Raw genomic sequence first — 141,531 nt, forward strand, 5'->3', positions numbered from 1 at the left:
CCTACCTTAGAGATTTAGTGTGAGGATTAAATGAGATACTATGCACAAATCTGATTTCCTAACCCCTCCTTGCCTTCTGCCTTCCTCCTCCCCAAGCAAACAATAACAACAAGGCACTACAAAAGAGAACAAATGGGGTTAAGGGTCTTGGAGGAATAGAAATAGGAAAACCAGGAATTAGAATTTTAAGCAAAGCAATCCTGAGTTAGAATCTCAGTTCTGTTTTGTATGAAATATGTGACCCTATTCTCTGGGCCCCACCTTGGGTGGAGAAATTACCTAAAAAAAAAAATGGTGAGGGGAGTGTGCCTGGCTGGCTCAGTCCTTGAGCAGCAGACTGTTGGTCCTGAGTTTGAGCTCCACCTTGGGCGGGGAGATTACTTAAAAAAACAAAATATGTGATCCTCATCTGTAAAATGGACGTAGTAAGTTCTGTCTGTCCTTGTTTGTAAGGATAATAAGAGATAAGGTATGTGACTTGTCTTGCACATAGTAGGTGCCCCATAAACGGTAGCTTTTACTTTTAGCGGTTTCAGATATTTATTTTTCATATTATTTTTCTTATTTTTGCTGCTCATCCCGTCCAATGCAAACTCCAGCTAACTCTTCCCAAAACCCTACCTCTCTTTTCTGTCCCCCATCCCCTCTCTTGAATACTTCTCCCCCTCCTGTACACCCACTTTTCCGGCACCCAGGCCAGGGGCACAGAGTTGAACGAACGAAAGGAAATCTAAATAAACGATTTTGAGAAAAACATTTGTTTCAAAATTATTGTGTGCGTGTGAGTGAGTGAGAGAAAAACCTTTGTTAAAACTGGGATATCTGCAAACCCCAGGAAAGTAGAACTGGTAATCCAAAAACAAAACAAAACCGCATGTTCTATTGGTTGGTATGGAAAGAAACGGCCAGCTTTTTGAGTGTGGGCCCAGGGGCTCTGGCCTTCAAGGACCATACCCCGATGTGCCAGAGCCCAGCCGGGGGAGGGCGGGGGGAGGAAGGAAGGGTCTAAAAAGGGGGCGGGGAGGGGCAGCCGGTCTTAAAGGCCAGCGCGGATCGACAGCCGCGCGGGTCTAGGTGAGTTCTCCGCAGCAAGGCACTACCTGCGGGCGCGCCGGGGCAGAGGCACCATCCGGTCCGGGGTTCTCCACCTGCCGCGCAGGTTTCCTCCTCCGCCGTGGGGTGGGGTGGGGTGGGGTGGGGTGCGGTGGGGGGGGAGCGGGGAGCAGAAACCGCTGCGGCTCGTGGGCACCGACTGAGACCCCGAGCCCGGCGCCAGCGCCCACCCGGCGGGGCCGAGCCGCTCCGCGCGCGCCACGACCCCCGGCGCCCCGCGACCCCCCGGGCGGCCCGGCCGGGCCCGCCCCGCCCCCACGTAACTTCCTGAAGGGCCGCGGGGCCCGCCCCTCCCGCTGCTCAGTTTCGTTTCCTCGCGGGCCTCCGGCAGTCGTTTCCCGGCCGCGGCCGCCGTTCCATCGCGTACCTTCCCGTCCCGCAGGAGCGCCATGGCGGAGCTGGTCCCCCTGGCCGAGGAGCTGTCGTGCTCCATCTGCCTGGAGCCCTTCAAGGTGCCGGTCACCACCCCGTGCGGCCACAACTTCTGCGGCCCGTGCCTGGACGAGACGTGGGCCGTTCAGGATCCGCCGTATCTGTGCCCGCAGTGCCGCGCCGTCTACCACGCGCGGCCGCAGCTGCGCAAGAACACGGTGCTGTGCGCGGTGGTGGAGCAGTTCCTGCAGGCCGAGCAGGCCCGGGCGGCGTCCCCGCCCCCCGACGGCTGGAAGCCGCCCGCCCGCGCCGCCGCGCCCAGCCGGGCGGTCCCGGTGGCCTGCGACCACTGCCTGAAGGAGCCCGCCGTCAAGACGTGCCTGGTGTGCATGGCCTCCTTCTGCCAGGAGCACCTGCAGCCGCACCTCGACAGCCCCGCCTTCCGGGACCACCAGTTGCAGTCCCCCGTCCGGGACCTGATGCGCCGCAAGTGCCCCCAGCACAACCGGCTGCGGGACTTCTTCTGCCCCCAGCATGACGAGTGCATCTGCCACATCTGCCTGGTGGAGCACAAGGCCTGCTCGCCTGCGTCCCTGAGCCAGGCCAGTGCCGACCTGGAGGTAGGCGGTGGCGGGCGAGGGCACGGGCACCGGGAGGCAGCCTGGGCTGGGGGGTGCGGGAGGGAGCCGCTGTGGGCATCGTGGCCCACCGTGGATCACCTGGGGTAGGAGGGTGGGCCTTGCTGGGCCTGAGAACCAGGGCAGGGGCGTCCCCGATGTCCGAATAGAAAGGGGCAAGGAGAACACCTAGCCCTTCTCTCTCATCCGTGGTCCACCCTCTTCCGCCACTGAAGACAGGTGAAGTGGCCTGCCTTAAGCCTCGTACTTGTCTGATGGTGTTTAGTCGAGGGTTTCCAGCGTCAGGAGCCCTGGAGGCTACCTCTGTTCCCTCATTAAATCTTGGCAGCATCCAAGAGGTGGATATAATTAGGTCCATTTTACAGTTGAGGAAATGGAGGTCAGAGAAGTTAATTTAGCCTGAGCTAACCCAGTAGGTGGCAAAACAGGCACTGGGACCCCGGCTGGTTCGACTCTACAGTTTGCTGCTTTTCCCCATGACCAGCCTGATATCCGAGTTCATGGAGCATGGGACATTCCAGGAGGCTTGAGGTCATGTGAACAAAAACTTTTGGTGAGCCAGAGAGTTCTAGTGACCAGGGAGGATTGTTAGGAGCGGAAGGGTAGGCAGAGTGCCAGATATCTCTGGATACTGCCGGAAGGCAGAACCAAACTCTTGCGCCATAGTGACCTCCACCCTGGCTGTGCAACTTCGAGCACAGCATTTGGCCCCGGGGCCTGAGTCTTCATCAGTAAACCGAGGACGTGGGACCAGGTGGCTCCCTAAGGGGCCTTCCAGGCCTATGATGATGTTAGCAGTTTGGGGGAAATCATAACTTCCCTCGCGGACTCAAGGCAGAGGCTGAGAAGGTGTAACGGGACCACCTTTTTTATATCAGCCTGAGCTCCAGAGCATGGCCTGATTGCCTTTAATTCTCGAGGCCCTGTCGTGGAGAACAAGGACTGTTCTGTTGTCGGAGGAGATAGGAGGCCTGGCCGAGGTTTGCGGCGCCACCGGGACCCGGGTGCAGTCCGTGCTCCTGAGCAGCCATAACCCTTCCTGGGCCCCGTCTGCTTCTCCATCTGAGCTGGGTCCCTCAGGACTTCTTCCCTGAGTCTCAGAGGCCAGACCTCAAGGCAGTGTCTGAGAGTTGACCCCTGAGGCACAGCCATGTCAGGCGTGGCCACCTGCGTCTCCACCTGCCCCCCTAAAGAACCCGCCAAGCCTTTCGAGTCAGGAAATGGCCCCGTGTCAGCTGTGGTTTAGGCCAAGTCACTGCAATTCTCCAAGCCTCAGCTTCCTCATCTGTAAAATGGGATTCATAGCATTCCCTCCTGATCTGCAAGGGTGGTCAGGAGGCTCCGGGGCGATGAGCTTGGATGAGGTGGGAAGTGCTTCATTAGGCAGATCCCTGCGGCAGATGGCTGGTTGGCTCTGACCTCGGGCTGGATGTTGAGACCTAGGTTTGAATGCTCTGACTCTGCTTCCTTGCTGGGTGAGTGCTAAGCACTGCAGGTGTAATTTCTGAGCGGCTGGGGGTAGGAGAGAGCTTGCTGGGGCGGAGGTGTCAGGCTGCCCATATCTTCTTTGCCTCGGGGTGCTGGGGCCTGTCCCTGAGGACCGGGGCGGCTGGCTCCTGTCAAAAGGCTCTTCTAGAAGTTCTTATCCATGGAGGCAGAAGGCAAGTAGGGGCCGGAGGGTTCTTCTCAGCCTGGCCTGGAGCTGGAGTCTGCACCCAGCGTACTTGTTTGTTGTACATGCTGGGCTTTGTAATCCTTGTAACAGGCCTGACCTTGCTACCTCCCTGGTCCCCACCATTGTCCTGGCTTGCCAAGTCCTTCGATCAGCCGCCCTTTCTAGCCCTGCTGCTGCTCCCTACTGGGACAGAGCCAGCCGTATCTGGGCAGTGCCCCGGCCTTGGGCGGCTGGCTTGTCTTGGCCAGTGGTGCGGGGTGGACTCGGGACTCCGGTGCCTCCCACGTCCTCATGGAGGACTCAAGTCCCCAATCTGTGAACAGATCCTCAGAACTTCAAAAAGTTCTCTACCCTCAGTGAGGGGATTGTTGCCCCTCTTGAAGTCCCTGGGCCACTTTCCTTTGTCTGGAGCCACATAGGCCCCTCTCTCTGCCATCAGGGGGCTGTCATGTATACATTTCATTAATGGTGGATAAAACTTTCCAAAACACAGAGTTTTGGGGTGCACTGCTGAGCGCAGCTGTTGGAGGTGGAACCCAGTGCCCGGGTGTTCTGGGTTCTCTTCCAGCTCCGAGGCCTGTGAGTCCGGACCTGCCCTGGCCTGGCCTTCTGCCTTTGGCGCACAGTTTATCTTGGCCACTTTTAAGAGGCCAGGTCGAAGGGCACTGTCACAGAGGTTGAATATGAAACATCACCAGTAACTTGGGGTTTCAGGGTCAAGCTAGTGTGACCTTGATCTCTGCTTCCGTTCCCTTATATGTGACTGTCACTGGGTTGTTCAAATTCAGATTCAAGGTCAAGTTTAGACCTGAATATCTCTAGTGGAGTGGGAGAGGCAGGGAAGTGGAGGGGGCAGGCTGGAGGGTGTTGAGCCAGCTCGTTAGGGGAAGTAAATGTTTTTTTCCTAGACGTTTCCTGTGTACTCAATGCTTTAATTATAACACCGGGACCTTGTAACACCAGTTAACAGTGATGTGACTGTTCTTCGATGTCCTTATTTATAAAGGACAGGTAACTCCCACCTTATAGTGTTGTTCTTCGCTTTAAATAAGTTAACACCTGTGAAGCGTGGCTTGCAGTTCATATATAAGAAACACTAGCTGCTATTATTCTGGTGCTGAGGTTTTTTTTTCTCTACCCATTTCTATGCCCCAGCATTTCACCTGAGCAGGGAGGGAAGACACTCCCATTATTGATTCTGAAAATGTATAGAAATGCTAAGAGGCCTCGGATGGTATTATCTTCCTTCGTGCGTAATTGGCCTTGGTTCCTGGAGGTGGCTAGGGACTTATCAATTCTGAGTCACTTTAATTCAGTTTCAGGGATTGAGCTGATGGGGGGCTGGGCTACCGCCTGTTCATCCTTATTGCTAGCGTGTAGCCTGTGGAGGTCCCCACCCATGGGGCCAAACAAAGGAGCCTTGGACTCTTGTACCCCTGCTTCCCCGAGGTTGACAGTGACACTTCCAGCTGTCTTCCGGAATTGGCAGATGGTTCTGGGAGGGGAACCCCAGAGGCCAGGCTTATCTTTCTGGATTGCCTTCTCCCAGATCTTGGCTGTCATCCTTCCCTGCTTCGTTAGCTCTCCATTGTCGTGAAGCAGATTTTTCTTCCCAGCAGTTTGCTTTCGCGGTTGTTTGCAGGGGGAGGGCTGACTCGAATGACCTCATCTGCCAATCACTGAAGCAACCCCTCCAGCTCGTTCTCGGCCGCCTTGCTGGCCTCCTTGACTCTATTTCATCGTCTGCAAAATGGGGGCTATTGAAGAAGCTCCTAATCATACAAGCTGACCTTTGGTTTGTCCTTACTAAAATCCAGGCACTGTGCTGAGTTCTCACGTTGTTTCAGTTAATTCTGCTACTGGCCCTGGGAGGTGAAAACATCTGTATCTCTTTCTTGGCCGAGGACACAGGTAACAGATGCTCAGACAGCTGGGAACGGGCTGGTGCCCTAGTCGGTGTGTCTCCAAATCCTGTGCTCGTAACTTCTTTCTTGTACTGTTGCTCTAGAAGTTTGAAGGGAGGCAATAAATAGGCGAATGCTTCAAAAAGCTACAGGCAGGCAAGACTCAGGGTGGCAGAAGCACCTGTGGGGTAGATTCCAGGGGCAGTCCCTGGTGTTGGGGGCTGGGCTGAGGTGATATCTCATGCTGGTTGTTTTCTCTGCAGACCAAGCTGAAGCATAAGCTGACTGTCATCTACAGCCAGATCAACGGTGCCTCGAGGGCGCTTGAGGACGTGCGATCCAGGCAGCAGGATGTGCGGGTGAGTGACAGGGCTCTCCACTGCCATCCTCGGCCCCGGGCTCCGGTTGGCTTCACGCACCGTGTCGGGAATAGACATCCACCTTGCAAGACATCCAGAAAGCTATGTCCCCAGGGAAGATCCTTTGTAGACGTAAACTGAAGACTATCCATAAGCCCTGACCTTGGTGTGGGGAGGACAGGGGCAATCATTAAAAATTAGGGCTATAAAGTAGTAATAGAGGGGCGGCTGGCTGGCTTAGTTGGTAGAGCATGTGACTCTTGATCTTGGGGTTGTGAGTTCGAGCCCCACATTGGGCGTAGAGCTTACTTAAGAAAAAGAAGGTACTGATATAAAAAGTGGTTATGATTTAAATGGGAAAAAAAAAACAGGAAGCAAAAGTGTATACCCACTAGAGTTCATCTATTTATAAAAAGCGAGTGTGTTAGTTTTCTAGGGCTATCGTAACCAGTTACCACCAACTCAGCTTACTAAGGACACAAGTGTGTTCACTCACAGTTCTGGAGGCCAGAAGTTCAGAATTAAAGACAGGGCCATACTTCCTGGTTCTAGGGAAGAATCCTTCCTTGCCTCTTCCAGCTTCCGGTGGCTCAGGAGTTCCTAGGCTTGTGGCTAGTGTCACTCCAACCCTGGCCTCCGTCTTCACAGCCTCTCTGTCTTTTCTTCTGTCCTTAATAAGGACATTTGTCATTGGATTTAGGGCCCACGTGGGTAATCCAGGTTAACTTCATCTCAAGATTCCTACCTTAATTACATCTGCAAAGACTTTTTTTTTAAGATTTTTTTTTTAAAGATTTTATTTATTTGAGAGAGAGAGAGAATGAGAGATAGAAAGCACGAGAGGGAAGAGGGTCAGAGGGAGAAGCAGACTCCCTGCTGAGCAGGGAGCCCAATGCGGGACTCGATCCCGGGACTCCAGGATCGTGACCTGAGCCGAAGGCAGTCGCTTAACTGACTGAGCCACCCAGGTGCCCTTTTTTTAAGATTTTTATTTATTTATTTGACAGAGAGAGACACAGCGAGAGAGGGAACACAAGCAGGGGGAGTGGGAGAGGGAGAAGCAGGCTTCCCACGGGGCAGGGAGCCCAATGTGGGGCTCGATCCCAAGGACCCTGGGATCATGACCTGAGCTGAAGGCAGACACTTAATGACTGAGCCACCCAGGCGCCCCATCTGCAAAGACTTTTGCTAAGTAACGCAACCTTCGCAGGTTCTGGAATCTGGATGTATCTTTGGGCGGGGGGAAGGCATCATTCAACCCATTACAGGAAGTGTAGGAAAAAAGACTGGAAGTATAGTAACAGGATAGTAGTACAAGCATTGGAATGGTAGAATTAGAGATTTTTTGGGGGTCTAGTTTTTATAAGTTTTATAAGGTTTTTGATATTATAAATAAAAGAATATATGTATATTTTAAGTTTATTTATTTAGGTAATCTCTATACCCCACGTGGGCCTCGAACTCATGACCCCAAGATCAAGAGTTGCATGCTCTTCTGACTGAGCCAGCTGGGCGCCCCTAAAGGAATATATTGAAAGAAGATTTGAGTTTTAAATATCCTGCTCCAGAGCTGCAGCGTCTGGGTTTATTGTGGTGCCTGTGGTGTAATTAGATGAGTTCTGAGTTAGAATACCAGCTCTGTTACATAATAGCCTCTGATACTTGCCTCCTGTGGGCAGATCCCTGAGCCTTGGTTTTCCCAGCTGCACAATGGAGTCACAACTTTTTCCTGACAGTGGCTGTGCGGCTTAGATGAGGGCATGTACGGGAAAGTACATGTACTGGTTGGAGGGGGCGGGCTAAACTGCTAATAGAGATTAGCCCCCACCTCCCCACCCCCTGCCCTGCCAAATTCAGAGGCTTAAATAGAATAGAAGTTTCTTTTGCTCCCTTTGGCAGTTCAGTGCCAGATGTGAGCCGCCGAGACTAGTGGGGTGTCTCTGCTCCACGTGATCATTCAGGATTCAGAGACTTACCACCTGACTACTGCAGGGGGTTTCTCACCTCTGGTTGAAGCTGGGTCGCCATGACGTCTTTGTTCTAGCCTGCAGAAGAGGGGACAGGGGAGATGAGTGTTCTGCTCATGCTGCCCCAGGAGCAGCTTAGTCCCGTGGCCAAGTCTACCTGCAGGGGAGGCTGGGGATGTAGCCGTGGTGGGGCAGCCATGTGCCCTGGGAAACTCAAGGGGTGTTCTCTTACCGAGAGGAAGCCATTCTCTTTGTTCCTAAGCTTTATATAAAGAGCACCACTCCCTATGTCTTCTTCTGCACGTTGTTTTTTCCCCTTGTGGAAATTTGTGCGTTGCCCCAGTTCATTAATTTTCATTACTATTTAATTTTCTATCCTATGAATAATTTGCAAATTTGTATCTTATTGATAGACATTTGGTTGTTCCCGGGGGTTCTGCTAATTCAAACAGTGCTGCTTAGGAGCATTCTTGTGTCTATCTCTGGGGCAGGTGTCTGAGTGTTTTTCTAGAGGATATTCCCTGGGTTGGGTAGGAGCACCTTGAGATTCACTAGACTTTGCCAAATTACCATCCAAAGCAGTTGTGCCCATTTTTCCCGCCGCGGAGTACAGAGTCTGGTGCTCCACGTCTCACCGACACTTGGTACCACAGCCTTAACTTTCTTGCCTGTCTGACGGATGCCCCTGTGTCTTGGCCCCGTTAGGAGGCTACAAATCGGAAGATGGAGCAGCTTAGACAGGAATACATGGAAATCAAGGTGCTCATTGATGCCGCAGAGGCCACCTCCACTCGAAAGATAAAGGAAGAGGAGAAGAGGGTCAATGCCAAGTTCGACAACATTTACCAGATCCTTCTCAAGAAGAAGAGTGAGATCCAGGCTCTGAAGGAGGAAGTTGAACTTGCCCTGACCAAGGGGGATGAGTTTGAGTTTCTGGAGGTAGGTCTCGACGAAGACATGGTTGAATGTGCTGTCTGCCCGTGTGCTATTGACGACACGTGCAGTGAGGCCACCAGGAGACAGGGCTGTACGAGGTCCCCGGGAGCTGCCCCGAGACACTCACTGTTGTCCGTTTCCTGTGCCCTGGGACAACTGGCCACAAACCTAATGGTTTGGAAGAGCATTTATTTGCTATCTCACACTTTCCGTGGCTCAGGGGTCGGGGCATGGCTTAGGGGCTTGCCGGCTGAGGATTGGCTGGGCTGCATTCCTTTCGGAGCTGCGGGTTGTCTTCCGAGCTCATGTGGTTGGTGACGGACTTCAGTTCCCGTGGTGCAGGCCCTAGGGCCCCCTTTCTCGCTGGCTGTCAGCTGAGGTCTGCTCTCGGTTCCCAGAAGCTGCTGCAGTTCCTTGGCATGTGGCCCTCTCTTGGCTTGCCAGGTACTTCTTCAAAGCCAGTGGAGAATTTCTCCCTCCAGGAAAGCCTGATCCCTTTTTTTTTTTCCTGCTTAGATTACTTAGATTATTGGTTTCTCTCTCTCCTTTTTTAAAAATTTTAATTAAGTAGGCACCATGCCCAACATGGGGCTTGAACTCATGACCCTGATAGCAAGAGTCACATGCTCTACCAACTGAGCCAGCCAGGCACCCCTCTTTTTTTTTTTTTTTTTAACATTTTAATTCCAGGATCTAGTTAACATACATTGTTATATTAGTTTCCCCATGTACACCAGATTCAACAATTCTGTACCTTACTCAGTGTTCATCATGGTAAGTGTGGTCTTAATCCCCATCACCTAGTTCCCCCACCCCACCACGCCCCTCCCCTGTGGTAACCACCAGTTTGTTCTCTAGAGTCTGCTTGGCTCTCTTTCTCTCTTTTTCCCCTTTGCTCATTTGTTTTGTTTGTTAAATTGCCACAAATGAGTGAAATCATGTGGTATTTGTGTTTCTCTGACTGACTTATTTCACTTAGCATTATACTCTCCAGATCCATCTATGTTGCAAATGGCAAGATTTCATTCTTTCTTACAAGCCTGGTTCCTTTTAATGGCTCCTATCTGGTTAAGTCAGGCCCACCAGGATACTCACCTTCCTGATGAACTCAAAACCAACAGATTTGGGATCTTCATTACATCTGCAATATACCTTCAGTTTTTCCATATAAGGCAACTGAATCACAGGAGTGCTATCCTAGCGTATTCACTGTCCTGCCCATACTCAGGGGGAGGAGATTATACAGGGTGCGTACCGCTGGGCCAGGTGGGCATCTTGGGGGCCATCTTAGAATGTTGCCTGCTGCAAACGCCTCCACCCCCTTCCCTCCATCCCTCCTCCCCATGGACCCTGGAAGTGTCTTTCTGAAGGCCCTGGGTGACCAGGCCCTGTCTTTGCCAGCACCCTCCTCTCTTGCCACCCACACCCTGCCCGTGCCCCATGGTGTAACCACAGCAGAGCACTCACCATTCCCCAGACACCCTGGGCGTTGGATGGGAACACCGTGGCTGACCTGCTCTGCCTAGTAAATCTTGTCCTTTCTCCGGGCTCACTCCAGCTTCCCCCCGTCTTCCTCGGATCCCGTTTTTCTGCCATTACAGGTCACACCGCCTCTGCTGTGGCACTCAGCGGCGCGGTGTTACATGTGCTTGTTGTGTGTGTGTTCAGGCTGCCCGCTCCCTTATTACCGCCCCCTTCTCCTGGCATGCAGCCGGCATTCCCGTGAGCCCCATCGATGGGGCGACGACACCTCAGAGGACCAGATTCCTTGTGTAGGTCCTGGGGAGAGTACAGGAGTCACTGGGAACCTTTTATCTCAAAGTGTGGGACCCTCTGTCAGCTTCTTCCTTTTCACTGGATGTGCCCTGGCTGAACCCTTTGCCCCTTGAGGCATCCCTGTCCGGTTTTAGAACGTGTGTTCAGAGCTGGTCCTGGAGGGCCGGAGATGGTCCTGGGTCTCCTGTGCTTGGCCAGTCACAGGGGGAGGAGTGGAAGAGCATTATCCACAGGGGTCAGGAGATTTGTGTCCCAACTTTGTCCTTGCCACTGATTGGCAGAGTTCCTGGCAGGATGCTTGTTGTTTCCTTTTTCTTTTCTTTCTTTCTTTTTTTTAAAGATTTTATTTATTTATTTGACAGAGAGAGACACAGCGAGAGAAGGAACACAAGCAGGGGGAGTGGGAGAGGGAGAAGCAGGCTTCCCACCGGGCAGGGAGCCCGATGCGGGGCTCGATCCCAGGACCCTGGGACCATGACCTGAGCCGAAGGCAGACACTTAACGACTGAGCCACCTAGGTGCCCCTTTTTTTTTTTCTTTCTTTCTTTCCTTTCCCTTCCCTTTCCCTTTCCTCTCCCTTCCCTTTCCCTTCCCTTTCCCTTCCCTTCCCCTTTCCCTTTCCCTTTCCTTTCCCTTTCCCTTCCCTTTCCCTTCCTTTCCCCTTTCCCTTCCCTTTCCTTTCCCTTTCCCTTTCCTTTTCCTTTCTCTTTCCTTTCCCTTTCCTTTTCCCTTCCCTTCCCTTTCCCTTTCCCTTTCCCTTCCCTGTCCTTTCCTTTTCCTTTCCCTTTCCCTCTCCTTTCCCTTCCCTTCCTTTCCTTTTCCTTTCCTTTCCCTTCCCTTTCCTTTCCTTTTCCTTTCCCTTTCCCTCTCCTTTCCCTTCCCTTTCCTTTCCCTTCCCTTCCCTTCCCTTTCCCTTTCCCTTTCCCTTCCCTGTCCTTGCCTTTTCCTTTCCCTTTCCCTCTCCTTTCCCTTCCCTTCCTTTCCCTTTCCTTTCCTTTCCCCTTCCCTTTCCCTTTCCCTTTCCTTTCCTTTTCCTTTCCTTTCCCCTTCCCTTTCCCTTTCCTTTCCTTTCCCTTTCCTTTCCTTTCCTTTCCTTTCCTTTCCTTTCCTTTCCTTTCCCTTCCCTTCCCTTTCCTTTCCTTTCCCCTTCCCTTTCCCTTTCCCTTTCCTTTCCTTTTCCTTTCCTTTCCTTTCCTTTCCTTTCCTTTCCTTTCCCTTCCCTTTCCTTTCCTTTCCCCTTCCCTTTCCCTTTCCTTTCCTTTTCCTTTCCTTTCCTTTCCCTTCCCTGTCCTTTCCTTTTCCTTTCCTTTCCCTTCCCTTCCTTTCCCTTTCCTTTCCTTTCCCCTTCCCTTTCCCTTTCCCTTTCCCTTTCCTTTCCTTTTCCTTTCCTTTCCTTTCCTTTCCTTTCCTTTCCCTTCCCTTCCCTTCCCTTTCCTTTCCTTTCCCTTTCCCTTTGCCTTTCCTCATGTGTTATTTCTTGACTTCAGATTCTCCCTTGGTAGGTGAGTGGCCTCTGAGGGCCCTTCCAGATCCAGAGAGCTGTGACCGAAAGTGGCACGTTAGCCCCCTGCAGTCTCTGGCCTGTGATCGGACTGAGCATCCGTGGGCACAGGGAAGCTCCTCCTGGGGTTCATGAGGCCTGAGCCGGGGCCCTGGCTTCCCTGGAGCTGCCTGAACTAACACCCTGGCTTGTTTCAGAAAGGGATAAAACTGCAAGGTGTCTCCACAAAGCCAGTCTACGTCCCCAAGGTGGAGCTGAATCAGGAGCTGATAAAGGGTGTCTGTCAGGGCACCTCAGACCTCAAAGACGAGCTGAAGCGGTATATTAGGCAGTCCCAGGACAAGAAGCCTGAGGAACCCACTGGCTCAGGTAACCATTAGCAAACCCCGAGCTCCCCTACTGGGACCCCTGAAATGGGAGGGGTCCCCTCGGTGTTTGGGGGCGGGGGGAAGGGTCTTGACCCAGAACACGGGGGCTTGAGTTGCAGGGGCCCTGACATACCTGCCCTCCGTCTGGGAGGCCATGGGGGAACCTCCTGAGTTGTAGCCATACTTCCGAAAACATCTCTGGGCACCTTGGTGTTAACGACAAGACTTTCTGGACAGTCTGTTCTTGTGTGTCACCTCGAGGCTGGCTCAGGTGGCTTCTGAATAGACTCTGGGTTATCAGTGTATTTGGTGGGGAATGGCTAGTTTTGGGGTCAGAGAAACCTGGCATTCCTCTCTGACACTCTTTTTCCTTCCCTTCTGTATCCAATCCACGACCAGATTTTACTTCTTAAATTTCTCCTGACTCAGTCCACGCCCCCACCGCCAGCCGTCACCTGCCTGCTTTCTGTTGCCCCCCCCCTGTGGCAGCTTTCTAGCTAGTCCTTCTGCATCTACTCTTGCTGCATCCAGAGAGAACTTTTCAGGGTGTGAATCTGATCTCCTGGGAACGTCTCCCCTCACCTTGTTCAGAGAATTTCCATTGCTTTTAGATTTCAGACCACGCTCTTGACACTGTTCTACAAGCCCCTGCCTGGTCAGGCCTTGTCCATTTCACCAGCCCTGAAGCGCCCCCTCCTCCCACACATCTTTCTGCATGCAGCTCCTCACATATGCTAAGCTTCCTGCCACAGGGCCTTTGTATGTGCCGTTCCCACTGACCAGAAGGCTCAGAGACTCCACCATCCTTACCAGTTCACTCCTCTCACCCTTCAGAGATCAGTTGAAACATTGTATTTCTCAGCAAACCTCCCCTGTCACCACCACTCCCACTCCTCAGACTAGGTCCCAGGATCCTTATCACCCCTTGGGAGCCTTTGCCTATCTGTCATTTTGTTCTTCCCCCACTAGATTGCAGTCTCTGTGAGGGCAGGGGCTCAGTGTGTTTTTCATCCAACACTCTCTCCCCTGTGCCTAGCCCAGAGCCTGGCACATAGTGAATCTTACGGTGTAACCCCGGGGGTGGGGCTTGAGTCTCAGCTGGGCGAGCTGAGTGTCCGTGTAGAAGCCTCTGAAACAGCCGTGGCATGCTCTGTGTAGAGGGTACAGCTGTTGACGAATTGGCCACACATACTAGTTTTCCTGCTACATCAGTGATTGCTGGTCTGGGAAAGGGTGATGGAAAAACCGGAGGGTGAGGAACGAGGCCTCTTGGCCTCATCGCCACAAGCAAAGGGCTCGACCCTTTTCTGTTGACACCGGAAGAACGGGAACCTCAGAGAGGCTTTAGAGGTCATGGAGCGGGGCGCTGGTGGAGAAAAAATTGACCCCAGCTACATTTTAAGAGAAAAGAGGGACACACCAAACTCGTCTTTTTGTCTCCTTGTTTCTAACTCTTATAAAGGTTTGGGTAGGGAAAGTCAGTGGAAATCACCTTTGTAGACCCTCTCTCCGCCTGCCCCTGGCAAAGCTGGCCCCTGGGGTTGCTTTGGAAGAGCTGCATAAAGTAATCCTTTCTTCTTTGGCACAGGGAACTCTGGAGAGCATGGCCCAGCATCTACGCCCAAACCCATACACTTTTCGAAAAAGCTCCTGAGTAAGTAACCCCGCTGCTGTTCCTGGGGCTCCCGCCAGCCCGTCCCAAATGGCTGTGGTTGGGGAGGGGAGGCAAGTGCCTCTACAGACGAGTCTGGCCACAGTCCCGCTGAGTGGAGGCTGGAGGGGCTGCCGCAGAGGCTCCCCTGGGGTGCTTGGCAGGACCTGCCCGTCAGCACTGGCTGTGCAGCCGGCCTGGGCCAGCAAGGTTACCAACACCCGCCTGTCTTGAGAAATACTTGCTGACACCCCGTTTTGGCACTTGGGCGGAGCGCCCCCTGGAGGAGCGGCTCAGAGCTGTTCCGTCTTGAGCCACCCTGTGCGGAGCACTTCCCCACCTCCTTCCCCTGACGGTCCTTCTCTTACCACCACCCCGCCCCCAGCCACTGAAGACAGTGTTTTCCTAATTGCCTTCACCCGTGAAATTTTAATACCACGCATATGCAGTATGTCTCTTTATAGATTATGCTTTCATACATGTAAAGAGTAAGATTTTTTTCACCCTCTTCCACCAAGAATCCATTTTTGCCCCTTGAGCGGGGCATACCACCCACACGGTGAGAAGGCATATGCTGTCGAGGTGGGGGTCAGGGAGACGAATGGTCCTCAGTTTCCTCATCTGTCAAACTTGGACCATAATGACGGTGACCTCACGGGATTCTTATGAGTGAGGTTTCCACGGGACACTGATCATTGTGAAGCTCCTTAAAGCCCATAAATATGCCCCTGACCTGTGGCTGTTACCACTTCCCTGAAAAGTCAGCGTGCCCCGAGGAGTGCTGCCCCTGGGGGATGCGGGAACTCTGGGTCCATGCCATTGTTGTTTGGTTTTAGAGTTTAGGCTGTCTTTGGCAGACAGATGTGTGGTTTCGGTCTCCAAACGGAGTAGAGAGCCAGGAGCTGGGTGCCTGGTGTGGATGGAGCAGGGAGCCCCCAGCTCAGCCGGCAGATGTGGCAGGGCCCCTGGTGTGACCAGGGAAGGGAAAAATCAGTGAACAAGCGCTGTGCACCTGTGTCCTTCTCCGATCACACTCCCCCGAGAGCTCTCTCGCCGCCGGCCCAGATCACAAGCGCCTCTCTTAGCCCGAGTGAGCCGTGGGTGGTGGCTGAGGTGGCGCAACAGGCAGGGAAGGAGTGGACCAGTCACAGTGCAGATGAGCCTCCTGGCTGTGAGGACCAGGGACCGTGCCCTAGGCCGGCGACACAGCCGGGGGTCCTCCCAAGAGGAGGCTGGTCCTGTGGGAGTGGGCGGGCAAAGAGGAGATGGGGCCAGAGTGAAGACAGCATCTGGGCATAGGACTCGGAAGTGGGAGGAAGGGGGAGCAAGGGGGTCATGTGGGGCTGAGTGGGGGCTGATGGGGAAGTGGAGGGTGACAGGAGAGCAGGGTTTGTCTGCGGGCAGGGTTAGGATTCACAACACCCCTTTTCACTCCGGTGGTGGAGGGAACCTGAAATCTTCTAGCTCACGTAGACTTGAGTGTGTTTCAGACTCGCCAGGGGTTATACACCGCTGGGCCCCGGACTGTCAGAGTCAGCAGGGTCTTGGGTGGGATCCAAGAGTTTGCATTTCCTACAGACTCCCTGGCAATGCTGATGCTGCTGGTTGGAGACTCTGCTTTAGGTAAACTCAGTTTTCATAGGCACACACTCCAGATAGTTTTTAAAGACTGTTGTGATATTCGGCAAGCACAGTTCTTTGCTGACTCCCTTTTTGTTTTTTGTGTTTTTTCTTTTATAGAGATATAATTTACCTATAGTAAAACGTACAGATCTTAAATGTGCAGTTAGGTTAATTTTGACAAGCGTGTATGTGTGTGTTAGCAAATCAAATTAAAGAATTACCCCAGAAAATTCTTTCATGCTCCTCATTATCAGTCCCAACCCCCAAAACCACTGATGCAGTTTTCTGTCACCATAGATTCATTTGCTTGTTTCCAGGGAAAACGTCCTCGCTTTATCTGTATGGGTCACATTCATGCAAATTATTGTTATGGTGGTTTTTAAAAAAGATTTTGTTTATTTATTTGAGAGAGAGAGTGGGAGAGTGCAAGAGCATGAGCAGGGGGAGGGGCAGAGGGAGCCAGAGAAGCAGACTCCCCACTGAGCAGGGAGCCCAGTCCCAGGACCCTGAGATCATGGCCTGAGCTGAAGGTAGACGCTTAACCAAGGCACCCAGGGCACCCCTGTTACGGTGTTTTGAAAGTGTCATTGTGCTGTGCTTCAAAATATCTTAATTCTGAAAATTTTCTTTTTCAGAAGAAGAAAAGAGACCCAAGAAACCTTGTAAGTTATGCATTTGTGCCTCCTTTTGTTTCTTGAGATTGCCCAAGTGTGGAACTAAATGCTGGCAGCGAAGCCTGACCTCTCTGGTCGGGGTTCTGTGATGGGACCCGAGTTCTGTGATGATGTTCTATCGTGGCAGGTGGGCCTGAGGTTGGGGGTGAGCACGAGTGCGCGTGAGTAAGACGAATAATGAGTGTAGCCCTGTCGGGACTCAGCTGTATCGCTCCGGCTGTCCAGGGGTGTGTTTGCAGAAGTAGCGCTTGAAGATCAGTGTGGAAGGGACGACAGGCCATCTGGTCACTGTGTCACGGGTCCAGTTCATGTTTCTCCTCCTCATTGCCAGCCCCTGCCTCTGCCTCAACCACCAAGATGCCCACGTTCGGAGCCCCGGAGCAGTTACAGGATCTAAAGCAGCCCGGCCCGGAGAGTGAGTTAGTGTGGGCAGGGGGCAGTGTGGGGTGTGCACTCTGAGTTTGTTCTGAAAACGGCTCCCTGTGTCCTCCCCCAGGTGTAGGCAAAGCCACCACCACGCAGCTGAATGCGGCGGCCCTCAAGGCCAAGGTGCTGGAGACCTTCTTAGCCAAGTCCAGGCCCGAGCTCCTGGAGTGTGAGTAGCGTCGGCTCTGGGGAGTGGCCCTGTGGCTCTCAGGCTCTCTCCTGTGCAGCTCTGCTCACGTCTTCGCCCTCGCCTCTGTCTGGGGGTCCAGCTGGGTTCCTCCTTCCCCTTGTGCGCCACTGGCCTGTCCTCCACTTGGCCGCAGCCTTCCTCGCTCCCCTTCCGCCCCCCCGCCCCTCCCCCGCCAGCACCGAAGCCACGGGTGGTGATTTGCACCCCCAGCCCTGCATGAGCCCAGCTCACCCCTTTCTCTGGACCCACACCTGCTGCCCACTGCTGTGCCTCGGGCATTGCTGGGGGCCCACTGCCAGCACCCCGGCTCCAGTCTTCCCCTCGGCTCCCCTGCCATTCCAGAACCTTCCCACTTGCCATAACCAGTCTTCTCCCTGTCCCACCCACCCTCCTCCACTTCACAGAGAAGAGGGGCCCCTCGTCCTCTTGTTACTGCCATATCTCATGCATCGCCACCTGCCCCCTCCTGCCCCCTCCCCGGCTGCCCCCCTCCGCAGCCAGTCCACCTCCTCCTGCTCTGCCTGCTCTCCTACACCTGGTCACCCTCACCGGCTCGCCTGGGGCCTGCCTCTCTGCAGATGTGTCAGTTCCCCTCATCCCAAAAGGAAAAGCAAAGCGAACAGAGGAACACAAAAGCGGCGAATGCAGCCAGCCTCCCTCTCGCCTGAATACTGGTGAAAAATACAAATTTCTGGGTCCCGGGCCAGTGCTGCAAGATCAGGCTGCAGGGGACCAGCACAGAAAGCGGGGTGGTAATCTCGTTTCCTCCGTGATCTTTGGAGGGAAGTTGGAAAAATACGGCTGCATTGCTGTGGCCGAGGGTCAGAAGCCCCGGGGAGCTTGACCCTGTCTCGCTGCTGCCGGAGCTGCAAGTCTCTGTGTTGCTGAAAGCCCCCGGGGCCCCCGAGTCAGGCCTCTGTCCCTGCCCTCCGGCAGGCCAGCTCTGGCTGGGGGTAGCGGCAGCCCCCGTGCAGCTGAATGTCAAGGATGCCTTTCAGCCTTCAGTTGGCTGGACCCCTCGGGGGTTATTCGTCCTTCTAGAAGGGAACACTCCCTGCGTCTGCAGAGTCACTCTGCTGCCCTGGGCGCCACCTGCACCTCTGGTCGCTCCTTCATAGGTACCTTTGCAGTCAGCCTGGGCTGTCTGCAGCGGGGGCCAGCTTTCTCAGGGCTTGTGTCCCCAGAGCTTCCTGCGGTCCGCCCCCCAGCCCCCCGCAAGACCCAGGCTTGGCGCTGGGGCCAGAGCTAACTGCCGCAGAGCTGCTGGTGACGCACTGAGCCACGTGTTTCTGGAGCCACGTGAGCAAAGAAACGGAGTTTTAGCAACGCAGGACCTCGGAGAACATTTTCCCTCCTCTGTTCATCTTGCCCCCTTGCTGGGGTGGGGGGAACCTCAGGCCTCTGTGAAAAGCATCCTGCCCTGAGCCACCTAGCAAGGGAGTGGCAGGCGGTGGCAAAAACCCGGGTCTCGTGGTTTCCAAGGTCCCAAGCTAGGGATTTCCCCTCTGCTGGGCTGCCCTGGGACCTCTCCCCCACGGTCCAGGGTCTCCTGGGAGGGGAGGGGCAGAGATGAATGTGTCCCAGGAAGAAGGTTGAGCATGGGGACAACATGCAGCTGAGCTTAGTCTTCAGATCTCCTGGAACTGGTTGGAGGAAGTGTGGCAGGAAGGGTAGGGAGGCCATGTGAGTGTCCCAACCAGGAATATTCAGATGATTGCTGTGTTTGGCTCCCTGCTGCCCACCGAGTAAAGTCTAGACCCTTTAGCTCTCTGCCCTGTGGCCCCAACCTGTCTCCCTTCTCCTGCTAGGACCTCTCTCCCAGCTGCCCGGCCTTTTCTGGTCCCAGTACATGCTCACCATCCTTATGACTCCAGGCTTTGCTCTTGCTGTCCCTTCTGCCCAGAATAGCCTCACCCCACTCTGCTTGCTTTTGTTTAATTTTTCTCAGCTTCCTGTTGCTCAGCTCAAATTCCAGCCCACTTGTGAAATGTTCCCCTGTTCTCCCCCCACCCTTCAAGTAGAGCCACTTGTCCCTAGAGCAGCGCACCCACCTGTTTGGCAGAGTTAGGCCTCACGGTGTTGTCACTGATGGGCTTGCCTTGCCATGAGGCTGGGTACCATGTCTGGTCAGAGTTGGGTGTCTTGCCCAGAATCAGGTGCTTGGTAAATGGCTTTGGGTGAATGAATAGACAGATGGGTGACAGATGGACAGTTGGCTGGATTGATAGATAGATGGACACATGTCAGGCTGGCTGGATAGAATGGATGGATGGATGTGTGTATGGATGATGGATGGGTGGATGGGTGGGTAGATGGATGGATGGATGGATGGATGGCTAAAATAAATAAGTCCTACCAGGTGGGGAAAGGTTTAAACGTGAGAGCACTTTGGGCACCTTGTAATTGATCCCTTGGGTAATGCTTTCTTAGATGCCATTAAATTCAGCCTGGACTACAACACTGCCCACAACAAGGTGGCTCTGTCGGAGAACTACACAGTCGCCTCTGTGGCCGACTCATCCCTGAACTACCAGCCCCATCCCAAGAGGTTCGTGTACTGCTCTCAGGTTCTGGGCCTGCACTGCTACAAGAAAGGGATCCACTACTGGGAGGTGGAGCTGCAGAAGAGCCACTTCTGTGGGGTGGGCATCTGCTACGGCAGCATGCCACGCCAGGGCCCCGAGAGCCGGCTCGGCCGCAACAGTGCCTCGTGGTGCGTGGAGTGGTTCAACACCAAGATCTCTGCATGGCACAACAACGTGGAGAAGACGCTGCCCTTCACCAAGGCCACGCGGGTCGGTGTGCTTCTCAACTGTGACCATGGCTTCGTCATCTTCTTTGCTGTCACCGACAAGGTCCACCTGATGTATAAGTTCAAGGTGGACTTCACGGAAGCCGTATACCCGGCCTTCTGGGTGTTCTCTGCCGGTGCCATGCTCTCCATCTGCTCCTACAAGTAGGCAGGCCCCGGACGCGGGCCTTTGCGGGCCCCAGACTGTGGGGGACGGAGCTGCAGGGGGACCTCTGAGGGACCAGGGGTTGAAAGTGTGGGAGGGGATCTGGTGGGAGGCTGGGGCCGGGGGATGGGGTAAGAGGAGAGATCTGGCCAGGGGAGGGGATGGGGGTGATTGCGTGGTGGGCCAGGAAGCATTGCCACCTCCTGGTGCCCATCAGGGCAGGGTGACCTCCTCCCCCTTGTTCTGGTAGGTCTCTGGCTGCTGGCAGTGGGACTGGGCTTTGGGGGGTAAAATCGTTAGCTCCCTTTCCTCTTGGAACCTGTAGCCACTGTGCGCTCCTCAGGCGACGTGGTGTGAGCCCCTTTGCTCTCTGGATCAGCCTTCGGATCTTAGCATTTTGATTCTTCCCTATAGGGCTATTCAACTCAATGGATTGTTTAAAAATTCCAAAGTAATTGAATTTCAATTATTCACCCCCCTTCCACTCCACCTGCCCACATGTATGTGGGCATTCGGGTGTATGCTCAGACCCTGGTTGTTTTCTGTCCTTAAGAGAAACTACCCATGGCAGGTCTCCACCCAGATCAGAGTTGCTGGAAGGAGTGTGTCCTCTCCCTTCACTGGCAAATAGCCCTGCTCCCCTTCCTCTCCTTGGACCTCACACCCCGTCGATGGCTTTCAAATGTTCAGTGCAATAGGAGACTTTTCAGGCTAAGGTTTTGAATCAGCCTTTGTGGAATTTGTGATTCAAGGTCAAGGTGACCCAGGTCCCACAGATGCAAACCCCTCCCATTTCCCACTCTTGGCTGACATTCTTTGGCTGTACCCACAGAGCCTTGGGGAGGCCTCCTTCCCATAGCTTAGGCTTTGGGGCAAGGAACTCCACGGGGCAAGAGCGAACCTGCTCTGGGTTGACAGAGCGTGGTGGTTTTGCTCTTGTAGAGTGTCGTCTTGCCTTCTTACTGGTAACTGGGCTCCATGGTAGCCTCTCCTCCCCAGGACTGTGAGATCCTGGACTGGCTGGTGGAGATCCCACGGTGGCCAGCACAGTTGAGTGGACAGCTAGGCTTGCTGTCCGTAGCCTGTAATCACACGGACAGGTCGTGTGGGGCAGCCTCACGACCACGCTAGCTCACCTGCTGGGGTGACTACCTGTGGCCCAAAGCATCTTCTGGCAGGTCCTAGGAAACGTCAGCATTCTTGTTTACCCCTGGCCACAGGCTGCGCACCTGGGGCTGGCCCTCACGGGAGTCAGATGCCCGCCACTGGCTCTAGCCCCTTCTCTTTGCCTCCTTGGAGCTAATTCCAGATGGGGGGGTTAACCAGGCTAGGGGAGCCAGAGACCTTAAGGGCCAGGGAGAGAACACGCTACAGGGCTCAAGCACAAGGGGCTAACTTTCCTGCAGTGCTTCTGTGCAGTGAAAATAACCCCAGTCCATGAAGGGGAAGGAAGGAATGGACTGCCAGAATTTCCCAAGCTCCTTATATCCTGATGTTGTTAGGATATAAATTCCCAATCCAAAAGTGGGAGGAATTTAGCCTCCTGTTGGTGAAACGAATCCTGCTCTGGACTTTCCTAAGACGGGGAGCTCAGATCAGGCTCTTCGCGGTATAAAAAAGAGGTCACCATTGGGGACGTGGGGACTCCAGACCTCTTCTATGAATATTTGAGAATGTAACACATCTCTGGCCTTGCACTGGAATTCCGGGGCGCTCCGGTTGAGCCCCGAGCCCTGGAAATTCCTGATGGGTGTGTTGATCTGTGTCGTCCCCCGGCAAGGACTTCCACTTCCTTGGAAGGGAGATCATCTTTGTAGGGAAGAGATCCCTGCAGTAGCCGAGATGTGTTTTTTTTTTAAGTGTTCTTCCTTTGATCCTGGGAAGAAGAGTTCTTTGGTGATTCTTCTCTGCTGTTGGCCCAGGTCAAAAGCATCTTCATTGATCCTCTGAAACAAAAGCCTTGCCTGAAGCCCATTTGGCTTGGGAGACAGCTGGGCTGAGGAGGAGAACGCTGGCGGGGAATCCGTGGGTCCTGCTGTGGCTCTCTTCTGTGGACCTCAGAGCAACAGAGCGCACTTCCCCCGCGTGTTGTCCCGGCCTCGGGATGGGGCGGATACTTCCCTCTGTGTGAGAGAGGCAAGTGGGTAGCCCACACTGAGCTCTGTGCAAGGGGCTCTGGAGATGGAAACCCTTGCTGTCTTGAGCCATCCTGTGTGCGTATGGGATGGTGGGACGTAAGTTCCCTCGCCACTGCCGAGTGCACAGTCCTCAAAGTTGGGGCAACTTTGTATTCATCTGATTTCTTGTTTTGCAAAATCAGTCAGGTGAGGAGGTATTGGATTCCTCTGCTCACTACTCTTGCCATCTAGGAGGAGATGCCTCCTAGATGCTCCCTGGTGCCCTGGGGAAGAGTCAGAAATCCCCAGAAACACAAACAGAAAACTACGACCCCAGATGCAGGTGTCAGGGACTGACTCAGTCACTCTGGCACGAGCAGGTCAGGGTCAGGTGTTTGTATTATTCAAGACCGGTCAGTGCTCTGGTTTAATTACTCTGAAATGGATCTGCGACCTGTAACTAATATTGGGACATCATTTCTTTATCCTGCCTCCCCCCCCACTATTGACTTTAGTTAATTCAGAGTATTTGAGCTATTATTTCATGAGCTGATTTTTTTAAGGAGTCGACTCTTCAGGAGACCATTAGGGCTGTAGGCACCGATCTTTTGAAACCGACAAGAACTACTAGGGCTAAGGCTGGTTGACCTACCTTAGAATCTGTGAATGTAACAAAGTGGTATCTGGTACTTTTTCTTGCAGCCCAGACATTGTATGCATTGTCTACACACACTGAAAAGTATAGCACTTCCTGAGTTCTGGGAGTTCTCGTGAATTTTGTTTTTGTTTTGTTTTCGTGAATTCTTGAGCCCGAGGGAAGTCCTGTGTCATAGACTGGATGTTTCTGTTGCTTCAACAATCATATGTTGAAACCTAACCCTCGGTGCGATGGTAGGGTTGGGGGGATTAGGTCATAAAAGCAGAGCCCTCATGAATGAGGTTAGTGCCCCTATAAAGAGACTCCCGTAGAGCTCCCTCACCCCTTCAGCCATGTGGGGACATAGCAGGAAGACAGCTCTGAACCAGGAGGCCGTTCCTCACCAGACTTTGAATCAACCAGCCCTGGATCTTGGCTGGATCTTCCAGCCTTCAGAACTGTGAGAAATAAATGTTTGTGAGTTAAGCCACCCAGTTTCTGGTACTTTTGTTACAGCATCTCAGACTAAGACACCACAGGAGCTGCACAGCTGAATAAAGGAAGTGCTTCTGTGCACTGGAATTCCGGGCGCTCCAGTTGAGCCCCGAGCCCTGGAAATTCATTTGAAATGGAGTTGGGAGGCACCTGGATGGCTCAGTTGGTTAAGCGTCCAACACTTGGTTTCAGCTCAGGTCATGATCTCAGGGTTGTGGGATTGAGCCCCGCCTCGGGTCCCATGCTCAGCACGGAGTCTGCTTGTCCCTCTCCCTCTGCTCCTTCCCCTGCTTGGGCTCCTTCTCTCTTTCTCTCATAAATCTTTTTTAAAAAAATGGAGTCGGGAGGCTGGAAGGGGGAGCTCTCATGCTGTACCACTCCTTGCAGCCCTTTGCAGACCCAGTGGGAAGAGAATACCTTGCATTGGCAACAGCCCTGCATACTCCCCTCTCGTATGGGTCCAAGAAGAGTGGCTGACCATTCAATCTGTCACACTTCACTACCGCAGCAGGAGGAAGAGAGATTTTCTCCTTCCCCGGCAACAGCCCAGCCAATGAGAGACCATTACAACTCAGCTGGTGAAAAGCCATTACACTTGGAACTCCCAGTTGACGCCAACGGACTTTTGTTTATAACAGCCCTCCCAAACCCCACCCCACCACCTTTGCACTATCAAAGAATGTTCCTCCCTTCTGCTCTCAGGACTTGTGTGTAGTTTTGCCATGACTTGTGTGTCCCAAATTGCAATTCTCTGCTATTCCTGAATAAATCTATTTTTACTGGTAATATAACTTTCATTTTCAAGGTTAGCATTACCTTCTGGATTTGCCAGTCAGAAGTGTCGGTGGCCTGGGGACCCCCGAAGTGTGGCTGCTGTCTGACGCAAGGGCAGTCCTGTTGGGACAGTGTCCCCCAGCCTGTCGAATCCAAACTCCAGGCTGTTAGCAGAATTGTGTCACCGTGCACCATGTGCTGTCAGCACAGAGGTGGTGGGACTGTTTCTTTTTAAGATTTTATTTTTTGACAGAGCACACCTAGGCAGAGCGGCAGGCAAAGGGAGAGAGAGAGAGGCAGGCTGCCCGCTGAGCAGGGAGCCCGGTGCGGAGCTCGATCCCAGGACCCTGGCAGGCAGACACTTAACCGACTGAGCCACCCAAGTGCCCCATCTTTTTGGTTCTTTATAAGGAATTCCATCTCTCTGTTTACAGTGCCCATCGTCCCCGTATGCCATCTACTTTATCTCTCGAAGCCCTTAGCTAATTAATTATAGTTGTTTTAAATTCCCAGCCTGATAATTCCAACATCCCTGCCATGTCTGCTCTATCTCTTCAGATTGTGTTGTTTGCCTTTTGGCATGCTTTGTAACTTTTTCTGGCTAGCCACACTCGGCGTGCTAGGTGAAGGTGAAAGGAATTGCTGTAGATAGGCCTTTGGTGTGTGGGGGGGGAGCCATGTTCCGTAGCCCTGTGATGAGATCTCAGCCTTGGGTGAGGCCCCGCCTCTGGGCTGTGAGCCTCACAAGTATTTCTCGGTTTTATTCTGCTCCCCCCAAGTAGAACAGGATGGCTAGAGGGGTCTGGAATGGGCTGTTTCTCTGCCCCCAGATCTGCTAGGCTCTGATAAAACCCCAGCAGGGTAGGCTGTGGTTAAATAGTTTCTCCTGAGGACAGGCCTTGTTAAGAAGAGCAGAGTGACTTGCTGCATTTCAAAATGGTCCCTCTTCCCCCTACCTCCTGGAAGCTCAAGAGGATTTTTCTCCAGTATTTGCTGTGGGAACCTGAGTGAGCTCTTGGAGGTAAATCTTCACAATGTGGTGGGAGTCCCCCTATGACTGGGCCCCTTGGAGTTTTTAACCTTCAGAGTCATCTACCCGAGCCTCCAGCAGTTCATCAGTTACACTCCAGGTGTTTCTACTCCAGCAGTGGTTCCATTGGTGAGTCTCTGCCTTCAGAAGTCATGATTCCTTGTTTGTCGTCTGTGTCTCCAATCTTGGGGACAGCAGTTGGCCCTGCGTACTCCCCTCTCGTATGGGTCCAAGAAGAGTGGCTGATCATTCAATCTGTCAGCTTTGTACTTACTGTTAGGAGGGAATTGCACCTTCCAAGATTCCTATGTGTGGACCTCCATGCTTTCATTTTTATTCAGTTCAAAATACTTTTAGTTTCCCTTATTTCTTCTTTGACCCATCAGTTATTTAGAAGTGTGTTTTTTAAGTTTTTACGTATTTGGGGGGTTTTCCAGATATCTTTCCGCTATTGGCTTTTAATTTAATTCCACTGTGGTCTGAAATATACTTTGCATTGTTTGAATTGTTTGAAATTCAGCAAGTTTTGATTTATGACTCAGAATATGATCTAACTTGGAAAATGTTCATGTGCACTTGAAAAGATTGTGTATACTGCTGTTGCTGGGTGGAGTGTTCTATAAATGTCACTCGGTCAAGTTGGTTGATAGTGTTCAAGTCCTTTATTTATATCCTTACTGATTCATGTTTACTTGTTGTATCAGTTATTGGGAGAAGGGTGTTATAATCTTTGACTAAAACCGTGGGTGTATTTACTTTCTTTTTTATCAGTCTTTGTTTTATGAAATTTGAAGCTCTCTTATTAAGCACCTAACTATTTAGGATTTTTATGTCCTTTCGTTGAGGTGACCCTTTTATCCTTATGAAGCAACCCTTTATGTCCCTGCTAAAATTCTTTGCTCTGGAAACCACTTGTCTGATATTAATAAAGACACTCTAGCTTTCTTTTGATTAATGTTAGCATGGCATATCTTTTTTCCATCCTTTTGCTTTTAACCTATGTCATTATATTTGAAGTGTATTTCCTATAAGACAGCATGTATTTGGTTCTTGCTTCTTTTTGCAATCTGACAATCTCTGTTTTTAACTGGTGTGTTTAGACCATATACACCGAATGTAACTAAGCATGTAGAATGGGAAATAATGCTGTGGTCATCTTTGGAAAAAAAAACACAAAGCTGCCATAATGCTCTCCTTTTTTTTTTTTCTCCTTGAACACTTACATACCGGTTTCAGGTTGGCTGGCATCTATGTTAATTTATTTTTTGTTCTGTGCAATTACTGTTATTCTACTCTTGAGGGTAGGGAAAAATGTTCATATGAAAAAACTACTCAGCTTGCAATTTTACATTCATCTTTTCTATGTAAAAGATTTACACACACACACAACAGCATTTGAACCTCACTGCCAATATCCATTAATAATATTGGATTATTTCCCTGATGCTCCTGGAACTACCAAATACAATAACTCTTGAAGTGACACAAAGAGTAGCGTCACCTGTTGGTTGCACAGAAACTAAATTCTTTGTTTAAATTTGTTTTATTTTTAAGTAATCTCTACACCCAACATGGGGCTCAAACTCACAACCCTGAGATCGGGAATCACATGCTTCACCAACTGAGCCAGCCAGGGGTGCTCCCAGAATCTAAGTTCTTAAAATGCCAAACCAAATCAATGCTTCGTTAGCAGAAACTGCTCCTTTTAAAAAAGAAAAGGCTCCGAAATGCATTCCCACTTTATAAAACACTCATTTAGAAAGGAATGACACCTCTTGATGCAACACCTAAAGAAAAGGCTGAATGCAGTCTGTGCTCTGCTGCTGTTTTTGAAAGTTATTTTTTAAAAATACAAATCGAAATTTGCTCATGATATAAGAAGTGCCAAATATCTTTAGTCAGAAATAGAATTCTATGAAATGTAAACAAAAAAGCTTCTGCATTTATTTCCCTCTTGTGGGGTGGCTGTGCAATTTTGTCCTATTGTACGGGTAGACCTCTGTTCTATTCCCAGGAGTCCTGCCTGTGAGGTGGGGTGGTTTCTGTTTTGCTTCTGCATTCCTTGATGACTCATAATGAGACATTACTCTTGATGTCTAACAGTTGGGTATTCCTTTAGCACATTCGAACAGTGACATGTAAGTGACCTTTCATTTGTCACGTCTCTGGAAGGTGGCCAATAACCAGAAACTCAGTACAACAGTATTAGGTGCTGTTGGACACTTAGGAAACAGCAGGCTTTGCCATGGGAAAAAGGAGAGAATACTAGAAGTGATGATCCCCACCCCCCCCAGCTTAACGGTGAGGCAGAGACTAGAAGAAAGATGCTGGAGTTGTATCCCACAGTGGTCTCTTCTCTGTTGTATTTTTGATCGGTCTCTTTCCATGAGGTAGTTCCTCTCCCATGCGCTGCCAAGTAGGCCCTGTGTTCCTTAACAAAGCAACAATAGTGAAAGCGCCACCAACTTGCCAAATCTGGCGGAGCCCAAGGGCGTGCCTCCCTGGGTCATAGGTCATCTTCTGTTGCTCTATTTAGGACACTCGTCCCGCCCCTGCCCCAGCAGATATGCCTCTGTGGGTCATTAGAGTGGCTCTTTGCGTGGAACTCTGACTCCAGATCCCTCCCTACAATACTACTGTTACCGCACTGGCCTCATGGAGGGGTGGCTTATTCATTCAGTGAATACTTTTGGGAATTCTTACTATATGCCAGGTACTGTTCTCATGCTGGGGATACAGCAGTGGAAAAAAAAAACCCCAAATCCCTGCCTTCCTGGAGTCTACGTTCTAGTAGAGGGAATAGACAACACAGATAAATGTTAGTTAGGGAAAAATGCGATAAAATAAAGCAAGGTTAGGACATAGTGTGATAGATTTATGTGTGTATGTGGTGGGCCAGATAAGATGTTCAGGGAAGACCCCTCTGATGGGGCGACATCTGATCAACATCCAGAATGAAGTGACATAGAGGGTCAGACCATGTGAAGCCAAGCTTGGGGAGAAGAGCAAAGGCCCTGTGGCAGGAATGTGTCTGTCGTCTGGAGGACATTGTGGCAGAGTTTTGGATTTTATTTCAAGTGTAAGGTAATGTGAGGAAGGCCACGCTCCCCTTTAGTCCTCCTCTCTCATTTCCCTCCAGAAAGCTCCCTGAGAGCATTATTTAACAGAGAGAGACGCAGCGAGAAAGGGAACACAAGCAGGGGAAGCGGGAGAGGGAGAAGCAGGCTTCCCGCGGAGCAGGGAGCCCGGTGCGGGGCTCGATCCCAGGACCCGGGATCATGACCTGAGCTGAAGGCAGACGCTTAACGACTGAGCCACCCAGACGCCCCAAGAGAGCAGGAGTTCTTGTCTCTCTTGTTCTCGGCTATTTCGTAAACAGCAGCAAAGCGCCTGGGACATAGTAGATGCACAAGAAATGTTCATCAACTCTGTGAATGAACATCTCGAATACAAGCTCCAACGTGCATAAAAGACTGTTCTATGTTTGGGGCCAGACAGAGGAATTTATAACAGAGCAAAAAAGTAATATTTAACACCTGATGCTAAACACGACTATTTCCAGAGTCCTAGGAAAAAAGCAAAAGCAAAAGTTAAGTCCTCCACAGGCATCCTCTTGAAGCATTCTGGAGTTTAGCCTATCCTTTCTCTTCTGGGTCCATCTGATTTTACTGGGAGGAGAGAGCCCTTTCTTCAACCTTGCACAGAGAAAACCTCCATACCCCTCGTCAACCCCTCAAAGGGACTGATTTTGCCCTGGGATTTAGTTGTCTCTCTTTCTCCCTTTCTTCGTAGGACACGACATCCTTAGGGGCAAATTCCCTAGCACCTAGGTATTTAGTCTGGATGATTCTCAGATATTAGAGGCATTTCAGTCACCTGAAGGACTTGTTAAAACAGATCCCTGGGCTCTATCCCCAGAGTTTTGGGTTTAGTAGGTCTTGGGACTTTGCATTTCTAGCAAGTTCTCAGGTGTTGCTGATACTGCAGATCTGGGGACCGCACTTTGAGAATCAGTAGTCTAGAAGAACATCTCAGGGGGCATCAATAAATACATCCATCTGGGCCTTTGTGTGTCCAGTTTGGGCCCCTCTGAAGTCCACTAAGATGAGAGGAAGAACTTTCACTCTGCAGCATTCTACATGGTAGAGCCTTCCCTCGTATATGGGTATTTCTCATCTCCTTGGCTTGCATCATACTTCACTTCCCCTTTTCTTTGGTTATTTGTCATTTCATCCTCTGTTGATTCTACTTGTCCACGCCCCCTTAAAGTTGAGAGTCCAGGGTCCCTGCTATTCTTAGCTTAGCATTCTGCCCTCCAGGAACCCACCCACTATCATCATCACCACCATCATCCCATGATCATCACCATCATGATCATCATCATCATCACCAATATTGATTCCTACCTATTATGTTCCTGGTAACGTACCAGACTCTACGTACATATTAGTGAGGACGCTGCTTTTGATGCCGATGAACAGAAAACCCAACTTAAAAAAATTGGGAGATTTTTCATCTCACACACCAAGTAGTCCCAAGGTAGGGCAGTTCCAGCATTGACTGACTCAGTGCATCAATACTGTCATCAATGGGTCTTCCCTTCCTTCCACACTGCCATTCCTGGCCTATTGGCTTTGTCTGCAGGTTTGCTCACCTCCTGGTCAGAGAATGACTGCAGTGGTTGTAGGCATTTCCATGGGGTCACGACACTGCAGACCATAACACGTCTTACCTTATTACGTCTTCCAAGCAACCCTGAGAAGCGGGTTCTATTCTCCTTTTTTTTTTTTTTTTTGTAGGTGAGGAACACGGGCTCAAGAGATCACATTAGAACCCTGGAAGCGTTATGCTATGTGAAGTGAGCCAGACGCAAAAGGACAAAAGTGTCTGATGCTACCTATATGAGGTACGCAGAACAGGCACATGCATGAGGCTGGAGGGCAGCAGAGTGGCTCGCAGGGGCTGGAAGAAGCAGGGAAGAGGGAGTTAGTGTTTCGTGGGTGGGGGTTTCAGTTAGGGAAGATGAAAAAGCTCTGGTGATGGTCGCACAACAATGGGAATGTACTTAGACCACTGCGTTGCACGCTTAAAAATGGTTGAGGACGCCTGGGTGGCTCAGTCGGTGAAGGGTCTGCCTTCGGCTCAGGTCATGATCCCAGGGTACTGGGATCGAGCCCTGCATCGGGCTCCCTGCTCAGCGGGGAGTCTGCTTCTCTCTCTCCCTCTGCTTCTCCCCCTGCTTGTGCTCTCTCTCTGTGTCTCACAAATAAATAAATAAAATCTTAAAAGAAATGGTTAAAACAATACATTTTATGTTATGTGTATTCTACCAACAGAGAGAGAGATTCCCAAAATGGCCACAGCCCTCTTTCCATTCCCGCCTGCTCTTCCAGAACCTTCCCACACCCTCACTAAGAGGCAGAGCCTATTTCTCATTTTGTTGAGACTTGGCAGTTTTGTCACCACCTTGGTGATAGACAGTGATAGGAGTGACCCTGCGTGACTTCTCAGGCGAGCTCACAAAAGGAGCTAGGGCTCCTGCCTGGCTCTGCCCCTCAGAACGCTCTCCTGGGGACTTGGGCACCACGTGCAAGGGACCCCCAGCCCCGGCCGGTGTCCCTCCTCCCCCCGGGCTGTGTGACCAGCGAGCTCTGGCCGGCTCCGCCGTGGCGGACCTGGCGGAGAAACAGACCCATGTGGGAAGCCGCTGATTCGGGAGCAAAATCCATAGCTTGACAGCCACAGTGCCTGGAACCCATGGCAATGAAGTGACAGAGGCCGAACCCCGGACCTGGAGCCGAAGCGCACTCAGTCGTACCCCCTCTGCTCCGCCAGTGACCACACACCTACACGCCAGCTCCGCGCCGGCCTTGACCCGTCCTATGTGCCTGTCCTACGGTAACTTCACAGTCTGCAGAGAGAGTGTCTAGAACCACGCTCATCTTCTGTTGCTCGAAACCAGCGCCCCTCATGTGGAGGAAGCGCCCTGCTGTGGTACTGTGTTGACCTTGGACTAACCGACTAAGGCTGAGGCTTGAACCGCTCCCTTGCTGCGTCTTGGCAGAGGCTGCCTTGTGATCCTCGCAGACACAAGGGGAGGGGAGGTCTGCAAGAAGCTGGCGCAAGGCCATCTTCTGTTGGCCTTCTTTCTCCTGGGAAGCTGTCATGAGAAGATGTCTCCTTTCTGTGAGGTCCTGGTGAGGCATGGGTGTCAGAGTTTCAAGCCACTTCCCTGCGGGGGCGGGGCGGGTGTACTCGCTCCCCAGCAGGGGGCTGCTTCGTTCGCCCTGCAGTCACCTGGCCCCTTTGGTTTTGCTGGCGTGCCTTTCAGTGTCTGAGGCACACATCACAGGGAGCTTGCACCTTTGGGTTCTTTTTGCTGTCTTTAAGTAATACACTCTTTCAATCTAAAAGTGGCTCCTTGTAACTTCACTGGTTGAATCAATCAGGCCTTGGCCTTTTAGGCGAGCTTGAAATCCTGCACTTCCCCATTCTTATCATTTATGTAGTCACAATCAATATTGAACAAATTCATTCTTCCATGGCTGGAAATCTTGAGGCAACTTAACCCTTTCCTCGAGGTATCCTCCATCCAGACCTGTCATTCTTCCTCTGTAAATGTTCTCATTTCTGCCTCTACTCCCATCTCTTGTCTCCCCCTGAATTCAAACCCTCGTCTGCTCACTCCTACGTTGTAGTAAAATCCCTGAACTAGGCTTCCTGTTTCTAAACCTTCTCCTTGTAACTCATCTTCCATGGCACTGCCCGGGTAATGTCAAGATGCCATTTTGCATGTGGCACCCCAAGGTTTACAGGCTTAAAGTCGATATGCTTTAGCTTCTTGTTCAAGGCTCTCCAGTTTTTGCTGTATCTCCAAATTCATCTTCCATGAATCCTCCTCACTAACCTTTTCTTCTCACCAACTTGGCCAACACAATGTTCTTTGAATACGCCAGATGGCGTCTCCTGTAGTTCAGGCTAAGTGCCACTTTCTTCCTTCCTGAAGCCTTTCTCCACCACTGGCTCTCGTGAACCCGTGTGTCACTGAGTTCTCTGTAGTACTGCATGGTTTTGTGGATGAGTCCGAAAAGAAAATGACTAGAGGGGCGCCTGGGTGGCTCAGTCGTTAAGCGTCTGCCTTTGGCTCAGGTCATGATCCCAGGGTCCTGGGATCGAGCCCCACATCAGGTTCCCTGCTCCGTGGGAAGCCTGCTTCTCCCTCTGCTTCTCCCCCTGCTTGTGCTCTCTCTCTGTTAAATAAATAAATAAAATCTTAAAAAAAGAAAATGAAAATGACTAAAGACGGTGGGGGATAACCAGACAGAGCAAATTCATTGCCATTTGGTACTAAATGTCTGAGACGCACCGGCTGGACTGGTGTTCTTGGCCCAGAAGTTCTTAAGTGGAGTCTAAGGAGGCCCCTGAAGTTGATTTTGAAATTCTGCTATATGTGTATAGCAACACTGTAACACTGTGTGTGTGTGTGTGTGTGTGTGTGTGTGTGTGTGTGTGTGTCCGTAACTATAACCAGCTTCTTACAGAAGTCTGCTTCTGACCCAGTAAAGGCTGAGAACGCCTGACCGAGACAGAACCTGGCATAACTTAGAGACAAAGCAACAACAAGCCCCATTAGATTTTGGAATCACAATACTCCAGCTCCGTGAGACACTGGCATGTCACTAATCTTTCTGAATCACAGTGTACTCGTTTGGAAAACGAATGGTATCTCCTCTCCCTACTCGGTTGGGTTTTTGTGAGGAATAAATAAAATATGTGAAATTGCTTCATAAATGGTCAAATGCTCTGTAAACATAAGTGATTATACCACTTAATTCCAAACCATATGGTTCTGTTTATAGGTTCCAGTTTACACAATTTCTTACCTATCTTGAGATAACAAGTTCTTATCAGTCTTTTTTATTTGAAATATAGTTGACAAGTCCTTATTGGTCCTCTCTCCCCCTCCCTCCTGTGATCTGAGTGTTTCTTCCGTTCAGAGTCCATTGTCATTACCTGAATCATGGTCACAAGCTTTGGTAGGACACTAAAGGTTACTGCTCCTATCATCACATTAAACCAACCCTCCTGCAGTATTTCAGTCAGAGCTTATTTATAAGGAAACTCACTGCAACTGGCTCCCCTCCTCTACGGAAGGAGGTAAGGATTTAAAGCAGGGCTTCTCAAAACTCACTGTGGTGGACCAGGCAGGTGTTTTTGGTTGTTGTTCTTGTTTTTTAAAATTTCTAATACATCATGTATTGGTATTTTTAGAAAACAGAAAAATGACATGAAAAGACATATAAAACACAAGCCACATTTTATTATCATTAGATTCAATAACCAACTGTCAAAATAAGCCATAAAAATGCCTTTTTAATGTTTATTTTTTTAAAAAGATTTTTATTTATTTGACAGAGACACAGCGAGAGAGGGAACACAAGCGGGGGGGCGGGCTGGAGAGGGAGAAGCAGGCTTCCCACTGAGCGGGGAACCTGATGCAGGGCTCGATCCCAGGACGCTGGGATCATGACCTGAGCTGAAGGCAGACGCTTAACCGACTGAGCCACCCAGGCACTCCAAGCCATAAAAATTTCTAAACGCTTACTCAGTTTCTGCACTAACTTCCTGATGGATTGGAAGCAAACAATCTGTGGGCTATACTTTGAGTCATATGGCTTTAGAGGGTACAAGAAAACAAAGCCCCTCTGAGAATCTGGTTACTGGTCAACTGATGGGCTCCCTAGGTCCGATCAGCCACAAGGGGAAATGATTACATGGTCCTTTGGCAGAGTCTTTGGTTGGGGGCACTTCCCAGAGAATGGGGTGTGAGATACACGCAGGTATGCTGTTTGCCTGGGCTGCCCTAGAAACTTCATGTTTGTAGACTATGCTGGAAATTGGAGGTTGAGAGTAATGTCCCGCAGAGTAAGTGTTCTAGAACACATAGAACAGAATCTTCACAAAATATGTGCACATGCTCATTAATTTGAATGCAGAGATGAACAAGATAAGCTCCCTACTCTCAAGAGCTCAGAGTATACCCAGCTTTCTCACAGACTAATTAATGCTGTTTCTATTTCCTAGTTCCAAAACCCTACTGAAAAAATTGTTATGGCCGTGTAATGCTTTCAGCTCATCAAAATCTCTGAACTCCTTCCACAGGTAATTCATCTTTAAAATGTATGTGGATCAGTTTCCTTGTGTGGGGAGTCCCTATGAGGGTTTATCATAAACCCTAGCATTCCCAGTGCCCAGCACCATGACACGTCTGCCCACACCTCACACTGCATTCTCTACGGTACACTGGTGGTGGTGAGGGGCGTTGAGGGTGAGAAAGCAGCGGGGGTGAGGACCGGGCGTCATCAAGCTCTGCATTACCAGTCTGTAATATGGACTCGATAAGGTCTACTCGGGCACTGCCGATTATAACGAGATGAAAATAAGTAAAAACATCTAGCAGAGCACCCAAATGGCCAATAAATGTGTTAAAATGTAAGAAGTCAAAACACGGACTTGTCTGGGGTTCTTAATAGTCTTCCTTGTGAACTTCAGTGGGTGATTCATGTTTAAACTGATTGATCAAGAGAAGGTACACTAGGCTTGGCAGTGTCTGTTTAAAATAAAAAGTAGGGGGCACCTGGGTGGTTCAGATGGTTAGGCCTCTGCCTCCGGCTCAGGTCATGATCTCCAGGTCCTGGGATTGAGTCCCACATGGGCTCTCTGCTCAGTAGGGAGTCTGCTTCTCCCTCTTCCTCTGCCTCTCTCCCTGCTCCTTGCTCTGTCTCAAATGAATTAAAAAAAAAAATCCTTAAAAAAAAATAAAAAGTAGGCAAGTGAACAGTGAATTTTTTTTTTAAAGATTTTATTTATTTGACAGAGAGAGACACAGCGAGAGAGGGAACACAAGCAGGGGGAGTGGGAGAGGGAGAAACAGGCTTCCCGTGGAGCAGGGAGCCCGATGTGGGGCTCGATCCCAGGACCCTGGGATCATGACCTAAGCCGAAGGCAGACGCTTAACCACTGAGCCACCCAGGCGCCCCCCCAATACTTTTTTGTTTTTAGAAGATTTTATGTATTTATTTCAGAGAGAGAGAGACAGCATAAGCCTGAGTGGCGGGGGGGGGGGGGTGGATGGGTCGGTGGGTGGGTGGCAGAGAGAAGCAGGCTCCCCACTGAGCAGAGAGCCTGATGCAGGGCTCGAGCCCAGGACCCTGGGATCATGACCTGAGCTGAAGGCAGATGCTCAACGACTGAGCCACCCAGGTGCCCCGAATTTTTATTTCAAAAAATTTGTAAAAATGGACTTTTGGGTGAAGACAAGAATGAATGTGCATTCAAGTTTGTATACTCTGCTCCAGGCTACCAAAACCATGTGGTAGGAATCTTCTATTCTGCTTTCTGCCCACAAGCACCTGACCCAGAGCTTGCCACAGTTAGTCCTGCCGTAGACCAAGGACCATCATCTGTGAAACTAACTCAAAGCTGTTATTTTATCTCACTGTTGTGTCAAAAAACAACACAGGATCAGACTTTTTGGAGTGCTGCACTTTAAATTTTATTAAAAAACAAGCAAACGTTTCCAACATATCAAATGCTTTAATTCTCATTTGTCTGTCTATAGGCATCAACCACGACAATACAGAGCAAACACAACAAAGTGAGTAACACAGGGTACTTAAGCAGTAGGTACATGGCACTGTGGCCAGGGGTGGGGGAGAAAGTGCAAAGGCCAGCTGGTGTGCGTGGCTGGAGCCATCCCAAGTGTTGACACTGTGGGCTCAGAAAGCCAGTTCAGCCAGCTCACCTGCAGGTGATTAGGGCCAAGGATCCAGGCTGCTCTAAACGTGTAGAAAATAGAATTACAAATCACAGTGCCCATTGTCTGTGGGGCTCCTTCAAACAGATCAAATTCCAGAGAAAGACTGCTGCCAGAGCCCAGAACCAGAGGAAGGAGATCAGGTGTTCTGATGAGCCACTGTCCTCGACTATAGCATGGCGCCCTTCTGGCAGGAATGTTCTCACATGTGGCACAGTCTGCGTACGTGACGGATGCCCTGTTGCCTGGACAGTGTGAGGGGAACAAGGGCAGCAACCTAACTTCCCAGCTCTCCTTTCTAACTTCCCACATTGGTCACCAAAAAGCACCACACAGTGGAAATTTCCTACGGTTTATCTTGCTCAGGGCGTTCTGGGTGGACACTTCCCTTTAGTGGTGAGGCAGCCCAGGAAGTGAGCTGCAGAGATGGAGGAAGTGTCTAGCATCAGCAATACACTCATATCTACAGCTTCTAGGTGACTCGCTTTCTTCTGACGTTTCTGCAGGTGACTAGGTTCAATCATTTAAGTTTTGTGAACTTCTGTATGAGAGAGGGACATTTTTGGATTCTTTCTCCAGATCCTTGGAATGTACCTTTTTGATACCTGCAAACCTCATGCACTGACTATAGTCAGGGCTGTGGGGGTGGGTAAACATGTGTGTATTTACAGAACTAAAATTAACTAAATACTTAGACCATTTCTACACTAAAATTAGAAACGGGAGGAACGGAGGTTAAGCCAGTGCTTTACTATTCAACAAAATGCCTTTAAAACTTGAGAAATAGCCCAATAGTCATATTCCAAGCAGCAACCGAGACCACCACAGTATTTTTCACCAGAAAACATGAGGTTTCTGAATATGTACAAATCAGCAGAAAATGAAACAGGTGATAAAAGTCATTAGAATAGTGGCTTCCAAACCCTTAAAAAAATAGTGGAATCCTTTTTTTTTTTTTTCAAAAAGAGGAAGAATTTTATCTACCGAAATCTTATCTGAAGCAGCATCCAGCAGGGGGCTGCACCCAGTGAAGTGAGAAAGCAGGAGCCCCTGGGGGTCCACTCCACTGGCCCCCAGCACTGCTTGTTCTCTGAGACTCCATACATCATATCCAAAACCTGTTTCCACGGAAGGATCTGAGGCTACCAATTTTTATGTAATTGAGTCTAGACGGATACATGAATTTGGAGAGGATAGAATTCCTCTAGAAGAATGATTTGGGGGGAAGAACACAGTGGCCTGAAGGAAAAACAACTTTAAGAACATCCAATTCAATTTTTCTACAAGGTATCCATCCAGCAGAAGCCCTGGGTGAACACGAGGTATGGACCAGTCGCTTGAAAAATGTCAGGTGTGTATCATGAGCACCCGAGGTGCCTGTGAATAACACTGGAGATGGCTCTGTCCCATCTCCGGAGACACTGATTCCTCAAGTCAGGGGCTGGGCTTCGGCATCAGAGGCTGTCAGCGCCGAGGGATTTGTGATGCTGCAGGCAACGTGATCACGCTTTGAGAAACAGGAGACAGGCCTTAAAGGGAAATTTGAGAAAGGCAGGGGCATATTTTAAAAGCAAAACCAAAACCACTGCTTCCGTCTTGTCGCTGAGAACATACCTTCATTCAGCCTGGGACAGAGTAAGAACACTCTTTTTTTTTACATTCCTAGGTATTTTTTAAAATAAACCTACTTACATTCCATTGTCCCAAATTAGGTAGAATTAAAAAAACCTCCGAATATGAAGTGCTGGTTCTTGCTTCAATATTATCATTTCAAGGAAAAACCACACAAAACTATCCCCTATTCTATTGACCTTTTTGGCCAAACAAGTAAAGATTATGTATTCGGATCCACATGAATCTGTAAATTAATAAACCTTTAAAGTATTCTAGTTAGTGCAAATTTAAAATTCCATAATACACAGTAAATACAATTTTGCTTTATATTATAAATGCAAACTATTTTTCTTTTGACATGCTAGTAGTAGGTCAAATGACTTTACAATTTTTTTTTTAAGATTTTATTTATTTATTTAATTGCGAGAGAGAGAGAGAGAGAGAGAGAGAGGCAGCGTGAGAGGGAACACAAGCAGGGGGAGTGGGAGAGGGAGAAGCAGGCTTCCCGCAGAGCAGGGAGCCCGATGCGAGGCTCGATCCCAGGACCCCGGGACCATGACCCGAGCCGAAGGCAGATGCTTAACGACCGAGCCACCCAGGTGCCCCGACTCTACAATTTCTGAGTCACAGAATATTTTACAACTTTAAGTAGGCAAACATATTTCAAAAAGCAAATACTACATGTTTTGACACACCCTACAATAATAAAAATAAATAATTCTGACTATAAAATTTTTATAAACATTAGCTACGTTAAGGGTTCACAGCTAATTGTTGCAGAAAACCTAAAACTCATTTAAGATCACGTAATCTATCAGACAACCTGTATCTTAAAACACAAGTCAGTTTGATTTCTACTGAACATAACAGAGCACTGAAATTATCACCATCTACTTATGGGATCCATACGAGCTGCCAGGTACTCCGTGTTTAAGCTGCTAAGCTGAAGGAATTGGGAATGCACCAGGACAGCAAAGGATGAGAGAAATCTAAAGACAGACATGGAGATATGCTTTACTTCATGTATTCCTTCCTGAGAATGTAGAATTTGTTATTGTGTTTAAGTCAAGATGATTTAAAATGGAACAGGAAAATATTATGGCAAATTATTTTTTGCGAAGTACAGAATCCCTGGTGACGTTGACGTCTGCTACTCTAATGTGTAACCTGCAAACAGGAGCCTTGTAAACTGACCTTATTTAAAACAAGACCTATGCCTACCCATTTATTTGAAATGCTGGGTACATGTGCCTAAAAAGTAAATGGACTTTGCTAAAATGGTGTTTTATGATATGGTATTCAGAAATAACTTTCCCAAATGAAAATGAAGTCTGAATGACTAAAGCAAGAGAAAAATCTTCATGAAGAGTCAGTAGGTGAAAAAAACCTCACTGGATTATGAAAATTGAAAAAACAATTTGTTTAAATACACAAGAGTGTTATATATAGATCTGTTCTAAATCCAATGTAACATTATGGTTAGAGTATGGTTTTAACCAAAAAGATAGTTATTTTGATTATTTTAATTCTGATATCCCAAACTATCTACTTTGATTCTACAACTAGCACTATGGAATTATATTACAGATAAATTACGGCCTAAAGTAAAGTGAATTTAACAGTATATTTATAAAATGTGACATCTGTAACAATGTTGATCATGAGTTAAGGAATAAAATTCATTATTCTCAAAACATGATCAGTCCATAAAAGAAAAATCTATAAAACTCTCCCCTCAACCTTGACGAAGCTGTATGAAAAAGGTGAAAACAGATTTGCTCACAAAATCTTTCAATACTAGAATTTAGCATTTCCTGTTGAGATCAGGAAGAGGTTAATTTAAGCAGAAAAAAAGTATTTTATATATATAATGCACTGACTACTGTATCACTACTAAGTTTTTCCTTCAAGGTATGGCCTCAGTCTGAGGCCACTTAAATTTCATTAAATTTAAGTTTATGGCAATTCATGGATGACAGATCCGTAACAGATCCTTAAAGGAAGCTAATGGTGTTTTGGGGGATACATTCTAGTCTTTCAGAGATTAACGTCATGAAAGACCACCAAGCCCACAGAATGGGCCATTTGTTAGGAAAACAGCAGGCTGGAGGCCCAATGGGTCGGCCTCACTGGCCTGAGGGTGCAGGCTGGTTCACACCAGAAGAGCGCCCTCTAGGGGGGAACCATGAGACTAGCCCTTCAGTAAGTTCTTGGCAAATGAGGGGTCAGATAAAAGAATGAAATGAAACTTTCAGTTACGCAAAAGTTGTTTGCCAGTGCTTTCATTCCCCTCTTTTTAAAAAAAAAATTGAGTAATATTTCTGAAGAATGAGAATATCTGGATAACATATATGTCAGGAGAATTAAATTATGGGTGTTAATTAGTCAACAGGCTATACTTCTGATTGTGACTAGCTGAATTTATGTGATAAATTTTTTTTAAAGATTTTATTTATTTATTTGACAGAGAGACATAGTGAGAGGGGGAAACACAAGCGGGGGAGCGGGAGAGGGAGAAGCAGGCCTCCTGCTGAGCAGGGAGCCCGATGCAGGGCTCGATCCCAGGACCCTGGAATCATGACCTGAGCTGAAAGCAAACGCTTAACGACTGAGCCACCCAGGCGCCCCTGATATTTTTGTGATAAATTTATGTGATAAATTTAACTTATTAAATAAAGCCATATATTGTAAACACTAAACACAAGTATACCACAATGAAGAAAATAAATAAATAAAAAAATATCTCTCTCATTTTAAAATAAATATGATATAAACATTTTAGCACAGGATTCTGTCTGCTTCCCCAAGAGGATTTCTGTTAAGTACTCTGGATATAAAGGACTACTATACTTCAAAATACTACCAGACCACTGAACTTTTAGAAGTTACCAATCATTATTGAACTTTTTTTGAGCAATTACTATGACTAATAAATTTTCTGTAGTACTTTTTTGAATTGTGTATACTGTCTTTTACTCAGGAGAAACTGGTCAACTGTCCAGTTCAGAAACCCTAACTTTCAATCCAAAGTGCTCTGAATGTTATTCTTTACCAGTTCACCTATGTGGTGGTCTTCTGGCTACACGGGGTTATAAACGAGATGCTGAATTCCAGCTCAATGTGGTCATTAACAGGGTTAAGCAAGCAACATCTGGGGGTCTGAAAATGCTCTCAAGATAAAAATTATAACAGAAAATTTAAGTATTGTCTTTCTTTAACACTTCTCCTTGTAGGTTTCCTAGAAATAGATCCTTACGGATCCACTCAGGGCTGGGCTGCAGGAAGTCTTCGGAGATAAGCTGCAGGAGGAGGGCCTGCATTACCCGTGCTGGTTTGACACGAATCATCTCCTTTCAAAAAAGCAGGTTCATTTTTAAAATGTTATGGTGTGTCACCACGTTAAGAATTAAGATGGCAATGATTTTTCCACCTACATCTTGCTGGACGTGTAATGTGTCCATCAGCTGTGTATTCGAGAATAAGGAATGAGGGCGCGTGGCTCAGAGTGAGTCCCACTCTCAAACAAAAAGCCCCGAGAAATACCTCACCTTTGAGTAATTAACGTTCCGTGACTTTTTAGTTAGTTCAATACGACTGGGGTGTTTTGCTGAAAAAGGAACAGGCATCTGTAAACAACTGGAAAGTTGGCCGTTTCTGGAATGCTATTTACATAAACGTATACCCATTACACTACTGGTGAAATTAAGACTAAACAGTTGGTAGGGAATTTCTAACTTTCGGACGACCATGTATGTCCGCGTGTGTGAGGGTTCTCCTCTAAACTTGCATTTCCTCATCCGTCAACTCGGTTTCCTTCCTGTCCTCTTGATCGGAAGTACTGGAGATGTCCTCATCCGTCTGTTCTCCAGAGAAATACAACATCAGGGCGTGCGTCTTGTGAGTTATGGTCACGGTGCAGGGCCCCTGGGCCCACGGCTCCCCATCTACCTGCATTGGCATCATGGAGCACTTCAAAATCAACTGGTATTAGGGAACAAAGAACGAGAAGAAAGTCACTCCCCTAAAGTTCAGAAAGGTCTTCCTTAGTACTATCATCCACAGTCCCTTAACCCCTCTTAGGGACAAGTCTAAGCATTTCGTTCTCGGAGAACTAATCTGAATATACCTTTACTCATCAGTTGTTTAAGGGATTCTTTTCCATGGAAAGCTTTGTTTCTCCCACACCTCCGGTTTCCTCCCCAACACACCCAAGCCTTGGCGGAGGCTGAGCAACAGTACGGTTGTAAAGCACCGTGCGAGGCAAGCTGTAGTGGGCAGATCTGGATCAGTGGCTTAGAAACGGACTCGGACAAGTAGTCTCCGCACGTATGAAGCACAGAGCGACACCCCACCTACCCGCACTGTGTGTGCCTGTCCTATTCGAAAGGGGTTTGCCAGTTTCACTTGGATCTGAGCACAGTGGAAAGACCCGTACACGCCAACGACCTCCAGCAAACCGTCATCATGCCTATGGGTGGACAGAAGAAACACGGACTACGTGAGGCAATGGAGGAAAATCAGCCCCGTGAGGACAACTATGTTCTCACGGAGATGGACAACCAACTGGTTAAATACTCCTATTAATGAGGTAGGCAAACCAGAAAACCCTTTAGAGAAAATACGAAGAGCCTACAGAGAACACGGGACGAGCTGCTTTAAAGGAAACACGGCACCCCAAAGTGGCCACCCGTGCACGCACCTGGCGAGAGGGTACGTCTCGTCTCCCATCCCTTCCCACAGTCTGCAGCCGCCGCCCCAGTAGCCGATGTTCAGAACTATGATGCCTTCCAGGTTGGGAAGTTCGACTCGCTCGCCGTCCAGCTCTAGCTTTAAAGAAATCCGAGCAGTTCATTACCATGGGGCACAGCCGCTCAGGATTCATGTCCATTTCCATCCACGCAGGTCAGAGGCGCGCGGGTAAGAGACTACGGCCTACTCACCCCCCCCCCCCAAGGACTCTGCCTTCATCTTCGGTACTTATTAGAATACATTAATTACAGCATTCTTTTTTAACAAGGTAAAATGGCACCATTTTTGTTAGGTCTCAGTATCTTTTTCCAGCCTTATCTAACTTGCTGTCCCGGTAGCGTCCGACACTCTTCCAGAACTACTGCCTTCCTTGGTTTCTGGGAGCCGGACTCTCCTTCCCTGGGAACTCGTCCTCAGTCACTACCGAGAGCCCCGACCCCTGCCTCACGCTAGCTGGGTCCTAGGCTCCTTGCTCTCGTCAGGCTGCAGACTCTGGAGGAAAAGCTCAGCCACTGCCATGTCGTTAACTGCCATAACTGCCGCCTCAGAGCTGACAGCTCCAGCCTGCCGGTCCGGGAGAGGACCCGGGCCAGATCTGCGTGACCCACTGCCCGTCGAACACCTCCAACTGACCGCAGCCCGAGACTCCTATGCGCGGCACTGAGCTAATGTGGAGTGGAGCATCTCCTCTGTGGCCCTTACCACCGACTTCTCAGGGAAGGTAAAGGTGAAGTAGGCAGAGATGACCCCCAGGTGCCTAAGCCAGAAAGCTGGGGGTCATCTCTGCCTTCTTTGCCTTTACCCTCCCCTTCTAAGTCCCTACCATGCCCACCACCCCCAGTCCAGCACACCCTCAGCTCTCCCCTAACGTGCTCCTACGGGCTCTGTCTGCCCTCATCTCTCTCAGAGCAGTGCGACGGGGGCGCTTACAAAATGCAAACGTGCCATCCCCCGATGACAGCCCTTCAGGGCTTGACTCATGCTTGGGATGAAATCCAAGTTCTTTAAAGGGCCAGTACGGCTCCTCTGAGATTTGGCCTCAGCTCTTTCGCCACTTTCCCTCCCGCAAGCCGTCCTCCAGCTTGACCTCACGCAAATATACCACGTTCTCTCTTACTTCTGGATGTCTGCACGTGCTCTTAGCTGAGAACAGCTTCCTTCTTTGGGGATCGGGCAGCAAAGCAAGATTTACTGAGCGACAGTAAAGTTTATTGAATGATAGAGTAAAAAGCTCTCAAAGAGGGGACCCAAGAGGGTTGCCCAGCCTTGAACAATTTTCACCTCCTTTCGCACTTCTTCCAGAGAGACTTGTTTCAGTCACTTTCCCTAGACGGTTGCTCTTACTTATTCTCATCAGACCGAAGGCCTTCCTTATCATGTCACCCCTCATACTGCCATGTGGCTTAGATGTCTTCCTTCTCTCTACACCGTACACTCAGGGAGAGCCGGGGATGTATCGAGTACCTAAGACAGTGCCTGGCCTTTGGTAGGTGGCTTCACAAATAGTATTTGTATAAGTAAAATAACAGACACACACAAAAATAAAGCGTTACCATGTCTGCTTCACTCTACCAATGCTATTAGAGCCCAGGACAAAGGAAATATGATAAAGCTGAAGGGAAGTGTTTTTATGGCAAACATTGCCGTTCGTCCCGTGCCTCAGCTGCAGAGTCTGTGAGCTCAGTGTTAGCCTGATGGCCACGGCCCTCCCTGGCCTATGTGTATCAGGCTCCTCACATCCCCTGCCCCTTGTTTTCTCTTTTCCCAAGCCGTCTGCCGGAACCTTCCCCTCTGACTTACTTTACTAGTTCTAGGTTTCTCTGTATTAATGTCTTTGTCGGTGTGGTCACCCATTACAGATTCTTTCTGGAAGTGAGCAAGGAATATATACAAGACTTTGCCATATCGGATACTGTAGCAATAAGCACTCGTTAATATCCTACTTTTACTGCTCATACATCTTTACTCTGCTTTAGTATATAAGAAAGATAGACACCTCAGCCATAATATAAATTACACTCTGCGTTTAAACTTCCTCTAGAGTCCCTGATGAGTCAGGCACTGTGTGAGACTGCTTAGCATGGGCCATCAAATACAAATGGAAGCTGTTCAGCATCAGTTAAACAGACGAGGTGGATAAACCTGGGTTTGAATCCTGGTTATATGTGTATTTGGGGACTGTGTGGATTTGGGCAAATTACTTAATTCCACAGTTTCCTCCTCTGCATAATGGGAATATAATAGTACCTGCTTTACAGGGCTATGGTGACAATTTAGGGGAATAATGTGTATAAAGCACTTAATAAAGTGCCTGGCACACAATAAATACTTCATGTATGTTAGCATAATATGTTAACAGAAAATTCAGCATTTTTGTTAAAAAAGTTTATAATCACCTAAAACTTTAAAAGCTTACCTCAACTTTTTTATTCAAATCTTTACATTCTTGCACTAGACAGTCTTTGGTTCCATAGAATAAGTAAACAGCCTATGAGAAATGGATAGAAAAGGGGATATTAAAGCAACCTAACAAGCTCTGTAAGCAAGACAAGGACACTATGGCAGTTTCCTGACACGACCGTCAAGCCGTGTTTCCTTAGAGTGGACCCAATTCTCATGCGAAGAATGGGCACCACTACCTTTGAGCTGAGTTAGCCCATTTTTCACAGGGAATGTGAGATAGGTGTGGTTCGTGACTAAATGGTGTTTTCTCCCCGTTTATCCAAAAAGCTGCATTTTATAAAGAAATACTATATTAAAATTACAAAATTCTACCTTTTCCTAATATTTCAGATTACTTAAAGGAATACAGATCAATCTAGTGAACATTTTATAATCACTTTTGAATATAGAAAGGTTGATGAAAGCACTGAGATGTGAATTACTAATCATACAAACAGCAACACTTACTGCCTTAGTAACTATATGAGTAAGAGGAGACTGTTAATTTGAAATATCTGTGAAACAAAACCAGGAGGAAAACTGTTTTGCATTTAATTTTCACATCCTGTTGCTCAATCACCAAATGCCATTAAAAAAAAAATTTCAGGGGTGCCTGGGTGGTTCAGACGTTTAAGCGTCTGCCTTTGGCTCAGGTCATGATCTCCAGGTCCTGCGATCGAGCTGCACGTTCGGCTCCCAGCTCAGTGGGAAGCCGGCTTCTCCCTCTCCCTCTGACTCTCCTCCTGCTTGTGCTCTCTTTCTCTCAAATGGATAAATAAAATCTTTGAAAAAAATATAAAATCAAACTTCCACCAAAGGAAATCATTTGTACTAGAAATGAGAGTGATGATCATAGTTAAAAAGGCCGTGGTAAACAAACTGCTCCTTCTCTTACTTCATCTGCATTTTGGAGTTTTTTGAACCTAAAGGAATCTCTTTTTCCACTATGATTTCATAAAAACTTTCTCCTGCCTAAAATTTCTTTGCAGTTTTAGTTGCCATTTAAATAAGATAAGCAATCGGGTGCCTGGGTGGCTCAGTTGTTGAGCGTCTTCTGCCTTCGGCTCGGGTCATGATCCCAGGGTCCTGGGATTGAGCCCCGCATCAGGCTCCCTGCTTGGCGGGAGGCCTGCTTCTCCCTCTCCCACTCACCCTGCTTGTGTTCCTTCTCTCTCTGTGTCTCTGTCAAATAAATAAAATCTTTAAAAATAAATAAATAAATAAGTAAATGAGATAAGCGATCATGTATCTTTCCATCTAGTTGCTACCTAAACAAAATGTGCTTTTGTAAAACATTCTCTGAATTAAAAAGTGTGAGTTGTATTTTGATAAAATATATTTAAGGATCTAATTTGACAGTCTTACACAAAAACAGAGCAGGTAAATGCTTCCATAAGTAAGTTCTAGTTGAATCTACTTGAAAGGATGCTAGATAGAATTAAACTATTGATTTTTACTGTACCTTCGGTGATAAGCAGGCAATGTTATTTTATCCAACACACCTTATTAAGAATTCTGCTAGAAAACAGAGATGGCGCCTTCTCACGGTGAGCATGAAAATGGAGAGCCATGAGAGCATCAGGTCCAACGGAAAAATAGTTGTTCATTGTGAATTCCTGTGGGAGGGGGTACGAGGAAGTGACAGATTAAGAGGAAGTGAGAGATTATGCTTAGTCTCAGCCTGTGACATATGTCAAGTATGTAAATCTTAGTCTTTATGTTCTTTGTGAAAATTTTATACTTTCTGCATTTACTTTTCACTCAGAGCTGATACTATCCAGTGGTTTCCAGAACTAAAGCTTCAGTTCAAAGGCCAGTCACAATCCATATGAATTTCCCTTTGCTGTTCTGGTTAATATGCTATGCCTCAGATCTTACCATCCAGCCCGGCTCTGCTTTGCATCCAGGCTCTCCACGCCTGTGTTCCCATTACATGTGCTTTTTACTGTCACGGCAACTTGCAGGGTCCCCACTTCATCTATTTCCCACCCCGCAAGGACCCGTCTCCATCTCCAGCTCTGTCTTGCTCCTGAGCACTAAGCCTGCATCTCCAACTCCTGTCCAGTGTGCCACAGCCTCGAGGTTGAGGGGCCCCAAATCTAACTCCTTTTCCTCTTACTCAAACCTGAAACTCTTTTTATCTTCAGTTAATATCATTTCCATACATCCAGCCGTTAACAACCAGAAATGTGGTATAATATCTTCTCTCCTCCCCTAATACCGATTAGCTGCCAGGTCTCGCTTAATTCCGCCTCTAGAACGTCTTCCGATTTCCTGCTGAGAGGCCCCTTGTTCTGCCCTCGTGCAAGTTTCCAGGCTATTTTCACTCCGTCCCCAGAGGATCTGCTAGAAAATACAGAGCTGCTATCTCCGCAGTAGTTGCTACCCAGCATCTGCATTCCCCAGGATCTACTTCCTCTGCCTGGAGAGTCTTTTGTTCCTTTTTCTATTGGTCTAAATTGTGTTTACCTTGTAAGGACAACCTCACAAGTCACTTCCCCTGAAACCTCTCCTGCCTGATCTGCCGGGGAGGCACTGAGTGCCCTTGCTGTTTTTGCCCCCACGGCCCTCTTTTGAGTCCGACGTGGGGGGCTGAGCATGTGGGTTTCTCTTCTGCTCCGTGAGTGGCCCCCGGCGGCAGGGAGCACCATGGCTCTGTACCCCAGCACCATGCCACCCCCATACAGGGGCCACTGCCTCATGGCTGCGGAACCCGTTGCCGCGGAGGCCCTAGACACATACCTTGGGCTTTCTTAAGTTGTAGTACCCTTTATTTGTTACTTGAACCTTCCACCTAAAAAACAGAAATTTAAAAAAAAAGGTAATTATTACCAAATTAACCACCTGTTAACTATAATTATTACCAGTCAACTCTGGATGCCTGGAAATGAGGTTCTTCTATGAAAACAGCATTTGAAGAAATGAGCACATCAAAGCAACGACACAAATTCTGAGGTAAGTCCTCAGCCTCACATGACTCCAGTCCTTCCATGACAACACAATAGGCAGCAACAAAAGAAATGCCCAGCACCTGTACGTTTCAATTACACGGGAGCTACATAAGTCTTCATTTTTAAACCAAACGATATTCCCGAAGCTCCAGAAGTCCACCTTTTGGGGGAAGTACCACTCACCTGTCCAGTTTAATCGCATCCGCTTCCATCACGTTTCTTAAGACCTGCGCGACCGGGACCTCCCCGGCATACCCCGTGCCCCAGCCCAGGGTGTTGGACAGATCGTTGCCTGTTCCCAGAGGCAAGACCGCGACCTGGGGAATGTACTTCTCTTGTCCCTAGAAAACGGGAGGTACAGGTTAGATTTTTCTCTTCAGACCACTCGTAGGCTCACAGTATTTGGTAAAACTCACAGACCAAAGCGAGAAAGACACAACGTAACGACTGTCTGTTGTTTTGCTGAAGGTCATAGGAAGTGCTTAGTCATGAAATTCAAAATTGGCAATGTCTTCTAACATTCCTCTGCATAATACAAAACAGGACCTGAAGAGTGCCTCGCGGCCTCGGAGCAGCTGAGCTCCTGCTGTGAAAGGCACACAGGTCTTACAGATTGATACCTTAATCTTCATTTCATCCACCGCATCCAGGACCCAGCCCACAGTGCCGTCCCCCCCACAGACAAGCACGCGGGCTGAGTGACAGGGAAGAAGAGTGCAAAGCTGCAGGGCTTTGATGGGGGGGGTTTTAGTTACATCAAAAACCTAGAAATGAAAGAAAAGGAAAAATTATTTTTATCCAACGCCATCCTCCATTTGTGAGGGTGCTGTCCCTCCCGATGAGCATGGATATGGTTGAAGGAGAGTCCTGGCTATGGTGTGTTTAACAGCATGCCAGACTCTTGAGGTTCCTTGCAGCACATCCCGACACTGACCCTACTTAACAATGAGTGAGCCTCATTCCGTTGACCAGGAAGTGGAGGCGCAGAGAAGTTGAATAACTTGCCCGTGATTCCCCAGTAATTACATGCTGACATACAAATTCGATCCTATGGCGTGTCCATGATACAACACTGCCTCCTTCCTGTTCACAAGAAACCAGAATGTGCTAAGTTTATCTTTAACCAGTACTTCATACTTTATACTGGATTCTTCACATCCATGACTAGTGCAAGTCAGAGCATGTTTCTGGAAAACAGTTTTGCAATATGCATAAAATAACATAAAGATGCAAGGATGCTTGATATCTATAATTTTGTAAATGATCTAAGAAAATATTTCAAAAACCAAAAATGCGTGTTTATAAAAGTATTCAGTGCGGCGTTATTTACAGTTGTATAATCTTAGAGACAAACTCAACCTCCAACAGCAGGAGACTGGATGAACATGATATATCCATTCAATTAATTATCTTCCTCATTACATGTCTAATTATGAAGACTATATCACACCATGGACAAATATTAAGTAATTAAAACAATACAAATTTTAGATCTAGATTATTGTTACCATAATGTTAATATGGAGATGCACAGACAATTCATGGAAAGAACATGGACAAACGAAAACAACAGATGTATTCATGTGGGGAAACTGCAGGTGATTTTTTTTCCTTTTTATCATTTTTATAGTTTCCTTAAGTTGTACAATGTTGAAGGGGAAAAATACGAATTGGAAGGAAAAAAAAAGTTACTGCATTTCTGATCGCTGCATGGGTTATTAATGTTTTTCAAAGTAGAAGCTACTACCATGTAAACTCAATGGTGTGATCCTTTAATTCTTATTTTTTAAATTGAGGTATAAGGCGCATGTAACAAAATGCTCATTTAAAGTGAACAATTAAATGATTTTTAGTACGTTTACTGAGTTGTGCAACCACCACCACCATCCAGGTTAGAACATTATCATTGCTCTGAGAAGACCCCTCAGGGTCTGGGTGCAGTCACTCCCCATCTATAGCCCTGGCCTCGGGTGGCCGCTCGTCTCCTGTCTCTGTGCACCTGCCTTTTCTGGACAAGCCCAGTAAGTGGAGCCACCCTCTCCAGGCCCTTGCACCTGGCCTCCTTCACTTAGCATGTTTCTGAAGCTCACCGTTGGTAACATGTATGCATCAGTACTTCGTCCCTGCTTCTCATGGAGTTACATTCCCTTGTGTGGGAACAAATTTATCAATTTGCCGGCTGATGGACAGCTGGGTTGTCTCCACTTTTCGGCTATTATGGATTTCACTGCTATGAATGTTTGCGGGACACATGCTTTCATTTCCCTTGGGTCGGTTGCTAGAAATGGGATTGGTAGGTGGTATGGTGAATTTATGTTTAATTTTTCAAGAAACTGCTGCACTGTTTTCTAAAGTGGCTATACCATTTTATATCCTCACCACGAAAGCACCTCTTTCTCCATGTATTTGAATGGCTTGATACTTTTAAAAATTCTTTCTATAATCAAGTGGCGACTGTTTTAAAGCATTAACCACCATTACAACGATGGAAAATGAAAAGCTAAACATGACAAGAAACACAGAAGATTAACTAAATTTTCTCTTTAGTTACCTGGACTGGGTTTAGGAGAATCCTAAATTCTCCCAGCAGCCCTTCTCCCATGTTCGTTCCACTACGAGAGTTGGCCAGGATTATTAACGGGGTCCATTGCCTTCCAAGCTTAGAGGCTAGCTAAAAAAATTAATGCGAGTGAAAAGGGTTTAATATCTCAAAGATGGCGAGCAATAAAATTTTCATTTCCTGGTAACAAAAGTGCTGTAAATTTGCTGGGAAAAGAACTATCTCAGTACAATGAATACAGTATATAAATCAAAGAATTCTAGGAATGGAAAGTGAACTCAGATGAATAATTTAACTCACACTTATTGTACTAATTCTCTTCTCCATTATTCTAGATAAGTCACCTGGTGATGCCTGGATACTCATGTAGGAAGGAACTAACAAGGTAGCCCATTCTACTACTAACTCAAATTGTTAGCAAGTTTTGACTTAAACAGAGTTAAAAATCTGTCTTTCAATAACTTTCATCATTCTAATTTTGCTTCCTAAAGCTACAAGAAATAATTTTATTTGTTCTTCCACTGAACTTGTGCTCAAACACCTGAAGCATTAGATCTTTTATCAGTCTTGTCTCCTAGGTGATCCATTTTAGGTTCTTTCAACTGTTCACAGAATGGACACAGATTTTCTCTGCTCTTACCTTGACTGTCCTTCTCTGGATGTATTCTATTTTAGTTTGCAAGCTTTTTTTTTAATTAAAAAAAATAAAAAACGGGGTACTCAGAATCAGATTCAAGAATCCAGATTTGCGCAAAGGCCAAAGTCAAATGAAATTCATGTTCCTCTAACCTTTCCATTTCTTTCTTCTCCCCTTCTCCTTGTGGATGTAAACATGAATGGAGATATTCCACAGTCTTATGTAGTGATTCTCATCCCTTAGGATCTCAGATTGAATTTAGATATATTAGGGGATTCTATGTTTAAAAAATATGTATCATAACATTAAAAATTCTTTTAAGATTTTTATTTATTTATTTTAGAGAGAGAGTGAGCATGCGTGAGCTGGGGCAGGGCAGAGGGAGAGGGACAAGCAGACTCCATGCTGAGTGAGGAGCCTGGACTCGATCTCAGGACTGTGAGATCACGACATAAGCCAAAACCAAGACTCAGACACTGAACTGATTGAGTCACTCAGATGCCCCAATGTTTTTAAATTTTAAAATGCCTTTTTCTTTGGCAGGAATACCGATAAAGATGACATTTAAGATATAAAATCGTAATTGGAAAAGACACATAATTTAATTTCGAAATAAAATAGTTTAATTGGGGCACCTGGGTGGTTCAGTCGGTTAAGCGTCTGCCTTCAGCTCAGGTCACGATCCCAGGATCCCTGTTCAGTGGGGAGTCTCCTTCCTCCTCTCCCTTTGCCTCTGCCCCTCCACTTGCTCGTGTGTTCTCTCTCTCTCAAATAAATAAATAAAATCTTTAAAAAAAAATAGTTCAATTATTTTGGCATATTCAAGTAGGAAATAAATGCAAATTTTTATAGTTATCCCTTAAGAACTACATACAGAGAGACACATATCTATCAGTTTCCATACACATACATACTGCAAAGTGTCACTGACAGCTTTAATGTTCAAATTATTTGTAAGGAGCACCGAATGTGCAAGGTAAACTTATCTCTAGGCACCCTACATAAAGTTCTAAGTAGAAAAATTCTGTTAGAACAATGCATGAGGAAAATCCATGTTTTCTTTTCATGGATAGTAATAATGAATTTCAAAGCTGGCTGTTTATGAGTCATCTGAGGATCTTAAAGGAATACAGATTCCTCGGACCTGCCCTAGGCCCACTAAATCAAAGCTGGTGAGGGAGATGCACTCAGGAATCTGCATTCTCAAAAAGCTCCCCAAGTGACTCAGATGCAGGCAGTGACTGAGAAACCAGTAAGAGAACATTTCCAATTTCCCTCTAGACATGAAAGGACTCTAGAGCCAAACTCTGAGGCACCTCCCTGAATACGGGGCAGGGCTCTCTGGCCCGCTATTACGATTCTTCCCTCCGCACTCTGTACCTGTCGCATGCTCGGGACTTCAGCGGCTTTATGAAAATCAATTACATAAGGAAAAATGAACTCTTGATTACCACCGCATAATCCGTTTTTTTGTCTTTACGCATCTGATTAATAGAAGTCAAATAACTTGGGGGGATGATGAGGTTTCTGAATTCTCCAAAATCACATTTTTCATTCTTCAAGCTATTTTTCATGCACTCATCATGTACTGTTTTCTGACACCAAATGCACCTGAGGGAAGGAAGAAACAAAGACAATTAATTTTAAACCATAATTTTAATGATGGGTAAACCGATTATTCTGTCAAAAAAATTAATAGTAATCTCATCACTATTAGACAAAAAAATCGAGCAAATAAAAGATTTACAACTCTCTACTTAGTGAAAATGGGCAATCAAGTTTGAACATACTTGGCAGTGTAATCTAATAGTGGTTTTTAAAGTGTGGTCTGGGGCCCCCCAAAATCCTTTCAGGACAACTCTGAGGTCAAAATCACTTTAATAATAAGGGGCGCCGGGGTGGCTCAGTCAGTTAAGTGTCCTTCTTTTTTTAAGATTTTATTTGTCAGAGAAAGCGAGAGTGCGTGCATAAGCAAGGGGGTGCGATAGAGGCAGAGGGAGAAGCAGATCCCCGACTCTCCGCCGAGCAGGGAACCCAATGGGGAGCTTAATCCCAGGATCCTGGGATCATGACCTGAGCCAAAGGCAGATGCTTAACTGACCGAGCCACCCAAGCGTCCCAAGGTGTCGGACGCTTGATCTTAGCTCGGGTTTTGACCTTGGGGGTCATGAGTTCAAGTCCCACATTGGGCTCCACGCTGGACGTGGAGCCTACTAAAAAAAGACAAAAACCCTTTAATAATAATACCAAGCAGTTATTCTATCTTCCTTCTCTCAAGAGTGTACAGACCCAATGCAGAAGCAGACAGGAGAATCTAGGTGGCCTCTAAATTAAAAAAGTGTCCCAAAAAAGTAAAACAGTGTCGCTCTTCTCACTAAATTTTCATTAAAATATTTTGTTATATTACTTAAAAAATGAGTATTTAAATAGTTTCTCAATTTTAATGTGTAACATGGTAAATGCCAGTAGACATAATCCACATAAACAAAAGTGGGTCTAGAACCGTGGTTCTGAATCTTAATTAAATGCCCCCTGGCCTGGGTCTTTGAAGTGTTTCCTCAGTCTAGTTTGTCCAGTTTGAAAACCTCTTAACTTATGACCATCTGTGAACACTCTAGTAAATATAGCACAATAGTCAATTTCTTGTTGGCAGTTAATACAAAACTAGCCTATACGTTTGCATTTGAAATACAGACAAAAGACATTTACATTCTGATTTGCCTCTCAGAATGCGTGTGTGTGGAACAAGCAGAGAATAGCGCTGGAAAGGTCCTAGGTTTCCATTTTTAATCTGCTAAGAATTTAATCCACTTACAGACAAGGCAGAGCTGACCATACAGACAAAAGCAGACCCACAGAAAATAATGGTTATAATTAAATGAATTAAAAAAAAAAAAAAGAGGATAAAAGTCTTTCGCCCAAGGTCAACCCTTCCGGACTTCTATTTTAAGGTTGTTTTTTTCCGATGGATGTTCAGATTTGCCAAGTGATTACTGATATTTACTCGAGTCCTATTTACTGCTGAAAGAAGTGTTATCTGCAGAATCTGTTAGAAAACTGTAAAACCACTTGCATATGTTTTGTTAGTACTCGCTTTCGAACTAAGCCTGAGAAACCACAACAGACTGCTTACGGCAGGCCAAGTCCACCAACCCCACCTACTGCGTGCGCTAGTCACTTTCAAATAGGGTACTGTTACTGAGAATAACGTGAAAGGGTCCTCCTGAATTATTGCTGTCCTCTGGGAAGAAAAGTGGGGCTGAGGGATGAGAAGAATGTTCCCCTTTTACTCTATATTTTTCCGTACTGCTGTACTGCTTGAGTTTCTAAAAACTAGGGTATATTCATGAACTCCCTTTATAAACTTTTAAAATTATATTTTAAATAATATCAGTGTATCAGAAAGACAGAAAATAAAAATCATCCAGAGACAGTTCCTCGTAACTTTTTGATGTACTTCTCAGTTTTACTGTGCATATATGCTTGTTTTTCAGGAGGGATATGATGTATGTATATACATCCGGACAGTACTTTTCTTTCCAAGTTCTCATGAATGTTTTTCTATGCCATTAAATATTTTATTTTTTTAAAGTTGTTATTTATCTATTTTGACAGAGAGAGAGAGAGAGACAGCGAGAGAGGGAACACAAGCAGGGGGAGTGGGAGAGGGAGAAGCAGGCTTCCCACGGAGCAGGGAGCCCGATGTGGGGCTCGATCCCAGGACCCCGGGATCATGACCCGAGCAGAAGGCAGGCGCTTAATGACTGAGCCACCCAGGCACCCCATCTTTTACTAGCTTTTAATAATTTCATGCACTTTTTATTGATGTAGGATATCAGCCTCTTTTCTGTCACATTTACTACAAACTTGTTTCATGTACATCAGTTTATTTTTTGATAGATCTCTATTTCCCTTTGTGATTTATTTAAATGCTTTTATGCTCTGAAGTCCTTCACCATTTCCAAACTAGACACTCGCTTATCTCTCCGCCCACCCCCCCAATTCAGTTTTCATATCTCTGTCTTTAATTCAGTGCTTCTTCTGGGGCTACAGGTTCCACTGAGAATCTCATGAAAGTATCCGGATTTCTTGGAATCTTAGCCATCTGTGAACTAAGAGCCCCTGCTTTAATCCATCTGGGGTTTATTTTGGTATATAGTGTGATATGAAGATCTTGCTTCCCCCCCGCCCCCAAGGAGTACCTGTCCTAGCACAATTCATAAAATAATCTTTTCTATCCCTACTGATTTGGGACACCTTTATCATTTACTACCTTCTCATCAATTTCACAAAAGATTCTTTTACCTAAAATGATGGCTATCATCAGCCTTTGCTCTGTAAAGGGAGAGCCAAGATGCATGCTAGCTACCCAACATTATACTTCTCCTTACAAATACCATATTCGAAATCGGGACTGGTCTCTTTATGTATTTTGTAATTAGTGTTTAAATTGATCTAGATTTCAAACCTGATGGGAAAATAAGACATTGCTAACAATGTCTTGATATTTTAGTTTCAGCAATCATATCATTGACTAATTGCTTCTTTTTACTTTGAAAATTTTAACATACACAGAAGTCAAAAGTATAGCAAAATGACTGTAAGCCAACCCTTCACTTTGATTCTTAATATTTTTTCCCACAGTTGCTTTATCTCTTTCGATGTGAACTCCTATATTCCTGAATCATTTGAAAGTATTACAGACATTATGAGATTTTACCTTTCAATACTTCAACGTGTATTTCCAAAATATACAGTCTTTTTAAAACGTTTTGCATTAGGATTTTTTTCCTACAGTAAACATAGATAAGCCCACCACCTACATTTCAGCATTAATATCTTACTGTAATTGCTTTGTTACATTTCTATCCATCCATTAATCCACCTAATTTTTGGTGCATTTCAAGTAAACTGTAGATCAGGATACCTCCTAAATGCCTCACCAAGCATCATATTACTACCTAGAGCCCATCATTTTTCTTTTGACGTAAAATTTACATGTGATGAAATGTACAAATTAGTACATTGGCTGAGTTTTGACAAATGAACATTTTCATGTAACTAAAACCTTTACCAAGACATAGAACATCACCCTATGTGCCATTCTTGTGCAGGAGTATGACTGCTTTATTTTTTTAAAAAGAAGCTTTACAGGGGCGCCTGGGTGGCTCAGTCGGTTAAGCGTCCGCCTTCGGCTCAGGTCATGATCCCAGGGTCCTGGGATGGAGCCCCGTGTCAGCTCCCTGCTCAGCGGGGAGCCTGCTTCTCCCTCTCCGCCCTGCTTGTGTGCTCTCTCTTGCTATCTCTGTCACTCTCTCTGTCTCTCTCAAATAAATAAATAAATCTTAAAAAAAAATTAAAAAAGAAAAAAAGAAGCTTTACAAGGGGAAAAAAGAAACTACTGGCAACACTGCTTATTATTTTCTGTAAAGCTACCTGTTGATGATGGCTCTCTTCTTTAGTTTGCTGGAAGAGGCGGCAGAACTACACGTCACGTTGAGATGTTCGTGTATGATATTCCCATGACAACAGGGGTTGGCCAACTACGAGTATGTCTGCCACCTGATTTTGTGAATAAAGTTTTACTGAAGCACAGCTATCCCCTTTCATTTATGTACTGTCTAGGGCTGGTTTTGTACTATGATGGACAGTGCGTTAAGTAAGGGTCCACAAAGCCTAAAACACTAAGTTTTGGCTCTTTATAGAAAGTTTGCCCACCTCTGCTCTAGAAGATGATCTGGTATCTTTCACTGTTTCAGATAATGAATGAAATGAATAAATACATACCAAGAGAACACAGAAACATAAAGTTTAAGATCAAAGCCAAGGGATGCCTGGGTGGCTCCGTCATTAAGGGTCTGCCTTTGGCTCAGGTCGTGATCCCAGGGTCCTGGGATCGAGCCCCACATCGGGCTCCCTGCTCAGCGGGAAGCCTGCTTCTCCCTCTCCCACTCCCCCCTGCTTGTGTTCCCTCTCTCACTGTCTCTCTGTCAAATAAATAAATAAAATCTTAAAAAAAAAAAAAGGTCAAAGTGGAGACTAAAGTGGCCAATGTAATTACCTCCTCAAAGTCAGAAGCTTTGTTTCATTAATCAGTGTATGTGTGTGTGTGTGGTGGGGAGGGACAGGATGTAATGAAGAAAAGGTCTTATCAATAAAAAGGCACCTTAAGGTTTCTTAACGAGACGGAATACTATGAGGAAGAAAGGTTTATTTAAAAACTGTAACAAATACTTATAACAAAATTCCCTATTTTAGTCAGAAGAGAGGTGGGAAGAAGAAAAGACCAGGAAAGGGGCCTAAGATACTAGGTGCAGGAACACAGTCTAGTGACTGGGGGTAGATGTGGGGACACACACACAAGAGAAAAAATTTACAGGGAAAGTAGAATCTGGCACAATGCCTGGCACAAAACAGATGCTTGCTATGTGAAAATTAAATAATGACTGAATGAGTATAAATTAAAGGGCCTGTGTCAGTTATTCTGCAGAGCTTAAGTGGGCTGCAGGCTTTAAAATCAGTTATTTCCTGAGTCTTTATAGTTCCCTTAAGTCTCGTACTTAGATTGTGATACAGACACGGAAGGAGCCCTTGCCAGGGCTAGATAAAATCCAGAGAGGGACAGTCGGCTTGTGTTTAAAGGTTCTAAACAGATATTTATTTTGTTTATTTTTCAGAAATATCTAATTCCTACAGAAGGTCACAGCAGACAGTAATCCTGCATAACATTATTGGCTAAAATAAATCAGAATACTACAAAACATTCAGGACACTTCTATCCTGGGATAGTAAACACTTCCTAAATTATACAGAGATAATTTCTACCATGGTTGAGGGGTTCTAGCATGCTGGGAAAAGACTGCTCAGTAACTGGTAAGAACAAGGTCGTGAGGAAAAAATCATCATGTTCACTGTGCACAAAGGGAAGGATACCTCGTTAAGGACAGAGGCTGATGTTGTAAAAGGTACATAAATACAGCAGTGGTTCTACAACTTTAGAATTACCTGCAGAGCCTGCTAGAGCAAAGATTGCTGGTCTCCAGGCCAAATTTCTGATTCGGTGGGTCTGGGGTGAAAGTAGGGTTGCCAGGAAAATAGAAGATGCTTGGTTAAATTTCAATTTCAGATAAACAGTTTTTTTGGTATAAGTCTACCCCAAATATTGCAAATGTTTTATTTTGTTTGCTAAATCTGGCAACACCAGAATGTGCATTTCTAACAAGTTTCCAAATGATGCTAATGCTGCTGGTCCGGGGAACCTACTTTGAGAACCACTGAAATATAGGCTGTTATGTCATCATCGAGAAGGAAAGATTGGTACCTGGGGGTGAGTAGAAGATCAGGTAAGGGTTCCTGGAGGAAAGGGCATGAGATGAGTCTCTAAGATGCCTAGAAACTAGCTAGGGGAGGAAAGCCTTGAGAAAGAGAAGGGCAGAACAAAAAAGCCTGATATTTTAAGGAAGGCACAGCCAGCTCAGCATTGCTGGTGCATCAAGTTTAATGCAGGCGGTAGTAGGTAAACCTGGAAGGGTAAGCGGGGTCCGGAGAGCACGTAAGACCCTGGGTATCATGGTGAGCACTGGAAGTTTACACTGAAAGACCATCAGGGTAAGTGATGGGAGCAACTGAAGGGGTTTACTAGGATTATTCGTTAAGGAGTATGTGAAGCACAGTTAAGGTATTTATGGAAGCCATTTTTATCTAATTCTGCAGACACAAAGAAGGGAAGGGAATAAGATGCAAGTCATGTCATCTTTCCAACTAATCCTAGGTTTTGAAAACTAAAGCTTACCTATAGAGAGAATTATGAAATTTACTTAAAGATGCTGGTAACCTAGCTCTCACTGATGCCAAAAGAACAATATCTAAATTTGAAAGATACCAAATAAAAATTAATGGTTATAAAACTCAGTAGTTGTTTAAAATATGTTTTTGAAAACTTTTCTTAAGTCTAAAGCTGATGTGTAAAATTGTTAAAAATAAGATTTAAAAATAGGTGTTGACCTAAGAGTGCTCATGCTAAGTCAAAAAAAAAAGGGGATTTTGAAGTAAAATAAAAAATAAAGACAAAAATTAAAAAGTAACTTGACATCCAGTGTCAGCTTTCGAATTTAGTTCCTAAACACTCTTAGGGCCCTTTCCACTTGTCAGAAATTAAACTCATGACAATGAAGATGTCCAGACCTAAGGCTGAGCCAAGGCTAGGAGTGCCTAACCCTAATCTGGGGGTTAGACATCCCAGACACAGGTCTATTTTACCACCAAGTAAAATTCTTTCAACTGTAAAATGAGAGCAGATGATCTGCGGAAGCAGCCTTCCTTCTTACCAACCTCTAAGAACAACAAAGGGTGTCTTCCCTATTTTCAGACAGTATTTAAGAACATTAATGTGTTGTCCCGTGTGTGTATTCAGAAGCCGCTAAAATATTCTTGGCTTAACCAAAGACTCTTGTCTGAGATGCTACATGTCCTGGAAGGCCATTTGGCAAAAGTGGAGTGCCTCTAAGTGCTATCTTTCACGACAGCAGCGATATCTAGATTTGAAAAAGATGCTTCTGATGCTGCCATGGAATGACACTCATTTTCATTCATTTCCCCATTCATAATACCCCAAGGAGAAGGATCAGTTTGGTGAGTCTAGGGAAAAGCTAATTTGTCCATACTTGGATTCTCCTTACTTAAAATGGAGATAATCAATAGGAACAAAAGCTAAAATACAACACACCGTGGCTATGAAGTCTGCAGCACTCAGAGACCTCCGGATCCAAGTTAAGTGCCAAGTTTCATTACCCAAAAGGGCAGGCTGGCTGAGGAGTGGGGACTGGATGTATCATCTGGGCAAATGACTACTGCAAAGCTGCCCTGCCTGTCCAATTCCAGGGACGTTTATGAGCTTGTTTCCTCGAAGTGGACAGTTTAGGCCATTTGCAGAGATCAAGGTAGGCCTCTCCGCCCACTGCATGAAATCCTGACTCCGACGCCGCATTCTGGGGCACAAAGTCCTTACCTGTAATCGCAGAGCTTGGGCTGGCTGCCGCACTGCTGCTTGCAGACCACACAGTAGCTGCACAGGGGCACGTTGCCCCGGATCCAGTGGTGGGGCATGGCATCCAGGGCCCTGCTGTCACTCTTGAGCATGATCTCCTTGCACGGGAAGCGCTTGTCGGCCTTCTTGAGGCAGCCCTCGTCCACGCGCAGCCCGCAGCAGTCGCAGAAGGCGCCCAGCAGAATGTGCTGCGCACACACGCAGCAGTAGGTGGGCTGGCTGAACAGGTCCGTGTCGCGCCAACCGTGCTTGCTCTTGCGGAAGATGTCCCTGCGGTGCAGTTGCCGGCGCGACCGCTGGAGGCTGCACCAGAAGGTGATGAACACGGGCAGCAGCACCGAGCACAGCGTCCAGAGGACCAGGTGCCCGTCGGCAAACAGGCCCTCGTAGGGCGCCGGCCGCTTCTCCCCTTCCATCTTGTCCAAGGCCGATTTCTCACTGAGAGACAAACAGGCGGGGTCCACCCGGGGCTCGCGGTCCCCGCCCGCCCCCCGCCTTTCAGGGGACCCCGAGGGCGCCGTCCGCCCAGGGGGCCCCGCTGTCTCCAAGGAGGCACAAGCGCCGCGTCTTCCCGGCGGTCCGACCCCGGAGCCTCCCGCCCAGCCGCGCCGAGGGGGCGGCGCCCAGCGCGCTCACGCTCCTCCCCGCGTCGGGCACCAGAGAAATGGACAGGCTGCCCTCGGCGGGGAGGCGGCCGCGGTGCTGGGCGCCCGGACCTCTGGGCACTGTGGCGCACGTGGGCCGCGCGGCGCCGGCAGCGCCCGCGACCGTTAGCTCGGGGCCCGCACTCCGCTCCCGGGCGCAGCCGCTCGGGTCGAGCGCGGCCTCTCGCAGGCCTCCACCCGCTCACCCCTCTCCCGAGGCCTCGCGACCGGCCCCCGCCCGCCCCTCGGGCCCTACCTCGCGTGGGCGGGGGCGCGGCCCCGGGACCCAGGGCTTGGGGCTGCCCTCGCGCCGCCGCCCGCACGAGCCCGCCTCCGGAGCCGGTCCAGGCGCCGACGCCGGCGAAGGGCCCCGCGAGCCGTACGCACGCCGAGCCGGGCGGCGCGGCCGCGGGCGGGGGCGGGGGCGGGGCCTGCGGCGCGAGCCCCGGGGCGGGGCGGAGGTGTGAGGAGGGACGCGGAGGCCGACGGGCCTGGGGGGGCGGGCCTTGGGTAAGGGTGGGGCCAGAGGAAGGGGCTGGGCCGCGGGCGTGGCTTAGGGAGTACGGTGGGCGGAGGAACAGTAAGGTGGGGGCGGTAGAGAGGATGCGAGGTTGAGCCGCACCGGTGTGTAGCCGTAGGAAGTTCTAGTATGAAAGATTTACAGTAAGCTTATCTATGACCTTCACCTTCCCCCACCTCCCTCAGTGGCCGAGGTGGGAGCTGGCACGTTTTGAATGATGGAAGGGAGAAAACTGGCAGTTTTGAGTGTTACATACTAAAAGAATGGGACAATCCAGGTCAAAAATTGATAGATGTCACCTGAGTGCTTGCCAGTTTATTAAACACACGCTGGCTTACTGTGGTCCACGCACTGTGCCAGGAGTCCCAGCACTCGCAGAGTGCCGGGCTTGTTGTAACAAGCCCGATAAGAAGCATTTATTTAGACCTATTAATAATGGCTTACTGCATCCCAGCTTCCATCTCTGCACTTGCTAGAAACCAGGCTGAGTTTATCATACCCATTTTCCAGACGAGGAAAACCAAGGGATAGACCGGTAGAGAAACATGCTTGATGCCCCAAAGCCAATGTTGGGACTGAGATCCTTTTAAGTTGGTCATCCAAGTTAGCTTCAATCCAAATCAAACCATCAGAGTGTCTCTTATTTCAAAGAACCTTGCCCCTGGGGATCTTGTTAAAAGGCAGATTCTACTTCCCTTTCTTGGGGAAGAGGCCTAAGGGTATGCATTTCTGACACACGGTCCAGCGATGCTGATGTTGAGGGTTCCCGGGACACATTTGAGTAGTCAGCAAAAATATTTAACCATCTGGATTGTGAAGATAGGGGGCTGGCTGTGGTGAAGGTGGGACCAGTGTAAGGCATCGTGAGGCTTGGAGAAGATTGATCCTGGCCATACACATCTGTGGCTCCTAGCTGAGGCAGAGCCCTTAATTTAGTTTCGATTGAAAACATAACAAAGAATACACTTTTAAAAATTGAGGGATTAAAAAAAATTCCCATTATAGAACATTTGGAAAATGCAGAAAAGAAAAAGGAAGAAGAATCATCCATCTCTCACTCCAAAGACAACCTGTGTTTGCACATCTTGGCACATTTTTTCATTAATTTCTATGGAAACTGTGGTTTACTTTTTTCCATATGAATTTTGATTATATGGTAGATATATTCTCTGTCTGGCTATTTTTTCATTTACACAATAACTTTTAACATTTTTATGAATTTGTATTTAATAGTTGCATAATATTCCATCCTATGAAGACAGTTCACAGTTGCAACCTTACCTCTGTTTTTGGCTTTTTGTCTGTAATATTTTGCTGTGATATATAATTCCTCTGTTTAGGTTTATCTCCTCAGATTCTCACATTTAGGTAAAGAATCTGAAAGGTTTAAGGCTTAAGGAAGCTTCTTTTTTAAACAATTATAGTCTTTCTTTCCTAAGTGAAAATCATCTGGGAAATTTATCTGTGTGAGGGCAGATTAATAGAGATTACCACATCTGAAGAAGACACTTTTTTTTAAAGATTTTCTTTATTTATGTATTTGAGAGAGAGAGAGAGAGCCTGTGTGCCCATCAGTGGGGGAGGAGAGGCAGAGGGGGTGGGAGGGGAAAGAATCTCAAACAGACTCCCTGCTGATCGCAGAGCCCAACATGGGGCTCCGCCTCAGGACCCCGAGATCATGACCTGGGCCTAAACCAAGAGTTGGTTGTTTAACCGACTGAGCCACCCAGGCGCCCCAAAAGCCCATTTCTTTTTAGTGGTGAATACTATTCCATTGTCTGGAATATTATTTATCACAGTTTATTGACGATCCATTTACATATCGAAGGACATCTTGTTTGTTTCCAAGATTTGGCCATTATGAATAAAGCAACTATAGACATCTGTGTGCAGGTTTTTGTATGGACATGTTTTCAACTCACCTGGAGAAATGTCCTCTCTTTAAAAATATTTTTTCTCTCTTGCTTTTTTTTTTTAAACCCTCTCCCATCCCCCTTTCTCTCTCCCATTCTCTCTCTCTCAATTTTGCTCTATTTTTCTAAAATATTTCCATAGCTCTGTCTTTGGACCTTTTTATTGATTTTTTAATTTCTAAGAACTTTTGTTGATTTGATTTTGGAATATTCCTTTTTTTTTTTTTTTTTTACAGCATCCTGTTCACATTTCATGGGAGCAGAAATGTTCTCTTGCCTCTCAGAGGATGGTGTTGGATAGTTTTTCCCTCCTCTCCTTGCATGGTTTCTGATTTCTGCACGGTGCTTTTCCCTTTGGTTTCCTTTGTCTTCATCTTCCACGTGAGTTGCTTTCACAGATGTCTCATGAACCTCCGGGTGATTCTAACGCAGCTTAAGTTTAGAGAACCACCGCCAGAGTGTCTCTTCATCTCTCTGAAGCTGATGGTCCCAACTGAGATCCCACAGAGAAAAACACAAGCTTCAGTATCTTTTCCCCAGAAGAATTCAGCTTTTCTCTCCCAGCTGAAGCCCTTTTCTTGAATGAAGTATAATATGACAGCAGCCTTAGAAGTGGTTTCACAAATTATTCGGTCCATGCTCCTCTCCCCTAGTGTGTTTATTTGTACCACTGTACGTTCTTACACTTTGCCAGTGCCCCTGTCGTTCCTGTTTAGGTTGGAGGGCAGCCTGGCACTGGCCATCGGGAATCTGACGCTGACCTTGGCTGTCCTTACTTGTTGGGCAGATGTAAGTTGGGGCCAATGTCCTGGACCCAGAGCAGAAATTATAGCCCACTTGTGGCAGCATGCAACAGGCCAGCAAGGCTCCTGTCCAAGGCCAAACCATCTTACAATTGTATTACTGCTCCAAACAGGAAGATGTGTGTTTATGTAGAAATACCAAGGATATGAAAAGGGAAGCCAAGGGCACGGGGTGTGGAGACAGAGCTGGGATATCAACTCCTACTGAAAAGGGGCCATATTTTCTTTTCTAATAAAGATGGATTTTTATTTCAACAATATATAGAATTATGTATCCTAATATGTGTTTGATTAATCTCTGTATCATTTGGTCATTGAAAACAGTTTTATAGACCTTCTATCACATGTCTTAGAATGGGATGGGTATGCAAATATAAACAAAGGTGATTTCACAAAGAGAGGAGGAATAATAATAATCATGCTCCTAATAACAATAATAACGGGTTTCCAACGATTAGATCCTTCCTGTATCTGTCAAGTACTTTACATATACTTTCTCTCTCTCTTTTTTAAAGATTTTATTTATTTATTTGACAGAGACACAGCGAGAGAGGGAACAAGCAGGGGGAGAGGCAGAGGGAGAAGCAGGCTTCCTGCCGAGCAGGGAGCCCGATGCGGGGCTCGATCCCAGGACCCTGGGACCATGACCTGAGCCGAAGGCAGACGCTTAACCGACTGAGCCACCCAGGTGCCCAACTTTCTCTTTTTTTATTAATTTATTTTTAAAATTAACTTTTCTATTTATTATTTTTAATTTTCTTTTTTTAAGTTCTCAATGACTTGCCTTGAGAGGCAAGTCATATTATAATAATTATTTTTTTCTTATAAATGAGAACACAGTAATTTGGAGAGTCAAGAAATCTGACCAATTACAGCTTCACTATAACCCAGGTACTAAGTTTCGGAGCCAGGATTCATTGATGACTCTGTGCGCCACAATCTTGGCCGTGATTCCACATGGCCTACACAGTAGATATTCATTCACTCTTGAGTGAAGCTTCTGTCAGGACCCTATAATTCACTTAGACCCAAGAGCACCCAGGTTTGGACACACTACCCATCTCATAAGAACCCCCTGTATTGGTTAGTTGTCAGAGTGAGGCTGTGTAACACACCACTCCTAGACTCTGCAGCTTAAGATAACAGCATGTAATCTTCAGGATCTGCAGGTTATGAGTGGCTGTGCTTCACGCCGTGGTGGCTGGAGGCCCGGTGAGCTGAGTGGGGTTGAGTGGGTCCACTGCTAGGTGGGCTGAGCTCCTTGCTCAGATTCCTCTCCATTTGAGTTAATTCTGAGATTCAGCTTGAAGTGGGGGTGGGGGGCAGCTGTCTGGGGGAAGCTCTTTTTGGAGCAATGACAGAAATGCAAGAGGGTGCACCTAGGTGCACAAACACACGGCATGTGCCCTTGTTTGTGCTGTGTCTGACACCACTCCATTGTCTGAAGCAAGTCCCTTGGTTGAGCCCAAGGTCGGAGGGCAGGACTGCAAAGTCATATGGCAAAGAGCACACATACATGATGGTGGTGGTGACGAGCCGATGGGGACGATCACCCACCGCACCTGCCCACACCTGACACCTGTGGGCACAACATGCCTGCAAAGGAACATGTATAGGGTCCATGTGCAGCTTATGGAGGGACTATTATAAAAATTATAAGAGAATTATTTGTATACTGTAAAAATACAGAGTTTATAGTCTAGTGGGGAAGGTAGATAGTAAAAAAAATGAAAACAACTACAAAAAGGAATATTAGAAGTTATTTAATTGACTCTGGGCCTAAAGATAGTGGACACATTATAATTCTCTTGGGACAGATTCAGCATCTTTCTATAATTTTTTTTGTTTCTATTTTTGTTTTTAAAGATGTTTCCCTTGTCTCTGAAGTTTCTTTGGCTGAGAGAATTAGAAATCACTGTCTTGGGGCACCTGGGTGCCTCAGTCGGTTGGGCATCTGACTCTTGGTTTTGGCTTGGGTCCTGATCTCATGGCTCGTAGGATTGAACCCCTTGTCGGGCTCAGTGCTCAGTGGGAGTCTGCTTGGATATTCTTTCCCTCTGCCCCTTCCCCTGCTCACACACACTCTCAAATAAATAAATAAATCTTAAAATAAAGAAATCGCTATCTTATCCTTTTTTTTAAAAAGATTTTATTTATTTATTTGAGAGACAGAGAGAGCATGAGGGGGAGGGGAAGAAGGAGAGGGAGAAGCAGACTCCCTGCTGAGCAGGGAGCCCGACCCCAGGACCCTGGGATCATGACAGGAGCTGAAGGCAGATGCTTAACTGGCTGAGCCACCCAGGTGCCCCCACTGTCTTATCCTTTTAAGAAAGTATCTGGTGTCATCGGTCCTTAAACATCAGTGTAATTTGAGAATTCCTTTTATTTATTTTTTATTTTTTAAATATTTTATTTTTAAGCAATCTCTACGCCCAGCGTGGAGCTCAAACTCACAACCCTGAGAACAAGAGTTGCATGCTCTGCTGACTAAGCCAGCTAGGCACCCCAAGAATTCCTTTTACAAAGAGTTGGGAAACCCACACAAATGGAAATATCAGTTATGTTAGGATGCTGAGAACATGGGTGGTAGTATTCTTTCTGTTGGGAATTGGTAATGCAGCTTTCCTAGGCCTCAGCATCTAATGAAGACCTTGAGATTGATTAAAATCCTAGGAAAACAGTCCGAGGCACAGCAGTGCCATCTCTCCATCTCCAGTGGATTCCCTGGTACTCCTGGCAACTTCTGGAATAGTTAACCGTGGTGGCCTTGAGTACCCCCCCCCCCGCCCCGCCACCCGCCACCCCGCCACCCCCGCCACCCCGCCACCCCGCCACCCCGACCTTGTTTGTCCCCGGTTCTGTTCTCTAGGCTGCCACCTTGTGGAGTTTTTGGGAATTGCATCTTCAACTGGGAGCCCTGCAGATTCGCCTAATTGATCTTTCCCTGAGAATCAGGGGTAAGGGGTAGAAAAGAATTCTCCTCACCCGAGTGACACTCATTACAAAGTGACCTTGCTCTTTCAGTTTTCCTATAGTTACCCCTTTAGGACAATATTGACAGAGGGACATTTGAATGGCCCAGCCAGGGGCGCCTGGGTGGCTCAGTTGGTTAAGTGACTGCCTTCGGCTGAGGTCAAGATCCTGGAGTCCTGGGATCGAGTCCCGCCTCGGACTCCCTGCTCAGTGGGGAGTCTGCTTCTTCCTCTGATCCTCCCCCCTCTCATGCTCTCTTTCTCTCTTTCAAATAAAGAAATAAAATCTTTAAAAAAATGGCCCAGCCATCACACCTGAAGAGCCCTCTGCCCCTTCCCCTGAGACCTTGAACCAGCATCCGACGGTGGGATACAGACACCTGACTGTCTCTAATAGCATCTCTCCAGTCCACCAGATGTTCCTTTTCTCTATCTCTCTCTTTTTTTTATTACAAAGGTAATACATGGTTCCTTAGAGCTTATGGTCCAGCGGAAGAGACAGATTTTAAATAGTAAACAAAACCAGTATTTACACATTATGGTGAGTGCTATGAAAGGAGTGGAATGGTGGGGGGGTGGGGCAGGGAACCTTTATTAGGTTGGTAAAGGCAGGCTTGCCTGAGCAAGAGAGCTTTCAAATCAAAACCTGAAGGATGAGAAGGACCCGGCCATTAAAAGAGCGAGGAGGAGCATATGTGAAGGTGCTGAGGTGGGAAAGAGTTTGTTAAATTGAAAATAACGGAGTGTGGCTAGATTGCAGTGAGCTAGAGGGGAGTGGTCGGAATGGGGCTGGAAAGGGCAGCAGGTAACAGGGTCCTGTGGTGCATGGGAAGGATTCTGATTTTATTCTGAGTCCAGTGAAGATAAGAAAGGATTTTTTTTTAAAGATTTTATTTATTTATTTATTTGAGAGAGAAAGAGCATGAGTAATGGGGGGGGTCGAGGGAGAGGGAGAAGCAGGCTCCCCGCTGAGCAGGGAGCCCCATAATGATGACATGGGGCTCGATCCCAGGACCCTGGGATCACAACCTGAGCCAAAGGCAGACGCTTAACTGACGGTGCCACCCAGGCGCCCCAAGAAAGGATTCTTAATCAGGGAAGTAATGAGGTCCATTTTCTGTTTTAAGTAAGTCATCATTGCTGCATGTAGAATGGATCGAAGTGAACAGGAAAGGAAGTTGGGAGACCAGTTGGGAGCCTGGTGGCGGAAGCTGGGTGAGGAGTAATAGGAGCCTAGATCAGGTGGTGGGCACAGAGACAGAAGGATCTAGACCCATGCTGTCCAATATGGTAGCCACCAGCCACATGTGGCTACTGAGCACTTGAAATACATGAGCGTAAAAACACATACCAGATTTTGAAGGCTTGGTACAAAACAACAAAATATCTCATTAATAATTTGCTTAGCTTCCTTACATATTGACATAATAATATTGTGGACATTTCATGATACATAAAATAGAATATAAAAAACTTTCACCCCAGGGCGCCTGGGTGGCTCAGTCGTTAAGCATCTGCCTTCGGCTCAGATCATGGTCCCAGGGTCCTGGGATCAAGCCCCGCATCGGGCTCCCTGCTCCGCGGGAAGCCTGCTTCTCCCTCTCCCACTCCCCCTGCTTGTGTTCCCTCTCACGCTCTGTCTCTCTCTGTCAAGTAAATAAATAAAATCTTAAAAAAAATTTTTTTCACCTGTTTCTTACTTAAAAAAATGTGGCTACTAGAAAAATTTGAATTATGTATGTGGCTTGTATCTGTAGCTCGCATTATGTTTTTTTTTGAACACTGCTGATATGGACAAAAATTACTGAATTTAAAAAATACTTTTCTAGCAAATTTACATTGGACACATTAGAAATTTCTAACTAGGTATAAATTTTCTTTTTCTGGTCCACTGAAGGTATTTTTTTGATATAACAAAACAATACAGTTAGTGTTCAATTCCAACCACAAAGAGCAAAAGCAATGAAAAATTTGACAATGCACATAAAAAACCCCAAGATGTTTAATATGACAAATATCTGTTCCTAAAATAATGTTCCTAAAATTCCTCAGTTATTGAAAACTATATAAAAATAGAAGGATGGTTAACAGTGACAGAGAGCATAAAACCAAAGATCTAACTCTGAGCAACTTTGCTGACAATGCATGATTTCCCCCCTTGTTTACAATTTGTTCAAGCTGCCTTTATACCAACAGAGTAGGCAGAACATTTAGGTTCAATATCAGTTACACAACATTAGCATTAATTCGGACAACTACAGAGGGGGCATTGTTTTCCTTTGACCTGGCCAAGTGACCACAGAAACAGGGGATCATTTCTCTGAATTGAGGATTTCATCTCCATAAATGCCACATGCCTTCTAGATATATTTTAAGAACATATTTGATCATTTCTTTATGTAATATTTATAGATGATTTGAACTCAAAAGGATGTCAGCTTACTGAGATTTTATTGTCTTTACAAAAATAACCTTAAGTCTGGAGTGGGGACTGCTTACCCCCCTTACTGAGAGCCTGTTGCGGGAGGCCCTTTTGGGCATAATGGGAAGAGCAGTGGCCTTTAAAGACTGAAGAGTTTGGCTCAACTTCAGCATCCATAATGTGTGCACTTGATCATGGTTCTGTCTCTCCAAACCTCACGTCCTTACCTGTAAAAGGGAGATGGTGCTAGCTGCCAATTTTCCCTCATCTTTAATCACACCCACAAGATAGGGAGGAAACCGAGTTTCAGGAAGGGTAAGGATTTACTGAAGGTTACATTGCTAGAAAGAGGTGAAGCCAGGACACAAACCCTGGTCTTTCTGGCTCCACAGTCAGCTGAAAAAAAATTTCCCCCTTTGCTGTGCCCTTTGCCAATTTCCCCGCCTACCTTTGAAACTCCCAGGAAGGTCAAATCAAATTGGTGAACTGGCTTTGGAGAAATGCCATACAATGGGCAAATGTAAGAGGTGATTAATGAAAGAGATGTAAACAGTAGGAGCATACTCTGAAGCTACAGACACTCACAAACTGCTGTATGATGTAGCTGTGTCTGTTTAAATGAAGCGAATATCAACGTTGCTTTTTCAAATTCGTGCCCTCAAAGTCACATCACAGAGGGGTAATTTTCTTGCTCGAATGAAAATTGACAGGGATTCAGAGGAAAATAGTTTAGTGGTCATACTAAAAACTCAGAGTCAGATGCACTTAGCATCATACCGTAAGTGTAGTTAGTCACAGCGTAAACAAGCCTGGGGCCGGAAGTGGCTTCCTTCAAGTAGGCTGGCTCATTCCTGGGGGCGGGGGGCGGCATTCATTCTGCAAGAGGCTGAGACAGGAACCAAGGCGGGATGGAGAAGCTTTTTGTGATTGTCCTCTCCCTTACCTTACTGACTTGCTTCACAGGTGAGCATCCACTCTGAAAAAGGCCTATTTCTCTGCTGACATGATAAACTGGAATAAGTCTATTTTATATTTAAAAAATTTTTTCATGTCAAAGAATATGTAATATATGATAATTCAACGCTTCCCCTGCCAAGAGCAGACTCCCAGAATTGCTATCATTAGAGATAGATTATTTTTTAAAATCTTTAAACGTGCTTGAATATTAATTCTCAGAAATGCTGATAAATCTTTAACTATACCATCTTTTATTTTATTGTTTTTAGAGATTTTATTTATTTATTTACTTACTTATTTGAGAGAGAGCCAGAGAGAGCCAGAGAGAGAGCACGAGCAGAGGGGACGGGCAGAGGCAGAAGCAGGCTCCCCACTAAGCAGGGAGCCTGATGCGGGGCTCGATCCCAGGACCCTGGGATCATGACCTGAGCCAAAGGCAGACGCCTGACCGACTGAGCCACCCAGGCGCCCCAACTGTACCATATTTTAGAGTTCATATGAGATCGTCAAGACTTCACAGACTTTTATGTGATGATATCATTTGGAGTTCATGTTTGATTATTAAAACAATATAATTTTATTATCATAATATCTTCTTCGAGAGATCACGTGTGATTATCAAGTTTAACACAATCTTGTTCTTATGGAGAATCTTCCAATAACAAGTTTTTGTTGATTTAGTGTTTTGGGGATTTAAAGAAAAAAACCATCAAAGCAAACCTAAGGGACAAGAAACATATTGACCAGGGAACTGAGGAAAACATGTTTTAAAAAAACTTATCCAGGGGCATCTGGCTGGCTTAGTTGGTAGAGCGTGGGACTCTTGGTCTCGGAGTCGTGAGTTTGAGCCCCACGTTGGGTAGAGAGATGACTTAAAAAAGAAGGAAAAAGAAAAACCCCATATTCATTAAATTAGCTCCCACTTTTTAAGAAATGCACCATTGCAATAGGTAAGTCTAAGTTGTGCAGCTTTTGTTCTGGGTTTCCCATGTCAGGAGCAATTCAGAATTCTTCCCGGAGCCCTCTGGAATGCCATGTCCTTTGGGACAGGTCCCTGTGAAAGAACTTTTGTGTTTGACCGAAATTGAACTTGCAAACCCTTGGTCTTGGCCTGTGAGCTGGAGCGTGTGCAGGTGTGCCGAGAATCCCTCAGGCCCCTTCCTGGCTTTTTCAGGGTCCTCCCCGATTCTGACAGAAAAGCAGGCCAAGCAGCTCCTCAGGTCCCGACGCCAGGACAGGCCCAGCAAACCCGGCTTCCCTGACGAGCCCATGCGGGTGAGTGCAGGCGTCCCGTTACTTGCAGGGAAGGGGCCATCATTTCCCCGCTCATGCATTCTGAAATCAAGCCAGGTGCTGGTGCCAGCCCAGCCTCCACTGCTCCATGGAGGTTCTGTAGGGTCTCAGGGGGAAGGGCAGCTCAAACTTTTCCTCACGCCTTTTCTCCTACGGAGGGGCCAGTCCCGCTCGCCGGCTCTGCACACAGTATTTACGATGCACACAGTGGGGCTGTTGGCCAGAGTCCCAGGATCTCCGTTGGGCTGCGGGATGTCGCCCCTGAACGGGATGCTGGGGAGCTGTGTGTTGTAGCCGGTGCCAACTGCATCTTCCCCTCTTCTCCTGGGTGTCCAGCAAGCCGGACCAGCATCCTCAGCCAACGGAGCTCTGTCTGGACAGGCAGACCCTCTGCCCTGCTGCCTGTGGGGTTCTGCCTTCACCTCACGCCTCTGATTTCGGTCTTTAGCCTCAGGCCTGACCTGTGGGTTTATGGTGTCCATCTGCCTCGTCTTTCTGAAACAGGACACCGTCCGTCCCTTCACTTTGTGACTTGTGTGGGTGCTATCAGACCCTGCTGGCCCTGGCCTGGCTTGTCTCCCCATCCTGGGGCAGAAGTACCGACATCCCTGGTATTTTTACCAGGATGAGCTCATTTAAAAGTCTCTTATCCAGATGCAGTATTAAACAGAAAAAAAAAAAAATGCAGTTGTTGCACAGTGCAGGAGAGTGCTGGCCCTGGGTCAGACTGTGTAGGTGAGGCTCCCCCTTTTCTACCCATGTGAACTTGGGTGCCTCTCCTCATGTTCCTGTACCTCTGGACTCTTGTCTATAAGATTGGGTAAAAATGAATATTACTTACATTCCTATATTGTTATTATTCTAAATAATAACATAAAATAACTACTTTATAAGGATAAAGTAAAGGAATTCCTAGTAAGGCACTCATAACCCTACTCAACAAACAGTAACTACTCCTTTGAGTATTAAGTACCAGGCACCAGGCAAGTTGCAGAGACTGTTGCCTGGAATTCTGCTCAGAGTTGGTAGCAGACACAGAGAAGTCAGTGAATGGCTGTTATACAAAGTGGCTTAGAAATGAGTCAGGGACTTCAGGCTGTCAAGAGTGAATATGGCTCGACTTCCTCCCTCCCTCCCTCCCTCCCTCCCTTCCTCTCTCCCTCCCTCCCTTCCTCCCTCCCTTCCTCCCTCCCTCCCTCCCTCCCTCCCTCCCTCCCTCCCTCCCTTCCTCCCTCCCTCCCTCCCTCCCTCCCTCCCTCCCTTCCTCCCTCCCTCCCTCCCTCCCTCCCTTCCTCCCTCCCTCCCTTCCTCCCTCCCTCCCTCCTTCCCTTCCTCCCTCCCTCCCTCCCTCCCTTCCTTCCTCCCTCCCTTCCTCCCTCCCTCCCTCCCTTCCTGCCTTCCTCCCTCCCTCCCTCCCTCCCTTCCTTCCTCCCTCCCTCCCTTCCTCCCTCCCTCCCTCCCTTCCTTCCTTCCTCCCTCCCTCCCTCCCTCCCTCCCTCCCTCCCTCCCTTCCTCCCTCCCTCCCTCCCTCCCTTCCTTCCTGCCTTCCTCCCTCCCTCCCTCCCTCCCTTCCTTCCTCCCTCCCTCCCTCCCTTCCTTCCTTCTTCCTCCCTTCCTCCCTCCCTCCCTCCCTCCCTTCCTCCCTGCCTCCCTCCCTCCCTCCCTCCCTTCCTTCCTTCCTCCCTCCCTTCCTTCCTTCCTTCCTCCCTCCCTCCCTCCCTCCCTCCCTTCCTTCCTTCCTCCCTCCCTTCCTTCCTTCCTCCCTCCCTCCCTCCCTCCCTCTCTTCCTCCCTCCCTCCCTCCCTTCCTCCCTCCCTCCCTTCCTTCCTCCCTCCCTCCCTCCCTCCCTCCCTCCCTTCCTTCCTCCCTCCCTCCCTCCCTCCCTCCCTCCCTTCCTTCCTCCTCCCTCCCTCCCTCCCTCCCTTCCTTCTCCCTCCCTCCCTCCCTCCCTTCCTCCCTCCCTTCCTTCCTTCCTTCCTCCCTCCCTTCCTTCCTTCCTCCCTCCCTCCCTCCCTCCCTCCCTCCTTCCTTCCTTCCTCCCTCTCTTCCTTCCTTCCTCCCTCCCTTCCTTCCTCCCTTCCTCCCTCCCTCCCTCCCTCCCTTCCTTCCTTCCTCCCTCTCTTCCTTCCTTCCTCCCTCCCTTCCTTCCTCCCTTCCTCCCTCCCTCCCTCCCTCCCTCCCTCCCTTCCTCCCTCCCTTCCTTCCTTCCTCCCTCCCTCCCTCCCTCCCTCCCTTCCTTCCTCCCTCCCTCCCTCCCTCCCTCCCTTCCTCCCTCCCTCCCTCCCTCCCTTCCTTCCTCCCTCCCTCCCTCCCTTCCTCCCTCCCTCCCTTCCTTCCTTCCTCCCTCCCTCCCTCCCTCCCTTCCTCCCTCCCTTCCTCCCTCCCTCCCTCCCTCCCTCCCTCCCTTCCTGCCTTCCTCCCTCCCTCCCTCCCTCCCTCCCTTCCTCCTTCCTCCCTCCCTTCCTTCCTCCCTCCCTTCCTCCCTCCCTCCCTCCCTCCCTCCCTCCCTTCCTTCCTTCCTCCCTCCCTCCCTTCCTTCCTTCCTCCCTCCCTCCCTCCCTTCCTTCCTCCCTCCCTCCCTCCCTCCCTCCCTCCCTCCCTCCCTTCTTGCCTTCCTCCCTCCCTCCCTCCCTCCCTCCCTTCCTCCCTCCCTCCCTTCCTTCCTTCCTCCCTCCCTCCCTCCCTCCCTTCCTCCCTCCCTTCCTCCCTCCCTCCCTCCCTCCCTCCCTTCCTGCCTTCCTCCCTCCCTCCCTCCCTCCCTCCCTTCCTCCCTCCCTCCCTTCCTTCCTTCCTCCCTCCCTCCCTCCCTCCCTTCCTCCCTCCCTTCCTCCCTCCCTCCCTCCCTCCCTTCCTTCCTTCCTCCCTCCCTCCCTTCCTTCCTTCCTCCCTCCCTTCCTTCCTTCCTCCCTCCCTCCCTCCCTCCCTCCCTCCCTTCCTTCCTTCCTCCCTCCCTTCCTTCCTGCCTTCCTCCCTCCCTCCCTCCCTTCCTCCCTCCCTCCCTTCCTTCCTTCCTCCCTCCCTCCCTCCCTCCCTCCCTTCCTTCCTTCCTTCTTCCTTCCTTCCAGTCAGATGTGACTTGGATTATCTAAGTGCAGGGTAGGGGGGGACTGGGAGGGGCCAGGTGCAAGATCAGGAAGGGCTGGAGTACCTTGGACTTTATCTTGTGTTCAGTGGAAGACAATGGAAGTTTTCAAATGGGGAAGTGCAGACTGGAGCGTTAGACAGATGGTTTGAGAAGTGGTTAGAAGAGAAGAGGCCCCGGATTGAAGTGTGGGGATGCCAACGCTCAGAGGTGAGCCGAAGAGGAGGAACTCGAAGGGGCTGAGAAGGAATGTGGGGAGATATTGGAGAAACCGAGAGAGGGTGAGGAGCAGGATGCCTGGCTCTAGGGTCCCTGGGGGCTCTAACTGGTCCCTTGTGCTTTTGGCATGATGTCTGGAGGGCCCATTCCAGAGGTTCTTCCTCAGGGGCCCTAGGAGGCTGGGAGAAGCCAAGAAGCTGCTCCCCTCCAGGTGCCCAGGAGACAGGCTTTAATCAGCAATGGAGTTGGCCCCTGGGCATTTTCTCTGCTGGCACCTGCCCCTGGCTTTTCTGAGCTCTGGCTGGGGAAGAGCAGTCTTCACAGGGGCTGAAGGCATCGTAGGCATCGGGCAACAGGTGAGTTTGGACTGTTGCAGCAGGTGGGGTTGAGCCATTGCAGATCAGCTCCCTGCCTCCCGCACTCCACCCCCAGCCCCCTGCCCCGTGTCAGCCTCCACACCATTCTAGACTTGTGTCCCCAGCCGTGGCTTGGAGAGGTCTTTCCCTGCCCAGAACTTCCAAGAGCCCCTTCTCTGACCATTTCCTTCCTCCTGGCGTCTGGTCGCCACTGGCCTTCACCTGTGACAACCTTGTGATTTTACTGAGTGTCTGGCTTCTTTGGTTTTGTTCTGTTTTTGATCATCTTTTATAGGCTGATCACCAATGACTTAACTGCCTTGAACCTACCTTATCTAGATTCTTTGTGATTCTCTCTTTCCTCAGAACTCCCCGCTCACCCCACCAATCATTTTCCATCCATCCTGCGTCCAGCCCAGCCCTGCATGTCCCTCACCGAGACACTGACCCTATGTCCAGAACCCTCTGCCACTCAGCCAAATTTGGACAAGTGCTCATATGACCTACAGTTGAAATGGGAAATAAAGATGCAATAAACTGTTTGGTGGCTAGCCTACCTCAGTAGTTCTCATCCAGGGGTGATTTTCCTCCCCCATCCCCAGGGACATCTGGCAGTGTTTGGAGACATTTTGGTTGTCACAACCACGGGGATGGGAGGGGGGGGTTTCCTATTGGCATCTAATGGGTTAAGGCCAGGAATGCTCCTAGACATCCTCCAAAGCACAGGGCAGCTCCTGTAACAAAGAATGATCTTGCCTAAAATGTCCACATTGCTCAGGGCGAGGAACCCTGGCTACGCAATGCCGAACAACCTCTTTCTCTTCTATTCTGTGTGTCTCTTGCACTACCATTCACTATTCTATTCTATTCTATTCTATTTATTATATTATATCACCCGCATGCAGAACCAGCTGAATCAACAAGCAATTTCTGGTATTACATTTTTCCAGGAATGTGTTTCTTAATCTTGGCTGTATGCTGGAACCAACCTGGGAAGTTAAAATTATCTGATGCCCAGGTCCCACTCCCAGGGGGGTGGCCTGGGGTACTGGGTGGGTGTCACAGCTCCCCAGGTGGTATCGCCGTGTAGCCGAAGCTGAGAACCCCTGTGCCAGGCCTTCTGGGAGAGACCTGCCATGTGTCATACCAGCTCCCGTAGTCCAGTCGGGACCACAAAAGCCAAGAGCATGAAACATTTAGGAAACAGTTAAAGGTTGAACTGAGTGGTACGGAGAGTAAATGCGCCAGTCTGGATTCAGCTCAGACAGCGAGAATGAGAGGGTCACGTGGTGCATGCAGAGAGCGCTCCTTGCTGACCCAGATGTGCCCTTCATTATACTTTCCATTGACTGGGCCATACCAAGTGCCAGGTACCGGGTTCGGAAAACGAACTAGACATCCTTCCTTTGTTCCAGGTGCCTGTGTCCATTGTGTGGAGACGTGTAGAGTCAGAGCGATCCACCTGGCTTTGAGTTCTCTAATGAGGTTGAGGGGAGAGGGTCTCTAGCTCTAACTGGAAGGAGGGAGGAGGTTAGAAAGGCTTCCCAGAGGAGGTGTCCATCTGACTGAGGCTTGAAGGATGAAGAGTTTTCAGGCCATGCAAGGGATGGAGGTGACATGGGCAGGATAGTCCCCCCAATGTGATTTCAGTCCAGATTCTGCCACTAACTGGTCATGGACTTTGGGCTTTGGGCGTAGGATGAGTCAATTCCCTTTCTCTGGAGCTCAGTTCTCTCCAACAAGTGCAGAGAATTTGCCGAGAATCTGGCTACGAGATCTGGTTTAGGTCTTGTATTTTAGGGTTCCGAATAGAACTTCGGGGGACGACCCAGGTTTCCTGGTAGCCAGGCTGCAGCTTGAGGAAAAGCCCCGGGCAGCAGGACTCGGCCCCCGGCGAGGAGCCAGAAGGGTTTACTTAGAGGCCCCTGGAGGGCTTCTCTAAAGCTCCAGAGCCTCCTCCCCTCGTGCCGGCCCTGCTGCCGCCGTATCCAGCATCCTAGATTTATATTTGACCTCTTCCCCCACATCGGGTCTCGTTGTTGACTTTTCCTTCTTATGGATTCGCTGACAGCAAAATGAATACCAATCACCTGTCAGGTACAAGAAGCATTTGCTCATTTTAGGTGAGTGCCTGACATCATGATGATCCTGGTCCTACATCACTGTTGCATGTGAGCATTGGACACAGTGACCCCACATTTGTCTGGTCATGAGGAGGCCACAGGGGGGACCTCTGGTCGCAGGGGAGGTCAGGGTGGTGGATGGAACTGCCACACAGGCTTACAACCTACAGCATGGGGCCCAGGGGGTTAAGTCCCTTTGATCTGTGGGGAAACACATTTCCCTATTCTTGACCTTTTGCCAAGATCACCTGCTACCCTCCTTGTTTCTCTGTGCAAACCATCTGCTAGGGAAAAGGGCAGGGTGGGCGCACCGTCCTATAGATGCACCGTCCTGTGTATCTGGTGTATGCATATCATGCGCGGCGTTGTGTATGTGAGGGTGCGTGTGTGGGAGTGTGTGTAGGGTTCGTGTATGACTGTGTGTGTCTGTGTACGTGTGAGGGTATGTGCATGTATGTTTTGGAAAAGACCTTGCAGAATAATTTTGGTCTGGATTCCAATTCTCTCTCCTCCACTTTTGACCTTGACTTGCGTCCCTGGAATATAGGAAAGGACAGGCGATGGCAACGGGAGGTCCTGTGGGGCCAGGTTGGAAGGCCACAGCTGTCAGCAGAGGTGACTTCCGTTCTCAGCAGGAGCCCCCCGGGGATTTTAAGCGGGGGAGTGATGAGTCTGGAGCCAGTCGACTGGAGCCATGCAGAGGTCCGGGACAAGCCTCTTCAACTCTTGTCTTTCAGCCACTGCTACACATGGGTAATGAGCGATGACATTTTTGGACAGGTTATCGCTCCTCTTTGCCATGGGACCCAGGAGACAGACAGGTGGACGGGGACAAATGAAAAGAGGGAGTGATCTCTGAGGAATGAGTGCGCCCTTGGGAGCTGAGCCTTGAGACTAGTGCTCCCCCCTGAGTTGAAATCACTGAGAGGTGAATGGTTGGGTTATTTTATCTCACTTCTCCCTTCTGAGGGGCTTGCAGAAGAAAACGAGTTCCGAGAGAGGAGAGGCCAGTGATGCAGGTGAACGAATGAAGCTTTGGGGACGTATTAAGAATTCCAAATGCAAACAAGTATGAAGATTTGCAGCAGTCCCCTGTTCATGAGTATTTACTAAGCAATGCTATGATCTTTTTTTAAAAAAAACATTTTATTTATTTTTGCGTGCCCACGAGAGAGAGAGAGAGAGAGAGAGAGAGTACGAGTCAGGGGGGAGGGTCAGGGGGAGAAGCGGACTCCCCACCAAGTGGGGATCCTGATGTGGGACTTGATCCCAGCACCCTAGGATCGTGACCTGAGCCGAAAGCAGACGCTTAACTGACGGAGCCACCCAGGCGCCCCTCCAATGTTTATGATCTTGAAGCATGGCTCAAGTATTGGCAGATGTTGGCTTCTGCGGACATACAGGCTTTTCGGAAACACGTTCAGACCAGCCCTGCCAGCGCATCCAAGGGGCTGGACTGTTTTGACCCCATGAATTCTGCCGATTCACTGCAAGGACAGTTCTTTCCTGCCCCTGTGGTGGGAAGGACATATGCTCTTGGAAAGGTGCGGCCCTGTGTCCGGGGAGGGCTGGTTTCTGTTCCAGAGGAGTGGAAGCATTGTGCTAGGATCCTTGACAGAAGAAGGTAGAACCCCAGTGGGGATGGGGATGGACACCAAGAGGAGAGATGGTTCTGGGGAAGAAAACAGGAGGGATGTTGACTGTATGGGGGCAGCCGGGCAGGAAGCGGTAGGGGATATGAAGAGGGGTTGAAGAGAGAGAGAAGCGGGTGGGAAGGTGGGGCCTCAGGAGAAAAGTCCTCACTGAGAAATTCCTTGTGATAGCAATAGCGGACAATCTTATTGCTATAGCCGCTGTTTTGTGCTCTGCGCTGTCACTACCCTCTGCAACCCCCAGACCTCAGGAGAAGTCGGTGAACCCTGCAATGTTGTGTTAGTGGCTCTTGTGGGGAATGGCGGGTGGTGGGCAGTGTGTCGGGTGGTTGACAAAAAAGGATGGTAATCACTCAAATCTGGAAGCCACAGTGGTGGCAAAACAGGCCATGAGACTGATTCGGGAGAAACATGGCCCCCGAATCTTCAGGGATTTGGGGGAGTGGTTCTAGACCTCACAGGAATGTGATGGACACTCCCGGAAGGCTGGGATTTGCTGGGGGTGGGGGGACAGCCCATCTGGATTAGGTGTCAGCCCGAATCACTTTGGGATCAACATCAGGACCCCAAGGACAGTTCGCAAAGACATAGTGTTAGAAGAGCTTTAGCATCACGAAGCCTCAAGATCCCCAGGGAGGGAAAAAAATCTGACTGGGAAGAAATCAATGCATGGGAAGAAGAGCCGGGTTTATGTTTAGAGGGAAGAAAGTGGAAAAAAATATTCTGAGATTTCCCTGAATATTTCCTCAGCCATGATTATGCATGTATGTTGATTTTCGGGGTTTGGGTCTAAACTCAAAATGTGGTCCCCAGTCCTGGCTGGTGGGCTTCTTGGAGCCTCAGGCTCCTCCTCGCACCTCTTGCAGGCCAAGTCTGCACCTCCGCCAGGCCCCACAGGCCACAGGCACACTTCGGTCTGCGAGAACTAAGTTCAGTCCTGCAGAGCTACCTGTGAGGCGGGCTCTTAACCTCTGTTCCCGACGTCCTAGGGCTCAGGAGCCAGCCCATGTTTGTTTTGTATGACACAACTGATCTCTCCCCCTTCCTTCTGGGCACTCTGCTCATTTGGATTCCAGTCTCCCGGGACACCTTGCCCCTGACTTCTCTTCCTGCTTGGCAGTTTCTGCTCCTCCATCTGCTTTGCAGGATCCTTAGTCCTTTAAATGTCAGAGAGTCCCAGGGTCTGCCTTCCTACCTCATCCAATCCTGGGTGCTAGAGGCCTGTCAGCCCCCTCCCTGCCCCCAGCTTGGCCTCCCCGCACCGGCCTCCTCATTGTGCTCTGAATACATCAGGCTTATCTATCGCTTCACTGCTGAAGTAAGGCTGTGTGGTAAGTGGGGTTGGGTTTGTTCTGCAACTTGCTTTTTTTTCTTTTTCATTCAACCATATGTCTTATTCTGGCTCATTTTTACCTGAAGCATAGTCTAAATGTATCATGCTATGGCCTGAATGTTTGTGTCCCCCCCCCCCAATTCATAAGTCGACCTCCTAACCCCCAGTGTGATTGGGCTCCAGAGGGTTCCCTAGTGCTCTCTGCCAAGTGAAGTGACAGCGAGAAGTCCGTGACCCGAAAGGGGGCTCTCACCTGACCACACTGGGCCCTTAACCTCGGACTTCCAGCCTCCAAAGTGTGAGAAACAAATTGGTCTTGTTGATAAGCGACCCAGTCTGTGGTGTTTTGTTAGAGAAGCCCAAATGGGCTAAGGCATATTTCAACTTAACCTACTTAGCCCTTCCCAGAACAATGGACATTTTTAGTTATTTCCAGTGTGTGATGAAGATCCTTGCACACACACGTTTGGCCGAGTTCAATGATAACATATGGAATTGCTGAGTCAGAGGGTTTATGCACTTTTGACTGAATTAAATCTGGCCAAATTGCCTGATCAACTGTACCAACCCCCAGCTTGAGCACGTGTGAGAATACTCGGGTCCCTACACTCTTGCTAGGACTTTCAAAATGGAAAGAAATAAAGTTTTAAAAGATAACTTCACGTATCTACTCTTCTCTCTGTACATACGTATGGAGACACGTTGCCAAACAATAGTGACAGTATTCTCTTGGTGATAAGATTTGGGGCAAATCTGGTGATGGGTATTAAGAGGGCACGTTCTGCGTGGAGCACTGGGTGTTATGCACAAACAATAAATCATGGAACACTACATCAAAAACTAATGATGTAATGTATGGGGATTAACATAACAATAAAAAAATAAAAAAAAGATTTGGTGCAAACTTTTTACTTTCATCTTTACGTCCTTTTTGCTACTCCTCAGTGTATTCACTTCCTATGGCCGCCGTAACAAAGTGCCCCAAATGGGGTAACTTCTGACGGTAGACATTGATGCCCCTCTCGTTGGTTCTCTAATCCAGATCTAGAGACCAGAAATTAAAAAAAAAAATGTTGGCAGGCTTGGTTCCTTCTGGGGGCCTCTGAGGGAGAATCTGTTCTGGTTTTCTCTCCTAGCTTCTAATGGTTGCTTTAGTCTTTAGTGTTTTTTGGCAGGGCTCTCTGTCCATCATCACATGTCCTCTTAAGTGCTCTGTGTCCCTGCATCCAAATTGCACTCACTGCACAAGGACACCGGTCCCTGGATTTAGGGCCCACCTTAACCCAGTATGACCTCATCTTAGCTTGATTACATCTGCAAAGAGCCTATTTCCAAAGAAGGTCACATGTGCAGGTTCTGGGTGAACATAAATTTTTTGGGGGGGAGAAATCCATTCAATCCAGTACACTCAGTTTTCTAGTTTTAAGACATGTTATGTATACATCTCCCAAAAACAACACAGGAGGGCGCCTGGGTGGCTCAGTGGGTTAAGCGACTGCCTTTGGCTCAGGTCATGATCCCGGAGTCCTGGGATCAAGTCCCACATCAGGCTCCCGGCTCAGCGGGGACCCTGCTTCTCCCTCTGACTCTCTCCCCTCTCATGCTGTTTCTCTCTCTCTCTCTCTCTCTCTCTCTCAAATAAATAAATAAATAAAATCTTAAAAAACAAAACAAAACAAAACAAAAAAAACCCCAAACCACAGGAGAATAGTAAGAGGTGGCCGCAGGTGGGTGGGTCTGAAGCCCAGACTTGCAGGGATCTGTATGGACACCTTGGTGCCATTCATTGGCATTAGAAACCAATGAGGAGAAGCAGGTGTCTGCAATAACGCTGTTTGAATTCGAAGCTCTCTGATAGCACTTGCCTTCTTCTGCTCTTGTCCACCTGGTTAACTCTTATTCATAGAGATTCTCTGTAAATGATGCCTTTTTCAGGAGGCCTCCCTGATGCCCCTGGCCTCCCCACCATGAATTAGTGCCTCGCTCAGGCATTACACAAGATAGCTATTTCTTTCTTTTTCTTTTTCTTTTTCTTTTTTTTTTAAGATTTTTATTTATTTATTTGACAGAGAGAGAGCACAAGCAGGGGGAGGTGCAGAGGGGGAGGGAGAAGCAGGCTCCCCACCGAGCAGGGAGCCTGATTCAGGATTCGATCCCAGGACCTCAGGATCACGACTTGAGCTAAAGGCAGACGCTTAACCAACTGAGCCAGCCAGGTGCCCCAAGATAGCTATTTCTGACTTTTTATTTTTTTAAATTTGTCTCTCCTACTAGCCTGTTCTAAACTGCTGGAGCAGATGGACTTTTTGTTGGACTTCTGGGTCCCCAGCACCAAGCACAGTATTTGACATTTATTAGACACTCATTATACTTATTTTCATTGCTTTTTTTTTTTTTTTTGCTTCTCTGCAGGGGAGAAATTTTGTAGGACATAACTCTACCCTATAACCGGGAGGTTGTTTCAAAGAAATCTTTTCTATGGCCTCACTTAAATTCATTAATTTTCTCCTAATCATCCCAGAATTTAGGGAAAGAATTATCTGCCAATGACTGGGGTGAGCCATGGAAATTCTTTAGAAGGATGACATCGGAGCTAAAATTATGTCTTTTGTGTGTGTTCGTAAGTGCTCATGTGCCCTGGGAATATGATTTCCATTTTGGCCTGTATTCCTTTAAGGACTGTTCTTATTGGGCAAGTATAAATCATATTAGCTTTATTGTAAGTAGTCTTCCTAAAATATGCTTTCATGTTTAGCCCCCTGACAACTATGTGTACTACCCTTTTGTCCCCCATCATCTCAAAGGTCAGTTTGGAGTGACCGTGATGTAAATTGCACACATCACTGATCTGCCTTCTTTTAGTGCTAAGCCTTCTGGGGTCCCCATGTAGCTAAGTTCCCAGCCACCTTCCTGCCTAGAGGATTCCTTCGCTTGCACTAATGAGCAAAATAATTCATCCACATGTTGATGGACTTTTAATTTCATGCAAATGTCAGAGGAAGGATTTTGCCCTCTTGGAAAAATTTCCTGCCTTGATAGATTAACTGTCCACTCTATAATTCTCCACTTAGATCAGGGTCTAGCGGGTATTTAATTTCATTATCACACCAACGCCATCACAAAGGATCACTTCCAATTTCCTCTCTAATTACTGGGAGATTATTTACTTAAATCATTACAGCTGGGATGGGACATGGAATGCAGATATTGGTTTTTGTTTTGCTTTAATTTTTTTCCCTTAAAAGAAAGGAATCTGAAAAAGAAAATTAAAACTTATTTTCCATCTATCCCTTCTTTCTCGATCCAGGAACATTTGAGTTTATCATTAATGCTGGGTCATTTCTAACTCAGCCAATGCAATTGTTGAATTTGTGGTTTTCAGCAGATTTGCAGTTGGGCTTTTCATCTTTGACTAATGATTGCTCCTAGGCCTTTGTGGTATATCCATTTTCCTAACATTTTAAATAAATAGGGAAATGTCATGGAAACCAGTGCTCGTTTCTCTTTCTCTCTATATGTGTGTCTGTTTTGGTTGTTTTTCTTCAACGCTGATTTCAGCTGCTATTTAGGAGTGTGAAATACATATTACTCTTTGATGCTTTTATGTACGTTTGGCCTGGGCCATTATAATGAGCAAATTGACACAGATGTCGAGGAAATTCCAAGGGGGATTTAGAAGGATTACGGAAAAAGAACAGTCATGTCCTCTATTCATGCTTTTGTATGTTTGTACATTTCTCCAGTGATTTTTATTGAGGTCCTACTCTGTGCCAAGCGCTAAGCCATATTCTAGGTATTGCTTGGTCACTGCCATTGAAAAGCCAGTTGGAAATTTGGCTGAGTGGGACAGGGATTAAATGGGTAAGGATGTAAACGAACATATAATTATAAGAGGCATGCAAATGCGGGGCGCCTGGGTGGCTCAGCTGGTTAAATGTCTGCCTTTGGCTCGGGTTGTGATTTCAGGGTCCTGGGATCGAGTCCTGCATCAGGCTCCCTGCTCAGTGGGGAGTCTGCTTCTCCTTCTCCCTCTGCCCCTCCTGCTCATGCTTTCTCTCTCACTTGCACGCTCTCTCTCTCAAATGAATAAATAAAATCTTTTTTTTTAAAAAGAGGCATAATGGCGACATTTGTTAATATCCCCACTGATCTCATCCCAAAAGTCTGTAAGTATTGGGAAGCTGTCAGGCTCATGGGAATAAATACAAGTTTCCTAAAATTCTAATTTCCCTTTAAAAGCTTGAAGTTTCTCGTTCAGTAAATAGTATTGTCTGTTGTTTTCCTTGAAGTGACAAGCTCACTTCATTCATTCTCGAAAAGATGCCTGCCACACATAGCTAGTTCAGTCCTTGACACCAACAATCACTCAAGGACTCTTCTTAAAGAAAACTGCTGTACCTGGTCATGCAGCAGAGGTGCTGCCAGCAGGCTTCCCACGGGCTCACTTTCTTCTGCTTCATGGGGGTGTTTTTCAGCGTAATGGGCATTTTTGGAATGTTCTATATTTATTTATGTATTTTCACTGTGAGTGTGTGATGGTGAAAGATACAAGGACGGGAGGCCTGGGTGGCTCAGTCGGTTAAGCGTCTGCCTTTGACTCAGGTCATGATCCCAGGGGCCTGGCATCGAGTCCCACATCCCATCAGGGTCCATGATCCGCGGGGAGCCCGCTTCTCCCTCTCCCTCTGCTGCTCCTCTTGCTCATGCTCTCTTGTGCTCTCTCTCTCTCTCAAATGAAGAAATAAAATCTTTTTTTAAAAAAAAGATACCAGGACAGTGATAGTGGTCGTCACTGCCTTGACTCTCGTTAAGGCATCAGTTTTATCCACCAGTGCACATAATGAAAAGGCAAATAATGTCTTAGGATGATTCTGAAAAGAGTTTTGACCTCGTGGAGCCCTGAGGGGAGCATAGGCCCCACTTTGAGGACCGCTGCTTTCGTCTTTCGTTCCACAAGCATTTATGACAGTTTCTTGTGGACCAGTTCCTGGGAGAGAGGCTCCACCCTCAAACTCAAGACACAGTCAGATCTTTCTTATCTAATAGTAATCCCAAGGAATTGAGCGGAGCTTAAGGAAGAGACTTCTTGCAAAGGTGAGGCAGGAATCAGGCCAACTAGCAAGAGATGATAAAAGATCTGGGGTTATCAGCCCCTGGGCATGAAGGGGAAAGGCAGGCTCCCAGAATAGGAGAGGACAGCCCCCTAGGAGCTGTGGCCTTCAGGAGAGGATGCAGCCAGCCGATCCTTTGGGACTCCTCTGGAGACCTCCCTCTCCCCTATCTCTAATCCCCTGCTGGTGCCTCGACATCAGACCCATCTGGAAGCCCCAGGTCAAGGGAGTCTGGGCTGCACTTCTAGGCCAGCTTCTCATTGCACAGGACCATGCAAAGGAGGAGAGGAATGGATTTAGACGGGTAGATGGAAACTACAGGTGTGGCACAGACTTGTATCATTTCATTTAATCCTGATAACCCAGTGGAATAAGAGTCAGGGCCATCCCCGTCTTGCAGACGGACACAGGGAAGCCAGAGAGGTGAAGCGATATTGGCAGGGTCTGGGTTTGAACAGACCCCAATGCCCAACCTGGGCTCACACCCGGACCTCTAAGCCTCTCTACCGTGTGCAGTCTGGCACACAGGCAGGCAAGAAGCTGGCCACGTGGGCTTCCTTCAGTGAGCTGCTTGCCTGGCACAGTAGAATAAGGAAGGCTGTGTGCTGGAAAGTCTTTGTTCTTTATTTACAAGACCCCACACTGCTTTCCTGTCTCTCCGCCCCACCCCACACGCCCAGTTCTTCTTCTTCTGCCCAAAGACTCTCAGATGGGCCAGGACAGGGCAGGATTCAGCCCCAAACTCACAAACGGGTCCTGTGAGCCGCTGGGCAGTCATCGTTCCACAGTGGGGTCCCGCAAGGGCCTCTCACCATCCACTCCTTCCCTGGCTGCCCCAGGGTCTCCCTGCCCAGGACAAGGAGTGCTTTTGACAAGTCAGATGAAAACAACAATGGTAAACAAAACAGATTCAAACTGCATGGGTCCTGCTTTCGGGAAAGGAAGAAAAATTCAGGAAAATTGGACACTTTAGAATTTATTCCTTTGCACCGTCATTACAAAAAAAAGTTTTTTTTCCAAGCTATGTTTAATACAGGATGCAGACTTCCTAGAGGGTTTCGTAGAAACTGAAAAGCTTAAAGTTCTAAACTGGACTCCTCTCTTAAAGCTTTATCAACACCAGAGGAAGGAGTTCAGGATTTAGGATTTTTATGATACTTATACACACCAAAATCACTTACTCTTGTACAGATATTACTGAATATGATTACTCTCTCCCAAAGTGAGATGCCACATCTCTGATTATTAGCCTGCTGTTTTGGATTACCCGCATGTGTTTATATCGGTCTGTTTTATACTTTGCGATGGTTCACATCCCATAATTACAGCACCCAGCCCTCATTCAGGGCAATGTCAACAGCATACCTTCAAGTTAAAAATCATTCCCACCTCCACCCACTCTCTTTTGGGGAGAATATACCTGCTGGGTACAGTGACGTACCCAGCAGACCAACCCCGAGGGCAGAGTGGGTTGTCACCTGCTCTTCTTTCCAGGTGGGCAGTGCTGGTGAAGGCAGCTGTGACGCCTTTTGGGCAGCATTTGGTCACTGTCAAGGTGGAGCGGAGATGTTGGGGGCAGGTGTGGCGTGGGGTGGAGGGATGGGGGCGCTAAGGGAGGGGTGGAGGGGTGAGGAGACTGAGGACCCAACCTACAGACATGGCAGCAATGGAAGGGGGTGCATCTGGGACACTCAGGAGTTGACTCACAGTCCTCCTGCTCACTGTCATGTTGAGTTTGGGGGTGAGGGAGACCGTGACAGGCTGGGTTCTGGCTTGCATTCCTGAGTAGATGGTTTCTGGGGTGGGCAGCACCACGTAGCGAGCTGCTTTCCATGGTGAACCCGTCACTCTGTAGGGCAGGCTCCTACATGGAAAGGGAATCCTACAGTACGCGGTTCTTTGTGATTGGCTTCTTCCACGAAGCAGAATGTTTCCAAGGTTCATTCACGTTGGAGCATGTGTCAGTGCTTTATTCCTTTTTATGGCCAAATAATATTCCATCGTATGCATCTACCACATTGTATCTATCCATTCATCAGCTGATGGATATTCAGGTTCTTTCCACCTTCTGACCATGCTGACGGATCCTGTCCGGAACATCGGTGCTCACGGTCTGTGTGGGCTCACGTTTGCGTTTCTCTTGAGTGTGTACCTAGGAGCACAACAGCCAGGTCACACGGGCCCTCTATGTTTAACATTTCGAGGAACTTCTAGGCTGTATTTGGCCCCCCTCTCCCTAGTAACATTTTGTTGGTTTGAAAGTCTCTTTTGTTTGATAATAATAGAGCAACTTCAGCTTTCTTAGAGTTATCCCTTGCCTTTTAAGAGATGATTTTAATCACGAATGCATGCAGCTGTAAATAATATTTTATTTAGCGACTCATGTTTTCAGATGACATCGGCAGCTGGAATTCATTTGTATTCACTGCAGTGTAATATCCCGAGGCGCGCTCCTACCATGATTTATGTATCCATCCTCTTGTGCGTGGATATTTGGCATGGTGCTAGTGTTTTGTTACTGCAAGTGTTTGGCTGCTGTGAACGTTCTTGCACAGCTCCTGATAAACGTTTCTCTGGTTCTCGAAATGACCAGCCGCATCAGCACGGGCTGGGAGCTTGCCCAAAAGGTAAATTCCGGAGCCCCACCCCAGATCCACTTGAAACAGAAACTCTGGGGGTGGGGCCCAGCCATCTGGGTTTTGACAAACCCTCCAGGTGATTCTGAGGCCTGATCACATTTGAGGGCCACTGCTCAGGGTATAATTGACAAGCGGGATTTCTGGACTGCCTGCAACCAACTGTTTTTCAAAGTGGTGGTTCCATGTTCCCCCATGAACTGTGTGTGTGAGTTCCCATAGATGCACACTCTCTCAGCACTTAAGGTTGTGAGATTTCTTTATTCTGCCCATTGCTCGGGTCTGTCTGACTGAGTTTCCCTGCAGAGAGGCGTGGGCATGGCGGGCTCCCGTCTGGTCCTGCCTCCCAGCCTCCCTCTGCCTGGCCGTGCTCTGTCTCAGAAGCACGGCCGTGTCATGCTCGAAGGCGGCTCAGCTGTCACTGTGGATAAAAGCCTCTCTGCTGGGCGGGTTTGTTTGGACAGGAATACATGCACCATCTGCTTCGCCTGGAGCACTGCGCCGAGGAGCAGTTCCTGGAGCACTGGCTGAACCCTCACTGCAAGCCCCACTGTGACAGGAACGTGGTCCATCCCGTGTGAGGGGCTCCGGGCCGGCCTCTGGTATGTGCCTTTGCCCACCCCGGGCCTTCTGGTTTAGGGAGATGGCGGTGGACAGCATGTGCGTGGGCACAGAGGTTTTCAAGGCCATGGCTTAGGGGAGCCAGCTAACCAGCCGGCTGAGGGCTAGGGAACAGCAAGAGCCATGCAGGGGAGAGAGGTGGCAGCCAGGTCGAGGGGGGTGCTGGGGACACACAGGGAGCCTGACCCCTACACCAAGAGATCCCAAAGAGGGGCGGGATGTGACCCTGTTGCTCTCCAGAAAAGGTCACTCTGGACTACGAAGCTGGAGACGTGTGGCTTGTGGAGACTCGGGTTTTTACAGGTGGAGTTGGCAACCGTGGCCTTGACCGGTGACATCCATCATAATCATCACCACTGTCACCGGGACCAGCAACTTCTTTCCTGCCTTCCCCTAACCTTCCGACCCGGGGGCCTGCCTGGCCCACCCATTCCGCCCCCCTCTTGCTCTGGCTTTGCTCTTTCGGGGCCCCTGAACTGGACTGTCAGCGTTCCCAGTGCGCCTGCGCACCCTGCCTGCTCCCACGCCAGGCGCCTTCCCTCGCTGACTCCTCTTTTCCAGATCCTATTAGATGAAGTAGCAATTGCCTTCAGAGGGTAAGCCTAGTGGATGTCGGTCCTCCTCTGTCATTTTTATGGACGAAGCAGGACGGGATATAATTGGGTCGTTTATCACCTGTGGTTAAGAAGAATCTTACATCTGCGTTGTTGTTGATTTGGTGCTACTGTGAGTCGACAGAGGAACACTCCCTCTAGGGTGGTGCTCTTTAGAATTTCCAGAGTGCTCCCTCTCACACAAATTCTCCTGTTTGATCCTCTTAATACCCGGTGCCATTTGAGGGCCTATGTTTAACCCCATGTGATGGAGGAGCTCAGTGTTAAGCTACTAACTCATGCCAGGCACTGGTCCAGATGTCAGTCTTCCGCCAACGCCAAATCCCACACCCTTCCTGTGGACGGCACTGCCCGGTCCTGTGTGTGTGTGTGTGTGGGTGGGTGGGTGGGTGGGGGGAGGTTCTACTTTTGAAAGGTGGGGATTGGACTGACATCTCTCCATAAAGGGAGACACTGAGTGCCATTGTGTGGCCAGGCGAGAGGGGTGATTTCTCGGTCGAGCGAGCCCCATGCACGGCGACACCCTCCAGGGGCTGACCGACCGAGGCCTCTGCCTCTGGGTGGGATCGGCCCTGCTGGTGAGCCCGGGGTGGGGACCACTGGCTCCTGCAAAACATGGATCCCACCGAGGCCTCATGGCAGGCAGCTCCCACTTACATGGAAACAGGGAGGAGGGGTGCACACCAACTTGGAATGTGGACTCAGAGAGCATTCTGATCGTGAAAACCGATCACAGGAAAAAATGCCCAATTTCTGTCTGTGTCCTCATCGGCAAAATGAGGACAGTAAGGGCTTCTCCCTCACAGGGTCGTTCGGAGCATTAAAAAAGTCAGTGGTTGGAACACAGTGCTGCCTGGTGCATGGTGGGGGTGTAGTGCTAGGAGCTGACAGCTTTCAGCTGTCTCCCCTCCCCTTCTTCCTCCTTCCCCTTCTCCCCTCCCCATTCTATCAACTTGACCATCCCATGATCGTGTTCTTTTCTTGTTCTTTTCCAGCAGGCCGTCTGATAAGCAAAGAACTGGCTACTGTCAAAATGGGATAAGGCTCCCTTTTGCATGCGTTTTTCAGCCGTGGAAATGGATGTGTTCAGACCTCGTGAGCTCCAGGTGTGGCCAAGTCTGCCTTGGGGATTGATGGCAAATATACATGTGCTGCTTCATTTTACTAACCTGCATCACTCATTAAAGCCAATAGTTTAAAGTATAACTCCCCCTCCCTGCACGGCCTTCCTACAGGTTTGATGAGGGTGCAGGCAGGGAAGCTCAGCTGGGGAGGATGCAGGGCCCCTCGGGCTCAGCTGTCCGGCAGGCTGCGGGTCCTCAGGACTCTGGCAAGTCTTGCAAGGCCTGCACTGGGGGCTGTGGAGGTGTCTGGTCATCTCTTTCCCCCCCCTCTCCTTGTCTGCTCTAATAAACGGTGGTGGTAAATCTGCTTTCTGCGGTGTCTCCTTTCTTTTCCCTCCAAGAAGAAAAACAGATTTCCCTTCCTGTTTATCTTTGTGAATCAATCCAGCATCAGAAAGCTTAGGGTTCTTTGAATAAATAGATGGGCGAAAATACAAACACCCAGCAATTTTTCACAAGGGCCATCTTTTTCGGTAAAGAGGTGACTTGCCCGCGGCCTGCTCTGGAAATAGAGCATCACTGAATACCAGGGGCACACCCTGGTCTTCTGGCCAAGGATACATTTTTTTTTTTGATGGAAAGTGGGTTGTAGCTTCTCTCTCCGTCATGTGCCCACACCTCCCAGAATCAGAGATTGCACTATCAAAGACCAACAACAGCAGAAATTGGGAGGGCAAGGGATAGTGGGCTGAATCGTCCTAGGGAGAATCGGACATCCTCAAAAAGAGGTAAGGAGAGATGCCCATGTACCCTGGGCTATGGGGGGTAGGGGGCACGCCTGTCCCCTGTCCCAAGGGAGCCTGGGCGGGCTTGTCTAGGGAGCTGTCATAGAGCGTCTCAGGGGGCGAAACCCTGCACTAGGATTTTTACACACGAGGATTTTCGTTGAATCATCACACCTACTCTATGCAGTAGATGTGGTTATTATTCCCACTTTACAGGTGAGAAAACTGAGGTTTACAGAATTTTGATAGTGTATTTGTTTTCGGTCTTGGCTGTAACCAATTACCAGAAACTTCGTGGCTTAAAACAACGTGAATTTATCACCTTACGTTCCAAGGTCAGAAGTCTCACTCCGCAGGGCTGCGTTGCTCTCCGGAGGCTCTAAGTGTGAATCTGTTTCCTCACCTTTCCCAGCTTCTCGAGGCTGCCTGCATGTCTCATCTCCCTCCTCCATCGTCCAAGCCAGCAGTGACAAGTTGCGTCTTTCTCACACAATGTCATTCTGTCTCTCCTGCTTCTCTCTTCCACTGTTAAGGACCCTCGTGATGACATTGGGCCCTTTCAGAGAAACCAGGACAACCTCCCTATCTTCAAGACAGTTGATTAGCAACTTTAATTACATCTGTGACCTTACATCCCCGTTGTCATGTAATTACCTTACATATCTATAGGGTCCAGGGATTAGGATGTGCGTATCTTGTGGGGGTGGGGAGGTGGGTGGGCATTATTCTGCCTCCCACAGGCAGTGTGTTCAAGTTTACACCACTGGCAGGTGGGGCAGCTGGGATTTGAAGCTAGGAAGCCCCTTATTGCCCTGGGCCTCCCAAACACTCTGTACCTTTGCCCTAAACGTGAAATCCCTCTGCCTTGGATTAAGTGGTTTTCTCAACTGAGCTCCTTGAGGGCTCAGGATGTGTCTTTATTGGGACACCATTGCACCCCTCACCTCATAGGGGGGCGGCTGTTGAGCGTCAGACCCATTTCATGGACTCTGACATTGAACACAAGGACCCTGACATTGAACACATGGACCCTGACATTGAACACATGGACCCTGACATTGAACACATGGACTCTGACATTGAACACATGGACCCTGGCATTGAACACATGGACTCTGACATTGAACACATGGACCCTGACATTGAACACATGGACTCTGACATTGAACACGTGGACTCTGATGTTGACTTGCCCAGGGTATGTGGTACAGCGGCAAACAGAACACTCCTGCTCAGTGCCCCATGCTACCTGCCTCTCAGGGTGCTAAGAAGTAGAAGCTGAGTATGTGTGTGTGTGTGGCACAGAATGCAAGGGGCTAAGACTAATAGGTCAGAAAACGGAGAAGGACTGAAACAGAATTAAAAATACAGCAGACCTACAGGGAACCAAAGTCTTATGTCCTAGCAGAGGCGAGATCTCCTTGAGCTTCTAGGAACCCCGGACATGGTTCATTTCTCAGGGGTAAAAACTCCCCTTATGAACAGAGCAGATTCTTCATCTGTCATATAGAGCCTGGCTTTCAACCTCCTCCCCTTGATATATGGATGTGCTTACCCAGAAAACACTCCCCGGAGCCCATGGACACAGGGGCTCGAGTGCTGTGGTTGACCGTGAACTTGCTGCAACCTCACCTTCCCCCTGCTCACAACAGCATTTCAGATGGCAGGTGAGTGAGAACAACGGCATGACGGGATGAACTTGACAGCGGCAGACATCAGTGGTTCAGAATACAGACCTGGAGCCAGAGCGCCTGCATTTCATTCCTGGCTCCACCACTGACTAGCTGTGTGCCCTTGGGCAAGTGGATTGACCTCTCTGGGCCTTAGCTCCCTTATCTGTAAAATGGGAATAATAATAGTACTTCTCTCAAAATGTTATTGTGCTAATTCTTGTATTGAGTAAACTCATAAAAGTAGCATTACTGCTTAAAAAGATTGAAGGATTATTGGGCATTACTTCATTAACCAAAAGATAAAGTCTCTCTCTGTTTCTCTCTCCCTTTATTTATTTATTTTTAACTTTTTATTTGGGGAAAAGGTAGAGACTGTTTGGGGGGCCCAGAGTAGAGAAGGGCCGCCTGTCCACTTAGAGTTGCTCTGTTTACATTACTAAATCTTCTTATCTGTAAACATGGTCTACCTCTCCATTTATTTAGGTGATTTTAAATGTCCATTATTCAAATTTTATTATTTTCTTTGCAAAGACTGTGCATATCTTTTGTCAGCTTTGTCTCTAGATACCATGCAGGACTTTCAAAATTATAACCAGAATTTTCTTATAATTACATTTTCTAGTTGGTTATTCTGGTGCATATAGGAATAAAACTGATTTTTATACATTGATTCTATCCAACCACCTCTCTGATATCTTTAACCAGTTCTTACAGTTTTGAGAGAATTACTATATACGACCTTTGCTTCTCTTCGAAGTTGAGAACAAATTGAGAAGTAGATGTAGGAGTCCGTTAGAATAGGACTGATCACCTTTATTACCAATAAGGTTCTTTGGAAAATATGGATTAGATCTGTAGCTACACTAGGCTCTTTAATATTCCATTCCATGATTAAATGTACCCAGTCACAGACAGGGCTAGAAAACTGCAAGCATTTCCTGTGGGCCCCGCCCTGATAAAAATTCTGGAATAGAGAAGCAGAGAATGAGTACTTCCCAGTACTAAAGTACTATTATTATTCCCATTTTACAGATAAGGGAGCTAAGTTGGGCTTGTTCCCCAAGACAGTGGAGAGGAAGGTACTGAGCTATGCAGGTCTAGCGCCTCCAAACGCAACAAATGACTCTTTGGGGTGGGAATGGGAGAGCAAAGAGAGGCCAACAGCGCAATTCCAATACAGTCACCACCATGAAGAAACCAGAAGTAAATGTCCCTCACATATCAGAGATTTCATTGCATTCTCTATATAAAAAAAATCATTGTCCATGACAATACTGTTTCTTCTTGTACAATCCTTATATCTTTTGTTAGTTTTTCCTGTCTTATTGCTATAACTAGGACTTCTAGAACAGTGTTGAACAGATGTCATTATACTGTGTCTTTTTTCCTCATTCCTGTCTTTAAAGGGAATATATATGATTGCTGTGCCCTTTTGGTAGAAAGATATTATCAGGTTTTTTTTTTACTTTGAAAGTGGTCTGCTTTATTTTGCCAAAAGCATAATTGTGGATGAAAGTTCAACTGGAGAGAGGGCCATGGACAAAAGTGATTTAGTGTTATTGCTTAAGGAGGCAAACCACCCATTAAGACCTGGATACAGAATAAAGTACCATCTAATTACCAGCACAAATAAAGATAACATTCACTTAAAAGTAAAGATGGGTAGAATTTGTGAAAATACAAAAGTATACCGAATACAATTTAAAATACACACAAATTGGGGGAAATTTGTGGCGCCCCTCAGGGAAGGTTTCTTAGAGGGGGGTGCTGTCAATGATTGCAAAGGAAATAGCTGGATAAAAAAAGATGGAGTGGGGGACACCTGGGTGGCTCGGTTGGTTGAGCGTCTGCCTTTGGCTCAGGTCATGATCCCAGCACCCTGGGATCGAGCCCCGCATCGGGCTCCCTGCTCCGCGGGGAGCCTGCTTCTCCCTCGGCCTGCTACTCCCCCTCCTTGTGTTCCTGCTCTCTGACAAATAGATAAAATCTTAAAAGAAAAAAAGAATAGATGGAGTGGGGATGAGAGGTAGGGCAAGGTGGGGGGTGCAGGTGGGGAGTGTTGTTGCAGGCAGAGGCAACAGCAAGTGTTAAGGTCCTGAGGTAGGGAAGGAGCTGGTTTGTTTGAGGAACTTCCACAAAGCCAGGATGGCTTCACCTCTGAAGAGAGAGGGAGAGTGTTGGCTCCAAGGAAGTAGCCATAAATCTCATACAGCCCAGTTAACCTTCTCCTCAAACCTATAAACTCATCTGTCTGATAGAAAACAAGTCTCTGCTTCAAAGATTTTTCAACCGATTAAAATGGACTACTCATTTTTTTGTGTGGCTCAGGTTTTAGGTGGTTCAAATCTCTCTCTCTTGTAATTAAATGTGGACCCTGCCTTTCCTCTACCCAGGTCGTGTTAAGATTTTTCTTCTTTTGTGGTTTAATGGTAGCAGGGAGCAGTTCTTAAAGTGTGGCTCCCATGGCCCAGCAGGGAATTGTCAGACACACAAATTTTCAGGCCCCACTTAGACTTTCTGAATCAGAAACTTAGGAGCTGAGGTCCAGCAAGCGATCTGGGTTTTTGTGAGCCCTCCAGGTGATTCTGATGTACTCAAGAGTTTGCGAACCATTGGATTAGAGCTTCCCAGAGCTCCCTGAAGCTTCCCAATGTTGTGGAAAGAAGCTGAGACCGAGGGCTGGCAGGCCTGGAATCTGGTCCACTTTACTCATTTCTCCAACAAATATGCTTTGAGTGCCTTGCACTATTTTAGGTCCTGCAGACCCAGAGATGAACAAGACAGAGAAAGATAATTCTTAAAAAAAAAAAAATTACGGAAGGACGCCTGGGTGGCTCAGTCGGTAAAGCGGCTGCCTTTGGCCCAGGTCATGATCCCAGGGTCCTGGGATCGAGTCCCACATCGTGCACCTTGCTCAGCAGGGAACCTGCTTCTTCCTCTCTCTCCCTCTGCTTGTGCTCTCTCTGTCAAATAAATAAAAAATCTTTAAAAAAATTATGGAATTCATATAACAGAAAATTCACCATCTTAACCAATTTAAAGCATACAATTTAGTGGTAGTTAGTACATTCACCATATCGTGCAATCATCCCCACTGTCTAGTTCCAGAACATTTTATGACCCCAAAATACAACCCTGTTCCCACGAAGCAGTCACTTTTTTTTTTTTTTTTTTTTTTTGCTTATGCATGGGTCGTTTCTACTTTTTGGCTATTATGAATGATGTTGCCATGAACATTTGTTTAAGTTCATTTTTTAAAAATTTTTTATTGTTATGTTAATCACCATACATTACATCATTAGTTCTTGATGTAGTGCTCCATGATTCATTGTTTGTGCATAACACCCAGTGCTCCACGCAGAACGTGCCCTCTTTAATACCCATCACCAGGCTAACCCATCCCCCTACCCTCCTCCCCTCTAGAAACCTCAGTTTGTTTTTCAGAGTCCATCGTCTCTCATGGTTCATCTCCCCCTCCGACTTACTCCCCTTCATTCTTCCCCTCCTGCTATCTTCTTCTTCTTTTTTTTTTTCTTAACATATATTGCATTATTTGTTTCAGAAGTACAGATCTGTGATTCAACAGTCTTGCACAATTCACAGCACTCACCATAGCACATACCCTCCCCAATGTCTATCACCCAGCCACCCCATCCCTCCCAACCCCCACCACTCCAGCAACCCTCAGTTTGTTTCCTGAGGTTAAAAATTCCTCATATCAGTGAGGTCATATGATACATGTCTTTCTCTGATTGACTTATTTCACTCAGCATAACACCCTCCAGTTCCATCCACGTCGTTGCAAATGGCAAGATCTCATTCCTTTTGATGGCTGCATAATATTCCATTGTGTATATATACCACTTCTTCTTTATCCATTCATCTGTCGATGGACATCTTGACTCTTTCCACAGTTTGGCTATTGTGGACATTGCTGCTATAAACATTGGGGGGCACGTACCCCTTCGGATCCCTACATTTGTATCTTTGGGGTAAATACCCAGTAGTGCAATTGCTGGATCGTATGGTAGCTCTATTTTCAACTGTTTGAGGAACCTCCATACTGTTTTCCAGAGGGGTGGCACCAGCTTGCATTCCCACCAACAGTGTAGGAGGGTTCCCCTTTCTCCACATCCCCGCCAACATCTGTCGTTTCCTGACTTGTTAATTCTAGCCATTCTGACGGGTGTGAGGTGGCATCTCATTGAGGTTTTGATTTGGATTTCCCTGATGCCGAGCGATGTTGAGCACTTTTTCGTGTGTCTGTTGGCCATTTGGATGTCTTCTTTGGAAAGATGTCTGTTCATGTCTTCTGCCCATTTCTTGATTGGATTATTTGTTCTTTGGGTGTTGAGTTTGATAAGTTCTTTATAGATTTTGGATACTAGCCCTTTATCTGATAGGTCATTTGCAAATATTTTCTCCCATTCTGTCAGTTGTCTTTTGGTTTTGTGGACTGTTTCTTTTGCTGTGCAAAAGCTTTTTATCTTGATGAAATCCCAATAGTTCATTTTTGCCCTTGCTTCCCTTGCCTTTGGCGATGTTTCTAGGAAGAAGTTGCTGCGGCTGAGGTCGAAGAGGTTGCTACCTGTGTTCTCCTTTAGGATTTGGATGGACTCTTGTCTCACGTTTAGGTCTTTCAACCATTTGGAGTCTATTTTTGTGTGTGGTGTAAGGAAATGGTCCAGTTTCATTCTTCTGCATGTGGCTGTCCAATTGTCCCAACACCATTTGTTGAAGAGACTGTCTTTTTTCCACTGGACATTCTTCCCTGCTTTGTCAAAGATGAGTTGACCATAGAGTTGAGGGTCCATTTCTGGGATCTCGATTCTGTTCCATTGATCTATGTGTCTGTTTTTGTGCCAGTACCATACTGTCTCGATGATGACAGCTTTGTAATAGAGCTGGAAGTCCAGAATTGTGATGCCGCCAGCTTTGCTTTTCTTTTTCAAGATTCCTCTGGCTATTCGGGGTCTCTTCTGGTTCCATACAAATTTTAGGATTATTTGTTCCATTTCTTTGAAAAAGGTGGATGGTATTTTGATGGGGATTGCATTGAATGTGTAGATTGCTCTAGGTAGCATTGACATCTTCACAATGTTGGTTCTCCCAATCCATGAGCATGGAACGTTTTTCCATTTCTTTGTGTCTTCTTCAATTTCTTTCCTGAGTATTTTATAGTTTTCTGAGTACAGATCCTTTGCCTCTTTGGTTAAATTTATTCCTAGGTATCTTATGGTTTTGGGTGCCATTGTAAATGGGATCGACTCCTTGATTTGTCTCTCTTCTGTCTTGTTGTTGGTGTATAGGAATGCCACTGATTTCTGTGCATTGATTTTCTATCCTGCTACTTGACTGAATTCCTGTATGAGTTCTAGCAGTTTTGGGGTGGAGTTTTTTGGGTTTTCCACATACAGTATCATATCATCTGCAAAGAGTGAGAGTTTGACTTCCTCTTTGCCGATTTGGATGCCTTTGATTTCTTTTTGTTGTCTGATTGCTGTGGCCAGGACTTCTAATACTATGTTGAATAGCAGTGGTGAGAGTGGACATCCCTGCCGCGTTCCTGACCTTAGGGGAAACGCTCTCAGCTTTTCCCCATTGAGAATGATATTCGCTGTAGGTTTTTCATAGATGGCTTTTATGGTATTGAGGTATGTACCCTCTATCCCTATACTCTGAAGAGTTTTGATCAAGAAAGCATGCTGTACTTTGTCAAATGCTTTTTCTGCATCTATTGAGAGGATCATATGACTCTTGTTCTTTCTTTTGTTAATGTATTGTATCACGTTGATTGATTTGCGGTTGTTGAACCATCCTTGAAGCCCAGGGATAAATCCCACTTGGTCATGGTGAATAATCCTTTTAATGTACTGTTGGATCCTATTGGCTCGTATTTTGGTGAGAATTTTTGCATCCATGTTCATCAAGGATATTAGTCTGTAATTCTCCTTTTTGATGGGGTCTTTGTCTGGTTTTGGGATCAAGGTAATGGTGGCCTCATAAAATGAGTTTGGAAGTTTTCCTTCCATTTCTATTTTTTGGAACAGTTTCAGGAGAATAGGTATTAATTCTTCTTTAAATGTTTGATAGAATTCCCCTGGGAAGCCATCTGGCCCTGGGCTTTTGTTTGTTGGGAGATTTTTGATGACTGCTTCAATTTCCTTAGTGCTTATAGGTCTGTTCAGGTTTTCTGTTTCTTCCTGGTTCAGTTTTGGTAGTTGATACATCTCTAGGAATCCACCCATTTCTTCCAGGTTATCTAATTTGCTGGCATAGAGTTGCTCATAATATGTTCTTATAATTGTTTGTATGTCTTTGGTGTTGGTTGTGATCTCTCCTCTTTCATTCATGATTTTGTTGATTTGGGTCATTTCTCTTTTCTTTTTGATAAGTCTGGCCAGGGGTTTATCAATCTTGTGAATTCTTTCAAAGAACCAGCTCCTAGTTTCGTTGATCTGTTCTACTGTTCTTTTGGTTTCTATTTCATTGGTTCCTGCTCTGATCTTTATGATTTCTCTTCTCCTGCTGGGTTTAGGCTTTATTTGCTGTTCTTTCTCTAGCTCCTTTAAGTGTAGGGTTAGGTTGTGTATTTGAGACCTTTCTTGTTTCTTGAGAAAGGCTTGTATCGAAGCAGTCACTTTTATTTGTCTCTCTCTCCAGCCTCTGGCAACCCCCAGTCTGCTTTCCATCTCTCTGGATTTACCTATTCTGGATATTTCATAGACGTTGAATGATACAATATATAGTCTTGGTCTCTGGCTTCTTTCACTTATTGTATGTTTTTAAGTGTCATCCATGCTGTAGCATGCATCATTCCTTGATATGGCTGAGTCATAGCCATTTTATAGATAGACTACATTTTGTTCACCCTGTCATCAGTTGATGGACATTGGGGTTGCTTCCATATTTTAACCATTGTCAATAGTGCTGCTACGAACATTTGTGGGCAAGGTTTTTTTTAAAGATTTATTTATTGATTTAGGACAGAGAGAACGTGCAGGGGGAGGGGCAGAGGGAGAGGGAGACAAGCAGACTCCTTTCTGAGCGGGGTGCCTAATGTGGGGCTTGTTCCCAGGACCTTGAGATCATGACCTTAGCTGAAATCAAGAGTCAGATGCTTAACCAACTGAGTCACCCAGGTGCCCCCGTATGCAAGTTTTGGTTTGAATACATGTTTTCCCTTCTTTTGGGTATATACCTAGGAGTAGAGTTGCAGCGTCATACAGTGATTCTATCTTGAACTTTTGAGGAACCACCCGACTTTTCCATAGGGGCTGTGCCATTTTACGTTCTCACCAGCAGTGCGCGAAGTTTCCAATGTCTCCATGTCCTTGCCAACACTTGTTATTTTCCTTTTTTTTTTTCTATGATAGCCACCCTAGAAGGTGTGAAGTGGTATCTTATTATGGTTTTGATTTGCATTTCTCTAATGACTAATAATGTTGAGCATCTGTTCCTGTGCCTATTGGCCATTTGTATGTCTTCTTTGGAGAAATGTCCAAGTCTTTTGCCCATTTAAGAACTTGGTTGCTGGGCGCCTGGGTGACTCTGTCATTAAGCATCTACCTTTGGCTCAGGTCATGATCCCAGGGTCCTGGGATCGAGCCCCGCATCGGGCTCCCTGCTCCGCGGGAAGCCTGATTCTCCCTCTCCCACTCCCCCTGCTTGTGTTCCCTCTCTCGCGGTGTCTCTCTCTGTCAAATAAATAAAATCTTAAAAACAAAACAAAACAAAAAAACTTGGTTGCTGAAGGGCCAGTGTTTTTGATGTGCTAGGAGCAGAGCTTATTAAGGGTAGATAGAATCTGGGACAGGTTTCTGAGCCTCTCCTGCCTCAGTTTCCTCTTCTGTAAGATGGGGATTATAACAGAACCTGGGATAAAGGATGGCTGCGAAGACTAAGGAGCCTGCTGTGTGTACAGCTCTTGGAACTTTGCGTGGCACGTGGGGGTGGCTCTGTGCTGCGTAAGCGATAGCCCTGACTATACACCTGAGATGAGACTAACAATAGTAACGGAGCAAGAAGTTACCAGAGATTCATGACTGCTGGGAAGAAAATAAAACAGTGATGCAACAGAGATTGACTGGAAGGCTATTTTAGGTTGGATGGACAAGGAAGGCTTTTTGGAGGAGGTGACACTTGAGCTGACACCGGAATGACAGGAAGGAGCCAACTGCATGAGGATTCATGTACCGGAAGAGCTGACGGAACGGCTGGGGCAGAGGTCTTAAGACAGGAACAAGCCGGCCAGTTCAAGGAGCCGCTTGGGTGAAGGACAGAGCTGCTGGGGTGGGGGCCGGGGGCCTCGGCTTTCCCGGCATGGGGTCCTGGGGGAAAGCGCCAGCACGAGAGGACAAGAGCTTCGGAGTCAGGAAGCTTGGGTGTCCAGGTCTCTACGTGTTAGTTAGGAAACCATTTGAGATGGTATTAATCACAGGAGGGTGACACTGCTAAGCCCCGTGCCCTGGCCAGCAAAGAGCGTGGGTGCGTTTGAAAATACTTTATCATGGGGGTGGTCGTGGTTCATAAAGCCTTCCTCGCCTCCCTCCTGCCTTCCCACCTTCCTCGAACCTTCCTTCAAGATCCAGTCCAGTTGGGCTTTTACTGATCACCCCCCCCCCGCAAGTGCCAGGCATGAGACTGTGGAGGTGAGCATCAAGGTCTGTGACTTCAAGGAGCCTCGACCCCCTTGCCCACGAGGCTTCCTCCTTCGGGGGCAGTTAGGATGACCGCCCCTCCTCCTGTGTGGCAGCAGTGCTCTGTCCTTAGGGCATGAAGGACGTATGGGGAAGGGCTAGGGTTTGGAGTCCTGGTCTCCTTCTTACTGGGCAGCATCCTGGAGGCAGGCAGCCCAGGGTCGGGACTGAGAGCACTCCGAGGCCAGACTGCTTGCGCCTCATGCTGGAGCCCCCACTCGCAGGTTACTTCGCCTCTCTGTGCCTCAGTTTCCTCATCTGTGATATGGAGGTAGTGGTAGTCCTTACCTCACAGGGTTGTGATGAGGCTTCCATACGGATAATTTGAATACAGGTAAAGCACTGGAAGAATGCCTGGCAGGGGAATGCTGTATAAATGTCTGCTTGTTAAAACAACTAACATCACCTTAGTTTTGTGGCCTGGGCAAGCCATCTGACGACCAGAGCCTCGCGTTCCAAAGCTGCACATTGGAGCTCGTGTGAGGCTCCGGTGGGATAAGGTGTGCACAGTGCCTCGCACCGGGGAGTCTCCACAGACTCCGGCTCCCTTCCTCAGTGTCCTGCTGGGACCCTGCCTGTCTTTCCCTCAGCTCCTCAAGCCCAGAGACACAGGACTTATCCGTAGCCCAGGGCCAGTACCCTGAAGGTTCTCAGGAAATCTCTGCTCTATGGAATTGGAAAAGGAGGAGAGATTGGACACGAGGGGGGTTGTATGTCTGTGTGTCTGCGTGTGGGTTTGTAGGTCCATGTGTCTGTGTGTGGATGTGCGTGCATGTCTGTGCACGTATGTGTGTATGTCTGGGTCTGTGTGTATGTCTGCATGTGTATGTCTGCGTGTGTGTGTGTTGAGGCACCGGCCAACCTCAGCCCGCACAGAGCTGCCGCGAGGACGGAGCGATCTGACGCAGCCCCAGGGGTGGGGGTGGGTGGGGGTGGGTGGAGTGGGGGTGGGGTGGGTGGAGTGGGGGTGGGCGCCGGGGCAGCGAGGGCCGGGTCGGCCACTAGGGGTCAGTGTGTCTCCGCCGCAGGCGCCGCGGGCTGCGTACCTGATTGGGGCGGGTGCCCACTGACAGTTCCTGACAGTTTTGCAACATCGCCTGCTAAGGTTAAAAAAAAAAAATTAATTAATGTATCTTTCTCCGTAGCAGAGAAGGGAGCCCAGACAACCGAAATAACAAGCCGACTCTCTTTGCAGGAAAATGCAGAAAGTGGTTAACCCGCCCCGTCCTTCGCATTCCTGGGCGGAAGGGCTAAGAATCCAGTTGTGGTTTCTGCTCTGGCGATCTTGGTGCCGCCGAGGGTGCCACGGGGGAAAATCTGCTGAATTCTTCCTTTTCTATTTTCTGCCTGGGCGAGGAGGAGGGCGTTAATGCCGGCTGGCAGTTACATGAAACTGAGATGGATGGTAATGGGGTGTGTTAACAAACAAGGGCAGGAAATAAAGTGTCATCTTTTCTGGAGGGCGAAGCGCTCCCCGGAGACAGAGCGGCAGGATTCTACAGAGGGGACACTTTGAAGAGAAAACAAAAACAAAAACAAAAACAAAAACCACCCTGCATAATCTCCCCCTCCCCCTTCTCTCTCTCCTCTTCCCTTTCTGGTGCCTCTTTGGTGAGACATAAATTCAGTCTCATCCTGGGGCTGGCTAACAGGCAAATAATTGAGCACCAAAAAGAAAACAAAAACAAAAACAAACACCCTCACTTAGATTCCTGCTTAGATATTTAGTTATTCCTTTGTCTCAGGCTGAATCTGCAGAAACAGAAGACTTCAGGACTCGGAGGGAGACTGTAACATCAGAGCTACCCGCCTGGAACCCAGTGTATGTCTGGGAGCAGTAGCTACCCATCCCCAAGCCCCCTGCCTTGCAGATGGGGTACCCCGAAGGGACCCCTGACTGGTGCTTTTGCACATGCAGGAAACAGCCTCACCCTGTTTCCTGCGTCCTTGCCACCTTCCTGCGTGGCACCTTCTCTTACTCCTTCTGCAAGAACCCAGGCCTCCCGCCCTCCCTGCCTCCTCCCTGCTGTCCCTGCATCACACAGCCTCTCTCTGAAGGCCTGGCTGCTATCTCATTCTTGCTATGCCTAGCACCTGGCGCCGAGCCTGGTACATCGTTCGTAGGTGCTTGATATATGTTTGTGAGGGAATAGGTGGTGGTGTCCCAAAGCCCTCTGCTAGAAATATAATGGCCAATGTTGATGGAACACATTCCCTGTCCTAAATGCTTCGTGTGCTTTTTCTCCTTTAATCCTCATACCATCCTCGTGAGACAGGAGTGAGCGTGTCGTCACCACCACCGTCATCTCCATTTTATCGATTTGGGAGTTGAGCTTCAGAAGAAGAAACTGACCTGCCCCCAGCCACAGAACTTGGCAACCAGAGCAGGGATGTGGACCTGACAACTGGGGGGGTCGGAGGGTCCCCCTGCTGCCTGGGAGGTCCCCGCCTCGGCATGGCGCGTGGAGCCCTCGCGTGGCACTGCGCGCTTGCTAACTCGTGCTGTCGCCAAGCGGTGTGCTTCCTGAGGCCTGGGCCATGCTTCCCGCTTCTCTGTGGCCTTCTGGAGAGAAAAGACCAAAGCAGGGCAGGGTCTGAGTCCTCTGGAAGTGGGCCCCTGGGCTCTGCTTAGCTTTGTACCGAATGCATCTCCAGGGGACCCCCACTGCTTCTGGACTCTGGAGCCAGGCTCCCTGGGTTCCAATTCCACCTCTGCTGCTTACTAACTGGGCCCGTCATGTAACCTCCCCTTCCTCATTTGCAAAGTGGGGAGAGTAGTAGCACCCACACCATCGAGCTGTGGCAAGGATTATGTGAGTTCGTGTAACAGTGCTTGGTGCAAACACTGACTGCCTGTCTGAGACACTGCATTTGGGATTTGCATTCTTCACTGCCACCTCTGAACTGTATGTTGGTCCCTAGAGAGTTCACCCAATGTCTCTGGGCCTCACAACACCCTCTTTTTCATTTAAAAAGTAGTCATTCTAGAGAGACGATGGACTCTGAAAAACAAACTGAGGGTTCTAGAGGGGAAGGGGTTGGGGGATGGGTTAGCCTGGAGATGGGTATTAAAGAGGGCACGTTCTGCCTGGAGCACTGGGTGTTATGCACAAACAATGAATCATGGAACACTACATCAAAAACTAATGATGTAATGTATGGTGATTCACATAACAATAAAAAATTAAAAAAAAGTAGTCATTCTATTAAAAAGAAACAGTATGCCCAACCCACAGCAAACTTGGGTCTTTGACATGACAGGGGAGAGGCAAACATTCGGCATTCTGCCTTGGTCATCCTCTTCACGTCACTTCTTAACAACATAAAAAGAACAAGGGATGCCCATATAAGGCCTGGTATTCAATACATTCAGCGTATGGCTACGTTGGATGGACATACGCTTACAATTAATGAAGCCAGCCGGCTTCTCTGGGTGGCTATAAATACTCTAGCAAGAGAAACCCAAGACCAGGGGCTCAGGACAACCCGCGCGTCGGCACAAGCTCAGGCTCTTCCTGTGTATGATGCAGCATGACTCGGTACTTGCTCCTTCCTGAGAGTTGGGTGAACCCACTACGGCCACATTTTTGTCACTGTTCCCAGTGGTATCACCAGATACCATGTTCTCTAAGACCAGAATGCGTGCCATTGAGTTTTCTTCAAAAGGTGTTCCAAGAGGAGCGTGGGTTGGGGTGCTCAGGCTGTGTGATTCTCATCGTTATCACTCAGTCTTCCCATATTTAGGGAGCAGCTCCTCTACCGTTGGGTGGTGTACTTGGTGTGGGGTATCGATGGGTCCCTGTCTCCATGGAGGGGCCGCCTGATGGGGGCGGCTAATAGACAAGAAGTACTGTGACATTGAGCATGGTGCAGGAGAAAGCCAGGCTGCTGTGGAGTTTATGTGGGGATGAGGGAGATCCGGGTAGGCTTCCCACAGTGGTGCTGTCCAAGCTGATGGGTGAGGAAGGAGCAGGAGGAAGCTAGGCAGAGAGGGAAGACAGCCTGTTCCAAGCTCATGCAAGCCCTGAAAGGGGAGGAAAAGAGAAGGAAGCCCTGTAGGGCTGGAACGATAGGAGGGCAGGGTCCGTGAGTTGAGGCAAACGTAGAGAGGTAGGGAGGATGGGTCATCCAGAGCCATGAGAGCCATGCTAAGGATTTGAGGATTCATTACAAGGTAATAAGATACAGTTCAAGGAAAATGAGGTAATAAGATTTATATATATATATATATATATATTTTAAAGATTTTATTTATTTATTTGAGAGAGAGAGAGAATGAGAGATAGAAAGCACGAGAGGGAAGAGGGCCAGAGGGAGAAGCAGACTCCCCGCTGAGCGGGGAGTCCGATGTGGGACTCGATCCCGGGACTCCAGGATCATGACCTGAGCTGAAGGCAGTCGTTTAACCGACTGAGCCACCCAGGCGCCCTATATATATATTTTTTTAAAAAGTTGCTTGTACTGCGATGTGGATTGGAGAAGGTTAGGGACAAGAAAAGATGACCCTGGAAGACCGGTTAGGAGCCTCCGTTGTAAGCTTGGGGAGAGCCGTGGGCCTTCTGCAGGAGGGTGGGAGGGGTGACGGTGGAGAAGGCTGACTGATTCTACAAACACTTCGGTGATAAAGTTGATAGTATTGGACGTAGAGGGCAGGGCCAAGGGGGAGAGAGGAATCATGGATGACCCCCCAGGCTGTGAGTTTGAGTAAAGGAGTGGATGGGAGGGGAAATAGGTTTGGGACAGAGCAGACTGTATATTCATTCAATTTTGGGCATATTGAGTTTGAGGTCCTGGTGAGATGTCCAAGTGGGGGTCTGGGTAGGGTCTGCAGTGCAAGGATAGGCTGGACTGGTGCTAGAGTTTGGGAGCCATTGGCCGTGGTTGGCATTTAAAGCACTCGAGTCGATGAGGTGGCCCAGCTGGGTGAGCAGGTTGGTCCTGGAATGGAGAAAGTGAATGGCCTCGGGGAACTGGAGAGGTGGCTAAGGCGAGTGTCGACAGTGGGGTTGGGCTCCCTTGCAGCCAGTGTGGTGAACCAGTTTCTGCACTCGTTGGCTTTGGAAGAGATAGCAGTGACATGGACCCTTGGAAATTCAGCCACAGGATGAGAATTTATGGTCATTTCTTAGTCTGTTTGGGGGAGCTGCCCACACCTTGCTGGGATCTAAAAGGCACAGGTCCTTTCCTGCTACTTTTCTTTGCTCAGCAAAATTCTTGCCACCTGATATTGCTGGAACAAGGACCTCCCTTGGGCACTCTTTCTGTTTCTTGGTCCATTCTAGTACTCTCTAGGCAGCCGCTGGGGCAAGGGAGGGATTCCTGATAAAAGAAAGGCTTGTGTGTGTCGGGGGCGGTGGGGGGGGGGGTCCGCTCTCAGCTGGTGGGCTGTCTGATTCCTGACTCGGTGTTCACTGGGAGTCCGAGCTGCTTTGGAGGGAAGGGTGCATGCCGCTCACAGATTTGAGCATTTAGATGTGTGACCTGACCTTTGCCCTCCTACATTTACACTCTGATTGTCTTTCCCAGTGGAGGTGATGTCCTCTGCTAGTGGCATGGGGGATGATTTTAACCGGTAGAGGGACATGACATTAAATTCCATCAAATCACAGAGTGAGAAACTTACTTCATTTTCAATCCTGTTTATGGAAAGGAGAAAAATCCTAGGATGTTTTCAACTTTTACTCATCTTTCCCAGGAACAAAGAATGAGCAGGTTCTTGGGGCCAAAAAGAGGGTTCAACCGGACCCACTCTAGTGGGCTTTATTTTCATTGGTTTTAATGTTTCCTTTTCTTTATGGCACAAGCTGCTGGTTTACTTTCATAGCCAGAGGCTGTCCGCTGCATGCTCCAGCTCTGTTTTATGGGGTTCTTTGTTGCCTCAGCGAACCTGGCCTATCCTGACTGCTGCAGCAATGATATAACCTATTCTTTCGAAATAAATGTATTTGAGTAATTTTACACAATTTTACACAGCTATGGCAAAACATATAAGGGTGAGAGCATGAGGGGCAAAGTTTGGAGAATGATAGATGAGATCACAGAATTTAAAAAAAGGGGTATGTGTGACCTCATTAGGGTGATCAGCCCACCCAGTTTTCCTGGGACTGTGTTTCTGGGAGGTGGGACTTTCAGATTTAGGACCGGGAAAGTCCCAGGCAAACCGGGATGTGTTGGTCAGCCTGGTCCTCCGTGAAACGAACTGATCCTCTCCACCTGTCTGTCTTAATCAAGGTGGGGTAGCTGGTATACTTATTCAGCAGAGTCTTCAGGGGGCGCTGGGTTAGATGAGGGAGTCAGTGGGTCTTGTCAAGCCTCTCCTATACAACGTGGTTTAACTCTTTCACCAGATGGATGATGAAACTGAAGATAGTAAAGTGACTGATTTGTGGCAGGTGGCACAGACAGTAAGTAGCCAAATGGAGAATAGAACCACATGTCCTGACGGTAGTTCCTGTTAACTTTCTTCCTCTGGATCCCCAGCTAGAGCTCATTGCTCTACTCCGTCCTTCCCTCCATCACCTCTGTTGGCTTTCAGATGCCTCTATAATCACATCAACACAATGAACAATTAGATGGCATTTATTAAGTGTGAGACACTGTTGTAAGAGCCTTCTATATATTGATCATTGATCTTCACCACAATCCTATGAAGATCAGTACTACTGTTATCCCCTTATTACCCACGAAGAAATGAGGCATTAGAGAGGTGAAGTCACCTGCCCAAGGCCATCAGCTAGTAAGTGGCAGAAGCAAGACTTAGAACCCAGGCTGTCTGACTCAGGAGTCTGCGCACTTAACCAACAGGCTACCCTGCCCCTGGGCTGGTGGGCTTGACCAACCTTGCCTATTTTTTATTTTTAAAGATTTTGTTTATTTATTTGAGAGAGAGAGCACGTGCAAGCAGGGAGGGGGGTCAGAGAGAGAGGGAGAGAACCTCAAGCAGGCTCAGCACTGAGTGGGGCTGGATCTCACCACTGTGCTAGGTTGTCATAAGGATCACATACAAGTAAGTCTGTGTGACAGGACTTTGTGAGCAGCAGAGCACAGAACACATATGCTTCGTTTCTAAGATAGGCAGACAGTGGCCAAACGAGATGTTTGTTAAAGGCATGATAATGATGGGCAAGCCCACTGTAAAGAGGCAGTGGGTGGGCTCACAAGAAAGGCCCTGGTTGAAAGTCTGTATGGCAGGGACATAAACAGTAGGTGCTCAATAACACTGGTGAAGGGACAAAGGAAAAGTGAGAGCTGGAAAGCAAAGCGTTGGGGAAACGGTGATGGAAGGCGAACAGACCGGGCATCCCGTGGCTCGCATGTGCTCCGCTCCAGGCGAGGAAAGCACGCAGAGCGCCCCAGACACCTGCGCCGGGTCAGCCCGCGTTTCCTCGCAGCCCGGCCCTTACCTGCGGGCCCGGGCTGGGCCGGGGGCCTCTCGGAGCCTCATGTGTCTCCTCTCGCATTCAGAGCGGCGAGGATTAGATGAAATAACACCCCCAAGTGCTCCGCCCAATGCCCCGCACTGGGGAATCCCTCCGTCAACATTAGCGATTATGATTACTGGTGGAAGGACCTGTTTTAAAGCGAACCAACAGTCGCCACAGAGAAGACGTTGATTTGCACTGCTCCATCTCCACGGGGACGCTGGGAAGCGTTGGTAAGGAGGTCGTAAAATCTCCCTCTGATTGCAGAACCCCTGGCATCCTTCCTGGAGGTGGAGGGCCACCTTTCAAGACCCCTGGCAGCCTGTGTTTGATTCCAGCCCACCCTCCGGGTCTGAGCATCTCTTTCAGCTAATCCTTTAACTCTTGGAGCTTTAGTGAGGGGTTACCAGATACAGGAATGAGCTTTCCCACAGATGCCTTGCTGCTTCCCTTCAAAAACGAAATGCTCCGGGTGCTAACAAAGTGTCTTTCAGACAGCAGGGGCACAGGGTGCGCGGTGGGCCGGGTGAGCGCTTGTTTCCCCGTCCTGGGGGCAATGGCCCGCTGGCTGGCCCTCCCCCTCCTTCCCCCACCCAGCATGTTATCTATGGGGATTGGAAAACAGTATCAGAACAGGCCCCATCTGTTCCTGAAGTTGTGGAAGAATACTCGTGTGATAAATTTACAGGGTCACTGGAAGACCCTCTAATTTTCTGGGAAATGACAAGGCGTCTGTGGCCACGTTGTGTAAAATTTCCTCTTTTATACCCTAGTTACATGCCATGGACTATTTACTCGGAGTCTGAGGGTATATTTACCATTCAGGCAACATCACAAGCCGTCAAAGAAATCTACTCAGAGTAGGATGTGTTGGGTGTCTCGCCTTTCTAAAAATGACACTCAGTTTTTTTTTTTTTTTAATAAATCTTTTTAGGCACTATGTTCACAGTGCAAATAGCTCAGGGAAGACACTGGTAGGGAGTCAAAGTTTAAGTCAGGGCAGATGTCTTGCATGGAAACAAGACCCAACCCAGCAGCTCTGCCAAGAAAGGAAGCTGGCTGTGTATTGGACTCCTCTGCAGTGCTCCTCCAAAGCCAATTATTGATATATTGATTTGCTGAGAAAGCACCTCGCGTGTTCCAAGCCTCAGTGTGTCATTCAGAGCAGACTTCGGATAACCACACGGTATAGAGAAGTTGCCTCCAAAGTCAATAGCTGAAGGAATGCTTTGGGGAGAGATTGAAGAACATGTTTTTCCAAATTTAGAACCCACTCACATTTCGTGGGTTCTGAGATTAATATTGAACTTGAACATAAAGTTCTGGCAAAATACAATTTCCTGATTCAAAACAAGACGCTGTCCAAGGGAGCCTGCTGAGGTGTCTTGGAAGTCCTCGGTCTCTTGCAAAACAGCCTGTTTGAGGATTCAGATGTGAATGAACGGGGACAGTCTGATTCCCTTCCCCTTGAGCTCCATGTGGCTTTTCGAATTAAGCGGTGGTAATGGGGGGTGTGGAGTGTAGGAAAGAACTCTGGAAAAAGTGCTTTTGAGGTTTTGCTGACCTGAAGATGTTTGAAAATGAGTTTGAATCCTCCTGCCAGGTCCTGACAGTCCAAGAATCTTGCAGACTCTGTTTTTGGTCTGATAACAAATCCCCAAAAGGAGTTTTTGGAGAACAGAGGGGACATGAAGCCTCCCCCAGATAAGGATGATCACCCTGGGGCTCTGCCTGCCTGTCTTTATCACAAAGCCTCTTCCCTGGGATTGACCCTGTGTGGTCCCTGCTCCCCGGGAGGGGAAGGAACTGCTGCCTTGCAAGGGTTTTTGCCCCGAGGCTGAGGCTCCCACAGTTGAGTGGCCCCATACACTTTTTCCAGATTCTCTAATGGTGTCACTTCTAAGCTTAAGGTCTCTGCAGCGATAGCTTCAAGTCCACTGTCCTTAGCATGGCCCACCCGGTCCTTTCTGGGCTTGCCCTTGTCCATCTGCCTCTTGGGTGTCTCTCTCACTGCCCTGCTTACCCACTTTTTTGCACCCGCCCTGCAGCACCATGAGAGCCCGAGAGCTGGATTCTCTGCCCTTGTCCTTTGTTCTGCTTGAAAGAGCCTCTGCCAGTCTCCCTCTTAACCCAAGAGTGCTTCCCAGAACCCAGCCCTCTTCTGGGCCACCTGACACGGGCATCTTGAACTTACCCTGTTGGTGTGTTCACCACTTTCTGTATTCTAGTGGTCTATTTATGCGTGTGCCAAGTTGGAGCACATTGTAGTCACCAGATGCGGAGGACGGCCAACTGTCCTGGGTATGTCAGAGTAGGGAGTGAGGGCTAGATGACATTCCCAGGGGCCTGTGCCCTGGGGAGGGTCCCATGTTCATAGCTTGGGCTTTTGGAAAGTGGAGGATTATTGGTGGGAAGCTAGCAAGCTGGTGGAAGGCTGTAGAGTATGGGGCAGAATTCTTCACCAGGACTCCTCAGGTCTTCAGTAAAGTCATTAAATCTACAAAATCATCACTGGAATTCTATTTCCCGTGGAAGATGGTAGAGGGGCCTGGGCCTCATCCCAACTGACTCAAGGCCACATTGGGATCAGGATGACACTTATTGACGGGAATGGAGACAGGGTCAGGAGGAAGAAAGAACTTGCATGAATTGTGGGGAGGGGAGTCTGGAGTCTCACAGATTATGAAATTGGGGATTTGAGCTATGGGTAACACTTGTTTGTCTTGCCATTGGACTATGAGCTCCTTGGGGGCAGAAAGTATGGCTCATTCATTTCTGGATCCCCAGTGTCTAACATAATACTTGGCACATAGCTCACGGGGCTCAGTGGCTCAGTGTAGTTTTTGACAGATGGATAGATGGGTGGATGGATGCAAGGAAGAATGGAAAGAAAGGATGGAGGGATGCATGAATGGATGGATGGGTAGATAGATGGAAGGACAGATGGATGGATGGGTAGATGGATGGAAGGACAGATGGATGGATGGGTAGATGGATGGAAGGACAGACGAATGGATGGGTAGATGGATGGAGGAAAGGATGGATGAGTAGAAGGATGGATGGTTGGGTGGGTGGCTAGTCTAAGCACGCAGAGAGACTAGCTGTGATTTTTCCTCTGCCTTGGATGCATTTCCTCACCCTCCTCATTCCTCAGCCAGCTAACTTGGAAGTCATCCTTTAGAACGGAGACTTTGAAGCAGAGGGAGTAGTGTAAGAAAAGGCTCGGAGGCCCGAGGGAGCAAGGCCCAGCTGGGAAATTGCAAGGTGTGTGGATGTGTGTGATTGGGAAGCACATTTTAAGGGAGGGGGCAGAGGTGGGTGGGGCAGCTGGAGAATTTTAATCAGGGGTCAGACCACAAAAGGACTCGGTCCCTCAGTCTAAACCTTTGGACTCTGTCCTGAGAGAAAGGTTTCCTGCTGGGCAGCATCCTGCACATTTGCATTCTGCTTCTTTGCCTATACTGCTTTTTAAATGAATGCTTACAATGGCCCTGCTAGGAACACCTTAACCCCTTAGAGCAGAAACCAGGCCAGCCCTCCTTCAGCAGGAAGCGTCCTGGACCTGGAATCAGAAGGCCTGTGTTTATTCTGTGGCTCGCACTTTCAGTTGCTAGCTGAGCGACATTGACAGAGCCCCTTACCTTGCACCTGTAAAATGATTAAAATTGAGTTTACTCAGGACTGGCTTCATGGATGTGCACCTTGTGCAGACCCCAGGACCCTGTGCTTACAATGATCCTGCCCCTGGTTTAACGCTCTGCTGTCACTGTCTTAAAATTCTTATTAATTTTTGCACAAAGCGTCCCACATTCTTATTTTGCACTGGGCCCCACAAGTTATGTAACGGATCCTGAATCCATCTCACAGGGATGGTGTGAAAATAAAAGAACATCCAGTATGTGAAAGGTCTTTAAAGATGATAAAACACTAATGAAATGTAAGGCCTTACGGATATTATCCGAAGTGACACGATGGTCTCAGGTTTGTCATTTCTCCTGTAGGCGAGGACCTGGGGACCCAAAGATGATTAAACCTGGTCGCCATGCTTAAGGAACTCTGGGTTTTTCCATAAAGGGCAGAGCTGGGACTTGAACCCATGCCAACAATATCCAAGTCCAGCACTCTTTCTTCTACAATCAACTCTCGCTAACACGCCTGTCTGCTCCACTGTTGTCCGAGAGCTTTTGAGCTTGGGGCGTTTTCCTGATCCTCACACTGCCTGGAACAGTGTTTTGTACGTACAGGTGCCCAGTAAATGTTTGTTGAATGAATTAATACATTTGAGAGAATGATAAGATTAGGTTCAAGCATCTCTGTTTCAAACTCTTGGGTCCTAACCCAGCATTTGTCCTGGGAAGAAAGGTAGTCATCACTGTGTACAATGATTCCCTACCATTCATTTTGGGTTAAAACCCAGACTCCTGTGTTTTGGCGCAAGACCCTCCATGCCCTGTGCCTCTGTCCTCCTCTCCTACCCTCCAGCAGCCACTCTGGCTTCCTCTGGTCACTCCCATCCACCATACCCCTGCCTCCCCAGGGCCTTGGCACATGCTCTTCCCTTCTGTCTGGAATACTGTTCTTTGCTCTCATCCATTGCCAGGTGACCCCTAGCTTGTCATTCACATTGCATCTCAAGCTTTACTTTCTCAGGGAGGCCCGTGCTCACCTCCCCACCCGCATCCCCCTCCTCCTGAAGCTCTCTCCAAGCCCTGCAAGCATCGCTGTCCTAGCACTTCTTGCGCCTGCAACTTTGCATTTTGTGTGGTGACATCGACAGGCGCCCGCCTCGCGCACTGGCAGGATCACATTAGTTTTGTTCCTGGCGGTATTGCCCGTGAGCAGCGAGGTGCCTGCCACAGAAGAGGTGTTCAGTAAATATGTGGTGAGTGCACAAAGAAGCGTGTTTGCAGCATTTGAGTGTGGGTGGGTGTTTCCTCCAGCATGAGGGGGGTAGCTCCCCTAGGTCTGGGACAACAGAGTAATCCTATAAAAATGAACATGTAGCAGGGACCCCTTTGCGCACCAGGCGTTGTGGTAAGCCCTCAAAATGCACCATCTGACATTGTCCCCACAGTCCATCCACAAGATGGGATGGCCTCACTTTACGGATGGCAAGACTGAGGCTCGGGGAGGTTAAATGACGTAATATCCCCAAGGTCGTAGGTCTCCTAAGGGACAATCTGAACTCAAGGCCAGCTCTGGCTAACACGGAAGTCTGGGCGCTTCCTTGCTCTCTTTCACCACTTCTTGTTGCTCTTGTTTTTTCCAATCCTGCCTCTCCCCACGATGTGCCGCGTTGTCTTCGTGGGCAGTACACGTGTGGGGCCCATGCTGCTCACATGTGAGCCGTGACGTATGCGACGCATGCAGTGGACACGGGCAAGAGACTCACAGGCACAGGGACCCGTCCTGGCTCTACCCTTAACAGTTGTGTCATTCTGAGCAAGTCATATTTGCTATGGAGCTGCACATGCTTTAACTGTAAAGCTGAACATTGTACACAATGATGACTACCTTTCTTCCCGGGACAAATGCTGGGTTAGGTCCCAAGTGGATCTATATGGTTCTTTCTAGATCCGTCCTTCCCCTGCCCCATCCACGCTGCCCTTCTTCCTGCTTTTTGAGCATGTAAAGCTCCTTCCTGTCCATGGCTTTGGCACCTGCTAGGCCTTCTGCCTGGAGCGTCCTCCTCTGACCTACAGGGGGCCGGCTTGTTTCCTTGGCATGCAGATTTCGGCCTAGGTGAAAGAAAGGCCTTTCCCACCCATCTGAGCTAATGTTGGGGCTCCACCCCAGTCACTCTGTTACTTGGGCCTGGTTGGTTTGCTGCAGAGACCTCATCACCATTTGAAATTGTATATGTATATTGTATATACATATATAAGTGTATATATACTTATAAATATATATAGTATATATTACATATATGTACTGTAGATATACACACAACTTGTATATAAAATATAACTTAAAATCTTTCTAAATAAATATAAACATTTTATCTATCTGTGGTTTTGCCTGTGAGTCTCCGGTCACTAGACCCATGGAAACAAGGCGTTGGGTGTCTCGTGTATTGCTGTATTTTTAGCTCTTGGGAGGAGTGCTGTGAGTACTTACTGAATACATCGGAGGACTGGTTGAATGAATGAGTGGATGAATGAATGACAGAATAGTTCCTTGCTCTCTAAGGCACTAAGGATGGGGATGTAGCAGGGAGGGAAGGTCAGGCAGGATCAGGGCCAGTTGGTTCCATTGTCAGAAGCCCAGCACCAACGCTGGTGCAATGTAAGTGCTCCCAAAACAGTCATTAAATACATGAATTCATGTAACCCACTTGGCTATGGCATCCACCCCGTTATGGCAACTGTGTTTGCAAACCCAGTTAAGAATCATCCTAAAGAAGGATCACAAATCCAAAACAGCTCAGAGGAAAGGGCACCTTCCTGCCCTTTCTCCCTCTTCAACCAGAGAGCGTAAGTGCCCAGCTGCCAGGAGGCACAGCCCCTTTGAATCTGACCATGTCACCCAGGAAGCTTGCGTTCAAATTTTGGGACATTTCTAAAGCTCTCAGATGTTCTGCTGATGCTAAAATCTAGAGGTCTCCAGGGGCTCCAAGGGTTTACATGTGATATATTAGAAAATGTTCCACCATGGGAAGAAAGTGTGTTCTGCCCAGACTCCTGCCTGCCACACCCCCTCCCCCACTCCCACCGCCCACCACCCACCATCCTGGTTTACCATTTGATACTTTCGGGTTGCCCAGGGACTACAGAGAAACTGGAGAGATTTTATTTTACATCCTACAGCTGTTGCAAAGCTGGAGAAACCCCACATATTTAAAATAGTGAAATGGTTTCCAGGCTGAGAATATTTCTTCGTCAGCATTTGAAGATCTGGAGCCTGCTATTCAGTCGACCCATCTCTGAAAAATACAATAAAAAAATAAAACGTGAAGGTTTTCATCCTATACCGGTTGCCCCTGAGTACTTAAGAACAATTTAAGGACAGCATGGTGACTGTGATTAGTAATGCTGAATTGCATATTGGGAAATTGCTCAGAAGTAGATCGTAAAAGCCCTCATCACAAGAAAAACAATACTTTGTAACGAGGTATGAAGACAGATGTTAAGTAGACTTACTAGGGTGATCATTTTGCAATATATAAAAATAACAAATCATTATGTTGCACACCTGAAACTAACATAATGTTCTATGTCAATTATACCTCCTCAATTAAGAAAAACCCCAAATGTGGGGAAGCCAATGAGAAATAAAGAGCAATTTAGGCTGAATATATATATTTTGTGTTTTCACCTGCTTTCCAAAACTCTCCAACCAGAGAGGTGGGGAGGCTCGGTTCTTCAGCTGGGACGTACCTCCTTAGTGAGAGGAAGGGCCTGAGAATTGGTCAAGTCCCTTGGTGCTGTCCCTGGGCTGGCCCTCAGTCCGCCCCCCAAAGAAACAAGAGTCTAAACACTTTGAGAGAAGGCGATTTCACAGTCTCTCTGGGAGTCCTCTTTCATGGTCCAATAAGCCCTCGCAGTCAGGAAGTCGTTTCTTGGTCTGACCTACGGCTCTTATGCTGCATTAAACCGTGTTGATCTTAAAGACTCCGGGTTTCCTGGATGGCACCTATCTCGGACTTTCCTGGGGCCCATGAAGGTAAATGAGCCGCCTTTAAAGGGGCATTTTAGAGGAAATCTGTCTTCCACTGTTGAATGGCTGGAGTGTTCCTGCTGCTGGAGCCTTTGATGATTTCCTTGCGCTCCAAACTGCCTGCCCCACAGCGGGGAGGCTGCCCCCGGCTTCCGCAGAGTCTAGTCGGGTCCCAGGGGTGGTCTCTGAGGTGAGGTGCAGAGGAGGGTTGATACACTGTATTCCAGTCTTCACTCCTCCTCAGGGGCCAGTGCTGAGAGTATTCTTAACTTCAGTCTGTAATTGCTTTACTCACCTACTGGCTCCATCTCGTCCTTCACACGCCTCTTTGGGATACCCCACCACAGAGGGGTCTCCATGGAGACCCTGCCTCCAGGATGTACTGAGCAGTGTCCTTGTGGAACCCTATCTTAACCAGTCCAAGCACCATTGGTTCTCCTGTCCAGTTTTGAAGGACGCTTCTCGGCCCGAAAACCTTTGCATTGCGGCTGCGTGTAGTGGATGGGCAACAGATATTTGTGAATGGAGGTGTTAATGAATGAATGGGGTAGTGCCTTACCGTGTACCAGACTAGACATGTTGGCATTTTGGGTTTTCAGTTGCTTCCCTGTTTAGCAGTGGGTTGTTTTTTTTTTTTGACCTCCCACTAACTGAGATCACAAAGCACATTTAGTACGTAGAGAATTTGCCAGTAACCCAGGACAGGGAAGACCCAGCTGGGAATCCGGGAAAGAGTTTGACCAAATTTTGGCTTCGGCACTCAGCCATGAACCAGGCAGGACAGAGGCTGAGGAGACAAAACCACTTCTTGTATTGGTGGCATACGCTCCGAGGTGCTTTTATGACTCTACCTTCGGGATCCGGTAAACTCTTCTTTCTACACTTCCCTGAGCCCCCCCACCTCTGCCTCAAGTCTAACAAAGCTAAACTGAGGAGAGCAGTGTCAAGTTCAAGGTCCTCTGAACTGAGAGGTCAGCTTACTTTCCTGGAATTCCTAATAAGGGATATGCTATAAATACTAAGTCTGCATCTCCTTGTCCTCCCCTGACAAGGCAGCCCCCAGAGCTTGGAAACCTGGCTTCTAGAAGAAAATGTAATAATGTAAACTATTGGACTGGGGGCGGGGGCGGGTTTGACCCTGTTTTATAGGGGTCATGAATCGGCAATGAGTTTGGTAACTGATTGTCCCAAGAGTCAAATCCCACTCCATGAGGTAAAAGGGCATTTCAACAAAAGAAGCTTGTCTCTTTCGTATTTCTGTTAGTAACATCACTCTCTCTCCCTGACACATACTCTGCTCCTCCAGACCAGCAGGGACACTGCAGCTTTTTGCTCATGAAGCCCACGGCTAACCGGTGGGTGACCCTCTCCCAAGCCTCCCGTGGAAGCACCGGGGACCTAAGCTCTCCAACACCCTCAAAAACCAAACCTCCACATTGGCCCTGTGGTCAGACCAAATAACACCCCCAAAGTCACCAGAGTACAAACAGTGAACCAGTGAATGAACAAGTCAAAGAACTAGTGAAATAGTACTTCTTCCTTCTTGCTCTCTAGTTAAGGGAGCTAATTAATTTTTTTTTTTAAGATTTTATTTATTTGACAGAGAGAGACACAGCGAGAGAGGGAACACAAGCAGGGAGAGTGGGAGAGGGAGAAGCAGGCTTCTGGTGGAGGGGGGAGCCCGATGCGGGGCTTGATCCCAGGACCCTGGGATCACGACCCGAGCCAAAGCAGACGCTTAACAACTGAACCACCCAGGCGTCCTGGGAGCTAATTAATTAATGGTTCGCCTCACCTCAGCTTTTTGCAGCTTGAAAAACAAAATAAACAACAGTAAGGTAAATCTTGACTTTCTCCTTCTTGGAAGGTGCTTTAAACTCCTTTGTCCCCTACTCTGACTCTCTTTCCCGAGAAATAGCACGCTGTTCTTGGGATGCGATACCCTTTCTTGAAGTTCACATGAGCTCCGACAGGTCTTCTTTTTAAATCTCAGGTTTGTTACTGAGTTCTCAGGCCTGTGGGAAGCTGTCTTCACTGTAGGAAATGTTCTCCATCTAACTTTTACCCCGCTTACTGTATGTACTTGATGGTCCGGAGGGAAAAGTGTTATCTTGCTTAACAAACTAGCATGCATCTTTTAACGGCTTCCTTTGAAGAAGCCATGCGGTGTTGGGCGGAATCATAAAGGAGAGAGGGCCAAGTCAGAGCCAGGAGGATGAGACAATATTTAACCTTTCAGCAGGACTGGAGCCTGAGTAGGGCCTAAGGTATGAGGTCCCTTTCAGGTGGAAGATTCAGGATTTCACTCAGACCATTCATTCATTTATTCATTATCTATCCATCTATTCATCCACCCATCCATCCAACCACCCACCCATCCATCCATCCATCCATCCATCCATCCATCTATCCATCCATCCATTTATCATTCCATTTATTAAAAGCATATCCCATGCAACATATTTTCCAGGCCCTGGAAACATAGTGAACAAATCTGACAAAATTTCCTGCCTTCATGGAGCTTACATTCATTACATTTCACAAATACATGAAATATATCATGAGGAGACAAGACAGGAGAGGTCAATGGAGTGGGAAAGCTGCAATTTTATATAGGGTGGCCTGGGGCAATGGGGACCATTGAAGTGAATGAAAAATATATGTCAGGGAAGCCCCTTTACATGGGACCAGGCATAAGTTGGTATGGTCTAGTCAGTCCCTTCTAGAAGTAGAAGGGATTGTACAGAAATAATAATTCCTATAGAGATTTTCACACCAAATTTAAGCACTCATCTGACTTTGCACACACTTGGAGAGTGCTTTCTAGCTTCTCCTCTATGTCTTCCACTAAGCTGAAGCTCTTCTGAGCAAAGAGAATATCTCCTGCATCCTTTCACCTGCACAAAAAGACTCCTAGAAAAACTGAAGGTGTGAGGAGAGATAGAGAGAGAAGGAAAGAAAGAGAGAAATCTCCAAAAGAATTGCGGATGTAGCTTTTGGTGTGAAAATTGAATAGAATAAAAATCACAGAAAACTTACAAAGGTTCTGAGAGAGCTTATTGCCAAAACTGCCACCAGACTGACCTAAGAGAAAATGAGACTGTTGGAGATGTAAACGAGTTTCTGGGTCCCCACTTTTCTTCAGGCAGGAAGCAGACTGGCCATGCTGCTCTCTACTAAGAAGGACATGGTCCCCAGTGGAAGCTTCAGAAGCTCCCAAGGCTGATGGAAAGGGAGGACCTCCAGAAGGCAGAGTCAGGGTCCTCATAGAAGAAAGGACTAGGGAGCTGGTCCGAGAATGTAGAACAGGGTCCAAATCAAAGAACATCCTCTACTCCCAGATGACTCCCATTTCATAGGGGAATGTTTTTGCAGTGATTATGTCTCTGTTCCACCACTGTATGTTGAGAGTACATGGGGGGAAGCAACTTGTCTTTTTGATTTTTAGGTCTCTGGATCAAGAGGAGCCTCCGTGAGATCTGATGTAGGTCATGAGTTTCTGGATCTCCAGCTCAGTGTCAGGACTGGATACAATTTTTGGAGTGTCTTAGGGCTGGAGTAAGTGTATTTTGCATGTGGGAAAGGATATTTGTGACCAAAAGGGCAGAGGGTGGGCATTTTCTGTAACTATTCATTCCCTCCCCTTTTTGTCCATCTCCATGGGGTAAGTGTACTTGACTTTGACTTTGGGCTTTGTTATTTTACTTGTTTTGGCAAATGAGATATGAATGGATGTGACATGAGCAGGGACTTGAAATGTGCCTGGGCTGTCGAGCTTGCTGTCTTGCATTTCTGTCATGCCATGAGAAAAAACATGACATGGGCCCAGGAGAATGAGAGAGATGTGGGGCAGTGCTGCCCCAGGTGACCTGCAGACATGTAGCCTGACACAACATCACCCCAACTGACCTTCCTGCATTCGGGTGAGAAACACTTATTGTCACATGCCACCATTCTATTTGTGGTTGTTACACAGCAGGAGCTGACTGAGACAACCCACAATAGCAACCCAGAGCCCCAAGGCGTCCTGAAAGGTAGGAAGTGAGCCAATACATGCCTAACAAATAGGGTGTGGGTCAGTGCCAACAGAGAGGAGAAATGTTACTATCCTTGAGAGGAGCTGAGAAAGTTCTCCCTCCTGCTTTGAAAACTGCATCGGTAGTAGTGGGTCCCGGCAAGGCAGGAGGCTGAACAGAAGCAAATGCACCTCAAAGTCTCCCATGCTGGTCAAAAGAAAGGAATAAAGAGTCGGTTGAGGTTGTGGGTGAGGCGAATGGGTTTATAGACTGTGGCTGCCCAGGAATCTTAGTGCATATATACAGTGTACATACTTAGTGTTTGATATATTTGTTATACAGTCATTTTCTGATAATTAAACTTCTTAATATAACTTTGTGGTAAGAGTGCTTTTCCCACATTCCAGAGATTACCAGGAGTCTGATTTTTTTTTTTTTAATCTTGTTGTATTGTATGTATTTTTAGAAGGAAGTAGAGTAAAAATAAATAGATTAACCAGGAGTGCTGGGAAAGGGGGTTGGGTGGGAAAGAAAAAAAATGCCATTCAGAAATAGACCATGAAACTAATTACCTGGATAAACCAATGGAAACAAATTTATTGTTTGAGACAGGGGTCATAAACTCAAATGCCTTAGGGGTCAGTCAGGTGACAGAAACAAGGGAAGCAGGCCTGGTGGGGACTTGTGGTGATAGGGAGAGGCAGGAACCCGGCATGCTCTGAGTTGATTCCCTCCAACTGTTGCCATGTGGGGATGGGGCCTAGTGTTGCCAAATCTCAGTGTTTCTGAGAAGCAAGGCTGCTGTGGGTGCTCATGCAGGTTGTAAACTGCACAAGAGTGCTCAGCTGATAGGGCAACTGGAGACTGAAATATAGTCCAAGCTCCGCTTAACAAGCCCTGGGCCAGGACACGGGACTTGGGGAGCAGAGGTGGGTTGGATTTCAGCCCCCAATCGCCCCCTTCGGCTGACCTGTGTGTAGTGCAGAATCATATAGGGTGGCCCCAGGGTGGAATATCCTGCTTCCCATTGTGGAACTCCTCCCTGTCCATGGCAGTTGGGGCACAGGTGCCCTTCCTGGGTTCAGACAGTTAGATGCTCCTTCCCAGGGCCTGGAGTCTTGTGTGCGTGACAGTAGTACAGAGGTGGAGAAATTCCATGGGGTGGCATCAGCTGTGTTTTGGTGTATTTGACTGGTGATGGATACAGCACTTCAGAGAACACTGAACTGCCAGACAAAATCCACTGGCATATAATTGAGCCAGCGGGTCTCCAGCTAGCCACCTTGGGATTGCTTCCTCCAAGTACAGAAGGCAGACTGAGTACAATTACTTGTTCTTAGGAACCTTTGTACGTGTGTAGGTTTCTGCTTTGGGAAAGTCCCCTAAATTGTGTGCTTCGCCACAGTGGGGTGTCCTTCCTGGGCGTCACAGGACTGGGCAGTAAGGTTTGTACTTGGTCCTACTCTACTAGAGCGAATGAGCTCTGTGATCTCGGTCAAGTTTTGGTCATACTGACCCTCGCCTTCCGCATCTATAATGCTGAATTTGAATGCTGGTGCCCGTTATCTCCCAGGGATATTTGTGAGCATCAAGTCCAATGAGATGATGCCTGAGAAAGCGCTCTGCCAACTCCGACCTGGCGTGTAAGCATCGGGTATCATACAGCTGCTGAAACATGAGGACTCATGGTGCTGAGGTTTTAAGCAGAGAGGGAGCAGGCCACTTGATTATTACCAAATTCCTGACAAAAGGACGTTGCACGGCATCCCTGGGCTGCTCGCCTGGGTCACTGCCACAAGCCTGTACCTTTCTTTCCCACTTCAATATGTATTTGTATTATGCCTTCACCTTATTTTACTTGATGCTCACAGTAGTCCTTCCTATTTGCTGTTGAGGAAACAGGCTCAGAGCCTAAGGTTATGCCGCTGGCAAGGAGCAGAACCAGGGAGTGAATTCAGGTCCTTCCACTTGTAGTTTGCGGGCTCCCTAGTAGTCGCCTGGGGCCGTCAGAGGCCAACCAGGAGCTCCACAGCACCGTCAGTGATAGGAAGGACTCAGGGCTCTGGAGGGGATCAGCTGGAATCTCTTCTCTCCATCTTCTGGAAACAGCAGCCTCCACCCCCAACTTTTGGGGAACTGCCTCCTTCTCTATTGAACGTCCTTCCATGTGAAACTGCTTCTTCACATCTGAGAGGGGCCTGCAAGTTAATCTAGGCTAAGGAGACACATGCTCCCAAGCATTTGACTCTTAAAAGGTGACACATGTGGAAGGAAGGAAGTTGCACTTGGGTCATCCCAAGGCCAAACCTTGCACCATGGTTCGCAAGCTTGAGTAAGCACCAGAATCACCCAGAAGGCTTCTTAAAACAGATTGCTGGGCCCACCTTTACAGTATCTGATTCAGAAGGTCTGGGACAGGGCCTGAGAATTTGCATTGCTAGCAAGTTCCCAGGGGCTGCAGCAGCTCAGGGGACCGGAGTCAGAGGTTCTCAACCAGGGGTGATTTTGCTCCCCGGGGGACATTCGGCAATGTCTGGAGAGATGTTTTTGATTTTCACCCTTGGAGGGTTGGGGCTAGCATCTAGTGGGTAGTGGTTAGGGATCCTGCTAAACATCCTACAATGCACAGGGCAGCCCTCACAACAAGGAATTATCTAGCCCCAAATGTCAATAGTGCTGAGGCTGAAAAACTTTGCTCTGAAGGAACGGTCTATGTGCTCCCACACTGAGGACTCAGAGATGCCGGGTCCCTGCCTCTCCCTATGCTCTTCTACTGAGTCTGTGGGCTGTCCCAGGATCCTTCCCAAACCTTCCATTTTCTTTTATTTAATCAAAGTCAGTTTTTGTTCCCTCCAACCAAAGATCTGATAGAGGTGAAGATTTAACTTTTCTGAGGGTCCGGTGGGGGCTAGGAAGAGCATGGGGGCTGGTTTCTGGGTTGGAATGGCATGTAAGTCACATACATTTATTTATTTCCTTTCCTCCTGTGACTCCTGTCCCACCAGGTAAATGCTATACTCTATTCCATGTTAAATATAAACTTGTTTGTTTTTGGTGATAATGATTCACATTCTTTGTCCTTCCCTTTTTTATTTTACTTTTTCTTTTTCTTGCTTGTTTCATTTCTTAGTAATTTGTAAGCGCTATGATATATTCTGGGCATCAATCCATTATCAGTCACATGAATCAGACATCTATTCTGTGACTTGTCTTTGAACTTTGTTTATGGTGTTATTTGTTGTATAGAACTTTTAAGTTTTACTTCAGTCAAATGTACTCATTTTTTTTTTTTTCTTTTTGGATTATTTTTTTAAGGCTCTTTTTGTGTGGCAACATAATAAAGATAGGCTACTCTATTCTCTTTAAAAAATGTAAAGCACTTAGAACATAAAAGTCTAGTCTTTAATCCATCTGGAATTTATTTCTGTTTGTACAGTGGGCCAGAAATCTCATTTTAATTTTTCCATATGAGTAGCTAGTTGGCCCAGCACCAATTATTGAACAACCCATCTTTTCCCCATTGATCTATAATGTCATCATTGCATATAGTTAGTTTCTGTGTATTTGTGGGTCTGTTTCTGGGCTCTCCATTTTGGTCTCTTTGTCAGTTTCTGCACCAATACCACACTGATTTAATTACTGTAAATTTTTAATATGTGAAAGCATGAATTCTTGTTTGTCTTCCTTCAGATTATCTTGGCTAATTTAGACTTTTAGTCTATATATGTGTGTGTATATATGTAAAACACTATATATAAAAACAGTGTACATATGGAAAATCTCATTGAAATATTGATATATTAAGTTAGGAAAAATATCTTTACATTACTTTTGCCTTATTTTAAAATGTGAATGGATAACTAAGGATCAGCAAATATTTGAGAAACATCTTTAATGGGAGGTTGGGGGAGAGACAGAAAGAGAAAGAGAAGAGGTGGAGAGAAAGACTATGAAAGATACCTTGGAAGATATAATTTAGAGAGCAGAGAAGAACTACAGCTTTTTTTCTAAATAATATTCTCAGAGATTTGAGAAGATACTATACCATGATAACTCAGCATGGCCCCAAACTAACAATTGCAGAATAAGATCTAGCTCCTAGAGATGAAATATAAGTAACATGAAAAAAATTCAATGGGTGGCTTTTTTGATAAGGACAATGAAATCGTTCAGAAAGTTGACAGAAGCAGAGAGATGAAATAAAAGACCAAGGTTTAATCCAGGAGGTATAATATTCAATTTACAGAAGTTCCAGAAAGAGAATAAAGAAAGCAGAAGGGAAGAATTTGTAAATGGAATGTTTGAAAATTTCCAAAGCTGATGGACATGAGTTTATAAATTGAAAGGTGAGTGAAAAAGTGAGTGAAAAAAGGTACATTGTTGTGAAATTTCAGAGCACAAAGGGAAATGAGAAGATCCTAAAGGAAGGAAGGAAGAGAAAGGGAAAGAAAGAAAACATGTCATCTACAAAGGAGTGAGAATCAGATTTCTTATCAACGATTCTGGATCCTGGAATATGTAATGAAGCAAATGACTTCAGAGTTACAAGGAAAAGTAATTTTCAACTTAAATTTCTCTATTCAGAAGAGTTATCAATTAAGTGAGAGATGTTTTCCAAAAGATACAAAGATTTAGAAGTGTCTCTTACAAATTCTTTCTTAGGAAATTACTTGAGAATGTGCTCCAGTGAAATTGAGGGAGTAAATCGAGAAAGAGGAAGTCATAGCCTTCAGAATACTGTAGAATAACCCAGGAGAGCACATCATATGAGTTTTCAGGAGGACTAGAAAGGAAATGTATGGAAGTTGGGGTAGGGGTGTAGGGTAGTGTTGCTAACTGAATACTTGGCCTGATGGAGAATTTGGGAAAAAAAAAAAAAGAGGTTATAATAAAGATAAATAATGTAAGAAAAAAGGCAATTAGAAACTCAAGGAAAAACAAAAAGCTTTGAAGAATGAAAGCATAGTTTTATACATTATTTAGGAATACTATTTATAATAATAATGTTAAATACTGTTCATTTTCATATTTTAGAATCTTTCTATAGATAAAGATTTGAAGATTTAATTATATTTGCCAAACAACAGAATGTAAATGTTATCAACCTTGACAATGTAAAAGTACAAATGTCAGAAGTTAGGAGATGGGTGTGGGGAGGAGAGCTAGGAAAAGATAGAGGCCCTAATATTTTTATAAAGTAGAGAGTTAAATACTAACAATAGTTAAAGGATTAATATTATATAAATATATGACTTGGAGTTACAAGTATAATTAATCAACAGTGATGTAAATATTTGAGGGGAATAGAGAAAGAAGGTTGGAGTGATATAAAGCAGCTAAATTCACATCTTGATATCATAGCAAGGAATCAATAGCGAATATATAAAATTGGCAAATCAAGAAACAAATAAGTATATTTAGAGATTTCAAGGTAACTACCAGAACTACCAGGTGAAAGAGTTAAAAAATAGTACTCTTTGGAGAATGGAACTAAGGGTGAGAAGTGAGGTCCTTCTGTACTATTTTATTTTTTAACTATGTGCCTTGTTAATTTTACTTAAAAACAAAATAAGATAAAAGTCATGGGTCTGAATCAAGCAACTCATATGTTGTCCTAGTGTATTTGAATCCATCTTTGGTACTTGCAAGCTATGTAGGTGTCTGGCCCAGAAGTGGGGGCTAGGAAATATTAATTTCCTATCCCTCCTTCTGAGGGTTCCTTGTTGCTACCACTAGGAATGAACCCTTCTTGGCTTAGTTTCATTCAGCCCCTGAACTTACGCCCTGAACAAGAAAACAGAATTGCTGTGCCAAAATTCTAGGATCCATTTTGTCACAGGTAGTTTCCTTACACATGTGACCCCAGCTCTGGACACATAATAGCACAGTAAATATTTGCTGGAGTGGAATGAAAATGCCTAGAGAGACCAAATGCCCCCAGCAGGTTCTGTCTGTGAACTTCTCTTCATCCAGAACCAGAAATAGCACCATGTTTATTCACTCAACACGTGTTTGTGCAGATCGTACTATGTTCCTGGTCAGCCAGTGAGACAGGGCCTCAGCCTTCATGGAGACTGACATGCAATATACTTGTATGTAATTACCCACTGCAAAAAGTGCATGAAAGAAAAGAATTGGACGGTTAAGGGAGAATAACTTTATTGGAAGATGAAGGGAGACCTTTCTGATGGAGTGACATCTAAGTTGAGGATGAGGGGGGCCAAGCCAGGCCAAGATAAAAGAGGATTGCCTAGACAGAGGGAGCAGCGTGTACAAAGGTCCGGAAGTGGAAAAGCTGGATGTGCAATAGTGGTGCATCTCACACTTTCCTGTGTACTTGGGGATATCCTTGAAAGGCAGATTCTGGTTCAGGAGTTCCGGGATGGGGCTAACCTCCTGAATTTCCATCCAGCTCCCAGGTGATGTGGGTGCTGCTGGTGTGGGGCTAGAGCTCACACTTACAGTAACACTGTGTTAGAGGAACTGGCCATGCATGCAGAGCAAGGATGAGGGTGAGAAGAGCAACTAGAAGAGCGGACAGGGATCAGATCGTGCAGGGTCTTGCGCACCACCTTCTCAGTGTAAGTAGCGGAGTCATGCAGGGGGTCTGAGTTGGCAATTGATAAAATGCTTTCTACCTCTTTTATGTGCTCTATAACCTTGCTGCGAATGGTGGTGGTTGAATCACACACACCCTTGGGGGTTTACGATGCTGGGCTTGTTCTCTGATGCTGGAAAACTCTAAGAACCAAGGGGTTGCTAGACCGGTAAACCACGCAGCCAGAAGCCCACCCCGTCTCTCATCTTCCCTCTGTCCCAAACACTGCTGCGTTTCCCCCCCGCCCCCCCCCCCCCCCCTGCAAAAAGGCAGTGTGGTCTGCTGGAAAGAGGAGCCTGAAGACTCAGGGAGACAACTCAGCTCACCACCTGTGTATCTCCCTGACCTTGGGCACGCCCTTAATCAGCCACGGTTTCCACATCTGTAAAATGGAGATGCATGATCTCCCTTGGCAGGCAGGACTGTGTACTGCGAGCATGGCCATTCAGTAAATGAGCTGTGTTTTTCCTAATTCCTAATCCCCAGTCCCAGACCTAGGGAAGGCTCACAGTATGCCACCTTCTGCACAAAGTTTGAGGATTTGAGACTGTCGGGACCTTCTTTATCTTGAAATGCCACCCCACTCAGAGAAATTTCCCTCGTCTTAAGTAAACCAGCAGCATCTTGGGTTAGAGTGGCAAATTATAGGCAAAAAAAGAGGAAAAAGGGGGGAATAAAAGGGTATTTTCTTTTTCAAAAAGAAAATTTTCTGTGGGACAAACAAAATGAGCGGGGTTCCCCTGCTTAGGTCTGTGCTGACCTTTTCCTCCCTGTCTGTCTGTCTGTCTCTGTCTTCCTACTCAACAACAGGATGCCCTCCTTCTCCCCCTCCTCTGGCTGCAAACAACCCGGAGCCACTCTGTCTGCCAGGCTGCGCTCTGTTTAAGGGAACAGATGCCCGTTTCTCACAGAGGAACCAGTAGGTAAACAATAATATATTTTTTTAAGCCCAGAGAGTGGCTCAACATACTCAGCATGGAGTGACTGTCTCTAGCACTCCCTAGCTAGTTTCAGGACAAAGGTCTCCATGGGAAGGATGCTTCTTTTCTTTTCTTTATAAGAATAAAAGAGGACGACAGGAAACCTTGGCTGAGAGGGGCCAGGAGGCCTGAGGCTGGCAGGCAGGAGCCTTGTCTCTGCCCGAGGAACGCCGGAGGCACCCCAGGCAGGAGGGGATGGCTTTTGCTCTGATACGCTTTGTCCCCTAAACGGCACCTCCTATTTGCTGAACACTTCCAGCCCTGCGCAAAGGCCCCCCGATGTGACCTCCCTTGTGCCCTCCTATCACGACACCCCAAGGTATGCATTATTACCCCCACTGCATAGATGAGGAAACTGAGGCCTGGAAAGATAAAGGCATTTGCCCAAGGTCAAAGTTCACATCAAGACTCAAAGCCTGTAGACTCCAGAGTTCATTTCCAAACAACACTGACTTCCTGGATCCAAGCTTTTTGAATAATCCAACCTCACCCCATAGCTTTGCAGGGGACGAAAGGGACCCATTCTCTAGATCTGGAGGAGGGAGCTGCTCTAGGTTATCGGTGGGCTCAGGAATAGTGCTGAGGTTCCCAGGGTTCTGACTCAAATACCCAATGCCAGTGGTTTCAATGAAAGAAAAATCCAGAGACGCAGTCGGCATCCGTGACGGCGGGTGCCCCACTCAGAGACTTCCCACAGTGAGCTTTTCCCTCCGCCACCCCCAACTCCATGAGCTCTCTCCACAGCCGCCATCCGCGGAGGCCGGAGGCCCCGGATGTGCACCCATGTTCTCACCTGTTCGTGACAGCGAAGAAATACAGTAGACCCCCTTATCTGCGGTTTCTCTTTCTGCCCTTTTACTTACCCGCGGTCAACTGGGGCCTGGAAGCAGATGACGCTCCTTCTGATGGATCATTGGAAGGTCCCCAGGAGCCTGACGTGATGTCACGTGCCTGCCCCATTCCCCTCACTATGTCTTATCCCGTAGGCACCTTAGCATCTCACGTCATCACGAGAAGGGTGAGTACAGTACAGTGAGATATTTTGAGAGATTCACATAACTTTTATTACAGTATATTGTTTTAATTGTTCTATTTTACTCTGAGTTCTTGTTGTGAATCTCTGTTCCTCATTTCTGAGTTAGACTTTAGGGCGGGCATGTAAGTACGGCACAGAACACAGTGTATATAGGGTTTGGTACCCTCCGTGGCTTTAGGCATCCACTGGGAGTCTTGGAACCCATCCCTGGTGGATAAGCCGGAACTACTGTAATTACCAGAAAAATAAAGCCACAGAATGTGTTTCTCAAACTGAGTAGAAAGAAAACATTTTTGGCTTCTTCAAAATAGAGCGACAGTGCCCTGATGGGGATAAGTCAACTGGGAGGGGTGCGGTGGGGTGGGAGGCCGGATGCCACCGGCTTTGGGCAAAGGCAGACCTGGCTTGGAGGAGAACTCGCTGGTGTGGGTTGGTGAGAAACCCCTTCCTGGTTAGGACCCTTGTTTCTTCCTGTATCACATCTGCACCCCGGGCTTGACGTGGGGAAGAAGAGGTTACGGAAAGCTTCTCTGTGCCAGGTCTCCTTCTCTCTTCGTGGCAGCCCGCAGAAGGGCAGCGTTACTGTTTTTACAATGAGGAGAAGCTCACCAGCCCGCTCGGGGTTGGCCTGGCTCCCAAGTGAATACTCTTAATCATACGGCTGAGTGGCACAGGGTGTGTGAGGAGAATGCACCAGATACACCGTACGGGACGGGCTCAGTTTGATTCATGTCCTTGATTCCTTGACTCCAGGGAGCAAAGAGCACGTGGCAGATGGAAACCCTGGCTGGTAGGCACGATGGTGGCCTGTTGGTAGGCCAGGCAGAGGGTTTGAAAACTTCAGTGAAGGTAGGGGGGTTTGGGCGCTTTGCCACCCCCTGTAAAATTAGACCTGAGGTGAGATCTGGAGCTGAAGGTTGTCCCTGTCATCAATTATTTCCTCCCTGAGCAGACAAGGGGAAACCAGGTCCCTGCGCTGGCCTGGAGGAAGGGGCGACAGGACAGAGCAGGGGGTAGAGTTCATGCCATGGGTAGTCGGACGACAAGAACTGGAAGGCATGGCGTGCTTACCACGGGCGGGAGCCGCCTGCAGCTTCCACTGTGACAGGGGCACCGCTGGGTGTGACCGCTGTGTCCTCCAGTTACCTTCTTGGCCCTGCTTTCTGTGCCTGGGAGGCTGGACTCCTGGGCTTGTCTGAGATCCTAGCAGGGCATCAGAGGCCCAGAAGAGAGAGGCCGGGGGGATTTCCTCCCCTCCTGGGCGCCACAGCTCTGGGTCCCTGCAGGGACAGCGACTAGTGATGGGCCGCTCCACTGCCTCCGGCTCTTGCCTGGGCCTCGGTCTCAGGGCTGGCCACAGCTTCCTCCCTGCACTAAGTTTGCTTCACATCTCCCTGCCGAGTACGCCTTCTGTTCCCTGCAGCCCCCTGCTTGGATATGAGGAGGAGGCCGAGGCCCAGGATAACCGATCCTGCCAAGGCCACGGGGCTTGTGATGGCAGAGGGAAGACCCAAGCTTAGAATCTTCCCAAATCCACCACCCCAGAGAGGCTGGCTGGCCGGATGGGCTTAAGTGGGTCTGCAATGGGGATCCCCTTTGCTGCTTCTGAAGCAAACTCCTGGGCGGGGGCGGGGGTGGGGGAGGAGGCTTGAGGGAGCCCACGGGTTGGGAGGTCAGCCCGACTGGCCATGTGTCTTCACCATAAGTGACCTGTGCTGGGAACAGATGCAGTCACTCTGCCTGACCGATGCAGTCACTCTGCCCGACTGATGCATTCCTGTACGAGCTGAGCTGGGAGATGGCGGGGCGCTATTCCCTCAACCTGCTTTCCAGCTGGGAATACTGAGGCTCTTCCATCTCCAAGAAAGTCAGTTCTCGGGGCGCCTGGGTGGCTCAGTCATTAAGCGTCTGCCTTCGGCTCAGGTCATGATCCCGGGGTCCTGGGATCGAGCCCCACATCGAGCTCCTTGCTCCGCGGGAAGCCTGCTTCTCCGTCTCCCACTCCCCCTGCTTGTGTTCCCTCTCTCACTATATTTTTATCTGTCAATAAATAAATAAAATCTTAAAAAAAAAAAAAAAGAAAGTCAGTTCTCTGCATGAAGCCCTTTCTACGTTGAGGACTCAGAGTGATTTCTCTTTTCCTAACGGGTACCTCCTGTGATTTCTATGAGAATGAAGTTACTCGACACCCAAGCACTAACCGAGTGTCAGCTTCTCTTTGTCATCGTCGGGACCCCACACGGTCCAGCCTGGGTCCCAGCTTTCTGAAACTTCGGCTCCTGTGTGGCTCTTTCTCCCTGCGGGTGGAATCCTCCACATTCATTTGTCTCTCCGCCTGAGCCCCGACGCCAGCCAACCACCCGCGCTGGGCCTGCACCCCGCAAGGCAGGCGTCGTTATGCCCATTTCACTAATGGGGAAACAGGCTCAGAGCCATGGTAGCTATTGGCCTGAGGTCAGAGGTGGGAAGGAGATTCAAAGCCAGATTTGTGAGATACCAAGCCTGGTCCTCACCACCATGCTGGGCCATGGAGGGGCTGCTGAAGTCATATTCTTCGTGAGTCAGAAGGGAAGCTGGGCCGGGTCCCTGAACTTTCTTTTAAAGTTTCGCTCTGGATGCTGCTGTAGTACTAGCAGCCAGGTGTGTGTGTGTGTGTGTGTGTGTGTGTGTGTGTGTGTGTGTGTGTGTTGGGGGGTTCTCTCCTCCTCCCACCCCCAGGCTACCTTCCCTGGGTCCTGCTGGAGCCGTTGTGACCTTTGCCACCTGTAGTAAGGCAAACACTGGATCTTGACCTGGAGTTTTTATGGGTTAGTGAGGGACCCCTCCCTGAGGTGGGGGTACAGGAGGTGACGTACTCAGAAGGAGGAACTAGGAACGGGTTTCTCTCTTACTTGGCTGGGGGCAGAGTTGGGAGCCGGGTAGTGCATGGCAAACAAAATGCCCCGCAGTAGAGACTGGCTGAGCAGACCGTGGTGAGTCCGGACAGCAGAGTCCTGGGACCTACCGATAACGCATCCCCGCCTGTTGATGCGTCGTGAGAAAAGTGGGTTGGAGGACAGCACTAGGAAGGTGTCTGTGCGGAGTGGGGCTCGTGTGGAGGAGATCTGGTTTTCCAATGTTTGGAGGAGATTTGGTTTTCCAATGTTCCCACATGATTTGACTCTTGTATAAAAACAGTGAGCATATCCCCTTTTATTAACAGAAAGAGAACCTCTAAAGGATTTTCACTTGAAACATCCACAAGTGGAGAATAGAGAAGACCTTGTCGACTTGTGCCTGCTTGCAGGTTTCCCAGCCAGGAAGGTAGCAGGGAAATAAGTTGCCACTAAAGGCAACGAGAAAAGTCTAGGACTTTCTTTTTTTTCTGGAAAGGAGGGATGTGATCAAGCTTTAGGGCTGAGAGAAGGGTGCCCACGGCTGGGGCAAGGACACAGAGAGCGGAGGGGTGTGCTCCTTGTTGGGACAAGGACTTAGGGAGGTGGGGGTGGGGTGGAATTTTGGCCCAGGTGGCCGGATTAGCCCCGGACAGGTGGAGGAAAGGCAGTGCCAGTGTGCAGAGCTTGTAGGTGGGGTGGCAGGAAGGTGAGGGCGGCCTTTCCTGATTGCCTCTATTTTCTCTGCAAAGTAGGAGGCAAAGTCATCCCGTGAGAGCGAGCCGGTCAGCGTCCCAGGCTGGAGGCTCGTGGGGCCAAGGGAGGTTTGGAAGGCGCTGCAGGGGGATAGAAGAAGGGCTGGTTGGTGGGGACAAGTAAAAGGATGGCCAATCTCTGTTGAGGCCAGCTCTCTTAGAGGCCTTTTGTTTGGCCCTTGTCCACGCAGTTGAGTGACTTCCTCTAGGGCACTTCTGCTGTCCGGAGCTGGGGCTGGAAAGGGCACATTGTTGGGTTGCTTACAAAGCTGTGAGGCTCTATGGGTTAACGTGACTGAGCGATGACATGGGGAGGGGTTGGCAGTGACAGCAGGTTAGTGGGTTAAATGAAGACTCGTGACCCTCAGGCCAGCTAGGAAGGGAGGGGACTCAGTGTGCAGGAGACAGAGGCCTTAATGAGAACAAAGCGTGGGCTTTGTGGGAGTAGATGGGCAGGAGGCGGGCGGCCACTGAGGCCAGGGGTGAGGTGTGGTGCTGGGCGGTGGAAGGTTCCCGCGAGGTCTTGGCGGAGGGGGTGGACATGGAGGGGAATCAGAGTCATTGGATGGAGGCCAAGGTGGCAGATGGCTCATCCTTACGGTGAGGTGAAGCTTGGAATGGAGAGGAAGAGGTAGGAGCTAGGAGCCCTCAGGGAAGAGATGTTGGGGAGATCAAAGCCATGAGGAGAGGTGGGGAAGCTCAGGATGGCAAGAAAGAGATGTTTTTGTTTAAGGTGGGAAGAACAAATGAAGTCTGGAAAGCAAAGGTATGGGAAACAGAGCAGGTCCTGGGTCCCAGAACGTTGGAGGGGAGCCCGGAGGCCATTAAGCACACTTCACAGTCGGGGAAATTGAGATGGGACAGGAGGTCTGAGATGGTCATTAGCAGCAGAGACCATGTTCCCTAACCCCGGGCTAAGGCTTCTTCCTGTACTGAGATTATGGAACCACGAGCCTTTAGTGCTCAAAGTGTCCTAGAAGACATCTGTAGGCCAGTCCTTACACGCTAAAGCCAAGCAAGCAGAAAATTGGGCAAGTTAAGTGAAGCTTAGCAGAGCTGGGACCAAATGTAGCTTTCCTGACTCTCGGTCTGTGCTGGGCTTTGGGATGGGATGGGGGAGAGAGGGGGTCAGAAAGGGAACGCAGAGGGTAGAGTGTGTGGATGTGTAGAGGTGTGTGTGCATGCATGCACGCATGTGTGAATTCACGTTCATGTGTCTGTGTTTGTAAGAAAGCTGGACCAAGACTGTGTTTCTCTTTCCAGAGAAAAGCCTGCAGCCGCCTTTATAAAAGATGTCAGTAAGTGCTTTCTTTTGCCAGGAGCAGTGATGGGAGAAATGAGTCACTCATTCCGTATGTCCTGACTCCAGTGGATGCACACTGGGGAGGCGGTGACCTGTGCTGAGTCTGCTTTATGATCTCACAGCACACCGGAGCCGCCTGGCCATGGCCGTACCTGCTCTAACCAGCAGGCTTGCGGGCCCAGACTCCCCCTTGGGTGTGTCAACCCCAGGACACGGATGCATTTGTTTAGCCAGGGCTTGGATTAGTCTGCTGGGCCGGCCCTAAGAAAGTACCACAGACTGGGTGGCTTATGTGACAGAAACATACTTTCTCCCAGTTCTGGAGGCTGGACATTTGAGACCAAGGTGTTGGCAGGGTCGTTTTCTTCTGAGGCCTCTCTCCTTGGCTTGTAGATGCCTCTGTGCATGTCTGTGTCCTAATCTCTCCTTATAAAGAGAGCAGTCCTGTTGGATCAGGGCCCACCCCAATGTCCTCATTTTAACTTCATCTCCTTTGAAGACCCTATTGCCACATACAGTCACGTTCTGAGGTCCTCTGGGTTAGGGCTTCAACCTTCAGTTTTGAGGGACAGAACTTAAGCCCAGACAGGACCATTTTGGTTGCAAGGCACAGAACTCCACTCAAGTTTACGAGGTAAAAAGGGGGTTTACTGTTGAGGATGAGGCCACTCATGAGGACTGTGACCTAGAAGGCAATGCTTCTCATTTCTTTCCTCCCTGAGGTGGTGGTTTTATACTGTGGTTACAGATTCTCTGAACCGCCCCCCCCAATCAAGAGATGGGGTTTCTTGAATCTGGGTGGGCTTAAGACTGCTTCCACCAATCGAACATGGCAGAAATGATGCTATGTGACTTCTAAGGCTCCGTCATGACAGGCCATGCTGGAGACACTGTAGTGAAGCATGCTGGTTTACAGCCCCTGCTGAGCCTGGCTTCTAGCTATCCCTGTCAAGGTACCAGACACATGAGGGAGACCGATGCAGACACTCCTGCCCCAGCCCATCTGGTAGCATGCAACCTTCCAGTAACTGTCGCTGAACCATGCAGAGCAGAAGAATCACCCAGCAGAGCCCTGCCGGAATTCCTAACCCATGCACTTATGATATATAATAGCTGTTGTGTTAAATCACTAAGTTTCAGAGCAGTTTGAGATGCATATAAATAAGCAGAACACCGGAAGTCTGCTTCTTTCTGCTTTTCCTACCTCTGGGTTTTTCCTATTTCGTCACCTTTCCTGCTCCCCTGTAAATTTAACCTGCACACGGCTGTGACTTCTTGTGTGCCTACTTATCTGACCAAGTTTTTGCTCTAGTCCCTCCATCCATAAGGAGGTTAGAGTCTCCATATTAGTCCAAACACTTGAGAATCTCATCAGCCAAGACCAGGGGCAGGGCCATGTTGATGGGGAACGGTCCACGGGTTTTGGAGGTTCTTGCCTGGCAGACCCAGAACCTCGTCTATAGCATCCACTTCCATGGCCCGTCTGCGTCTGGCCTCTGAGAAGTTGCTGCCTTGGGCCTCCCCGCCTTCAGAGTGGTACTGCCCTAGACCACCATAGACTCTTCCTACTGGGGCCAGCCTCAGGCTGGAAGAGGGCCCTGCGATCATCCAGTTTAGTCTCTGATCCAAACAGGAATTCCTGTGATGATGTCAGAAAGATAAAATCTCCATGGCCTCCTCTTGATATCCCCCCCGCCAGAGTTCACCAGGGCTGGTATATCAGGTAACATACTTGCCATCCATCACGCCTGCTGGTTCAAAAGTTCTGCAGGTGGAGCTGAAATTTGCTTCCCTCATTCTTGTATTCTTTGGTCTGTATCCTGTCCTCAGCAGTCACGCCGAATAAATTATTCTCTCTTTTAGCAGAAAATATTTGAAATACTTGATTTCTTCATTTTAAGGTTTAACTCTCTTTAAATTTTTATTTTTATTTTTAATTTAATTTAATTTTTAGAAAGATTTTATCTATTTATTTGAGAGAGAGAGAGAAAGGCAGAGGGAGAGGGAGAAGCAGACTCCCCGCTGAGCAGGGAGCCCAGTGCAGGGCTCGATCCCAGGACCCTGAGATCATGACCTGAGCCAAAGGCAGACACTCAACCAACTGAGCCACCCAGCGCCCCTAAACTTTTTTTCTATTTGGGTACAGTTGACACACAACGTTCCGTTAGTTTCAGGTATACGGCCAAGCGATTTGACAAGTCTGTGCGTTATGCCATGCTCACCACAGATGTAGCTACCACCTGTCCCCACACAACGCTATCACAGTGCCAGTGACTATACTCCCTTTGCTGTTCCTGCCGTCCCCATGCCCTACTCATTCCATAAACGGAAGCCTGTCCCTCCCACTCCCCTTGACCCGTTTTGCCCTTGCCTCCACCGTTCCCTCTTTTTATGGTTTTATCACAGCGAACCTCAGGGGACTCAGGGGTAATTACCAGAATGGGTGACCTGAGAGCGGGGGCGGGGGCGGGGGGGGCGCGAAGCTGATTTGATTTCACTGGGAATGGAACGAGTGTGGAGAGCGACACCAGCATTGAGTTCACTGTCTCCAGGGCAAGTTCTTTTTGATCTTTACTGCTCTTTGCTGATTTTCACCAGAGGGCGTGTCTGGCTTGCTCCCCCACCCCCTTTCTGTACTAGTCTCGTAGGACCGCCATCACAGATGACTATAAACTGGGTGGCTCAAAACCACAGAAACATATTCTCTCACAGTTATGCAGGTCCGAAAGGAGGTGTTGGTACGGGTGGTTTCCTTCTGTTCTGCGCCTCCCTCCTGGTGTCTGATGTGGCGGCAACCGCGGTTTTCTGTAGCTTGCAGATGCATCCCCTAGTCTCCACCCGCCTCTGTCTTCACCAGATGCTCTTCCATGGGTCCTCTGTGTCTATGTCCATATCTCCTTCTTCTCCTAAGGACATCAGTCGTTGGATCAGGGCGCACCCTAATCCAATATGACCTCATCTTAACCAATTCAATGTGCAAAGACTCTACTTCCCAATAAGCTTACATTCTGAGGTTCCAGGTGAGCATGAATATTTTGGGGACACTCTTCAACCTGGTACACATTCCTTCCTTCCTTCCTTCCTTTACTCCCTCCCTGCCACCTTCCCTCCCTCTGTTTCTCTCTCCCTCTTCCTTCTTTTCCCCCTTTCATCCACATCTGCCTCCCGGAGCACGATGTGAGCATCCGGTGTGCTCCGAGGGGTTATCGTTCTTGCACTGTGCCTGGTGGGGCACGTGACAATTCGGTTGGAGGTCAGAAAACGTTCAGAAAGCAGGGACCATGTTGCTGCTTGTAGATGACTAGCAAATCGCTCAGTGCCAACACTTAGAGTTTGCAGCAGCTGATGCTCAAGAACAAGGAGGAAAAGGAAGGTATGAGGAAAAATACAGTTGTGAGCTGAAGTAACTCTTGCATTTCACCTGCCTGATTGTAGGAGTGAAGATGAGTCAAGCCACAGTGATGCTTCCCTTTGCCTGAGATTCTCCCATGACCACACTCAGTGTCAAAGCCATGTTGAATCCCTTTAGACTGATGCTGGCCAATAACATCGCCACTAGCCACAGTGAAATGAGAATGAGCTCAAAGTGCAAAGTACACACCAGATTTCAGATACTTAGTATGAAAACAAAGAATGAAAAATATCACATTAGTAATTTTTGCACTGATGGCAAGTTAAGATAATATTTTGGATATACGGGGTTATAGAAAGTATATTATTAAACTCAATTTCACCTGTTTCTTTTTATTTTTTAAAAATGTGGCTACTAGAAAACGTCAAAGGACATATGTGGCTCAATGGTCTTTCTATTGGGCAGCGCTGTTGAGAGTCCAAAGTAACATGGTATAAAGGGATCTGCAGGGTTTGAATGTTAGCTTTGCCGTTGGCAAATTGTATGCTCTTGGGCAAGGCACTTTGCCTCCCTGGGCTTCGTTTTCCTCCTCTCTGCGATGGGCATGTTGTGAGGGCGCCTCCCCCACCTCCCTCTGGGAATCTCTAGGAGCCTCAAAGGCGAGAACATATGAGAGGCGGCTTCGTGACAGTGAAACGCAGACGAGTGTGTTTGGATCAGCATCAGCTGCCGTAGCAACCACATCTGCATCAGCACCATCACCATCGTCACTGTCGGAACTGCCTCATCCCTCAGCCAAGAGAATCAGGCCACCAGGGCAGGAGCGTAATACCAGACCCGGGGTTAAACACAGCCCACAAGAATTTATGCTTTTAGCTCTTCCCAAACCCTGTGGCTGGATTATAAGGACTTACCCTCTGCCAGCTCCCTGGACAGTGCTTTTGTCTGACTGCAGGGGGTGGGGTGGGGCAGGTCCCCGGAAAAACGTGCCTTCCACCTAGTACTTCTCAATCAACACGGTGTTTATGCATGCGTTTGGATGAGAATAAGACATGCCACTTTAAAAAAAAAAAAGCATTTCTGTTGCATCAGACCACCAAAGCATTTCCCCCTCTCTTTTTTTGGCCACCAAATATTTTTATGATTTTCCACATAAACAGCTAGGGAAAATGCTAGCAAGCCACTCAGGCGGCAGCGGCAGGCACGCTGTGTCTCCCAGGAGAGTAAGGGATTAAAAAAACAACAACACAAAAACCCAACGACAACAAGACCAATGCCTAGGGGGTGGGGGTGGCAAGGGAGTGGTAACTGGTCTAAGATAGAAGTGTTTCTATGAATTCTTGGGAATTCTGGGGTAATAAACTAAAGGTCGTCCTGTGGCTTCAGGCAGTGATGGCTCACTTCTGGAAGAGTGAAACATTTGCAGATGGAATTAGGCATGGGTGAGGTTAGGAGGTGGGTGGGGAGCGACCCCGCCCATCCCAGAGCAGCCGACCTGCCTCTTTGGGGGGGGGCTCTCTTCCCAGCCTGACTTTCTGCCCCTCCACCTCCCTTCACTAAGTGAGAATCGATGTACCTGCCTCCTGAAGGACACCGGGTGGAGACCGCCAAGAGCTCGAGGTAACTAATGATTATTTGGTCTTTTTTTTTTTTTTAAGATTTTATTTAAAAAAATTTTTTTTTAAAGATTTTATATTTTGACAGAGAGAGACAGCAAGAGAGGGAACACAAGCAGGGGGAGTGGGAGAGGGAGAAAGCAGGCTTCCCGCCAAGCAGGGAGCTCGATGCGGGGCTCGATGCGGGGCTCGATGCGGGGCTCGATGCGGGGCTCGATGCGGGGCTCGATCCCAGGACCCTGGGATCATGACCTGAGCCGAAGGCAGATGCTTAACGACTAAGCCACCCAGGCGCCCCTATTTGGTCTTTTCTTCTCTCGCCTCTCCACCCTGGGCCAGCTTTCCCAGAGACATAGCGGGGCCTCTGTAGCTGGGCAGCGGCTCTGTGCTGAGAGATTCAAAATCCTGCACTTGATTCTGACTGTGTCCAGAACAATAGGCGTCTGAATCTGATTTATTAATCTTCTGGGGAGTGAGGGAGGCGGGCTTCGTGTCCAGGCTGTTTACTGCGATGACAATGGGCGGGGCTTGGGCTTGCATTTCAGCAGTGTTTATTATGGGCCGGGCCCGGGGGGGGGGGGGGGGTTGGGGGGGTGGTGGGGGGGTGCAGCGGGCAGAGAACACTTCCAGCCTGAGGGATGCTGCGAGGACCCACCACGCAGAACCAGGGGAGACGTGTTGAAGGAGCAGTAGGAGTAGCGGGGGTTGGTTTAGGGACGATCCCCAGATGGGCCACCGCCAGTGACTTCTTGGAGGTGGCGGGCGTGGTTCCTGGTGGCTGTGCGGCCCCGTTCAGTTCATCCCATTATCTCTGTTTTGTGGTTGAAGTTCTAGGTCTCTGGAAGACAGGAGCCGGATATGCGGGGCTAACGCGTTCCTTCTCCAAGCGGCGGGCAGGGTGAGAGGGCCTCTGGGAAGGCTGAGGGGCACATGGCGTATCCTCAGCCCTGGAAAGTCTGGATCGGAAAGACACGGGGTCACCCCAGCGTGGGCAACCAGACCGGATGCCGGGGCACCTGGCAGGCGTGTGGCCGCGAAGCAAACCATCTCGCCCCGTGAAGTGAAGATCCTCAAGTGTTCGAAAGCTTGCGAAGGGAAGAGAGAGAGAAACCGATGCATCCGGGGGTTGAGAGAGCTGGCTTTGGATTGGATTGCCTGGGTCCAGATCCTCATTCTGCCACCTGTTGGCTGTGTGATGTGGGATCCTCCATGTCTCAGTTTCTCTGTCTCTGAAATGGGGAGAGGAGAAGACCCTGTTCTGCAGGGCTGCTATTCCGGCTGAGTGAAATCATGCATGCAGAGTTCCTAGTACAAAATAAGAGCTGAAGGACGTTTGCCATTGCTCTCGGCAGCATGGACATTAACCTCATGGTGGTCATCGTTTTTATTACCCACGTGTTCTATGTGGCCCCAGAGGGTGGAAGGAGCAATGGGTGGAGAATGAAGGGAGGCTGCTAGTGGTTTGACTCGAGAAAGAACAGTTTTGTTAGAACTGTAGAGAAAGGGAAGAGGAAGAAGGGGGGACCTGGGAAGAGGGGAAGGAAGGACATCAGCGGGGGAGGGAGGGGGCACTCACACGCACGGACTGTAGTGGACAAATCTGCAAAGGACAATGATGAGCCTGATGAGGCAGGAGGTGAGCACAGCCCCAGCAGGGGCTTGACCCCAGTCTGTGTTAGGGTGTCAGAGAGAGCAGAGAACAGGGAAGCTTCCGCAGGCACGGGTCACTGAGAACAAGAAAGTCTCCTTCCCCTCTCGTCGCCTCCCAGTGGCTGGACCCCTCCCCAAGGCTGGCCTGCAAAGCCAGTGAAGAAATGAGGTCTTGACGTTCTGGAAGGATGGTCCCGGGTTGCTGTTGGGCCTGTGTGTTCATGGAGGGCTTTCAGTCTGAACAGACCCCTTAGGAAACCAAGCCTGGAGCTGTCAGCAGGGGAGAGCCCCACCCAACCAGGAGCAGCTTGCAAGGGTGGGGGGGGGGTGGTTGTCTTCTAGAAGGAGGCATCCTTGGCTTCTTCCTTCTGCCTCATCTCTCTGAAGTGACCTGGCTGATTCTCATTCCATCCCGACCCGACCCTCCTCTCTACCTGAGCCATCGTTGCCCTTGACACAGGTTTATCTTCGTTCCCCCGTGCACAGCGGGTGCTCCCAGCCTGCTCTATGTGACTCAGGGACTGGCTGTGTGCCAGAGCCCCAGACACCTCCACCAACCTTGACCTCTTCAGCCTGGGACCTCTTCACTGAGTGACTCGCCCCTCCAGCTTTGGGCTCCTTATTTGTAAAGTAAGGTCTCCACGCAGATGAGGTAACAGATAGAAGCGCCCTGCACAGTAAGTGGGAGCTGTGATTATATTATTATCATCAGATAGGGGGGACGATGGGACCCAGCCCTCTGTGCGGGCTTGAGGATAAGACCGCAGCCTTGAAAGAGACACCAC

The 141,531-nt window shown here is 48.1% G+C and overlaps 3 protein-coding genes across 8 annotated transcripts; 2 read left to right on the forward strand and 1 right to left on the reverse strand.

Moving 5' to 3' along the window:
• The first annotated feature begins 1,402 nt into the window (after positions 1 to 1,402).
• On the forward strand, positions 1,403 to 56,557 carry TRIM25 (tripartite motif containing 25). 6 transcript variants are annotated; one of them, XR_003525144.2, is made up of 12 exons: positions 1,404 to 2,105; positions 5,966 to 6,061; positions 8,734 to 8,967; positions 12,439 to 12,610; positions 14,198 to 14,263; positions 16,519 to 16,545; positions 16,889 to 16,972; positions 17,054 to 17,152; positions 19,604 to 20,129; positions 47,672 to 47,759; positions 50,651 to 50,700; positions 56,415 to 56,557. XR_003525144.2 is itself a non-coding variant. In XM_027624771.2 (11 exons), the coding sequence occupies exons 1-11, from the start codon at positions 1,503 to 1,505 to the stop codon at positions 35,597 to 35,599; spliced, it is 2,043 nt and encodes a 680-aa protein (XP_027480572.1). In that variant the 5' UTR covers positions 1,403 to 1,502; the 3' UTR covers positions 35,600 to 35,675. The 6 variants fall into 6 exon arrangements, 4 of the variants coding, with proteins under 4 accessions (XP_027480572.1, XP_027480573.1, XP_027480575.1 ...); XM_027624771.2 differs by lacking the exons at positions 47,672 to 47,759; positions 50,651 to 50,700; positions 56,415 to 56,557 and adding exons at positions 34,268 to 34,345; positions 35,542 to 35,675 and having other exon boundaries at positions 1,403 to 2,105; XR_003525145.2 differs by lacking the exons at positions 47,672 to 47,759; positions 50,651 to 50,700; positions 56,415 to 56,557 and adding exons at positions 29,983 to 30,089; positions 30,520 to 34,260.
• Positions 37,397 to 61,034, reverse strand: DGKE (diacylglycerol kinase epsilon). The gene is made up of 14 exons (XM_027624777.2): positions 60,899 to 61,034; positions 59,960 to 60,436; positions 52,404 to 52,563; positions 50,307 to 50,426; positions 48,376 to 48,519; positions 47,939 to 48,096; positions 47,547 to 47,598; positions 46,307 to 46,420; positions 44,779 to 44,850; positions 42,313 to 42,440; positions 41,970 to 42,081; positions 41,401 to 41,594; positions 41,162 to 41,220; positions 37,397 to 37,528 (listed from the first exon to the last, which is right to left on the reverse strand). Exons 2-13 carry the CDS (start codon positions 60,412 to 60,414, stop codon positions 41,199 to 41,201), a joined length of 1,731 nt encoding a protein of 576 aa, XP_027480578.1. The 5' UTR covers positions 60,415 to 60,436; positions 60,899 to 61,034; the 3' UTR covers positions 37,397 to 37,528; positions 41,162 to 41,198.
• A 9,136-nt stretch (positions 61,035 to 70,170) lies between these two features.
• On the forward strand, positions 70,171 to 90,682 carry C16H17orf67 (chromosome 16 C17orf67 homolog). Its single transcript, XM_027568415.2, has 4 exons — positions 70,171 to 70,235; positions 71,404 to 71,504; positions 88,499 to 88,636; positions 90,265 to 90,682. Exons 1-3 carry the CDS (start codon positions 70,181 to 70,183, stop codon positions 88,613 to 88,615), a joined length of 273 nt encoding a protein of 90 aa, XP_027424216.2. The 5' UTR covers positions 70,171 to 70,180; the 3' UTR covers positions 88,616 to 88,636; positions 90,265 to 90,682.
• The last annotated feature ends 50,849 nt before the right edge of the window (positions 90,683 to 141,531 follow it).

This window comes from Zalophus californianus, chromosome 16 (genome assembly GCF_009762305.2).
Source record: "Zalophus californianus isolate mZalCal1 chromosome 16, mZalCal1.pri.v2, whole genome shotgun sequence".
Classification (NCBI taxonomy): Eukaryota; Metazoa; Chordata; class Mammalia; order Carnivora; family Otariidae; genus Zalophus; species Zalophus californianus.

Excerpts from the sequence above, each read along its gene's own strand:
- TRIM25 (XM_027624771.2), top strand. The coding sequence starts at position 1,503 with ATGGCGGAGCTGGTCCCCCTGGCCGAGGAGCTGTCGTGCTCCATCTGC. Across the intron at positions 12,611-14,197 it reads TGAGGAACCCACTGGCTCAG|GGAACTCTGGAGAGCATGGC; the intron begins GTAACCATTAGC and ends TCTTTGGCACAG. Across the intron at positions 16,973-17,053 it reads AAAGCAGCCCGGCCCGGAGA|GTGTAGGCAAAGCCACCACC; the intron begins GTGAGTTAGTGT and ends GTCCTCCCCCAG.
- DGKE (XM_027624777.2), bottom strand. The coding sequence starts at position 60,414 with ATGGAAGGGGAGAAGCGGCCGGCGCCCTACGAGGGCCTGTTTGCCGAC. Across the intron at positions 52,564-59,959 it reads CCCAAGCTCTGCGATTACAG|GTGCATTTGGTGTCAGAAAA; the intron begins GTAAGGACTTTG and ends TCCTTCCCTCAG. Across the intron at positions 42,082-42,312 it reads GAGACGTACCCTCTCGCCAG|GCATGATGACGGTTTGCTGG; the intron begins GTGCGTGCACGG and ends GTCCACCCATAG.
- C16H17orf67 (XM_027568415.2), top strand. The coding sequence starts at position 70,181 with ATGGAGAAGCTTTTTGTGATTGTCCTCTCCCTTACCTTACTGACTTGC. Across the intron at positions 70,236-71,403 it reads CTTACTGACTTGCTTCACAG|GGTCCTCCCCGATTCTGACA; the intron begins GTGAGCATCCAC and ends TGGCTTTTTCAG. Across the intron at positions 71,505-88,498 it reads TCCCTGACGAGCCCATGCGG|GAATACATGCACCATCTGCT; the intron begins GTGAGTGCAGGC and ends TTGTTTGGACAG.